This window comes from Homo sapiens, chromosome 13, assembly GCF_000001405.40.
Source record: "Homo sapiens chromosome 13, GRCh38.p14 Primary Assembly".
In the NCBI taxonomy this organism is placed as follows: domain Eukaryota; kingdom Metazoa; phylum Chordata; class Mammalia; order Primates; family Hominidae; genus Homo; species Homo sapiens.
The window spans coordinates 69,208,534-69,352,712 of NC_000013.11; the positions used below are offsets into that span (position 1 = coordinate 69,208,534).

Below are 144,179 nucleotides of genomic sequence, written 5' to 3' on the forward strand. Positions count from 1 at the left end.
AAGGTAAACATTTACTTAATCTAAGAGCAGCTGGATCTGTGAATTTCTGATGCTTATTTAGGTGTGAAGGGAGCCTGGAAGGCTCAGATCTTAACACTTGGGATCTAAAGGTTTCTAAAATTTTCAAATAAAATATAAACATAAAGGAAAAATATGAAATAAATAACTATATCCTGAGAAATATGTTAATATATTCATGTGAATATAAGTAATTATTTTGGAGGCTGATATGAGCATACTAAAATTCCTAGGTTGGATTTCTATCTCCCCAACTTCTGACCTTGAGTTAGTCATTCATTTCTCTCCTTCTACTTAATAAAAAGGAGATGATAAAAGTAAACTCATAGGCTTATTGTGATAATTTAATGAGTACAACAATTTCCTGCTCATAGAAACTGTTCAGTAAGTAACTTGTTATCAACATTGTGTTTATTACCAATAGTCACAATGGCAATTATAGTACAGTAGGATTAGTAATTGCCTCAGGGTATTTTTTCCATTTCTGTTTGGCCATATGTGTATCTTAAAAATATGCTTCTTAGATTAATTGCAAAGTTCTACTCGTTTCATCAGATGTCCACATTTAGATGTCTTAAAACATTTTAAAGATACACAGGCTTAGCATTTATGAAAACAGATTTTAGTGAACTGAATCCTAATAGGTCAGTTCCAAAAAGCAGATTAGCAGATAGTGCCACTTTATAGTTGTCATTAATTATATCCAGGAAGCAATATTAATTTTTGATTTTAAAAATGTATCAGATTATAATTTTTAAAACTTGGATAAGCTTACATATTTAAAACAGTAAAGTAAAAGCAGTTGTCTTGTTTTCAAAACAAGTTAATTTTGCTATACATTTCTTTTGGATAGCAAAAAGCAATGCCAGTATATGTGGTATATATAAAATTGTATATAAAATCTTTTGACTTAATAACATTTAAGATGCTGAATACTGAGAAAAATATATATGCCATATAGAGATGTTGATCTGATTTTTTCAAAAGATTTAATTAGTGCAAACCTTGTAAATTATACAACTAGCATTTTAAAGAATTTAAAGTACATTGAAGTTTATTACAAAAATGTATCATCTGTGCATATTAAGGAAACAAGTTATAGTGCCCCATATTAAATATCAAATGAGAAATCTGAGAACTAAAATTTACTAATAATTACACTTTATAATTTTTTAAAAATAATTTCAACCTTTATTATAAGGTACGTTTGCAAGCTTGTTACATGGGTATATTACATGATGCTGAGGTTTAGGATACAAATTATGTTTTCACCCAAGTAGTAAGCTTAGTACCTGATAGCTAGTTTTTCAGCCTACATCCCCCTCCTTCCCTCTCCCATCTAGTAGGCCTCAATGTCTATTATGCTCATCTTTAAGTTTATGTGTATTCAATATTTAGCTCCCACTTATAAGTGAGAACAAAAGTGGAGTTTGGTTTTCTGTTCTTGCATTAATTTGCTTAGGACAATGACCTCCATCTCTGTCTATGTTGCCTCAAAGGAAAGGGTTTCATTCCTTTTTACGGCTGCGTAGTAGTCCACGGTGTATATGTGCCATATGTTCTTTATTCAATCCACTGTTGATGGACAGCTAGGTTGACAATATATCTTTGCTATTGTGCACAGTGCTGCAATGAACAAATGAGTGTCTGTGTCTTTTTGATACAATGAATTATTTTCTTTTGGGTACATGACCAGTAATGAGATTGCTGGGTCCAATGTTTGCTCTATTTTACATTCTATGAGAACTTCCCAAACTGCTTTCTACTATGGCTGAACTAATTTACATTCCCACCAACAGTGTATTATAAGCATTCCCTTTTCTCTGCAGCCTCTCCACCCTGTTATTTTTTGACTTTTTAATAATCACCATTATGATTGGTGTAAGGTGGTATCTCATTGTGGTTTTGATTTGCATTTTTCTGATGATTAGAGATATTTAGCATTTTTTCATAGGTTTGTTTGTGGCTTGATTATTTTCTTTTGAGAAGTGTCTGTTCATGTATTTTGACCATGTTTTAATTGGATTATTTGTTTTTGGCTAGTTGATTGTTTAAGATCTTTACAGATTTTGGATATTAGATCTTTGCCAGATGTATAGTTTATGAATATATTTTCTCATTCTGTGGGCAGTCTGTTTATTCTGTTGGTAATTTCTTTTGCTCTGCAGAAGCTCTTTAGTTTAGTTAGGTCCCACATATCAATTTTTGTTTTTATTGCAGTTGCCTTCGGGGACTTAACCATAAATTCTTTGCCAAAACCAATGATGAGTATTATATTTCCTATGTTTACTTCTAGGATTTTTGTACTTTGAGATTTTAGATTTAAACTTTTATCCATCTCAAGTTAGATGATAGATAGTGGACCAGATTCATTGTTCCACATGGGGCTAGCCTGTTATCCCAGACCCATTTATTGAACAGGATGTCATTTTGCATTGCTGTTTTTTCTCAACTTTGTTGAAGATCAGATAGTTGGAGGTGGGTAGCTTTATTTCTAGGCTCTCTATTCGTTCCATTGGTCTATGTGCCTGTTTTACATCAGCACCATGCTGTTTTGGTTACTGTAACCTTATAGTATAATTTCAAGTAAGATGATGTGATGCCTCAGACTTTGTTCATTTTACTTAAAACTGCCTTGGTTATTTGGGCTCTTTTTTGGTTCCAAATGAATTATTAAGTAGATTTGTCTAGTTCTTTGAAAAATGTCTTTGGTATTTTGATAATCATTGAGTTTGCAATCTTTTGGGCAGCATGGCCATTTAAAAAATATTGATTCTTCCTATCCATGAGCATGAAATTATTTATTCATTTATGTGTGTTTTCTCAGACTTATTTCAGCAGTGTTTGTAGAGCTCCTTGTAGAGAACTTGTAATTCCTTGTTTATAGGACTCCCTAGGCATTTTATGTATTTGTGCCCATTGTAAATGAAATTTTGTTCTTGATTTGGTTCCCAGCTAGAATGTTATTGGTGTATATTAATGTGACCGATTTTTGGACATTGATTTTTGTATCCTGAAACTGAGTCTTTTGGCAGAGTCTTTAGTGTTTTATATTTATAGAATCAAATCATCAGCAAAGAGAGATAGTTTGACTTCTTCTTTTCCTATTCAGATGCCTTTTAATTCTCTTCCTTACCTGATTGCTCTGGCTAGAACTTCCAGTATTATATTAAGTAGAAGTGGTGAGAGTGGCTATCCTTAGCTTCTTTCAGTTCTCAAGGGAATGCTACCAACTTCAGTATGATGTTGGCTGTGGATTTGTCACACATGAATACATGGCTTTTATTACTTTTGAAGCATGTTCCTTCAATGCCTAGTGTTTTGTGAGTTTCTATCATGAAGGTATCTTAGACTTTATCAGAGATTTTTCTGCATATATTGAGATGATCATATGTTTTTTGTTTTTATTCTGTTTATGCGTGAATTGCTTTTGCTGATTTACTATGTTGAACTAATCTTCCATTATAGCAATAAAATATACTTTTTGATTTGTTGTTGGATATGATTTGCTAGTATTTTACTGAGGATTTTTGTATCTATGTTCATCAGCAATATTGTCCTGTAGTTTTCATTGTTGGTCCTGTCTGTGCTAGAATTTGTTAATAGGATGATACTAGCTTCATAGAATTATAGTTAGGGAAGAACCTCTCCTCCTCAATTTTTTGAAGTAGTTTCAGTAGGATTGGTATCAGTTCTTACTTGTACATGTGATATAATCTTGCTGTGGATCCATCAGGTCCGGGATGTTTTGGGGTTGGTAGATTTTTTTTTTTTCTGTTTTTTGTTTTTATACTGATGCAATTTCTGAACTTGTTATTGGTCTGTTCAGGTTTTCATTTTATTTCTAGTTCAATTTTGGGAGTTTGTGTCTTTCTAGAAATTTACCCATTTCCTCTAGATTTCCTAATTCATGTTCATAATAGTCTCTGAGAATCTTTTTTACTTCTGGGGAATTGGTTGTAATCTCATCATTCTAAATTCTGATTGCACTTATTTGGATCTTCTGTCTTTTTTTTCTTTGTTAATCCAGCTAACAGTCTATCAATCTTGTTTATTCTTTTGAAGAACTAATATTTGATTTTATTGATCTTTTGTATAAACATCTGGGCCTCCATTTTATTCTTATCTAATTTCAGTTATTTCTTTTCTTCCATTAGATTTGGTGTTGTATTTTTTTTTCTTGATTCCTATAGGTTCAATGTTAGATTATTAGTGTGAGATTTTTCTAACCTTTTGATGAAGGCAGTTAGCACCATAAACTTTCCTCTTAACATTACTTTAGCTATATTCCAAAAATTTTGGTAAGATGTGTTTCTATTTTTATTACTTTCAAAGAAATTTTTGATTTCTACCTGAATTTTGTTGTTCACCCAAGAGGTATTCAGAAGCAAGTTGTTTAATTTCCACTTTTTTCTGTATTTTTGAGATATCTTCTTGGTATTATTTCTATTTTTATTGTAATTGTTATGCAAGAGTGTGTTTGGTATGCTTTTTTAAAATTTATTTAGACTTGCTTTATTGCTGAGTATGTGGTCAGTCTTAGATTATGTTCTCTCTGCAGATAAGAAGAATGAATATTCTTTGGTTTTTAGGTGGAATATCCTGTAAATGTCTATTGGGTTCAATTGGTCATGTGTCAAATTTAAGCACAGAAATCCTTTGTTAGTTTTCTGTCTTGATGGTCTGTCTAATGCTGTCAGCAGGTTGTTGAAGTCCCCCCACTATTATTGTGTGGCTGTCTAAATCTTTTCCTAGGTCAAGTTGAAGTTGTTTTATAAATCTAAATGTTCCCATCTTGGGTGCATATATATTTAGGATAGTTAAGTCTTGTTAAATCCAACACTCTATTGTTATGTAATGCTGCTCTTTGTACTTTTTTACTGTGGTTGGTGTACAGTCTGTTTTATCTGATATAACAATATCAGTTCCTCCTCTTTTCCATTTGAATGGTAGATCTTTCTCCATCCCTTTACTTTGAGCTGATAAGTGTCATTACTTATGAGACGTAGCTTTTAAAGACAGCAAATGATTCTTGTCTTTTTATCCAGCTTGCCACTATATGCCTAATTGGAGCATTTAGGCCATTTACATTCAGGGTTAGCATCAATATAGGAGATTTTGATCCTGTCATCACGTCGTTGGCTGTTTCTTTTGTAGACTTGATTGTGTAATTGCTTTATATTGTCTGCAGGCCATATGCTTGACTGTTTTTGTGGTAGCAGGTTTTAATGTTCGTTGCCATATTTAGTACTCCCTTAAGAATTTCTTGTAAGGCTGGTCTGGTGGTAACAAATGCTCTTAGTGCTTGCTTGTTTGAGGAGGATTTTAATTTCCCTTCTCTAAAGAAGCTTATTTTGGCAGGATATAAAATTTTTGTTGGAATATATTTTTCTTTAAGAATGCTGAAAATAAAAATTTTAAAAAATGCTGAAAATAGGACTCTAATTTCATGTGGTTTATAAAGTTTCTGCTGAAAAGTCCACTGCTAGCCTGATGACCTGGTCTTTCCCTCTAGGAGCCTTTCATTTTTTTTATTTTGTGTTAATATTTGGTCAATCTGGCCATTATGTACCTGTATTTTGTATAGAGTTTTCTGTATTTCTTAAATTTTGATGTCCTCCCCTCTAGCAAGATTGGGGAAATTTTCATGAACTATATAATCAAATATGCTTTTAGAGTTGCTCACTCTCCTCTTTCAGGAGTGCCAATGAGTCATATATATTGTCTCTTTACATAATCCCATATTTCTCAGAAGTTTTGATCATGTTTAACAATCTCTTAAATTTATTTTTATGTAACTGAGGTGTTTCAATGTACTGGTCTTCAAGCCCTGAAATTCTTTCCTCAGCTTGATCTATTCTGCTTTTAATGCTTTCAATCATATTATAAAGTTCTTGAAGTGAATTCTTCAGTTCCAGAAGTTTAGTTTGCTACTTTCTTAAAATGTCCATTTCATCCTTTAGCTCCTAGGTAGTGTCATTGTATTCTCTGGATTCCTTGGATTGCGTTTAGCCTTTTGTCATAAGCCTCCTTGCCATCCAGATTCTTCCTTGTCTGTAAGCCCAAGCCAGTATGTCTCATCCATCTAGGAGCAGTATGGGTGGGTGGAGTCACCCTATCAACCGTATGGGTCTTCCCAGGGGAACACAGAACTCTACCAACCCACAGAGTTCAGACATAGGTGGGCATGCTGTGTTGGCATACCCAACTGATATGTACTGCCTGGTAATGAGGAGCAGGGGTGGATGGAGTCACCCAGTGTACCCTTTGGGTGCCTCCAAAGGGAACACAGAACTACACTCCTCTGCAGAGATTCGGGGAAACCTAAAGCTGAACCTACCTGCAGCATTCAGGCAGAAGCCAGTTTGTTGTGCTGAAGGCAAGCAGGCATGACCACCTGGCTATGAGCAGCAGAGATGTGTGGAGTTGCCTGCTCTGCAAACGTGGTGCTTCCCATGGGAACATGGAGCTATCTCCATCAGAGTTCAAGCAGAAGCGAGGCTACTGTGCTGGAAGCTGGTGCCAAGCCTTGTCTGGCAAAGAGGTGTGGAGCAATCTTACTGCTCCTGGGCATCATGACTGTGGCCTCTATTGAGGCTATCGCATCTGGCACCAGGTTACTCTGGAGTCCAAGACCTGTGGATATCCCTGTGGACTCGAGTGTTGCCTCCGCAAAAACTCTGGGCACCTCTCTGTATCGTTCTAAGGCCTGAGGGGATGAGGAGGATTCTCCTGTTCCTAGGATTGCACAGGCTCCTGTGGGAAGTGTGGATTTCCTGAGGGCTGTCACTAGTTCACTGTTTTCCTATGTTGGGGAGATTCTTCTACCTCCATGATGATCCCAGATGAGCGGCTGCCCAGCTTCACTCTCCTCTAATCTCTGTGTCCTTTCACTCCCTTGATGGATCCTGACATAGTTTCTTAGACAATTGGCTTGAGGTTCAGTGTTTACTCACCACTTTGTTTCCTGTTTGTGAGAACGGCATACACTAGCTGCTTCTAGTCCACCATCTTGACTGGAAACTTTGGAAGGTTTTGAGATATAAATAATGAAATCTAATTTCACATACATAATTGCAAAATCATGAAAATATCTGTGTTGACATTCATTTCCAGCTTCATTGATTTATTTTGTGGGCTTTAATAATCTGCTATATTCCAAGCCCAAGAACTTTTGGTGTGGAGCAGTAATGCATAAGAATATTTTCCTCCTAACATACAGCCCTTGAGACATTACAAAGCCCCATAAATTGTGTTAGACATGAAAGGTAATAGCAAAGACACACTAAGACCTCATTTTATCCAAAAAAAAGTAAAAATAGTTATTACAATTCCTTATAATCCACAGGAAGAAATAGGCAGAAAGTTCTAAGAGGACAAAGTGATTTTTATTCAAATATTGAGGTCATGTGTTTAATATTTTTTTCTTTATAACACTCAAATATTTTATGTTAATTATAACACGTGTTTTCTGCCATCAATGGACATTGATTTTTAGTGAGTCAATATCCCATGACAGTGAACACAGTCTGCCTGGAATATTGAAATTATATTGTTAAGGTTGTTTTTTAAAATCAGCTTAGTAGAGAAGGCTAAACTCACATACATTATTTATACAAATAAAATAGAGAGGACAGATGTATTTAGTAAAGAAATTTCTTTTTAAAAGAAAAGGTATTATTAATTGTGAAATAAATAATTTTATACATGATTAAATTATTTATTATTAGTAACTTTCATTAATGTTTTTAAAGAAATAATATTTCTCCATTTTTATTTTTGTCACCTGGAATTTACTGAACACTTCCCCAAGCTTGGTATTGTTAGAGGTGCCAATAACGTAGCAGTTAGCAAAACTGACATCTTTCATTCTTTCTTGAAATTTACAATCTACAAAGGGTAAGTAGAAGCAAAAAAGTAACCCAATGAATGATAAAAATAATTTCAAATGATAATATATAATCAAAAGTAAAGTAAAAAGGATAACGGAATAGAGTGTGGTTGACAACTTGCCTCCTCTGCCTAGGAGATGTACAGTAGGTGATAACGCTTCATCTGAGGCTTAAATGTAGAAATGGATAAAACCATGTGATGATATAGACTCAGTGGTGGGATGTGATTTGATAGAGGAAGAATGACTAAAATAGTAATATTTACAATGATAATATTTAACCTACATTTCAGTTCTAAAATAAATGTCTAAGTATACAATCTAAGAAGTCAATGAAGCTTCTCAAAATGGTTAGCAACTCATTTGTATGTGTGTGTGTGTGTTTGTGTTTGTGTGTGTGTGTGTGTGTGTGTGTATGGAAAAGCAGAGGGAAGGGAGAGAAAGAGAAAAAGGACAGAAAAGGGAGAGGGAGAAAAAAGGAAAGAGCATAAAAGAGACGCTGACATGTATAAATTCACATTCTGGTGTTTCTACACCTTACTGCATTTGATCATTGATGAAATTCAAGACCCAGCTCAGTTTAATAACTGTTATCATAATAGAATGCTTCCTAAGCAATATTTTCCAAAACAAGATGTGACTAAAAAATGGTTAAATATTTAGACCCAGTTCAGTTATCCATTATTTTTATATTTCTAGTTAATGTAGCTTTATAGCTAAATCTGTTAAATGTGCTAATTTGTTAAAATAGTTAATATAATCTTTTAATAGTTTAATTTATCAATAAATGTTTCTGACAGAAACATGGTAAGTTTAAGTTTAACATTCACTTTGTACTATTCATATGATTATTTGTTTTCTATCAAGCGTTACTGTTGTTTGCTTTGACAGAAAACTGGGAAAGGCAGAGAGGTGATAATACTTGGAGAATTTAAGCATGCCATCTGTTTGGATGAAGATGCAAATAATCGCAAACATTGGGGGCTTCAACACTCTAGGCAAAATTGGATTCATATTTATTTTCTTTTTGGAAAAATAACACTTTTTTGTATTATTTTATAATGAGTTAACTTAGTAACAATTTTTTTGAAAGAAATTGTTATTCTATTCTGGCAAAAGGTATATATCTCCAGCACATGTGCAAATATATTTGATAAACCATTTTTCCTAAGAAATATGACAATTTGTTCAGCTATACTTGAATAAAAAATGCCAAAATATAACCTGCTAAGTTGAGAGACTTAATTAAGGAAAATTTATACCATTTTAATTGCTTCTCATCTCATATTATTTTTATCTTAATTAATTACCGGTGCTTTGGGCAAAATAATAAGAACTAAAGTGAGTGGAATAAGAATTAATCAAATTACTTGCTTGTTACTCTTGTAAATTATATTTGGGAGAGGAAAATAAATCCTTTGGCTAGCCTCAGGTTTGAAGTTATGTTTCAATAACTGGTACCATTCTTAGCTCAGTTTTTATCAATGATCAAGTATAAATCATTTTTTAATAGGTGAATGTTAACTGACCGAATTCTGCCACCTTTATTGGTTATGGGAAGAGCACTTTATGGAAGACACTTAAAACCATTTTAGTTAGGGCTTTAATCTATTTTCCATCGAAGTTGACCAGTGTGAGTTTAATTATTTTTCCACTTCTCTTCCTGATGAAGGAATGATCAAAAACAAAAGAAATATAAGTGATATAAATAATTTGCAATTAAGTTCAGGTATTTTTATGATTATTTCATATGTTGTAATATTCTCTAATCAATGTGAGATGGCTGAAACTATGACATCCTTTGTCCTTTATAGATTTCATAGTTTGTATGAAAATAAGATAGCACAATCTGTAAATTTAATAAAGTTAAAGGCTGTCATAGACAGCAATTTAACATATGAGAAAATGTAAACTTAAAATGAAGGTAGCTCTTTCTTGATGGTCAATAACCTATTAATTGAATTTATAATTTCAGAAGATTTTTTTCTCCAAAAAGAAGTTAAATAAACTTGTTTAATCAACAGTCCCAAAGAATTCCATCTTGCTTTCTGTAGAGCAGATGGCTGTACCACTGCTTCTGTTGCCACCTTGTCCTCTAGCAGCTGCGATTACTAGAAAAAAATTTCCTTTATTACTTACATGATGTGCCCATAACTGCAATCAAACATTTAAAAAAGTTACTCATTGGATCCTCTAAAAAGGGAGAAGTACACACAATTTTGAAATTAAGCACACCTATATTTCCAAAGTTTCCATGGACAATCCTAAAATTTGGGTAAGAGATCGATGAATTTTTCACTTTTATTTAATCTCATCTCTCTCACTCCTAGCCTGTTGTGCACATGGTTTCTACCACAGATACAATGCTATGTTATTTATTTCTTTAAAAGTCTTGCTTCAATCGAAAAGTAGGTGTGAAATTAACACAGCATAACAAGGAAGATCGTTGGTAGCTGGGTATAAATGTCCATATAAATATTTATTCTATCATACTTTAACAATTCATTTCAGTTATACTCAAACCTGTTTATTAGATGTGTCTTATTTATTCAATAAATCAAGCTTGTTCAGTTAGAAGAATTAGGTATTACACATTTGTATCTTAATTTTGTCCTGCTGTCATTTAAAATAAAATTGAATTTAAAAATTTTGATGGGGGGGCCTATATCCCAATAAATATTGGGATATAAATATAAAAATAATTGGGATAAAAAAATTGGGATAAAAATATTTAAAAAATTTGTATATAAATATAAATTCAGATTTAATATAAAACATATATATTTTAGTTTGAGCACTTTTCTTTTACATAGACCAATACTCAGGTTATATGACTGGGAAATGTCCCTGTTAATTATGCTGCTTTCTTACTTTTATTCTCCACAGTTTATAGCAAGAATCATATTAAAACAATTTAGAAAATACTTCTACTGACCTGAAATTCTGATTTAGCCTATAATGAATACAGACATTTTAAATATTTATTATAACTGAGCTATAAATCTATAACTAGACCTTCATGTTTCCTCAAAGTGGCCTTAAAATAAAACCAGTTGCAAACAAGGCAAAAGCTACAGATTATGTATGTATTTACATATAAGTACATTTATATGTTTTATACTTTTTACATATATTAAATATGTATATATAAATATACAAGATTTCTTTCATATTTCAGATAAAAGAATAAAATAAATTCCTGAGGACCTGAATTGCAAAAGAAGTTTAAAGCCAAGGCAGTGAAAAAGAGTTGAAGTAGCTATTACCTTTGCTGCTGTTTATATCCCTATGAATGCTTTCTAATCAGTGAGGGAAGGACAAAAATTGCACTCATTAGATAACAAAGGTAGCTGCTCCAGGACTTATAAAGTATAAGAAATTACTAATAGCAAACAATACATTCTCTTAGGGACCACTCAGAAGCCAATAATCAGAGAGAATCATCCTGGAAAAAATATATTACAGAATGTAATCAAGAAATATACAAAAATGTAAAATAAAATAGCATGAATATAAACATGGAGATATAAATGTAAACATGGAAAGAAAAGTAATAGATGAGACAGCTTGGTGAAAAGAGCTCAAACGCAACAAAACACGTTAGGCATAGAGATAGGAAATTTTAAGAAGTCAGTTGGGGCACTTGACAAATAAAAACCCTGTGAGTGATTAAAGATAGATAGATAGATACAGATGGATATTTAGACGTGTATTCTAAAAGACCACATATGTGTGTGTATAACTATGTTTTAAAATATTTTAAAAAATAAATAAAATAATAAATTTTCCATTTCTCAATTATTTGCTTCTAGAATGAGATATATATATATATATTCAATTCTAGAATATTCTTCAAAACTATATATGTGTGTATATATATACACACACATATTCACATATATATACACACGTGTGTGTGTATATATACATAGTGCTGAAGAATATTCTAGGATTGAAAAGACATTCAGATTGAAAAGAGTAAGCAAACAAGACCAAAAAATACAAAAATGCAGAATATTACAAAGAAAAAAGTATCCACAGAATAGAATTACAAAGCATATATTTTTAATGGAATAATAGAAAATAGACCTACAAAAGGCTAATCAGTAGCAATAGAGGGAAATGCCCAAGAACTAAGAGTGAAATATTGTTTAGAATACTTTACCTAGCTGTTCTTACTAAAGACCTTATTATATAACTATTTTAATAGGAAATTCAGGAAAGAAAAATGTTAAATTCAGAAGGAAAAAAACTGAACACAAGACTCAAAGATGGACGTAGTAACTGACAACACTTTGTAGGCAAAGAAAATTGGAATTAGTATTAAAATTGAATGGGTAGAAAATAAGATATAGCTAAAACCTGAGATTTCAAGTATGTGAACAAGAAGAAAGGAGACACCAGAGGAAAGTTAAAGTGTTCTAAATTTCTAGTTAGATTGGGGAAGTAACAGTCAGATTCAGAATTTCATAAGATAACATTGAGTTAAATACATAGCAAGAAATATATGAAGTCCAGGAAAATTACTAAGATTCAAAGAAATAAGGAGGCCAAAGTAAATGAATGGAAGTCCTAACTTAGAAATTAGTGGAATTATCATTTTATTTCCTGATGGAATCATTGCTCCCTTTGAAACTAAGCAGGGCATAAGATCCTGGAGAAAGGAAGCAACATTTTTCAATAATCACCAATGGTAATGGTGTTTAATCTCCACATGTTAATTTTTATGCCTATGAATCTGGGCTTTAGGAGTAACAGCGCCATGTATGGGAAGTTGATTTATAGCATATAAAGGTTCCTGGAGGACATTATTACAGCACTATACAGTATTACCACCTAAATGGCAACTGGTGAGTCTTCCAAAGAATATTCTATCATTCTCTCAAGCCAGCTGTTTCAGTATGTTGGGTAACAAAATGAGATCAATAAATACCAGGATCCTAGGCCTATTGCCACACTTTGCTGTGAATTGATATCCTTGGTCAGAAGCAATGTTTTCTCAAACATGATGCATGCTAAAGAATTATGTAATTGGGGAAAATCAGACACAAGCTCTTATCATGTGAGTGGCTGGCCTGCAATGAAAGATGCATGCTCACTCTCCTCAGGTGTCTACTGTTAAAGTGAGGGCATTAATTGGAAAAGAATGGAACCCTAAAACTTGGAATGGGGACATGTGGGAGTGAGAGACAGCTGGATTTCCTAGGCCGACTAAGAATCCCTAAGCCTAGCTGGGAAGGTGACCGCATCCACCTTTAAACACAGGGCTTGCAACTTAGCTCACACCCAACCAATCAGAGAGCTCACTAAAATGCTAATTAGGCAAAAACAGGAGGTAAAGAAATAGCAAGTCATCTATTGCCTGAGAGCACAGTGGGAGGGACAAGGACCAGGATATAAACCCAGGCATTTGAGCCAGCAACGGCAACCTCCTTTGAGTCCCCTCCCTTTGTATAGGAGCTCTGTTTTCACTGTGTTTCACTCTATTAAATCTTGCAATTGCACTCTTCTGGTCCATATTTGTCACGGCTTGAGCTGAGCTTTCACTTGCCGTCCACCACTACTGTTTGCTGCTGTCACAGACCCGCCGCTGACTCCCATCCCGCTGCTGACTCCCATCCCTCCGGATCCGGCAGGGTGTCCGCTGTGCTCCTGATCCAGCAAGACTCCCATTGCCACTCCCGATAGTGCTAAAGGCTTGCCATTGTTCCTGCATGGCTAAGTGCCTGGGTTCGTCCTAATCCAGCTGAACACTAGTCACTGGGTTCCACGGTTCTCTTCCATGACCCGCGGCTTCTAATAGAGCTATAACACTCACCACATGGCCCAATATTCCATTCCTTGGAATCCGTGAGGCCAAGAACCCCAGGTCAGAGAACACGAGGCTTGCCACCATCTTGGAAGCAGCCTGCCACCATCTTGGAAGTGGCTCACCACCGTCTTGGGAGTTCTGTGAACAAGGACCCCTGGTAACATTTTGGCGACCACGAAGGGACATCCAAAGCTGTGAGTAATATTGGACCACTTTCGCTTGCTATTCTGTTCTATCCTTAGAACTGGAGGAAAATACTGGGCACCTGTCGCCAGTTAAAAATGATTAGCATGGCCGCCGGACTTAAGACTCAGGTGTGAGGCTATCTGGGAAAGGGCTTTCTAACAACCCCCAAGCCTTCTGTTGGGAACTTTGGTCTGCCTGGAGCCAGCTTCCACTTTCAATTTTCTTGGGGAAGCCAAGGGCTGACTGGAGGCAGAAAGCTGTTGTCCCGAACTCCCGGCAGTAGCCGGTTGAGATCATGGCGCAGCCAGAAGTCTCTACTCGGCAGTCGCCCATGCGTGCGCCCTTACCTTTCCTTCTGAATTATACCTCCGGGGTCCCGACTCCGACTTTCTTGAGAGTTTAGCCCCAAAATTCTCCTTACCTCTGAATCTACTTCCTTTGATCCCTGCCTCCTGCCTCCTAGGTACTAATAGTTCAGACTTTCATTTCCTCTAGCAAGTTGTGTCTCCAAAGGGATCTAAGGAGGCTCTATGCTGTGTCCTTAGGCACCTAGGCTATAACCCAGGGAGTCTTATCCCTGGTATCCCTCCCGATTTAGGTATACAGCTCTTGACATGGGCAGTTATGTGGGACCTGTTCCCCACCACCCTTGTGAGGGCCCCAAGTTTGTAATGGCTAAGAAAGAGAGACGGAGAGAGAGAGAGACGGAGAAAGAGACAAAGAGGGAGTCAAAGAGAAAAAGAAAGAAAAAGATAGAAATAGTTAAAAAAAAAAAAAAGTGTGCCCTATTCCTTTAAAAGCCAGGGTAAATTTAAAACCTGTAATTGATAATTGCCACTTTGTTGTCAGTGTAAATAAGGGCGTAGCAAATCCTTAACCCAGTAACCCGCGGATAGGCCAAATGCATTCAGTCGGTAGCGGCAACAGCTTTGCTAAAAGTAGAAAAGTAACTTTTAGAGGAAACCTCATTGTGAGCACACCTCACCAGTTCAGAGTTATTCTAAGTAAAAAAAAAAAAAAAAAAAAAAGCAAAAAGGTAGCTTACTAACTCAATAATCTTAAAGTATGGGGCTACTATGCTAGAAAAGGGTAATGTAACTCCAACCACTGATAACTCCCTTAACCCAGCAGATTTCCTAACAGGGGATTTAAATCTTAATTACCACACGAAGGTCCGACCAGACCTAGGAGGAACTCCCTTCAGCACAGGACGATAGATGGTTCCTCCCAGGTGACTGAGGAAAAAACTACAATGGGTATTCAGTAATTGGTATGGAGACTCTTGTGGAAGCAGAGTTAAAAATTTGCCTAATAATTGGTCTCCTCAAATGTGCGAGCTGTTTGCACTCAGCCAAGCCTTAAAGTACTTACAGAATCAAAAGACTATCTCAATCCTGACTCAAAAGGTTAGCTACACAGTCTCTGAAATGAATTTGCAGAAGAACTGTTGTTTATGGGAATGCATCTTGATGGGGCAGCTGGGTTGTTATGAAATACTCAGGAACCCAGCCCAGCTCTAGGACTCACCGCTGAGCGCAAAGGCAATGTTGGGCACGCTGGTAAAGGACCACTAGAATCCAGCAGCCCAGGCCCCTTTCTTTGTGGTCAAGAAAGGCAGGAAAAGGAGTGCAGAACTGCTACATTGGTGAGCGTAACTAATCCAATAAGCAGAGGTCCATGAGTGGTTATGCACGCTGGAAAAGAATAAGCATTAGGCCCTTAGAGGATGCTCTAGGACTAATGCTCATCGGAAAATGACTAGGGGTGCTGGCATCCTTATGTTCTTTCTTCAGATGGGAAACGTTCCCCCCAAGGCAAAAGCGCCCCTAAGATGTATTCTGGAGAATTAGAACCAATTTGACCCTCAGATGTCAAGAAAGAAACGACTTATATTCTTCTGCAGTACTGCCTGGCCACGATATCCTCTTCAAGGGGGAGAAACCTGGCCTCCTGAGGGAAGTACAAATTATAACACCATCTTACAGCTAGACCTCTTTTGTAGAAAAGAAGGCAAATGGAGTGAAGTGCCATATGTGCAAACTTTCTTTTCATTAAGAGACAACTCACAATTATGTAAAAAGTGTGGTTTATGTCTTACAGGAAGCCCTCAGAGTCTACCTCCCTATCCCAGCATTCCCCCGACTCCTTCCCCAACTAATAAGCACCACCCTTGAACCCAAACAGTCCAAAAGGAGATAGACAAACAGGTAAACAATGAACCAAAGAGTGTCAGTATTCCCCGATTATGCCCCTTCCAAGCAGTGGGAGGAGGAGAATTCGGCCCAGCCAGAGTGCATGTACCTTTTTCTCTCTCAGACTTAACGCAAATTAAAATAGACTTAGGTAAATTCTCAGATAACCCTGATGGCTACATTGATGTTTTACAAGGGTTAGGGCAATCCTTTGATCTGACATGGAGAGATATAATGTTACTGCTAAATCAGACACTAACCCCAAATGAGAGAAGTGCCGCCGTAACTGCAGCCCGAGAGTTTGGTGATCTCTGGTATCTCAGTCAGGTCAATGATAGGATGACAACAGAGAAAAGAGAACGATTCCCCACAGGCCAGCAGGCAGTTTCCAGTGTAGACCCTCATTAGGACACAGAATCAGAACATGGAGATTGGTGCCACAGATATTTGCTAACTTGAGTGCTAGAAGGACTAAGGAAAACTAGGAAGAAGCCTATGAATTATTCAGTGATGTCCACTATAACACAAGGAAAGGAAGAAAATCCTACTGCCTTTCTGGAGAGAGTAAGGGAGGCATTAAGGAAGCATACCTCCCTGTCACCTGACTCTATTGAAGGCCAACTAATCTTAAAGGATAAGTTTGTCACTCAGTTAGCTGCAGACATTAGAAAAAAACTTCAAAAGTCCGACTTAGGCCTGGAGTACGGCTGAGTGCCCAATTTGGCAGCAGGCAAGACCAACACTGAGCCCTTCATATGGCACCATGCTTTGTGGTGATCAGCCAACTACTTGATGGCAGGTTGATTATATTGGACATCTTTCATCAGAGAAATGGCAGTGGTTTGTCCTTCCTGGAATAGACACTTATTCTCGATATGGGTTTGTCTATCCTGCAGGCAATGCTTCTGCCAGGAGTACCATCTGTGGACTCATGGAAAGCCTTATCCACCATCATGGCATTCCACACAGCATTGCCTCTAAACAAGGCACTTATTTTATAGCTAAGGAAGTGTGGCAGTGGGCTCATGCTCATGGAATTCACTGATTGTATCTTGTTGCCCATTATCTTAAAGCAGCTGGATTGATAGAACAGTGGAAAGGCCATTTGAAATCACAATTACACCACCAACTAGGTGACAATACTTTGCAGGGCTCGGCAAAGTTCTCTTGAAGGCTGAGTATGTCCTGAATCAGCATCCAATATATGGTACTGTTTCCCTCATAGCCAGCATTCACAGGCCTAAGAATCAAGGGGTAGAAGTAGAAGTGGCACCACTCACCATCACTCCTAGTGACCCACTAGCAAAAATTTTACTTCCAGTTCCCCCAACATTATGTTCTGCTGGCCTTAGTTCCAGAGGGAAGAATTCTGCCACCAGTCGACACAAGAATGATACCATTAAACTGAAAGTTAAAATTGCCACCTGGCCACTTTGGGCTCCTCCCACCTCTAAGTCAACAGGTCAAGAAAGGAGTTACAGTGTTGACTTGGGTGATTGACCTGGACTATCAAGATGAAATCAGGTTACTACTCCACAGTGGAGGTAAGGAAGAATATGTGTGGAATACAGGAGATCCCTTAGGCCGTCTTTTAGTACTACCATGCCCTGTGATTAAGGTCAGTGGAAAACTACAACAATCCAATCTAGGCAGGACTACAAATGGCCCAGACTCTTCAGGAATGAAGGGTTGGGTGACTTCACCAGGTAAAAAAATAACAGCCTGCTGAGGTGCTAGCTGAAGGCAAAGGGAATACAGAATGGTTAGTAGAAAAAGGTAGTCATCAATACCAGCTATGACCACAAGACCAGTTGCAGAAATGAGACCTGTAATTGTCATGTGGATTTCCTCCTTACATGTTTGTGCATGTATACACTTCTACTAAGAAAATACCTTTATTTATTTCCTTTGCTTTTCCCTTATCAAGTGACATTATTAACTTCATATCAGCAGTTAAGTGTTATTAACTTTATGTAATAGCATTTCGGTTAATAATTCACTTCTGGTTGTATGAAGGATAGCCGTATTAAGTTAGGTGTAATTATGACATCATTATTGTCTTTATTTGAAGATTATGTGTAATTTCAGGAGATGTGTATGGGTTCAAGTTGACAAGGGATGGACTTGTGATGGCTAATGTTGAGTGTCAACTTGACTGAGGATGCAAAGTATTGTTCCTGGGTGTGTCTGTGAGGGTGTTGCCAAAGGAGATTAACATTTGTGTCAGTGAACTGGGAGATGCAGACCCACCCGCAATCTGGGTGAGCACCATGTAATCAGCTGCCAGAGCAGCTAGAATAAAGCAAGCAGAAGAAGGTGGAAGGAGCTGACTTGCTGAGTCTTCTAGTATTCTTCGTTCTTCTATGCTGGTTGCTTCCTGCCCCCAAACATCAGTCTGCAAGTTCTTCTGCTTTTGGACTCTTGGACTTACACCAGTGGTTTGCCAGGGACTCTCGGGCCTTCTTTTCTAGCTGTAAATCAACAGACAGTAGATTTGACAGAAGCATTCCATGAAAGGAAAGCAAATCTATATTCAGGTGAATATCTAGTTCAGTAAAAACAAAGCACTGCCCTTTCATGATGGAAGTCATGCAGTGCAATAGACCTGCTACCAAGTAGCTGGCTGATTGCACCAGGGAATACTCTCATATCAGGGAATCAGCGGTGGTCTCTGATTCTTGTAGAATGAACACTTAGCAATGGCTATAGTCAGGTCAGCCGTGATGAGTGGAACTCTATTTTGCTGAGCCCATTCATAACCTCCATTTTTACTAACATGGCCACTTTGTTCATGAGTCCTCTTGGTAATGATAGGAGTTGCTGGGGAAAGAGGCTGACTTGTACACAAAGTATGGGTCTTTCTGTCCACTTGGTTATTAAAGTCCCTCTCTGCTGAGATCACTGTTTGGTGGACATTCACATGGCACAAAAACATTTACATCATACCATTTTGGAAGTAGGATCTTTTCAGATGTAATCAAGTTAAGATGAGCCTGCACTAGATTAAGGTCAACCCTAGTCTAATCACTGGAGTCTCAATAAGAAAAAAAAAAAGAGACACAGAGGCAAACAGAGGGAAGAAAAACACGCGACAATGGAAACAAAGACTGGAGTTATGCAGCTGCAAGCCAAGGAATGCTATGGATTGGCAGCAACTGTCAGATGCTGGAAAAAGGCAAGGAAGTATCTTCCCCTAGAACCGTCAGAGAGAACATGAGCCTGCCAACACCTTTATTAGACTTCTAATCTCCAGAATTGTAAATAAATATATTTCTGTTGTTTTAAGTCATCCATTTTGTGGTATTTTTTTATAGCAGCCTTAGAAAACTAATACAGCTAAAATCTTACATTAAAAACTTTCCTCATTAAGTCTTTATTTATCCTAAAATACATACCATATTTTGTTCAATGCATTTGTGATGGATTTGTCTTCAAGCTTCTTCTAGTCTCCACTTGTCTATTTCAGTAGAGCTACCACATATATATTTATGTTATTAAATATATTAGAATTTTTAAAACCAGATTTTCAAAACTGAGATTACTTGGTCAGAGAAAATACATCTATAATTTCACTATATATTAATAAATACTCCTAAATAAAAATGTCATCATTCATTTTTTATATGTACAAGTGATATATGAGAGTGCCGATTTTCCCACAACTATCTATAGGACTTGTCAAGCTTCTGAATTTTTGATAAATGGGAAATTGCATCCTTGTTAATTGTGGATATGCATTTTCTTATCATGAGTGTTACTGAACATTTTCTCCATAGACAACAATAATTTGCATTGATTTACTTGAGAACTAATGGTTTATAAATTCCAAAGATTTTTTAATAATGACAGTATTTCTTTCCTAAATTTTTAGTAGTTCTTTATATATTCAGATATTAGTGGTGTGCATATGATACAATTAGACTATTTTTTGTTTCCTATTGTGTTGTTTTGTTTGTGTTTTGATTTTTTTTTAATTTTAGGTTCAAGTGGTACATGTGCAGGTTTGTTACATGGGTAGATTGTGTGATGCTGAGGTTTGGACTTCTAATGATTCTGTAGCTCAATGAGTGAGTGAACATAGTGCCTGATAGGTAGTTTTTCAACCCTGTTCCCGCGCCCTCCTTCCCCTCTTCTTAAATCCCCAGTGTCTAATGTTCCCATCTCTGTGTCCATGTGCACCAATGATTAGCTCCCACGTATAACTGGGACCATGCATTATTTGGTTTTATGTTTCTGCATTAATTCACTTCAGATAAGGACTTCCAGCTGCATCTGTGTAATTGCAAAACATGACTTCATACTCTTATGGCTGTGTAATATTCCATGGTATATATGTACCACATTTTCTTTATTCAATCCACCATCAATGGATACCTAGGTTGATTCCATGTCTGCTATTTTGAATAGTGCTATGATAATCATGCCAGTGCAGGTGTTTGGTTTTGTTGGGGGTGCATTTGATAGAACAATTTACTTTCCTTTGGGCATATAGAAAGTAATGGGATTGGTGGGCAAAATGGTAATTCTATTTTTAGTTCTTTGAGAAATTTTCAAACTGCTTTCCACAGGGACTGAGGTAATTTACAATCCCACCAACAGTATATAAGCATTCACCTTTTTCCATGCCTGGTCAAAACCTATTTTCATTTTTTTTACTTTTTAATAATAGCCATTCTGACTGGTGTGATAGAATCTCTCATTGTGGTTTTGATTTGTATTTCTCTGATTATTATTGAAGTTGAGCATTTTTCCATGTTTGTTGGTCCCTTGTGTAGTTTCTTTAGAAAAGTGTCTCTTCATGTTTTTTGGCCACTTTTTAATGAGGTTGCTTGTTTTTACTTGTTAATTTATGTTCCTTATAGATTTTAGATATTAGATCTTTTTTTAGATACATAGTGTGAAAGTATTTTCTCCCATTCTGTAGGTCATCTGTTTACCCCATTGATAGTTTCTCTTGCTGTGCAGAAGCTCTTTAGTTTCACTAAGTCCCAACTGTCAATTTTTGGTTTTGTTGCATTTGCATTTGAAGACTTCGTTATAAATACTTTGCCTAGACCAATGTTCAGAAGAGTATGTCTTAGGTTTCCTTCTAGGATTCTGACAGTTTGAGGTTTTACATTTAAGTCTTTAATCTATGTTGAGTTAATAGTTGTATATGATGAGAGGAAGGAGTCAAGTGTCATTCTTCTGAATATGGGTAGCAAGTTTTTCTGGCACCATTTATTGAATGGGCTATCTTTTCTCCATTGTTTATTTTTGTTGAGTTTGTCAAAGATAAGTTGATTGTATGTGTGTGGCTTTATTATGGCTTCTCTATTATGTTCCATTGGTCTATGTGTCTGTTTTTGAACAAGTACTATTCTGTTTTGGTTACTGTAGCTTTGTAGTTTAAATTCAGGTAATGTGAGGTCTCTGGCTTTGGTTCTTTTTGCTTAAGATTTCTTTGGCTGTAGGGCCCTTTTTTGATTCCATTTGAATTTTAGATTAGATTTTTCTAATTCTGTGAAAAATAATGTTGATAATCTGATAGGAATTTTGTTAAATCTAGTAGTTTGTTTTGGGTAGTATAAACATTTTAATGATATTGATTCTTTCAATTCATGAGTGTGGAATGTTTTCCATTTGTTTGTGTCATTTCTGATTTCTGTCATCAGTGTTTTCTAATTCTTCTTGTAGAAATCGTTCATCTCTTTGGTTAGCTATATTTCTATGTATTTTTTATGGCTATTTGAAATAGGATTGCATTCTTGACTTGACTCTCAGCTTGAACATTATTGGTGTATGGAAATGCTACTGATTTTTTTACATTGACTTTGTATCTTGAAACTTGACTGAAGACATGTATAAATTCTCAGAACCTTTTGGCAGAGCTTTTGTGGTTTTCTAAGTATGGAGTCATAGCATCAATGAAGAAATGTATTTTGACTAATTATTTTTCTATTAGAAGAAGTTGTATTTCTTTCTTTTGCCTGATCACTCTGGCTAGGTCTTCCAGTACTGTGATGAATATGAGTGGTGAGAGTGGACATCACTGGCTTGTTCAAGTTGTTAATAGAAATGCTTCCAACTTGTGCCCATTTAGTATGCTATTGGCTGTGGGTTTGTCATAGGTTGTACTTATTATTTTGAGATATGTTCTTTCAATTCTTAGTTTGTTGGGGGTTTTTATCATGAAGGAGCGGAGGAGCAGTGGATTTCATCAATTGCTTTATTGTTTGTCAAGATGATCATATGGTTTTTTGTTTTTAATTTTGTTTATATGGTGAATCAGATTTATTGATTTGCATATGTTGATCCAATCTCGCATCCCAGAAATAAAGCTCTCTTGATTTTGGTGGGTTATATTTTTGATGTTCCCTTGGGTTCGGTTTGCTAATATTTTGCTGAGGATTTTTGCATCTGTGTTCATCAAGGATATTATCTGTGGTATTCCTTGTTCTGTCTTTGCCAGATTTTGATATCAGGATGATACTGGTTTTGTAGAATGAGTCAAGGGGGAATCCCCTCCTCCATGATTTTTTTTTTCTTTTTAGAATAGTTTCACTAACATTGGGACCAGCTCTTCTTTATATACTAGGTAGAATTCCCTGAGAATCCATCTGGTCCAGAACATTTTTTATTTGGTAGGACTGTTTAATGCTGATGTAATTTTGTAAGTCATTATTGGTCTGCTAAGTATTTCTATTTTTTTTTTTCAATCTTGGAAGGTCATGTTATCAGAAATTTGTCAATTTCCTCTAAAGTGTCTAACTTTTGTGCATAAAGATTGATTATTTTAACCCTTGAACGTCTTTTGTCATTTCCATGGGATCAGTTGTAATATCACCTTTGTCATTTCTGATTGTGTTTATTTGGATTTTCTCTTTCTTTTGCATTGTTAATCTAGCTAGCATTCTGTCATTCTTATTAATCCTTTCAAGGGAACAACTTTTTTTTTCCTTTGGTATGTTGTCTTTTCTGGTGTGAATTTTATTTGGTCTGCCCTGGTTTTAATCACTTATTTTCTTCTCTAGGTTTGCATTTAGTTCACTCTTGTTTTTCTAGTTCTTTTAGGTTTGACATCAGATTGTTAACTTGATATCTTCTTATCTTTTCGGGGTAAGTGTTTAGTGCTGCAAACATTCCTCTTTTTTTTTTTTTTTTTTTTGAGACGGAGTCTTGCTCTGTTGCCCAGGCTGGAGTGCAGTGGCATGATCTCGGCTCACTGCAAACTCCACCTCCCGGGTTCATGCCATTCTCCTGCCTCAGCCTCCTGAGTAGCTGGGACTACAGGCACCCACCACCACGCCCGGCTAATTTTTTGTATTTTTAGTAGAGACGGGGGTTTCACCGTGTTCGCCAGGATGGTCTTGATCTCCTGACCTTGTGATCCGCCCGCCTCAGCCTCCCAGAGTGCTGGGATTACAGGCGTGAGCCACCGTGCCTGGCTGCAAACATTCCTCTTAACACTGCTTTTGCTGCATTCCAGAGATTTATTATGTTGTGTTATTTTCATGTTTTTAAATAAATTTTTGATTTGTTCCTTAATTTCATTGTTTTCCTGAAAATTGTTAAGGAGCAAGTCATTTAGTTTACACACACTTGTGTAGTTTTGAGAGTTTCCCTTGGGATTCATTTCTATTTTTATTCCACTATGGTTTGAGAAGGGGCTTGGTATATTTTCATTTAAAAAAAAATGTGTTCAGACTTGCTTTATGCATGTGGTAAATTTTAGAGTATGTTCATTCTGTAGATGAGAAGAACGTATATTCTTCGGATGTTGGATGGAGTATTCTGTAGCTGTCTAGTATGTCCAGTTGGTAAAGTGTTGAATTTAAGTCCAGAATTTCTTTGTTAGTTTTATCCCATAATGATCTGTCTAATGCTGTCAATGGAGTGTTGAAGTACATTATTATTGTGTGTCAAAATCTTTTCTTAGATCTAGAAGTAATTATTTTATAAATCTAGTTGTTCCAATGTTGAGGGAATATATACTTAGGATAGTTGAGTCTTCATGTTAAATTGAATGTTTTATCATTATGGAATGACTTTCGTTGTTGTTGTTGTTTTTGTTGTTGTTTACCATTGCTGGCTTAAAGGCTGTTTTATCTGACACAAGAATAGTGACCCCTTCCTTTTTTGTGTTTTTTGTTTCTGTGATAGATTTTTTTTTTTTTTTTTTGAGATGGAGTTTTGCTCTTTTTGCCCAGGCTGGAGTGCAATGGTACTGTTTCAGCTCACTGTAACTTCCACTGCCGGGTTCAAGTGATTCTCCTACCTCAGCCTCCTGAATAGCTGGGGTTACAAGTACCCGCCACCACGCTTGGCTAGTATGTTTTTAGTAAAGATGGGGTTTCATCATGTTGGCCAGGCTGGCCTCAAACTCTTGACCTCCGGTGATCCACCCACCTTGACCTCTCAAAGTGCTGGGATTACAGGCATGAGCCACCACAACCAGCCGATAGATCATTTTTCATCACTTTACTTTGACACTATGGGCATCATTACATGTGAGATGGTTGTCTTGAAGACTGCATAAGATTAAGTCTTGTTTTTTAATCCAATATTCCACTTTTTGATTTTAAGTGGCATCTTTAGACTATTTTCTTTCAAGGTTAAAAATGATGTGAAATTTTGTTCCTGTGTGGTTTTGTTAGCCTGTTGCTTGTAGTCTTGATTGTTTAGTTGCTTTATAGGGTCTGTGGGCTATGTACTTAGCGTGTTTTTGTTGTCGTTGATGTCGTAGCCAGTATCATTGTTTTTCATTTCCATATTCGGAACCCCCTTAAATGTGTCTTATAAGGCCAGTCTGGTGGCACTGAATTCCACTAGCAATTGCTTGTCTAGAAAAGATTTTATTTCTCCTTTGCTTGTGCTTGTTTGTTGGGGTATAAAATTCTTGGATGGATTTTTTTTTTAAGGATGCTGAAAAACACAAGCCCACAGTATCTATTGGCTTGTAAATCTTCTTCAGAGAAATTGCTGTTAGTCTGATGGGATTCCCTTAATAGGTAATATGGCCCTTTTCTCTGGCTACCTTTAATTTTTTTTTGTATTGACCTTGGGTAGTCTGATGACTATATAACTCAGAGATGATCATCTTGTATAGTATCTTTCAAAGTTATCTGAATTTCTTGTATCTGTATGTCAACCTCTCTAGTGAGATTGGGAACATTTTCATGAATTGTATCTTCAAATATATTTTCCAAGTTACCTACTTTCTCTTCTTCTCTCTCAGAAAAACCAATGGGTTGTAGGTCTGGTCACTTTAGATAATCCCACCTTTTGCAGAGGCCTTGTTCATTTTTTAAAAATCTTTTTTTCTTTATTTTTGTCTGACTAGGTTGATTCAAAGTACCCATCTTTAAGCTTCAAAATTCTTTACTCAGCTTGGTCTAGTCTGTTGTTAAGACTTTTAACTGTGTTTTGAAATTCTTATAGTAATTTTTTTTTTAATTTCAGAAGTTCAGTTTTCTTCTTTTTAAATGTGGCTATCTTGGCTTTCAAGTCTTGGATAATTTTTCTGGCTTCCCTTGGATTGACTTCCAATCTTCTCTTGGATCTTTATGAGTTTCCTTGCCATCCAGATTCTGAGTTCTATATCTGCCATTTTAGATATTTCAATCTGGTAAGATTTATTGGCAGGGAGCTAGTGTGATCTTTGGGAGCAACAAAACACTCTGGCTTTTTGTATTGCTAATATTCTTGAGCTATTTCCTTTTCATTGTATTGCTAATATTCTTGAGCTATTTCCTTTTCATCTGAGGAAGCTGACACTTCCTTTCTCTTTTTGAAATTGCTGTCATTTGGATGAAGCTTTTTGAATTTTTATTCTTTTTTCCCTTTATAGCCTGATTGTGATGTATGTTGTATGGAATTTATTAGCTTTGTTTCTGGGTGCTTTCAGGGAGCCAAAGCTCTGTACAGGTTCCTTGATTGTAGATAGATTCCTGTTATAGGTTTCATAGGCATTGTATGTTGTAGCAAATTATTTTTGTTTGGTGGTGTAATTCAGACTGCAGTCTGGTAGATGGTGCTTAAGAGTGAGGGCCAACACACAGGCTCTCACTCAGCCATGCTTACACTTTTTGTATTTCAGTGCATCTGCAACAGTGCTCTGGGGAGGAGACAAAAGAGGACAAGAGAAGACTCGCTCTCCAAGTCCATTTCTGGGCTTTCATTGTATTCTCTTCATTGCTGGCACTATGCCAGTGTTTCCTTTCCCCCAAAGGGGGCTTTAGCAGGCTGTACTTCCCTCTGCTGTAGGGGTGGTACACACTGAGGGTTAGGTCCCCAGGAGATCTCTGACTCCCCAGAAATCTACCAGTCCCTCGTGCTTGCCAAAGTCAGAGTGGGTTTTGGGGTATGTTTGCTAGTGGTCTCGTGATGCAGTGGCTCTAGGGCAGGGGATCCCAAGGCTGGGCATAGGCACTGTGGATGTTCAACCAGTATGATACCCATAGCCCAGTGTTTTCAGCCCACAGACAGATGTGGGGCCTGCCCAGCTCACACACTCTGAACCCAGGGGCTCTACTAACAGTGTCTGCCCCGGGAACATTCCCAATAAGTTAGGCTTGTCCCAGGCCATCTGTGCCCAGATTTCTGAGCCATTCCAGACATTCTGGGCTGTGGCTTCCCAGGGAGAGAAGCCACAGCTATCAAGCCCTATCCATCCCAGTCTGGTCTTGCAAAAGCAGTGCTGCCCATCTCCCGTGCTGGCACACAGAGTTCTGACAGTGAGATTTCTTCTCCTACTTGAGCTCAAGGCATACGTTTTTGCTTGATAACCCAAGCTGGTGTGCTTGAGTACTGGGGAGTTGAGACTTGGCCCACAGTTTTGTCCTCTGTCCCCTTAAAGTCAAGCACCATCCATAATTGGGGGATGAACTGATCTTAGGCTGCCAGTAAAACATCCAAGTGGGGCAGTGTAGGCTGTGCTGTGAGCTGGCAGGCAAAGGGGTGCAGGGATCAGAAGCACCTCAGTCCCATAGCGATGGTGGCCCTGCTCTCTCTTAGCTTGGCAGAGAGCAGGAGCTGCGCCCGCTCAGTGAAAGATGGAGTGAAAGATGGGTATGGGTGCCTATTGCATTTCACTGCAGTTAAACAGTGAAGCCTTCTAGGCTGTGCGTAGATTCAAGCTTGCCTCTACTTGTTCTCCAGGTGGCTCCTTCTGCCAGTCCAAAGGACTATGGGTGTCTGGGAATTTCTGTCACTAGGATCTCAGAGGTCCATAGTGGGAATGTAGTGTCCTAGGGTTTTTTCACTCTAGGTCTAGTCTGGGTCCAGGGACCAGTCCTGGCACCCAATGGCTCCATGCAGGCTTCCCAGCTTCCTCCCTGTTAAACTGCAGTGCCTGTCACCTCTCTATTGATTTCTGATTTTTCCTCTTTAAAGATCCATTCAAAATGTAATGGTTTACTGGATATTTTGTCTCTTCTCTGTGGAAAAGGCATTTCCCAGCTGTGTCTAGTTGGCTATCTTTCCAGCCCTTCAATTTTGTCTGAGATTTGTCTAGAGTAAACCAGTATCTTTAATGCAGCAATACTAGCTATTTTCATATAATAAAATGTATAATAATAGGTAATATTTTGCTATATAATGTCAAAATATATTTTGATCTTCAAAACTGTAAATTGTATGTTCAATTTAATACACTTATTTGATAGGAGCACCTTTTTAATATAAATCTTTAGAAAACCATTTATCTTTGAAATAAATTTTGAAAATTCTTAGCTAGAGGGTTTTTTGATTGTTTTTTATTTTCTCTGTTTGCTTTTATATATATATCTCAGGTCTTCTTAATAAACAGAAAATGAGAAAATCGATAGCTTTATATTAGATTTCTTTGTCTGCTTTAACAAATCACCGTATATTTCATGGCTTAAATCAAAACAAATTTATTATCTTGCATTTCTATAGCATAGAAGTTCAACAGAAGTCTTGCTGGCCTAAAGGCAAATTTGGGACATTCCTTTCTGGAGGCTTTTGGGGAAAATCTATGTTTCTGCCTTTTCCAGCTTCTAAGAGTTTCCAATATTCCTTGGCGTGTGGCCCTTTTACTCCATCTTTAAAACCAGCTGTGTTGCATCTCTCTGACCATAGTTCATAATCACATCTTCCACCTACCAGAGTTGGGAAAGTTTCTTTACTCACATGAACTTATGTGATTATTTTGAGCCCATATAGAAAATTCAGAATAATCTCCTCGTCTACAAGACAAAATTTTATCTTCATACTTAATGTATTTATTTAATTTAAAGTTTAAGTTATGTGTATCTTCCAATATTATTTCTGTGAAATAAAAGGGGAAGTTCTAAACATAAGTAAAATGTCTATGTAACTATATCATCAACATCTTCTCTAACATATAAATTTATTTTTCCACCAGATACCTACATAACAGGAATATTTCTTATCTCATTAGTGTTTTTTTATTTTAAAATATATTTACATTTGTATTATGCAATATATTTAATTACATTACACATACATATACATTAATTTTAATATACATTTTGAGCATAATTGTTTTAAGTGCTATGATATTGTCATCTCTTCTCAACATGACTGATTTAAATCTGACTTAATGGATGATTTCAAAGTTTTAATAGCAATTCCTTTTTCTTGAACTAGGTACTACAAAATACACTTAGAAATTCATGTTGAAGTTAATTTATTTTCCATTTAATTTACAACTGCATAAGTAATAAATTATGTACCACTGAGACTTAATTTATTGTAATGCTCACAACACAGGAGTCCAATTACAAATAGAGAGTTAAAGTTATAAGTATCTTAAATTATTAAGGGATTGCCACTGTTAGAAATCTGGAATTGGAAATTTTATTATTTGTTTTATTGTTATTTTATCTGTTATTTCTAACCTGTGGTTATTTTTTATTTGGCTTTCATATCCAGGATTGCATATTTTTAAAAATTATACAAGTTTTGGGGTAGTTGACAATATGAATAAATAATATATTTACATATGTATATATATTTTTTAAAGGTCAAGAAAATAAACTATTCTTGGTTTGAATAAAATATGAGAGACACTTAAGGTTGTTTCTACAACTTGGCTGTTGCGAATAATGCTGCAATGACTACAGTCAATAATTCTGTATTATATACTGAAAACTTTGAGAGTAGATTTCAGTGCTCTAACCACACATACACACACAAAACCTGGCAACTATATAAGGTTATGAATATGTTAATTAGCTTGAGAGTGCTGTACACCTTAAATACATACGATTTTTATTTAAAAATTAATAAAAAATAAAGGAGCTTGGCCTTATGCAATTAAAAACAATAACAATGACAATAATACCATAACAACAACAGTTTTGTGAGAAACTGCAAGAGCAATTTGAATTCTGTTTTTATCACTCTAATGTGTATACTTAACCTGGAGTTGGGGAAGTAGGTTTGAGCTTTCAGCAGATGCCTTCTGCAGGCGGCAATGAGAGTTTTTGGTTTACAATATTTAATATCTTTCCTTCTCAGCTGCGTTCTTTCATTATCAAAAGGATTGGCATTCCATATGTCAAAGTGCATAGGTAATATTACAGTCACAGAAGTCCCTGCTAGTATTGAGAACTGATGAAAATATGTGACACTCAGTGAGTTTGCCTTTAGATTTTATTTCTTCAATATTTAATCCTCAAAATATCCAGGGCAGATGGACGACTATGAGAGTGAATGTATTTTTCAAATGTGGTTTCTTCCAAGAAAAATTTAACTATCAGATAATTATCTTTGATGTAGTAGTAAGCGAGACAGTATTCAGTAGCACCTTCACGTTCTGCTCAGTGGCTCATCTCTTTCCTCTTGAAAAATCACTTTAAGTGAAACAGAATAGGTCCTGCCCTTCTGTGCTTCTCCATTAGCCTCTCCCTGAAGGAAGAGCTAATGTCTCCACTAAAATAGGCACCAAGACCAAAGTAATAAAATGCCTTCATATAATAACATACAAATTGTCGATAGTAAATGCTATCTAAAGTGAAATTGTAAAAGCAGATATACTAAAAATAAAGATGTTAGCTATATTTAAGAAAATTAACTTAATAATGTTATCCAAGAATCTAAAGTCATTAAAAATACAAAGTAGATACTAATTGTGAAAAATACTACATAAAACTAAGAAATAATTAGATGTAATAATAACACCATGAATAATAATGTTGAGTAAGGCAGAATAAAGTTGAGTCAGGCAGAATAAGAAAATATATATATATATATATTCTGTGAATAAATTATTAAATTAAATTATTAAGGGATTCACAGAAAATATATTTTTATAAGTATTAAGTAAAGAGCGAGAAAAAGGAAAGATTCTAATATCAGGATATTGAAAGTCTCAAGCAGTTATTAATAGTTTTTCAATGGCAGAACAAATAATTTAAAATTAAATGAAGAGTCAAAATAGAGGAATGTCCTTATTTATGTATGAAGTTACAAATGAGAGATAAAGAAAACCATGTCCTGAACATGTTATAAAGTTAAGACCTCAATTTTAATAAAAATATTTTAAATTATTTCAGGGAGAAATAAATGATCATATAAAAAAGTTGTCTGAGTAGATTCAGAAAGAGTGGTAAAGAAAAAATGGTGAAATAAATTTAGCCTTAAAAGAAAATGATTTGCAATTAGAATTCTATATTTTACCATCTTTGATTTCTGTATTTTAAGTATTTTCAGACGTGCAATAATTTATGTACTATGAAAAGCTCTACATTGAAACATTTTCAGTAAGTTCTAAAATAGGAAGAGAAATAATACAGGAAGAGTCCATGAGAGATGTGGGAAATTACAGAAAATTCAGATTTTAACTTTAAAAAACGAAATTATACAAAAAAGGTAATCCACAGGCCAAAAGAAAATGTGGTATTACAGATACAGAACAAAATTAATATATTTCAAGTAGAGATCCATATTTTATGAGGTCTGAAGCATATGTAACTTTTATATCTCCTTTTAAGGAAAAAAAATTTAAATACAAATTATAAAAGCACTTATTTTAAGAAAAGAGAAATTAAAACAAATCACAAATTTTGAAAAAGCTGAAAAATACCACAATTCAGTTTGCATTTTGACTTCCCCTGAGACATTACCAACATGTTTGAATTTTGGTATTACCAGTAATTTATTTAAAATTATAAATATTCTAAAATGTTTATATACATACATATTTATATGCATATCTGTGTATGTGTGTGTGTGTGTGTGTGTGTGTGTGTGTAGGCAAATGCATTTTAAGATTTCCTTATACTATATCTGCCTATATATTCGTGTCACCAAATTATCCCCACATTATATGCATTTGCTTATTAATGGATATGTGTAAGAATTTTTATCACTGAATATTTTTATCTTTAGGCAGTTTTTTGTTTCAGCAGTGACTTATATGGCACTTAATTTGTAATTGGAAGTCCTCCTTAAAACAAGTTGTGTCAGATACGGTAAGTTGTGATATGATACGTTGAGATGCATAAACATGAGATTTCACACACAGACATACTACTGTGCATAGCACCTGCACTCTCCAAAAAATGAAGCATCCTACTTTCCTTGATTTTTGTCGTAAGGTATAAATAGGTGTATTTAGATTGTTTACACTGCATTATCAAGTGTATTTCTGACAAAGGGAACTTCAATTTTGAAAAGATATAAAAGAGAACCATGTTTTTCAAGCAATTTTATACATCCAATGATAAAGGAAAAATTCCATCCCGTGTTTTCTTGCTCTGTGCATTTCAGATTATTCAGAGCTGGATGACATAGGTCACAGTAATCACAATACATCCCACTCATGCCTATCATGATGCCAAATGAGAATGCACAGTGGGAAGACAGTACCATAAGAGGATGACCAGCAATAACTGAATGATACTTACATATAATTGTGGTCAACATAAATCTTTCTATTAAACTCAAACTAAATATAATAGCCACAAAATTGGGTAATCATCAATGGAAAATACATATATGGATATATACCATGAGGTATGCTATATTAGCAGCAATGGACAAGATGAAAATACAAACGCATTACACATAAATACAATATATATTTTAAAAGAGCACATATTAACAAAAGTGTAGCTGTTAACACATTACAGTAATTATCCATGTGAGAAAAAAAATGGACATGGAAAAAGCAAGTTAAAATGAGTTGATATAAAAATAAACTAGAAAAGGATAGTGACAAAAAGATCAGTGACAAGGAGCCTAAATTTTTTTTTAATCACATTTAAGAACTGAAAAAGTAAATGTCCATTAAAAAATAAATCCATATATAAGCAGCTAAAGATTCTCTCACAATATAAAAACTGATGTCAGTATTCCCTTTTTCCTTTCTTTTAGGATTACATAAAAGATTTTTCAGCTTCTGCTTTCAAATATTATTATTATATCTTGAACATATTGATCCAAACCTGTAAAAATCCAATAATTAATAATTCAAATTGATTTCAAATTATCCTCAGTAGTTTATCATGCATCCATCAGCATTTAAGAAAATCTTTTCCTCCAACAGAAAAATTTTTCCTTGAATTTAATTGATATTTTTGTGGTAATAAAGAGTAGTATTTAGTACATTACATGGAATGTATTTTAAAAAGAAACTATAAAATGTTATTTTGTAGTTTTTGCTTCCTAAAGATTTTCAGCAAATGAATGGTCTACTGTAATAATATTTTATAGCTGCCTTTTTGTGAGTGTAAGTTTTATACTAATTTTGAAAATAAGAATAAAATGTCATATCTGATAGTTTTGAATTCTGATTTGATATAATTTATGTACTAAGCAGACATGAATGTTTTGAAATGTAATCTGCAATATATAGGCAACATTTATGTGACATTTTGATCTGAGGTATCCTTTTTAATTAATTTTCTCTTGATTTTAATATTTTTAAAAATTAGAAAAATGTGTGAAATGTAGATCAAAGTATTTTCACCCACACTTTGTTAAGCACATTAAAAATTTTACTGTAAGTAGATAGAGTGAAACTAATCTACAATTTATAGTCTAAATGACAGATTTGTACATAAATTTGTCATAACTTAGAGTTGAAAAATTTCAAAATATTATTTGAGTGTCTTATATAATTTTACCAAATTTTTAAAAAAGCTTCTGAGGGCTGTAGCTAAATTATGCCCAACACCCATTAAGCATGTACACAAATATATCTCATCATATCAAATTTGAAAGTGCAAGTATACATTCATATCAGTTTAAGCAACAAATTTGGGATGTTTCTTTACACCTCTTTATATATTCCACAAAATCAATCTACACCTGAAAAATAATAAGTTCCATTTGTGCATTTTAACAAGAATTTTCATTGTAAAATGCATGTATGCTAAAACTCAATATGACTTTTTGGAATTACTGGCCAAATATCAAAAGTCACTTAAAATATTATTATAAGTTACATTAAATAAATTAGAATTGTTACATATAAGGAATATCTCTTTACTATCTGTTTTAGTGAAGGTTCTTCAGAGAGACAGACCCAGTAGGATGTGTAGGGAAACATGAAACAAATTCATTAGGGCAATTGGTTCACTTGATTATGGTTGCTGAGAAGTTTCATGATAGGCCATCTGCAAATTGGAAAACCAGTAACTTAGTCCAAGTCCAAATGCCTGAGAGTCTGGAGGGCCCATAGTGTGGGTCCCAAAGTCCAAAAGCTGGAGAACCTGGAGTTGTAACATCCATGGGCAGCAGAAAAAGAGTGTTTGAGCTCCAGAAGAGTGAGCAAATTCACCCTTCAGCAGAAGAGGGACAGGCTCAGTGCCTATTGAAGCATTGAGAATAAATCATGCTTTCTCAGCTGATTTGACACCCCCAAAGCAATCATAATAAATCTACCTGGATACTCATGTGTATCTCCTTAAATAGTACCTAATCTCCAAATGAAGACAATAACAAGGTCACAGTTTCACCTAGCATAATACAACTACCCTATGTACACTGGAAACACACTAATCTCTTTCTCAGAAGAGGAGGTAAGGTCCTTGAGTGATGTTTACTCCTCTCCTGATAGTTGGTAGCTTAAATACCATGAGGAAAAATTAACAATAAAAATGGCCCCTGACTTGTCATGGTTCAAGTTATAATTTTTTTAAAACTTAGGTAGTGAGAAAGTGGTATGCATCCAGTAGAAACCGTACCTTGAATTTTGCATGTTGATCTTTTCCCAGGCTATCAGTGTGGTACATACTCTCTCAGAATGCTGGGTAGCTGCTGTGAATCACAGCTCCCAGTCAGCCATGTTACCATGAGAGTAAACAACTGATACTCTACAGTGTATTATAAATGCATTTTGACTTAACGGTATTTTCAGCTTACCATGGGTTTATCAGAACATAACTGCCTTGTAAGTTGAGTATCCATACTTAAATAGTGATATAAACCCAATATATCTGAAAATATCAGTACAAGACAAAAGAGGGGAAAAGATATTTGCTTAATATATGCATATATTTACATAAATGCACTTGTGACAGAATAGGAAAGAATAGACGGTACTCAAAGCCTTCTTTTCTGTAACTGGTCACATTATCTTACCTGGTATTTAAAACTACATACATTCTTTTACTTCCCACTCTATACTCTTGGATGGCATTAATCGTCACCTCAACTAATCATGGTTCTTTACTAGGTAGAGAAACTGAAAACTTCATTCCTCAGCACGAGCAATTTGTAGTCCTGGCTGGATGAGGATGTTATAATTTCCCACTGATCTTAATTACAGGTCATGGTAACATTAAGAGACACCCTAAGGGATCTCTTGTATTCCTTACAAGAAAGATATAATCTTTCTTGCCTTCATTATGAAGTAGCAATCCAAGATTCACTTGATATTCTAGATCAATCACTCCAGCAAACACCATTACTTCCCCCTTATCCTGCTGACTCAGAGGCATGTGAAGCCACAAGTGGCCAGGTGGCAGTCACAGCCTGGAGTTCAATAGAATCATTGTTGTGTCTCCTAGTGCAAGCACTTCTCCCTGTGGCACAAAGACCTCTAGGCCAGCTCAGAGCATGAAGTTGTAGGAAAAGGAAGCTAACATTTTGCTAGGAGGTCACTAGGGATAACGGTGAATTGTATCACTCTCATTTCCAACCCTTGATTCCTGGAACATTAAATTATGGCAATGAAAAAAAAACTGTACTATATATTGAATGCTGTCTCAGAGCATCTATAGCATTCTTGTGAATCTTGCAGCAGCCTGCAAAGCTTTGTCACCTATCTGACACTGTAACTGAGCCTACCAAAGGCCATTCCCAATTTCTATCAAGCCAACTGCTTCAGGATGGTAGGATAACCTGGTAAGACCAGTGAATTTCATGAGCATGAGCCCATTGCTGACTTCTTTGGCTGTGAAGTAAGTTTCTTGATCAGAAACAGTGTCCTGTGGGATACCGTGATGGTGGATAAGTCATCCTGTAAGTCTATGGATGGTAGTTTTGGCAGAAGCATTGTGTGCAAGGAAAGCAAATCCATGTCCAGAGTAAATGTCTATCCCAGTAAGAACAAAACCTTATCCATTCCACAATAGAGATATTCAATGTTATCAACCTGCCACCAGGTAGCTAGCTGATTACCCCCAGTGAATGGTGATATATCAAGGGCTTAATGTTGATTTCTACAGCTGGCAGATTGGGCACTCAGTGGTGACCATAGCCAAGTCAGTCTTGTAAGTGAAAATTCATGTGGCTGAACCCTTGAATAACCCCATCCCTGCCAACCATGTCCACTTTTTTTGTGAGCTCATTGGGTGGTAGTGATGGCTTGAAAAGAGGCTGATTGGTATTTACAGAATAAGTCATTATGCTTACTTGATTGTTAAAGTCCTCCTCTACTGAGATCATTTTTTTGGTGAACATTCACATGGGACACAAATATTTTTATGTCTTTACCCACTGAGGGAAATCTATCCACATGCTCTTCCCTCAATATTTTTCTCATCAATTTTCCAATCATGTTATTTCCAAATCCCTCACCATCCATCCAAACCACAGCCCATAAATTGGTATATAATTGAATGCCTGGTTATTTCTTATTCCAAGCAAAGTGACATCCAGGTGCACTGGATGCAGTGCCAGCCACTGAGAAGATTCTTCTTCACCAATGTCTTTCAAGGATGTCCCAGAAAATGGTTGTAGTGCCACTGTTGTTCTGTTCACTTTCAGGTGGTGCCTGCATATTGTGCAGCACAAGTGTAAACTAGCCCTGAGTCTTCTATTCCTCTCTCCATTGATCATAGGTTATTACTTGAGAGGTTATAGGTATAGGCTGCGAGAGAGAAGGCAATATAGCAGGAAGAGGAATCATGGCATTTGGCCCACTTCTTCAAGTAACTTACTTCAGGACATGCTCACATATATGGTGCTTCTATTTGCTGATGGAGTGCTGCTGTGTATGTCAATTTATGGCTTGGTAGCTCAGATAATTATAGTTGGTGCCAGTCCACAACAGGCAGCTCAGGTGTCATGGTAACGTGGTGCCCCATGGTCAAGTGTTTGGTTTCTACTAAGGCCCGATAGCAGGCCAAGAACTGTTTCTCAAGAGGAGAGTAGTTATTTGCAGATAGTGTCAGGGCCTTGATCCCAAAACCTAAAGGACTGTGCTGTGATTCACCTACAGGGGCCTCCCAAAGATTCCAACAACATCCTTCTCAGCCATTGAAACTTCAAGTACATTTGGAGCTGTTATCTCATATGGCCCAAGTGGCAGAGCAGCTTGCTCAGCAGCCTGGGCCTGTTGGAGAGCCTTCCACTACATTGGACCCCACCTAAAATTAGCAGCTTTTTGGGTCACTTGGTAAATGGGTCAAAGTCATACACCCAAATGAGGAATATGTTGCTTCCAAAATCCAAGTAGGCCCACTAGGCATTGTGCTTCTTTCTTGGTCGTAGGAGGGTCTAGATGTGACAATTCATCCTTTACCTTGGAAGAGTTATCTCAATACGTCTTACACCAGTGGACCCCTAGAAATTTCACTGAGGTAGAAGGACTCTGAATTTTAGAAGAATTATTTTCTATCCTCTGACACATAAATGTCTTAACAATAAGTCCTGAGCCATTTCTAATTATCACTCACTAAGTATAGTCAGCATAATGTCATCAATGTAAGAGACCAATGTGAAATGTTGTGGAAAGGAATAGTGATCAATACCTACATGAACTAACTTATAACACAGTGCTGGAGAGTTGATATGCCCCTGAGGTAGAATAGTGAAGGTGTATTGCTGGCCTTTCTAGCTGGAAGCAAACTGCTTCTGGTGGGCCTTATTGGCAGGTGTGGAGAAAAAGGCATTTGCCGATTAATAGCTGTGTACCAGGTACCAGGAGATGTGTTTATTTTCTCAAGCAATGAAACCACACCTGATACAACATTTATGACTGGAGTTGCCCCTGGTTAAAGTTACAATAACTCACTGTCATTCTCCAGTATCCATCTATTTTCTGTTCAGGCCAAATAGGAGAACTAAATAGGTATATGGTGGGAATCACCACCTTGCATCTTTCACATCTATGATGGTGGCATTCGTTTCTGAAATTCCTCCCAAAATATGGTATTGTTTTTAATTTACCAATTTATTATTGTCCTAGGGAGAGAAAACTCTACTTGCTTCCATTTGACATTTTCCACCATAAAGGACCTCACTCCACAGGTTAGGGAAACCACGTGATGATTATGCCAGTAGCTAAGTATGTCTATTTCAATTATGGATCTGGAACTGAGATAATAATCACAGAATGGGTTTGAGGACCCACTGCACCCACTGTAAGTTGGACTTGAGTTAAAACTTTATTGATCACCTGACCTCCATCAGCCCCCTACTCTGACTGTAGGGCCACAGTGATGTTTTAAGTCTCCTGGAATCATTGTCAACTTAAAGCCACTGTCCAGTATTCTCTAAAGGCAGACTTAATCTTCCCCAGTGCACAGGTCTCTGGTAAAAGGCCAGAGTCCCTTTGGGGAAAGGTAAACATTGTAAATTTTCAGCAGGATACTAGTGTCTTAAGATACTACTCTTGTTTTAAATCTGTAAGTCTTAAAAATAAAATCTGTTAGTCATTTGTATTCAGTAATGCTTGGATTTTATCCTATAGATAAACTCACAGTATGTGAGTCTGTGTGTGTTTGTGTGTGTATGTCTGTGTTCAGTTAAGTGTGTTAGCAGCAAATATCTAGAAACAAACTATTAGTACAAGAATAAATATATCTTAGAAAATTTATTCAATAAAGTACTACTCAGCCATTAAACATTAAACACAATGGCTATATAAGTACTGACATGAAAATAAATTTATGGTATATCATTAGGTATAAAGACCAATTCTTTGGCTTGCATTACCTACTCTTTTTTGAAGTAAAAAACATTTGTTGGTAATTCTGTTATCATAAGAATGGTTGATACACTGAGAGGATAAACATCGTATAATGAGTGGTAAAATATTCCAAAGGAAACAAAGGAACTGATGAAGTAGCAGTCTGTAATAAACATGCATCATACATATACACACATACATATATGTATACATATATACATACACATACATATATGTATACATACATATACATACACATACATATATGTATACATACATATACATACACATACATATATGTATACATACATATACATACACATGCATATATGTATACATACATATACATACACATGCATATATGTATACATACATATACATACACATACATATATGTATACATGCATATACATACACATACGTATACATACATATACATATATGTATACATATACATATACATATATGTATACATATACATGTACATATATATATCTTGATCTTTGGAATATATATATATATAGTCTAGTTTGGAGGATAATGCACCTCCATTCTCCACCTACTAGAAGTGCAATTTACAAGAGTCTCCATCGGCAGCTCTCTGAAATCTATTACACTGTTTGCACCCATGCCTCCCCCACACTGCTACCAGCTAATTACAAAATGTGGAGGGAGTGTACTAAGGCAAGTCAACTCCTGGGACACACCAAACTCCTCTGGTCACTTTCAAAAAAGAGCAGTGACACCCAAACCAATCATTTATTAGACAACCTGGCAATCTAGGATGTGTCCATCCAATTTTATGTTCTTTCTTTTATTTATGGGTATACTTGCATTGAAGTCTGACTGTTCTTTCATCATTCCAGAACCCCTTTCCATTTTTTGTCTTATGGTAGCATGCCTCCTCATAAAATCTTTGCACTGCTGTATGAGTCAGGGTTTTCCAGAGACACAGGACCAATAGGATAGATAGATATAGATACATGAAAGGGGATTTATTAAAATAATTGGCTTACATGATTATGGAGGATGAGAAATCCCATGACTCTCTGCATTCAAGACCTGGGGATGCTTATAGTGTGGATCAGTCCAAGTACAAAGGCCTCAGGACCAGGAAAGCTGATGGTGTAAGTTTCATTCCAAGGCCAGGTATCTGAAAACTCAAGGGGACACTGATGTAAGTCATGGAGTTCTAAGGCCAGGCAGCCTGAAGTTCTAATGTCTATACACATGTAGTACATGTCAGAGGAGGACAATATCATAGCTCTGGGAGAGAGATAGAGAGAAAATTTTGTTTTCTCCTCTTTTGTTCTATCTGGACCCTCAGCCAATTGCATGGTGACTACCCACATTGAAACTTGGTCTTCCCCACTCACTTGATTTTCCCCTCTGACTCTTGTGCTAGTCTCCTCTAGAAATACCCTCACAGGCAAACCCAGAAATAATGCTTTACCAGTTCTCTAGATATTCCATTATCCAGTTTAGTTGACACCTAAAGTTAACTATCAACAACTGTTAATTATTTCTTGATGCTTCTCAGAGGCCCTAAAAAAACACATACAAAAGGCATGTCATGGAGGTATAAAGAAAAACTTTTAATTAATTTTGATTACAAAACTCGAATAAGAGAAAACTAATAATGTTTCACATTTTAATGAATACATTTTACTTACATGAGGTAAAAATATTTATAATAGACAAATAGACATATACGACATAATAATACATAAATAAGAAGATATAAATAATACAAAATCTTTTATTTATTTTAAGGAAGAGATATATATTATATAATCAAAACCAGAGAATAGCACATATAAAAAATGTTTTTGAAAAAGTAAAATCTTGCTATGTTAACTATATGTCAAGGTGGTCTTTTAAAGTAGTTTTCTTTTCAATAATTTGGACATATTATCAGGAAAAATTTAAAAATAGTATTAAAACAAAATTACTGAATTAGATTCCTATCTATAAAACATGACAGTCGATGGAATGAAGAAAGAAATAGAAATGAAGTTACCAGATATAATTATTCAATCTTTGCTATTTTTATTTCTTAATGAGTTTAAAGAAGAAAAGAAAACTGTCATGGAATGAGAAAAGTTTAAAGATTTGTTTAATATTTGTTTTATGAGAGGTATTTGGGACTTAAAAATTCCACTAATGCTTAACGTAGTAAGAAGAAACATTAATGGGCTGAGAACATTGTGTTTTAACTGCACATTTAATTTCACACACAAAAAAATCTAATTCTTGCTATGAAACATGGGTAAATTTGTATATCAATTTTTTTCCCAATTCTACATCCATCGTTACAACCTATCTTTGTCTAACATTACAATTTTATTTCATTAATGAAATACATGCATATATAAATATACAGTATATATAAAAATACATACTATATATAAATGTATATAGTATATATATATACTATATAAATATATACTATACATAAATATATATACTACAAATATAAATATATATGTTATTTACATTCCTCTCTGTAATCTCCTTTACTCTTTTATTAAACAGTCGCCCCATATTCATTTGTTTCTTTCTGCTCTTAGAAGGGTGCTGTATCATATTAATGGCTAGGGATTTGGACAACAGAAACAGATAGCTTTAGATTTGAATCCTGTCTCTATAACCTTGGACAGGTTACTTAAATTTCTTGAATTTCACTTTCTTGATTTGTAAAGTGGGAACAATAATATACAGCTTTGTGAGTTTATGTGAAAATTATGTGTACAAATCTTAGAATAGCTCCTGGCACATGAGAACTCAAGTGTTAGCCATTCCTCCCATCTCCAAACCTAGAATACTCCATTCTCTACTACACTGCAAGCAATATGAGAACAGAAATTTTTGTATTCAAGTACTGGGAACAATGACTGACACATAATAGTTGTCCAATAAATGCACAGTGAATAGAAGATTGAATAAGTTTTGTGCATGTAGTTACCCTCTTTTAGACTTATTTCATATTTATATTTGATAATTTATTTTACTTTCATTTACCTTTGTATTTCCTTCAAGATTGACTTCAATTTTCCTAGCAAGGCTTCAGTTGTATTTTTCTTTCTTGTGGAGGCTTCATAATGGCTGTAAGTTAATAAAATTGCATTTATATGTTTGTTTCCTAGATTCTCTTTGCTTGGTAGCTCTACTTTCATCTTTTTTTAATAAAACCATCTTGCCATTAGTTTCTTTGAGAATCTATAGAATTATTTCTTGACAATTTTCCGTTTCTTGGGATAGTTTTCTGATATCCCTAAATATTCTTTTCTCATGCCACCTTATTCCTTTAAAGTACCTTTACATCACATAGCATAGAATAGCATAAAAAAAGTTTATGAAGATTACTTTCAAGTTATTACTTCCTTTGAGAACAGATAGCTATTTGCTGATGGCATGCTGAGAATAAATGGAGGTGATATACTGAGCTCAAGCAGCTAAATTCCTCTTATAAAATCAGTCATTTTCTCTTTCTGGAAGCATATATCCTCTCTGTTTTTGCAGATCAAGGTAGCTAATAATAAATTCCCATGTATTCAAGCCTTTTTGGAACTTGATCTTGTCATTCCTGCTTTTCTTCTGTTCTTTTCCACTTCTTATTTACAAGAGACTTCTCAGGCAGGAGGCTGCTTTTGTTGTTGTTGCTGTTGTTCTTTTTCTCCCTTTCCTTTAAAATAATTGAGAACAGTTTACAAAAACAAAATGCGTAATTCCTAATTGTACATCTTAGTGAATATTATACAGTATATGTCTACACCTGGGTAACAACCACCCAGATTGAAACAGAGTATTTTGTTTAACCTAGGGATTTTGTTATACCCTTGCCATTCAATTCTCCCACCTGCCTTCATAATCATTCCTCTAAATTCTGTTAAGATAGATTAATATTGCTTATTTTAGAACTTCTTATAAATATAATCACATAATATAAACATTAATTTCCTTGTGGGCAGTTTATTTGGCTCAAGTTATCTTCATTAACTTAAATTTATGCAGTTGTATGTATCACTTTAATTTTTGTTTAATATTGAATGAATTTGAATGAAGATACAATTTGTTTATCTGTTCTCCTGATGATGAACATTTTGACTGTTTCCAATTTGGGATTATTATAAAAGAAATGTCTATAAATAATCTGGAACATCCAGAAAATATAGATATGTATTTTTTGGTGTAAATATATTCTCATTTCTTGTGTATATTCACCTGTGGGGGGAAGTGCTCGGTTACAGTAGGTATGTGCCCAAATTAATTAGAAACTGCTAAAAAAAATACTGTATTATTTGCAGCTAACATTCCACTTATTTAGTTGGTTTCATTATTCTTTTAATTCTAGTCATTCTAATGGGCTATAGTGGTAATTCAATATGGCTTAAATGTATATTTCAGTAATACTGTTAACTAATGATTTTTTTTTTTTGGAGAAATGCTTATTGAAGGCTTTTATCCATTATTTAAACTGGATTATATAAAATTTTATTATCAATTTGTAGAAGTTCCTAAAATATTCTAAGTATAAGCATTTGCCTGGTAAATATATTGCATCTGTTTTCTTCCAGTCTTTGATTAGCCTTTTAGTTTGCTTAATGACACCTTTCATAAATAGTAGTTTTTAAAAATAATTTATAAGTCTAATCTTCCTATTATGGTTTTGAAACCTGACCAAGAAATCTCCCACACCTGGGTTACAAATATATTCTTCTTTACTATACTCTAGAAGCTTTACAGATTTAAGCTTCATAATTAGATTGATGAATATTCAAATTAAATTTTGTACATGGTATGAGGTAGGGAACAAGGTTAACTTTTAGCCATACAGCTATTGTGTTGATCCATCATCATTTATTAACAAGATTTTCCTGTCCCATTAAATATCATTGATATCATTGTCAAATATGGAGTATCATATATGTATGTGTGTGTGTGTGTATATATATATATATATATATATATTTTTTTTTTTTTTTTTTTTTTTTTTTGAGACAAAGTCTCACTCTGTTTACCAGGCTGGAGTGCAGTGGCTCAATCATGGCTTGCTGCAGCCTCAATCAGCTAGGCTCAAGTGATCCTCCTACTTCTCAGCCTCCTGAGTGGCTAAGACTACAGACATGTGTCATCATGCCTGGCTAATTTTTGTATGTTTTGTAGAGACAGAAATTAACTAGTGAAACTGGCCTGCTAAAACATGGCCAGCTCAGTAAAATTCTAGAAGTAGTATTTCACCATGTTGTGCCAGCTGGTCTTTGAACTCCTTGGCTCAAGCGATCTGCCCACCTTGGCCTCTCAAAGTGCTGGGATTATAGGCATGAGCCACTGTGCTTGGCCAGGTCTATTTTTAAAATAGTATATTTCTATTTTATTTATCTTTTTGACTATCCACATTTGAATACCATAATCTCTAAATTACAGTATTCTTAATAGTCTTGGAATCTATTAATTGTATTTCCTCTAACATTGTTTTTCTTCTTCATTTTCAATAAGGTCTTAGCCTCTTATGCCCTTTGCATGCCAAATGAGTAATAGAGTCAGCTTGCCAAATTCTATAAAATGACCTGATTTTTACATCAGTTCAAATCTCCATTTGAGACTTAATTGACGTTATAGATTATTTTCAGGGAAATTTACATCTTAACAATATTAAGTACTCCAAATTATAATTATATTATTTCTTCAAATTACTAAACTTTTTTCATTTCTGTGCAGTATTTTTTATTCGTTTGAAGTAAACAAGTTTTGCATCAATTTTATTCAAATTATTTTTAGGTATCTGTTTTTAATGTGTGTGTGTGTTTTCCCAATATTTGTTGCTATATATAAATCAAAGTGAACATTTTGTGATAACTTTGTATGCACAAGTCTCACTAAATTTATTTCTTAATTGTACTAGTTGTTTCTCAATTATTAAAGATTTACTGCATGCGCAATTGTATCATCTATGAATAAATGCTATTTTGTTAGCACAATATTTTCAATAATAAAAATAGATATATAATTGTGACTCTGACACAATACCTGATTTTATTAAATATTTAAAATGTACAAAAAAATGGAAATAGAAATTCTTTGTGGAGAAGCTATATCAGTCATAAGTTTCAAATTGTCCCTTTTCTCCCACAACAGTCTATCTTTGCCTTCAGATGAACAAAACATGGGTTCTGAACAATGTGTGCAGAAACATCTTTCTCAAAATATATTGTTTTACTTAAAAAAATCATTTTATATTTTACCAACTTACTTATATTTAACATGCCAGTGTCCCTTTTTATTTTTCAGCCTGCTATGCCAGATAAATCTGTAAGTTTGCACTTAATTATCAATAGGTCAGGTAGAAACCCAGTTATAAGATTTAAAATCTTATAAGTAAATGTTTAAAAATAAGATTAAACAATATAAACTTCTTATAGTTTCTTTCTGCCTGCAGATACTCTTCACATGTGTGTAGAAAGTTTTTTTATAGTCATTAGCATGCTTATTAGAAGGTCAGGCTGAGGTGCAATTTTATTATCTTTTAAAATCTATTGTTTCTAATTTAAAACCTGCCATTTTTCTTATGGATTTCTTCCAAACATAATGTTTATTTTTTATGTTGCTTTTAAGTATTTTTATGTATTTGTTAATTATGTGGTTAAAATCTGTTTCATTCAATAGACTGAACTTTGTGAGTACAACAGTAATATTTACATTTATGTAAAAATCTCCAGAACTTAGAACAATAATTAATACATAATGTTTCTTTACAGGCATTCATTGGGTTAATTAATGCCTTAATATTAATTTGGATAATTAATTGAAGAGCCCAGTAATATAACAGAGAACACTTGATAGTGCTCATGGTCTTCACTTAAAAAAATCAAAATCTTTATTTGGTTATAGTTTTTTTTTTTTTAATCTTATGATTCTCTGAATTAAGACAATTTTAAAAAATAAGCACTTCATAGGAAGGGATGGGAGATTATAAAGAATAAAGATGTTTGCTAAATTTTTCAAATAGGAAAACGATGCTTTGGTGATTGATGTTTAGCTTTCATTGTCAATCATTTAAATTTACAGAATCATTTTTATTACAGAAATTTTTCTTGGCAGAATTTTTCTAGTTTTAGACAGTGGTACATATATTTATAAAGAACTGAATAACAATTTCATAAAAGCATGGTCTATTTGTAAGAAATTGTAGTGAAGGGGTAACCTTAACATTATTTGTATCATGATCCAAATTAACTAGTGACAAATAAAACTCAAAATCTGCTGAAATATAGTCAGTTTAGTATAATTTCTACAAGTAGTTTCCTTGTGTTCATCACCAGATGTGTAATAACCATATAACAATTAAAATGAACTTCTGATACATGCTACAATTTAGATGGATATCAAGATAATTATGCTGAGTAAAAGAAAAAAGCCTCAAAAGCATATATAGTATGATTCCATTTATATAATAGTTTGACATAACAAAATTATAGAGATGAAGAACAGAGTCATGATTTTCAGTGGTTATCAGAGAAAATGATACATTACACTAAAGAAAGTTTATAGTTTTACAATACAATTCTTCAAATAGTTAAGGATACCATTATCTATATAAACTTACTTTCTTAAATTAGTATGATAAAAATGTAACAGTTAAAATATTTACTGATTACGAGCATTGGATTCTAATTGTCTTAACCATGAAAATTTATATATATATATATGTGTATATATATACATATACACACACATATATACATACATATATATACAATAAAACTCAAATGTATCTGGCAGCAGACTTTTTAGTAGAAACCTTACAGCCCAAGAGAAAGGAGCATGACATATTTAAAGAGCTGAAGGGAAAAAAAAAAAACTGTTACCCTAGAATATTATAGTCAGTGAAAATATACTTTGAATATGAAGCAGAAATAAATGCTTTCCCAGAGAAACAAAAACTGTGGGATTTCATCAACATCACAGCTGTCCTACAAGAAATGCAAAATAGAGAACTGCAATCAGAGAAAAAAGGACAATATTCAGCAATAGGAAGTCATGTGAAAGTACAAAACTCACTAGCAATTGTAAGTACACATATAAACACAAAACATTATAACACTGTCATTATGGTGTGTAAACTCTCATCCTAAGTAGAAAGACTAAACAATGTGCCAATCAAAAATAACTACAACAGATTTTCAATACATAGTCAGTACAGTAAGATGTAACTACAAACAAGGAAAAGTTGAAAAGTGGGAGGACAAAGTTAAAATATTGAGTCTTTATAATTTTTCTGTTTACTTTGTTTGTTGTTTATAAAAAAACCGTGCTAATTTGTTATCAGGTTAAAACTTTGGGTTATAAGACACTGTTTGCAAGCCTCATGGTAACCTCAAATTTAAAAAAATACAATGAAGGCACAAAAAATTGAAAGCAAAAAGCTAAATTATATCATGAGAGAAAAATTATCCTCACTAAAAGGAAGACAAGAAAAATGGAATGAAGGAAGAGAAGAACACAAATAACTAGAAAACATATCACAATGTGGCAGGAGTAAATTGTTATATATCATTACATATTACGTATTTATATATTAAATGTAAATGGACTAAACTCTTCAATCAAAAGACATAGAGTGGCTGAATAAATGGAAAAAGCAAGACCCAATGAATTGTTGCCTACTATAAACAAACTTCACCTAGGAAAACTCACATAGACTGAAAATAGAAATATGAATAAAGATATTTGATGCCAGTGGAAACCCAAAAAGAAGAGTAGTAGCTATACTTATATCACACAAAATTGATTTTATATCACACAAAATAGAGACCAAAATTCTGAGAAGAGACAAATGAAGAGAAAAAAGAAGGCAACTATGTAAAGATAAATGGGTCAATTCAGCAAGAAGATATAATGATTGTAAGCATACATGCACCCAACAGTGGAGCATCAGATACATAATGCATAAATTATTAGTGCTAGAGAAAGAAATAGACCCCAATATAATAACAGCTGGAGACTTCAGAAACCCATTGTCAGCATTGGACAGATATTTCAGAAAGAAACTCAACAAAGAAACATCAGACTTATTCTGCTCTATAGACCAAACAAAACTAATATATACAGAACATTTCATCCAATGGCTACAGAATACACATTTTACTTTTCAGCATATCGGTTATTTCCAAGGTTAGATAGACAATATATTAGGTCACAAAACAAATCTTAATTTTTTTTTAAATATGGAATAATATTAAGCATCTTCTTTGGCAACAATGGAATAAAACCAGAAATAAATAACAAAAGGAATTTTGGAAATCATACAAATACATGGAAATTCAACAATATGCTCCTGAATAACTAGGGGGTAATTGGAGAAATTAAGAAAAAAAAATTGAAAAAATTTACTGAAACAAATGATAACAGAAACATAACATTCCAAAATCTGTGGAATACAGCAAAAGCAATGCTAAGAGGAAACTTTATAGTTATAAGTGTCTACTTAAAAAAAGAAAAACTTCAAATAAACAACCTAATGATGCATCTTACAGAAATCGAAAAGTAAGAGCAAACCAAATCCAAAATCAGTGTAAAAAAAGTGATGACAAAAATCAGAGCATAAATAAATAACACTGAAATGAAGAAAATTCAAAAGTTCAAGGAAACAAAAAGTTAGTTTTTGAAAAATTAAAAGTGAGAAACCTTTAGTGAGAATAACTGAGAAAAAGAGAGAGAAGTCTCAAATACAGAAAATTAGGGAATAAAAGGGAGACATTATAGCTGACATCATAGAAATTCAAAGAATCATTAGTGGTTATTATGAGTAACTAAATTCCAATAAATTGCAAAAATCTATAAGAAATCGATAAATTCTTAGACACATACAACCTACCAAGATTGAACGATGAAAAAGTCCAAAACCTAAGCACAATAATAACAAGTAATGAGACAGAAAGTGTAATAAAAAAAAAATCTCTGAACAAAGAAAAGCCTAGGACCTGATGACTTCACTGATGAATTTTACTAAACATTGCAGAAGAACTAATACCAGTGCCACTCTAACTATTCTGAAAAATAAAGAAAGGCAGTTTATTGCCATAGTCATTCCATGAAACCAGCATTACTCTGATACCAAAATCAGAAAAAGACATCAAAAATAGAAATCTACAGCCCAATATCACTGATGACTATTAATGCAAAACTCCTCAATAAAATACTAGAACATGTAATTCAACCACACATTAAAAAATCATTCATCATGACAAGTAGAATTATCCCAGAGATGTAAGGAAGCTTCAACATAAGCAAATTAAATAATGTGAGGCATTATAGTAACAAAATTAAGGAAAAAATATATGATCATTTCAATTGGCACTGAAAATATATTTGATAAAATTCAATATTCCCTGTTAGTTAAAAAACCCTTATAAAACTGAGTATAGTGGAAACATACCTCAACATAATATAAGCAATATATGAAAGACCCACAGCTAGCATCATACTGAATGGGGAAAAACAGAAAATTTTCCCCCTAATATCTGGAATACAACAATGATGTCCACTGTCACCACTGTTATTCAATGTAGTACTGGAAGTTCTACCCAGAGCAATCAGTCCAAAGAAACAAATAAAAGACATATGAATTGAAAACGAAAAATTCCAATTGCCCTCTTTGGAGATGATATATTATATTTTGAAAAAAACTTAAAACTTCACCAAAAAAACTATTAAAACTGATACATTTAGTAACATTTCAGGATACAAAATCAATATACCAAACTTAGTAGCATTTTTATATGCCAATGTCAACCATTCTGAAAAAGAAATTAAAAAGTAATCCTGTTTACAATAGTTACAAATAAAATGAATAGGAATTCACTTATTCAAAGAAGTGAAAGACCTCTACAATAAAAACTATGAACTAATGGTGCAAGATATGGAATAGAATGCAAAGAAATGAAAAGATATTCAATGTTCATGGATTGGAACAACTAATATTGTTAAAATATTCATACTACCCAAATCAATCTACAGATTTAATAAAATCCCCACCAAATACAAATAACATTCTTCACAGAAATAGGAAAAATAATCCTAAAATTCATATGGAACCACAAGAAGACCCAGAATAGCCAAAGCTAATCTAAGCAAAAACAAATGAACAAACAAACAAACAAAAAAACCATAACTGGAGTATCCGCATTACCTGACATTAAGTTATACTACAGAGCTATAGTAACCAAAACAGTAAGGTACTGGACAAAAACAGACACATAGAGCAGTTCAAGAGAATAAATAACCCAGAAACATATCCATACATCTACAGTGACCTTATCTTTTTTTAGAACGTTTCCAAGAACATACGCTGTGGAAATGACCATCTCTTCAATAAATGGTGCTGGGAAAACTGGATATACATTGCAGAAGAATGACACCATAACCTTATCTCTCACCATATACAAAAATCAAATCAAAATGTATTAATTACTTAAATCTAAGTCCTCAAACTATGAAACTACTAAAAGAAAACATTGGAGAAACTCTCCAGGACTTTGATCTTGGCAAACACTTCTTGGGCAAAACCCACAGGCACAGGCAATCAAAGTAAAAATGGAAAGATGAGAGCATATCAAGTTAATAGGCTTCTGCAAAGCAGAAGAAATTTAAGAGAAACCCCAAATACAGGGATAATTTATTTGCAAACTACCCATCTGATAAGGGATTAATGAACAGAATATAAAAGGAGCATAAACAACTCTATATTAAAAAAACTCATAATTCAATCAAAAACTGGGCAAAAGATATGAATAGGCATCTCTCAAAAGAAGACACACGAATAGCAAACAGATATATTAAAAGGTGTTCAACATAATTGATCATCAAAGAAACAAATTAAAACTACAATGAGATATCATCTCACCCCAGTGAAAATGGCTTATATCCAAAATACAGGCAATAACAAATGCGGGTGAGAACACGGAGAAAAGGGGACACTCATATGATGTTGTTGAGAATGTAAATTAGTACAACCACTATGGAGAACAGTTTGGAGTTTCCTTAAAATACTATAAATAGAGCTACCATATAATCCAGGAATCCTGTCAGAGGCGTTTGAACCAGAACTACTCCGTCTTGAATAGAGGTTGAGGAAAATAAGGCTGAGACCTACTGGGCTACATTCCCAAGAGGTTAAGGCAATCTTAGGGTGTTATAGAAGATCAGCACAAAATGCAAGTCACAAAGATCTTGCTGATGAAATAGCATGTGGTAAAGAAGGTGGCCGAATCCCACCAAAACGAAGGTGGTAGTAAAAGAGACCTCTGGTCATCCTCACAGCTCATTATACACTAATTATAATGTATTAGTATACTGAAAGACACTCCCACCAGTGTCGTGACAGTTTACAAATGCCATGGCAATGTCAGGAAGTTACCCTATATGGTACAAAAAGGGAGGAACTCTCGGTTCCAGGAATTGTCCACTTCTTTCCCAGAAAATTCATGAAAAATTCACCCCTTGTTTAGAGTATAATCAAGAAATAACCATAAAATTAGCCAACCTGCAGCCCTTGGGGCTGCTCTGCTTGTGGAGTAGCCATTCTTTATTTCTTCTTTCTTAGTAAACTTGATTTCACTTTACTCTATTGATTTGCCTTGAATTCTTTCACACGTGAGATCCAAGAATCCTCTCTCAAGGTCTGGATCAGGACCCCTTTCTGGTAACAATCCCACTTCTAGGTAAATGCCAAAAGAATGGAAATCAGTATGTTGAAGAGATATCTGAAACCTCATGTTTTTTGCAGCACTATTCACATTAGCCAAGATTTGCAAGCAACTTTTGTCCATTAAGAGATGAATGGATAAAGAAAACATGGTACATATACAGAATGGAGCACTATTCCACCATAGAAAAGAATGAGATCTTGCCATTTGCAATAAAAGGAATGCGACTGGAGGTCATTATGTTAAGTAAAATAAGCCAGGCACAGAAAGACAAATATCACATGTTCTCACTCATCTGTGGGTGCTAAGATTTACAACAATTGAACTCCTGAATATAAAGCGTAGAATGAAGATTTCCGGAAGATGGGAAAAATAGTCAGGAATGAGTGAGGGGTAGACAGGGAAATAGCTAATGGGTACATAAAATAGAGTAAATAAGACCTAGTATTTGCTAGCAAAACTGGATAGCTACAGTGAAAAATAATTTAATTGTACATTAAAAAAATAACTCAGAGTATAACTGAATTGTTTGAAACACAAAGGGTTAATGCTTGAGGTGATGAATATCCTGTTTACCTTGACATGATTAGTTCATGTTGAATGCCTGTATCAACATATATCATGTTACTCATAAATATATATACATGTATACACACACACACCCCCCTAATATGTATCCACAAAAATTTAAAAAAATAAAAGTTTAAAAAATAAATATTAAACACAAATAAAATAAAATTTTGTAAGGTCAGCTGCGTAGTTTGCAAGGATTTTTTTCACTGTCTTTGGGGTTGTTTGTTTATTCTGTTGATAGTTTCTTTTGCTCCATGGAAGCTCTTTAGCTTAATTAGGTCCCACTTGTCAATTTTTTGTTGCTTTTGCAATTGCTTTCGGCATCTTCATCATAAAATATTTTCAAGGGCCTATGTCCAGAATGGTATCTTTTAAGTTTTCCTCAAGGGTTTCTATAGTTTTTGGTTTTACATTTAAGTCTTTAATGAATCTTAAGTTGATTTTTGTATATGGTGTAAAGAAGAGGTCCCAATCCAATCTTCTGCATATGGTTAGCCAATTATCCCTGCACCATTAATAAAATAGAGTCTTTTTTCCATTGATTGTTTTTGTTGAAGTTCAGATAGTTGTATGTGTGCAGCTTTATTTCTGGGCTCTCTATTTTTTTCTATTGGTCTATTTATCTGTTTTTGTACTAATACCATGCTGTTTTGGTTACTGTAGACTTGTAGTATAGTTTGAAGTTGGGCAATGAGATGCCTCCAACTCCAGCTTTATTCTTTTTGCTTATGATTGCTTTGGCTTTGGGGACAGAATTTCATTTCATATGATTTTTAAAACAATTTTTTTCTAATTCTGTAAAGAATACCATTGGTATTTGATAGGAAAGCATTGAATCTATAATTGGCTTTGCACAGTATGGCGATTTTAAGAATATTGATTCTTTCTATCCAGGAACATGGAATATTTTTCCATTTGTTTGTGACATCTCTGATTTTTCTAAGCAGTGATTTGTATTTCTCATTGAAGAGGCTTTTCATCTCCCTGGTTAGCAGTATTATTAGGTATTGTGTGTGTGCGTGTGTGTGTGTGTGTGTGTGTACATAATGGGATTGTGTACTTCATTTGGTATGTAGCTTGGATGTTGTTGCTATATAGAAATGCTACAAATTTGTATGTTGATTATGTATCCTGAATCTTTGCTGAAGTTGTTTATCAGATCTTGGAGCTTATGGTCAGACACTATGGATTTTTCTACACATAAAATCATATATTTTGCAAAGATGGATAGGTTGACTTTCTCCCTTCTTATTTTGATGCCTTTTATTTCTTTCTCTTTCTCAATTGCTCTAACATAGGACTTTCAGTACTATGTTGCGTAGGAGTGATGAAAGTAGGTATCCTTATCTTGTTCTGGTTCTCAAGAGGAATGCTTCCAGCTTTTGACCATTCAGTAAGATGTTGGCTGTGTGTTTGTCATAAATGGTTCTTATTATTTTGAGGTTTGTTTCTTCAATGCCTAGTTTGTTGATGGTTTTTAACATGAAAAATGCTGAATTTTATTGAAAGTCTTTGCATCGATTGAGATGCTCATGTGATTTTTTGTTTTCAGTCTTGTTTTTGTGATGGATCACGTTATTGACTTGTGTATGTTGAACCAACCCTGCATCCCAGGAATAAAGCCTACTTGATGATAGTAGACTAGCTTTTTGATATCCTGCTGGATTATTGTTTGCTAGTATTTTGCTGAGAATTTTTGCATCAATGTTCATAAGGATATTAGCTTGAAGTGTTTTTTGGTTCTTGTTGTTGTTGTCTCTCTGCCAGGTTTTGGCATCAGAATGATGCTGTCCTCATACAATGAGTTAGGGAAGAATCCCTTCAACTCAGATTTTTGGAAGAGTTGCAGTAGGAGTAGTAGCAGTTTTTCATTGAACATTTGGTACATTTCAGATGTGAATATGTATGTTCTTGGGCTTTTTCTGATTGATAGGCTTTTTATTACTGATTCAATTTTGGAACTCATTATTAGTCTGACTAGGGTTTCAGTTTCTTTCTGGTTCCATCTTGGAAGGTTGTACATTTCCAGGAATCTATCCATTACTCGTAAGTTTTTTAGTTTGTGTTCATAGAGCAGTTTGTAATAGTCTCTGAGAGTTTTCTTATATTTCTGTGGGGTTGGTGGTAATGTCTTCTTTGACATTTCTGATTATGTTTATTTGGATCTTCTCTCTTTTTTTCTTTAGTAGTCTAGATAATTTTCTTTCAGTCTTATTTATTTTTTCAGAAAACAAACTTCTGGTTTCTTTGATCTTTTGTATGGTTTTTCATGTTTCAATATCATTCAGTTCACCTCTGATTTTGGATATTTCTTATCTTCTGCTAGCTTTGGGGTTGGTTTGCTCTTGTTTTTCTAGTTCTTCTAGATACAATGTTAGATTGTTAATTTGAGACCTTCCTGACTTTTTGATGTGGGCATGTAGCATTATAAACGTCCCTCTTAACACTGCTTTCATTGTGACCCAGAGTCTTGGCCCTGTGACATCTTCTAGAATCAAAGCCAGTCAACTGAATCCATCTTATACCAAAACCAAACCCCCAAGGGCATCAGAGAAGATAAAAGCAAAATAACTTCATCCAAAGGACAGCAACTTCAAAGATTAAACTAACATTGGCCCAAGCAGAAAAGAAAAAAACAGGCAAGAACCTAGGAAAGTCAAAAAGATAGAGTGTCTTTTTACCTCCAAATGACTGCACTAGTTCTGAGGAAGGGTTCTTACCCAGGCTGAAGGGTGAAATGACAGATGTAGAGTTCAGAATATAGATAGGAACAAAGATAATCAAGGTTTAGGAGAAAGTCAAAACCTAATTCAAGAAATCTAAGGAATACGATAAAATGATACAAAATCTAAAAAACTAAATAGCAATTTTAAGAAAGAACTAAACTTATTTGATAGAGCTGAAATATTTAGTAGAATTTTGTAATACAATTGCAAGTATTAACAGTAAAATAGAACTAATTGAGAAAAGAATTTCACAGCTGGAAGGCTGGTTCTCCAGATGGAATTAGTCAGACAAAAATAAAGAAAAAAGAATGAACAAAACCTCTGAGAAATATGGGATTATGTAAAAAGACTGAATCTGTGACTCACTGGTGTCCCTGAAAAAGAAAGTAAGAAAGCAAACAATTTGGTAAACATATTTGAGGGCATCCTCAGGGAAATTTTCCCCAATTTAACAAATGAAGTCAACATTCTAATTGAAAAAATTCAGAGAACTCCTGCGAGATACTATAGACTGCAACTACCCCCAAGACAAATGCTCATGAGATTCTCCAAGGTCTACCATTACATATGTGTGTGTGTGTGTGTGTGTATATATATATATATATATATATATATATATATATATATATATATATATATATATATGGCAACTAGAGAGAACAAGCAGGTCACCTACAAAGAAAACTCAATAAGGCTAACAGTGGAACTTTCTGCAGAAACCCTACAAGACAAAGAGACTGAGGGCCTATATTTAGCATTCTTAAAAAAAAAAAGAAACTCCAATAAAGAATTTCATATCTGGCCAAACTAAGCTTGAAAAGTGAAAGAGAAATAAGATCATTTTCAGACAAGCAAATGCTAAGGGAATTCATTGTCATCAGACCTGCCTTACAAGAAGTCCTTCAGGGAGTTATAAATATGAAATCAGAAGACTAGTAACAGCCACCACAAAAACACACTTAAATATATAGTCCATTGAGCCAAGGCTTAGCTCAGCACTCCTGTGCTGCATGTTCTTCATGTTCTAACTCTGGGGATTGATAATGGGTTGCCAACTTTGTTCTCTTGCCTTTTGGGTTAGGAACCTGCTGTGTTGAAGGGGCCAAGGTGTTTTGGGTCCACTGGCCTCAATATTCTGATGGAGTGCCAGCCAAAGTGTTTCATCTGGGTGGTGGCAGTGGCATTTTTTCTCACTCACATATTCCAACAGACATGGCAGGGCAGTTAGGTGCACATGCTTTGGCTGGAGAGTGGTGCTGGCGAGAGCCTTTGTTTTAATTTTCACACATTCCATATACTGGTGAAATGTTTTGGTGTTGTCTTTTAGGCTGCAATCCAGTAAGTAGTGCTTAAGAGTGTTAGCTAGCAGATAAGATCTTACTCTGCTGCAGAGCTCTTTTGTGTCTTGGTGCACTTGGCAGTAGTACTCTGTTGTGGGGAGGGAGAGATGATCCCCTCATCTAGCTCACTCCTGGGCCTTGGAGGAGACCCCTCTGATCACTGGCTCTGTGCCCATGTTTCTTTTGTTTGGTGTTCTTGTCCACATGGTTCCCTCAGGCAGGGGCCACTGTTGGCAGGCAGGCAGTATACTTGCCAGGTCAGCTCTACAGAGTGAGGCACACCCTGCTTCTCCAGCAGCCTGAAAACCAGGCATTTTACCTTTCTGTTATTTGAGACTGAGGGCTCCTCCCTACTTGCTACAAGGTAGCAAGTCCCATTTGTCTATAAGTTGTGGGGGTGTGTTGGGCCACCTAATCTGCTGTTTAGGTACCTCCCAGGGGAACATGGGGATTTGCTTTCCTGTAGCGTTAAGACAGAAGAGAGACGAGAGACTGCTGGGCTGGAAATTCTAGTTCAGTATGGGTCATCTGACTACTAGAGGCAGGGGTGAGTGGAGTTACCTGTTCTGCCTTGCTGGTGCTTCCTGAGGCAACAGGAGGCTGCACTCCTTGGCAGAATTTAGGCAGAATTAGGACTACTACTTCTAGCAGGTGTGGCCTGACTGCTACAAAAGGCGGTGGTGGGTGGAGTCACCCACCCTGAGGTCCAGGTGTTTCCCAGAACAAGAGGATCTGTTCACTAGCTGATTTCAGACAGAAGCGTGACCCCTGGAATAGAAGCCTTATCAGGCTTTGCCTTTCTGGCTACCAATGGTGGGGGCTGGGTATAGTCACCTAATCTGCCATCCAGGTGTTCCCCAGGACAATAGGAAACAGCAGCTGCCAACTGAGTTCAGACAGAAGTGGGACATCTGGGCCAGAAGCCGAAGCCAAGGATGAGTCATCTCACAAGGGGTTTGTGGGGCAATCTTACTGCCCCAAGCACTGCAACTGTAGCCTCTACTGGGGCTTTGGCATTGATGCCAGTGTGATCTGGGGTCAAAGGCTTGTAGAAGTCCTCTTGGACTTGAGAGTTGCCTCTGCAAAATCTCCTGTTGCTTCTCTGCTGCTGCCTCCGTTTAGAAGCATGTGGGGGTCGGGCAGGGTGAGGGGTCTGCTGTGGAAGCCAAGATTATTCTCCTGTTACCAGGCTTGCACAGGTACCTGTGGGGAGTTTGAATCCCCCAGGGGCCTCTCACTCACTCACACTTTCCTGTGTTAGGGAGCTTCTCCTGGCTTTGTGTACATCCCAGATAGGCTGCTGACCAGCTTCGCTCCTCTGTGCTCTCTGTGTCCCCATGCTGCCTTGATAGATCCCAATGTGGTTTCTTAGATGATTGGCTTGTAGGGTCAGTGTTCACTAATCCTTTTGTTTCCTCTCAGTGAGAGCAGCACTCATGAGCTGCTTCTAGTTTGCTGTCTTGACCCAATGCCCATTCCATAATCTGTTATTGAAGGATAAGAACATATGAAGCAAAGTTCATAGGCTTAACACATTAATGGGGCTTCACAATTAATTTGTACTTAAACTTTAATTTAATATATTTTGATAAAAGAAATATTACCATTTCTAGAATCTGTAATTAATAATTATACCTTTTCACTAGCATATATTCCATATTGTATATTTTTAACTCGTTACATATTATACAGTAATTTTTGCTGTTTGCTAATAATACATTTCATGTAATTTTTTCAACCATTGAACATAAAGATTCTACTTTTGCTACCAAGAAAACAACATTAATAGCTAATGATGCTGTAACACTAATATGTAGTTTATGCTACATTTAATATGCTAAGTTTAATTAAAACATATAGCTATGGTATGAAAATACTATAACTACTAATGGTATGAATAAAGACAGAAACCATTTTAAGTTTTATTCTACCTTTTTTTTATAATATATAAAATATCCTGCATTAACACTTTTATCTATTCAAATAGGTATTATTATTCTTTCTACACACCTACACTTCTCCAGTCTTCAGCTTTGTGTGCTTGGTGACAGTACAGTGGGAAAGAATTGGAAAATAATTTTGAATTGGCTTCAAGTCTGAGACTCTTTTGGACTCTAATTTCTCACAAGACACTATAACAGAGACAATAAACCCTTTTTTTAGTAAAGGGAAAGCATAGTAAACCACTTAGGACACATATACACACAAACATACACACACAAGCACACACACATTTACATGTTTTCTATTTTCTTGCAATATGAGTATGTTTTTATATACTTATTTGTATTTGTCCTTATCTTTTCTGAACTGTATTTTTGTATTATTTGACAATTTTACTACTGGGTGATTTAACTGTTCTTTGTTGATTCAAGATCTTTATATATGATTGATATTATTCAGTCATCAGTTACATGTATTGTAAAATTTTATACAATAATTACTTGCCTTTGTTACTTGTTGACTGTGCTTTTTTTAAAAAAAATGAGAAATAATATTGGTAAAATTTTAAAGCTTGACAACAGCATATACATACATACGTGTGTGTATATATATATACACATATATCTGTTTGTATGTTATATGCATATTGATGGAAGTATAATAAATTCTACTTCAAGGGAAATTTTAATCACAATAGCCATCAAAAGCTAAATTGTATGCACATTTGCTAAGTATTTTTATATTATCCAATGTTGCATATAAAAATACAATATGCATATGGTTGCAATCCAAATGAGCATCAATAGATAAATTGTTAATTGTTTCATGCATAATGTAGAATACAATGCGTTCTTTATAAAACTTATGTAGATCTATAAATATTTAAAATCTAAGTACAATAAAATTAACTTAAAGGAAATCTAAACAGAAAGCAATATACAAAATATAACCCTCTTTTCATAAAATAGAAGTTATTTTATATATGTATACATACACAGAAGGATATTTATAGATGCACACAAACACTTCCAGAATGATACATGGCAAACTGGTGGAAATAGCTATTTCTGGCAAGGGAAGTTGGCTCTTGATTTTGGAGGTTGAGGGTGTTGAAAATAAACTTCCTGTTTTCACTCTAATATTTCCATAATAAATGGCATTTTTATAACTAGAATATATCTGTTATATAAACATAAGTAAAAAATAAAAATATAAGTAAACTAAATTATGGCTTAATTTGGCTGACTTCATATAGAAAACTCAGCACTGTAAAATGTTGGTGAATTTTTATTTGATTTTTAAAATAACAAATATCTTTAAATAATAAATATTAATCAAATATCTCATATATGTATATATTTATATAATATATTTTGTGAGAAATGAATATGAGTATCAAATAAGGAACAAAATTATAATTATAACATTAATCTCTAGTAGCAAACATCATATGGATAAATGCTGTTTTAAAAATTCAATTATATTTGTGAACAATACCATAAACTAAAAACGATGTTTTCTCAAATCATAGATAACATATATTTAAAACCAATACCCAAGATAACCTGCCTATAGAATAACTAGAGACATTCTATATAAAATTAATAACAAAACAAGCAGTCCAGACAAACTGCATTTCAATGGCCATGTACTATGTGGTTATTAGTAGAAGCTCTGTCATCAGATTTCTTGGGTATAAATTTTATTTGTAGCAGTTAGTAGCCATATGACCTCAAGCAAGTTAATTAATGTATTCTTAATTTCATTTTTAATATCAAAAAATTGTTAGAGTTTATACAATTTTTATAGAAATATATATTAAAATACATAGTAACTACTTACTAAAACATAGCTGCTTTTATAAACATAGCTCACCTAATATCCAGAGCCCTCCACAATTGGTCCTAGCAAACCTTTCCAGTTGTATTCCTCAGTCCTAACACTTTATTTAAAACCGGCCTTTGTCACCACACCTATCAGTTAGTACTGTTACCTTTCTCTAAATACTCATCTTTCCCTCTTCCATTCTTGGCCAACTTACCTATTCTTTCAATGTGCCTGTATAAGTGATGTTACTTGTACAATTCCTGTCAAAGTGTAAGAACTCAGGACTTACATTCCATATAGCTAATCTAGCTCATTTGAATACATATACTTTTCTGAATTCCTAAGGCATTTGTATTTTATTTGAATAAATTAATCAAATATGTATTTATTATTTACTTTTAAGTTTTCACAGAGTACAATATAAGTATATTATATTTTTTATTTTACTCACTGAGGAAAAATAATATAAAAATAAATTATATAATGTGACAAAGGAATCATATTTTAAAAGATAAATGTAGGTTAGTTTTGAAATGTCTACTGGATAAGGCTCTGCACTGTTTGTTGAACACACAAAGGAATGAAATACTGGGAGAAGTCTACTATTCACTACAGCTTCTCCTAGATTTACACTTTCATAGTGATTGTTGCATAATGACAGGGCTATTACCATATCTTATCCAAAAAAAATCTTTCCCAGGGATAACATTTATATAAATTTAAGTAAACCTTTATTCATCTGTATAGCAGTAAGCAAGAAGAAGTTTTCATATGTGACTATATATAATTCCATGCTTTTTTCAGCTAAATAATAGAAGTTTACATTTCTTTCTTCTTCTTCTCCATACTATAAAGAAAAAAAATATTGAGACTACATTTATTTATTAAAATGTTCAACAAATTGATAAAATAACTTGTGATGTTTCTCATTAAAATTTATGTCATTTAAGTTACTGTTGTATCATTGATGTAGCTCTGGACAATCACTTCTTATTTTGGAAGAAATTTTCAGAGGCATTAGTACTTTGTTTTCTAGGTAAAATTATATAAATATAAAACTGAAAATTTCTTCAGGCCCAAGGAATAATAATAGTTGATTACTTGGAAACAATAAATTTTGTTCTTGATCTTAAAAACAGTAAAATTTTTGAGGTGATATATTTGTAAATTAGCTGGATTTAAACATTCCAAAATGTATATTTACACTGAATACTTTAATGGATCTTGTTGTACACAATAAAAACATACGATGCTATCTGTCAATTTGGAAAAATCAGAGTAAACATACATTTCTTGCATGCATAAATGTTATTTTTACTTACAATTTCTTAAGGAAATCTATTGTACATCACCTTGGAGAGAGGAGAAAAGGTTAAATAGTAAAGCAGTGATTTTTATCTAAGGCTTATGCATTTTATCACCTTTGGCATTTTTCTCTACTTGCTATCATAACAAAAGAAAATTCTAAATTGGAACAATTTACTCCAAAGAAACTTGCTACTGAAAGAAAGTTATTTTTCTAATTTTTTTTCTAAATTGAATGCATTTTAATTTTAAAATAAAACTGTGTTAATTTCTACAGTTTCTTTATCCTCCTGAAGAATCCTTACTGAGTTTCTGTCACACCTTATTTTCACTTTCATGTTAGTATAAATTAACATTGCATTAAAAAGTATTTATTCAAAATAATGTTTCCTTGATGGAAATAAAGGAGTTAGTATTAGCAACTATGATGAAGAGCTAATAATAAAAAGTACTGTTGAATTCTTAGAAAATACTACTTCATATTCCTCTCTATTTTTCTATCACAGATATGAAGAATAGAGCCAATATTACAACAAATAACCTTCATGCCTGCAAAAACTTTTTCAGGTACTGAAAAAATAAGGTTATTTTACCTTTCATATATACTTTTCACACCAAAGAAAATCTGAATTCCCTGCAAATATGTTCAAAAAAGTTATTATAACATCAAATGATTATGACTACAGAGACTACAATAATACACATAATACTGTATAATACAATACAATAATACACATAATACTGTAGTAATTTAAAAAAATACTGTAATAATTTTTAAATGAGTGTCTATATACATGATGTATAGTTTATTTTTAGTTCTTAAAAACATTGTTTAATTTATGTTGATGACCTTTTCTATAATATTGTATAGCCTTCTTATCTAGTTGATTAAATAATACGTTCATATACATGTTTCTGTTGACAAAGGGAATTTACATATATAATACACATATATAAAATATATTATATGTAATATTGTGTACATATATTATATATAGTACATATATTTAATATTTGGAATATTGCTGGGTACACAGTGAATTTTGTTTTTTTTTTGAAATGGACTTTCGCTCTTGTTGCCCAGGCTGGACTGCAATGGCGTGACCTCGGCTCACTGCAACCTCAGCCTCCCGGGTTCAAGTGATTCCCCTGCTTCAGACTCCCGAGTAGCTGGGATTACAGGCATGCACCTCCACGCCTGGCTAATTTTGTATTTTTAGGAGAGACAGTGTTTCTCCATGTTAGTCAGACTGGTCTCGAACTCCCGACTCCTGCCTCTGCCTCCCAAAGTGCTGGGATTACAGACGTGAGCCACCTCGCCCAGCCTCACAATGAATTTCTTATAAGTGCTTTAAGTTGGATTGCTCAAAAAGCAGACATTGAGATGGCAATTACCACCCAAGAGTTTTATTAGATTTTTGTAGCTGTGAAACAAGAGAGTAAGAAAGCAGGATTGGGCCAAGCTATGGGTGCAGGCTCAATAATGATGTGGCTGGCCCAATAGGGAGCCCCCTTCAGTGTCGTTCCAATATCGTACAAGGGGACTAATCTAGGTTGATTAGTCACTGAATGAAGACTGTCCAAGGAAAGAGGTCTGACCCTAGGTGATGTACTTTTTTATCAGTGAAAAGAGGACTGACAGCTGAGAGCAATTTTCTGGCAGTATCCTCAGTAGTGGAGTCATAGTACATCATAGCTTGCTCCACAGTCCACTCTTGTACTGCTCAGATACACTCTTCATACAGAGTTCAGAAACATTTCTTTCAGCCCTCTCATGTATCATTTCTTGGGTGAAACTGAAGTAAGACAGGTTAGGTTTTGAACTAGATAGAGCCCCTGGCATTGCAGCTGCCCTTGGAGCTATAACCAATACTCATAGTTTCCTCTACTGTCTCAGATTCCACTTATGCTCACACAGAACTTCTAATGGTCTTTGTGGGCTTATTGGTGGCATGACTTGCATCCTCATACCTGAGAAACTTGAGCCATAAGTCACATAATCTTTGTAGCTCACTGTTGCTGGATTTATTCACTAAACATCAAAATTAGGTAAAGGAGTATCAAAAAGCACAAAAATAGCCTACCTGAATGTCAAATACATTCCTCCCTACCTCCTCTTGATAATCAGGTTCAGTTCTCTCTGACAAGATGAAGAATTCCCTTTTTGCCTGCCGGACCCTTGGCACTAAGTCCTTGAAATACCTAAACAAAAGCGGTAGTTTTTCTTGCTGTATTTCCCACAATAGAAAAGTTTCCCCTCTAGAATAAAAAATCTCCAAACCCACAAGAATCACTTCAGTACTTCACTCATGCCTCTTCCCTAGTCTGTCCATTGCTCTCTCCATCTGAAATGGGAAAACTCTTAAGGGATCTTTCAATTGCACCATCCAAAGCTATTTGCTGAATATGTAACACAAGTCAGATTTTCCTTCTGCCTAATCCTGCCTCCTTACTATAATTTTCACCTATATTGATCCCAAGAACACTACATAGGATGGTGGTAAGTGGGATAATTCCTCATATATATATACACACACTATGTACCCATAAAAACTGAAAATAAAAAAAATCATTTTAAAAAGTAGGCCTATATTTGCTTCCAGCTCTTGAATTCTGAACCATGCATTCTTCCTGCTGGGATGCATCACCATTTAAAAGTCTTTGATATATTCTGCAGGGTGGTATCTCACTCATAAAATATTAGTATCAAGCTGGTGCTTTTGCCATGCATTTGGCTAGGTATTCCATTGCTCCCATCGGCCTCTAGATTTTGGATGTCATTACTGTGAAATACTCAATGGATACCATGGACATGGGTGTATTCATGCATCTTTTTTGTGTAAAGTAAGTGCATTGATCTGACATGTCATGTGAAATTCTGTGCAGGTAAATAAAAAAATTTCTAAGTCTCTGGGGACAGACGCTACTTAAGGGTCAGAATGCAGGAACATAATTAATATTCTTGGAATATGTGTTTCTTCCTTTCAAAAATGGACTGCTTCCCCTTCTATGGTAGAAGAAATCCAAAAGAGTCCATTTGCCACCAAGTATCCAGAGTCTCTCTTCAAGGATTGTAGACTCAGTGTGTGTTTTTGTTGCTGAGAGATTGAACATCAAAAGTGGTAATAACTTCACTATTGGAATTCATGCTGTAAGGATACTGCATACTGCCATTACTGCTATCATACTTATTTCATTCTTACGCTTTCTGTGCTAACTCTAGGATAGCCAATAACGGTAGTTGGTGACCATCAACTGGCCAAGTTATTTTGTCTAATTGATTCCTTAGTTCTCATCAACAGTGAATGCCCTCTTTTGGGTATTTACATATAATGGGATTTTCAATGGTTGTGGTCATCCCTCTATATCTATGGGAGTGGGACAGGAGGAGGCAATGAGAAGAGAAGAAAAAGGGAAGATAGTTTTTCTTCATTTGTAAAACTGGAAATATAATGCTTACTTCCAAATTTTAATGAAAATAAAATAGGTTATTATATAAAAAGCAGAACACATTTTAGACAGTTTGCTCATTCTTCATGGAACCTCATTAATAATAAATGGTGCACTTTGATTACAAATATAAAGAAGTAATTTAGAGATCAGAGAATTGATAAAGATGCATGTATTAAAAGTTATAGTTAACTTATTAAATGCACAAAAATAAATAACAAAAGGGATACTTATTATCAATGCTCAAAGACAAATGTCATGGAGGAAGCATTGTTTCAGAAATATAAAAAGTAATATTTAAAGAAGGGTACAGTTAAATAATTTTAAAGTTACGAAAAAGAAAATAAAAATATTAGCAAACCATCAACAAGTTAGTACCACAAATTGTATGTCTCAAAAAGCTGTTAATCATTTATTCATGGCCATTTCATATATGCTTTGTTAGAAGTTAATGGCTAATTGGCAGCTCCACCCAATAGGATTTAATTAATAGATTGTCTGAAATAAAATTATACAAACTAACCTTAACTATTAACCTTAATCAAGATGCAGTGAATCCTCTCATGGTGGGAAACAAGTTCATTTCCTTTGCCCACTTTCTAATGGAGTTGTTTATTTTTTGTTCATTGGATTAAGTTCCTTGTAGATTATAGATTCTGAATATTAGAACTTTGTCAAATGCATAGTTGGTGAATATTTTCTCCCATTCTGTCAGTTGTTTATTTACCCTGTTGGTAGGTTTTTTTTTTTCTGTATGAAAGCACTTTAATTTTATGCTGTTCTTGTTTCAAAGTGTTGTATACTGCACTCACAAATAACTATAACCACTTAGCATTCATCTGTCGACAAAACCACTCAGTGACTACAACAAGAACTATCCAATGAAACTCTCTTGCCCCTCTCTCACTTGCATTTATCTAACAAAAATCCAACATAATTCTTATACAACTCAGTATTCCCTAGGTCATAAAAAATTCCAGTTCATGTAAGTAATGTATTATGTATATAAAACAGGCATTTTTAATAATCAAAACACCCTTCTCAAGTTATTACTTGGTTATATTAAGAAAATATATATCATTTTAATTTCCAAAAGAATGTTTTCCTTATGACTAGAAAAATTCTCTTCAGGTTTTCTAAAACAAAACCAAAATATTTAGCTGTGCAGCAGAATGTGAATGCTCAAACAGTCTTGCAAGGGAAATTTAATTTTTACCCTTACGTTGGTGCATTAGAAAATATTATTTGAGTAGTTCTGACAGAAAGAACCATATACCCTGGATAGAAAGAAGTGTCTCCCTTATTTTGTGTCTAGGAATTGATACCTTGCTGATTTTTTTTTATGAAGAATGAAACTTTCTTACCTTTGTTTAAGGAAGAATCATCTTCCTTTATTGATATGACTTGTAGTTAAACTAAGCAATGCACTTTTTCAACTACATTTTCCATCATAAGCTATTATGAATGAATAAAGTGAAAAATACTTGTGTGGAAGGATAGAAACAAGTATGACTGGAATATAGTGAAACCTTAAGATGAGAGAATGATCTAAGAGTGACTACTTTGGAAGATAATGTTGAGCAATCAGGCTAAGGAAAGGTCATGATTCAGAGCACAGGAGTGTGTGTGGCGGGAGGGAGGGTCAGAGTCCACACCAGCTAAATATCTAGTCTTCACCTGAGTGAAAATTATGTTATCACCTCTGCCCAGGGCTTGTAGCAGTAAATTTTCCTATCTCCATCTGGAAGTCATGATCATTGCTTGGTAGAAGACATCATTTATGGTTCATCACTATCTACATATAATATAAAAACATATCAAAATATGTGCTTTATATTATATGCTGCAGAGAACCTCCACCTCTCTCTGCAGCACAATAGTGAGAATATTCTGCACAAGTATTTGTGTTGAGCTAAGTAAAGAGGCAAAATGAGAATGAAAGATCTCTGGCAAGTAAATATTCAACAAGTTGTTGACAAATATAAGTATAAATAAGTACTCTAGATCAATCCATAAGTATAGAATAAGTACTTCATGTCATTCTCTAAACAAATACTTGAAAGTTTTATGTGTAATCACTATAGCAGTTTTTTATCCATGATATTTTCCTTTTATTTAATACTTTTTATTTCTCAAGTATCATCAATCTTTATCCATTTTAAATCTATGAGATTACATTGTACACATTATATTTCTTTTCTATATCTTTTTTCTCTATAGTCACATTTGTTATATTGTAACAGTAAATTTTCAACTTATTTTACAAAGCAATTAATAAACATTTATTTATGTGTTTGCTTTACAGCTTAACTAATGCTTGTGATGTTTAACGCCTGTCTTTTCAACTTGGTCTACTGAGTCTTCAATACTGGTGACTGAGCTGCTTGAAGTGAACTCTGGACAAGGTGGAGAGCATCTTCTTGATTTAAGGTCTGATAAAAACTAGCAGTCTTTCAATTTATCCAGTAAAATGGGTCATAACAATACAACTATATGGTATATTTTGTTTCCAAAATTAAAAACGTCCTAACAATCACTGTGCTTCTATTTTAGCAGTAGTGGGTAAATGGAGCTACGATCTTTATTTTTTTTACCTTGGAAGAAATATCACACACATACATGTACACACAATGACTCCTTGAAACTTTATTTAGAAGGCAGACTCTGAGACTTATCTCTCTCAGCATTCAGAATGTGTAAGTCTTGCCAACTCATTCAGGATAGCTCCTTTTTTTCTCACCAGGTCTTGACATTATAAATGTTATAGACCAATACGCTATGTTTGAGAGTAGTGAAATGATCAGTGTCCCTCTGGATTAATTCGGACCTTTAATAGGAGAGTTGATGTAACACAGAGGTAAGAAAATGAGGGTCTACTGCTGTTCCCTGATAGATTTAATCAAATTACATCTGGTGCTTTCTCTTAAAGAATGGAGAAAAAGCCGTTAGCAGATGGAGAGTTGCATATCAGGGGATGCATTAATTTTCTCCGCAGTAATTTTTCAGGACACGTCTGTACAGACCAGTTAAGTAAGCTAAATATGGGTATGGTATGTACACTTTTCAGGTGTTCAATAATAGCACTTATTTATGCAGCTCACCCAGAAATGTTGTATTGCTATCACTTTGCTCTTTTGTTAAGGAAGTTAAGTTCTAGAGGTTCCATTTCTCTCATTTTACTGTAATAACACTTACGTCTAAGGTCAGGAAAACAAGCTTGTATTTCTGTTAAATGTCAAATATATGTATATGAATAACGTATTCAGGATCTGAGAAAGTACTCATTGGTTAAATTGATGAATATAGAAAACCTGGCCAGGCGTGGTTTTCTATAGGCCAGGCCTATAATCCCAGCATTTTGGGAGGCCAAGGTGGGTGGATCACTTGAGATCAGGAGTTCAAGACCAGCCTGGCCAACATGGTGAAACCCTGTCCCTACTAAAAATAGAAAAATTAGCCAGGCATGGTGGTACACGCCTGTAATCCTAGCTACTTGGGAGGCTGAGGCAGGAGAATGCTTGAACCCGGGAAGTGGAGGTTGCAGTGAGCCAAGATCACACCACTGCACTCCAGCCTGGGCAACAGAGTGAGACTCCATTAAGAAAAAAAAGAAAGAAAGAAAGAAAAGAAAAGAAAACCCATGGTGAGATAGAGTCATTCCATCATGGACTTTGACTGGTGGACCACAGTGTTCATCTTCTGAATCATTACGGATTACTGATAGCTCAGATACAATGTGAAGTATTAACCAAATAACTGGAAATGTTTCTTCCTTGAGTGCATATTTACACAGTTAAATGGCCAAATCTTTCTTTAAGTGAGAAATTACATCACCTGTAGATGTCAGATGATGGTTCTTTGCTCCTGACACTCTAGGATCCCATCATCCTCACTAAAATTAATTAGCCACTTTCAATCATCTCACGTATTTATTGTTGTGCTATAGGGAATAATCACTACAGTGTTTTAAATGATATATTTCTCAATCTCATTGTGAATTAAACAACTCCTTGGCCTACTGGATACATAATTATGAAAAATTCATATATTATGAATTATATTTAACATTTATCTCTCTCCAAGTTTTGGAGTTTCTTTCAGTTTATAATACAAAGAATTTCAGGCACGACAATTTCAATAATCATAGATTAAGTTTGATTCTTGGTTCAATGTACTAACCAAGAAAAGATATGATACCATCCTCAGTGGTATCAACTAGGATATGTAATCCATAGGCTTTGTTAACTTTTCTCAAACTCTCATTTCCATAAGGTAATTCAATTTAATATTATGTTTATTTTCAACTAGTCTCATATACATTCCCCCATATTTTTTTTACTTCTGAAGATAAGCAAAATACTGTGTTATTTACTATGTAAAATTATCATTATTTTTTTTGGTCAGATATTTTCTTGGCCATCAAGTGGCAGGTTGGAGTTTACTGGCTATGAGGAGTGATGGAAGTGAGAAGTAGGGAAACCTGGTATCTCCTGTGAGTGTCTGGTGAAGGCTTGACCTTAAGTGAGGCCATTACAAGATAAACAAGGATAGCCTTTCAAAGCAAAGACAGAAAAGCTTCTTATAATGAGAAGGAAGTCTCAGAGACTCTGAGAACATTGTGATATTCACCATTATTTAATTCCATCCAAATGTCCTCATTGCACTTTCCAGAGTCAAGTGTTTTCTTAACTAACTTTCAAATAAAATGTAGGTAACCAGGTAAAACTAAGCACTGAAAATCCACTGTAACTTAATCTGCAAGATAAGCTTCATTTTCACTATAAGGTTTTATCATAGCAGCTGTCATATCTAATAAAGCATCTCCTTCAACAGAAACTTCATTTTAGATGTAGAGATAATGAATTAATTCTTTTGTCACTGTATAATATGAAAAGTCAATATCCTATCTATAATGTACTCTTGATTCTCTTTCAACCTAACTATCCAGAAAACGAAACCCAATTTTCTATATTTTGCGTGCTGTTAAATAAATTTCTGATTCAATTATTCAGTTAAATAGAATACAGGTTAGAATAAAATCCATTTCAGCTAGCATAAAGATGGACAATTTATCTCATAGCTTTTGCTAGCTTACTAAATTATTTGGGTGGTTGAAAAACTTACTCTAGGCTGATCCCGGACTTCTAAAGCCACAGTTCTGCAATGGGTTTCCTTAGAAGCTGTTCCCTATCATAATCAGAAGCTGTAGAATTATTGGTGTAGAACCAATAATCACCCTACCAACTTTGGAGATTTCTGATAAAAATATTGCTTCCATATCCATGGTTTATGCTAGGGTTTGAATGCTTGTGTCTTCTTCAAAAATTTATAGTAGAACTCACCTTCCAATGCAATAGTGTTAAGCAGTGAGACATCTAGGAGATGTTCGAGTCATGAGGATGGAGGCCTCATAAGTGGGATTATCGACCTTAGAGAAGGGCTGGAAGGAAATAGCTAGGCCCTTTTTTGCCCTTACACCATATGAGGATGCTGCAAGAAGGGTCTCGCCAAACTGTGAATGCTGGAGTCTTGATCCTGAATGTCCCAGCCTACCGAACTACAAGAGACACATTTCACTTGCTTACAAATTACCCAGTCTCAGGCATTTTGCTATAGCAGTACAAATGGACTAGGACAACCTGTCTGCTATAATCAGAAAGAAGTTTTTGCTGAATTGGAGATCTACCAGAATTTTACTGCCTCTAGTTCAGTATGCAAAACGAATGCCCAGTTCCATCCCTTTGCCCCATTTGACTACGTTCCAAATTTAAGTTTACTGTGAGTATATGTTATTGATGAAATCTTATGAGATTCTCTAATTGGCACCAAAAATATAGTTTTTAGTGTTTCTGCCTCTTCATGTTAAGATAGGATGTTAAATGTTTGTCAAGTGATATAATTTTTAATATCGGCCATATTTTTAAAAATTTCCTTCCACCCACTGTTAGAGTCTTTTGAAATCTAGTTTTTATTATGCATTTGCCCTTTCTCTTTTACTTAAATTATTAGCCACACTTTTTCTGAAATTTTTGAATGGAGATGAGATTAAAACATATGATCAATTATCTGTACTATTGCAAGGCTATTCCAGGATTGAAGGACTTTACTAAAATTGATGACCTTAAATTTCAAAAAGACTTTTTTGAACACATTTTATTTGTAATATGTGCTTTAGTTATTATACTAAATGCCCTAGAACTTGCTGCCCTATAAGCACTTTTGGGAAAGAATTATGCCAAATTTCAATATGTCAAGCTGTGATTAATCAACTTTATTCCCCCAAAGATTAAATTACTACTGCTAAAGGTCAATAAATGCTAATGATTGTTATCTGGCCTTACAGCTATGAACAGAATTCTTAAAAAATGATTTTAAAAAAGAAAAGTCATTTTGGAATAACTGATTAGAAAAGTCAACTAAATTTGTTACTTTTGTTGTGAAAACCTTTGTGGTTTATAACTCAACAGACAATTACTGAGTGTTCTTCATAGGATATTGTGCTGAAAAGTACAAAAATCAGTCATACAGAATAAATGCTGGTCTGTATTTTCATTGAAACAGAATGAAAAGGAAATGAAACTTCACTCTTTTGTTCAACAATACCTATTAAGTACCCAGTATGTGAAGTATGTGGCTGGTATTTATATTCTGAGGAGTGTATATAAAGAAAGCTGTAGATGTCTCTGGAGTTTAAGTACAGTGGACTTTCCAAACACTTTGTTGTTAAATCCCATCAAAGTTATAGTATATATGAGAAGTTTTGTTTACTATTTTACAAATGAAGAAGACTCAAAAAAGTTAATATAGTCACAAAGTCATATAGAGAGTATTTTATCTCAAAATCTATATACTTCAAGAGCACCATATTGCTTACAATCTAAAAGGATAAAAAGACATGTGAGTAATGAATTTTACTATAGTGAGTAGATTGATAAACACATCAGTAGAAACAAAGTATTTTGGATCGCTAGAGAAGTGACCTGTTTTTAATGCAAAGATTTTTTTAGTAGAAAGAAAGTGGTGATTATAAAATTATCAGATCACTTTTGATAAGTACAGATTTATAGAAAAGCATATGCAAAGACACAATGATATATGGGTACAGTGCACATTAGGGGAACAGAATTTCTGTTAGAGGCTGCCTGGGGGAGCTAAAAGATAGCAATATGACTGGTGAATTTGGTTGGTTAATTATTGTGGATGACAGTCCTAGTATAAGATTCCCATCCAGAATCCCAGCACTCCAGGTTGTTGAATTGACAGGAAGAATGTCTATATAGGTTTCTAAGTTCACTCAGTTTTCAAGCTTATGCTATAATCATTATTAAAATGACTAGTGCTAATAATGTCTCGTGCTAAAAAAGTGGCGAGAGACGAGAGCAGGCTGCATAAAGCAGCAAGCCGTTGATATGTGTTTATCACACTCTGAAGCCAAATATTTCCTCTAGTCACTGACACTCTCAGCTTTTAGAACAACATAAGGCAAAAGCTGAACTAGAAGGTGACCACTATCAGGAATGGTATGTTAACAAGTAAGTGGTCATTGACTGCAAGATTTTAGGATGATATACTATGTGTAGATAACTAAAATGGTTCTTTATTCTGTAAAGCTGTACCCAGATGATCATAATACTTCTATTTCAAATTGTCAGTGACCAGGGCTACACGCAATTGCCCGTGTCAACTGTTGAAACACACAAATCTACTTTCTTAATAACTAAAGTAAAAGCTTTTTTTTTGCTGATGAGTAAATTGCTGAGCTGACATATCCTACCAAAGTACACCCTGTGCTGAACGAATGTAGCTGCATTAATATCATTAATGTACACTACATGATCTGCTGTATTATCCCTCTATGACAAGCTTCCTATAAGAACCCAGTCAGTGAGGTATTTCAAACGAAAGATCTGGTGTAAACAACCCAAACATTTGTTGATGGGGAAATACCACAACTGCCTCAATTATAGCAACTCATGAAACAGCAGCAGGAAGACCACCAACCTTAACCTCTAAACAAGTAGAACAGACAGAGAACCAGAGCAGAAAACAGAGGATCAGTACCTTTCAAAAATTAGATCAGCATTTTAAAAACTTAAGTCCCCAGTAGAAGAAAGTGGAAAGATAAGGGGAAGAGCTGCCTATGGACACCTGAGAAATGTGTTGGAATTAGTTTGCTAAGGCTGCCATAACAAAGTACCACACATTGGGTGGCTTTAAAAAAACGTATTTATTTTTTCTCATAATTCTGGAAGCTAGAAGTCTGGAATCAAGGTGTCAGCAAGACTGATTTCTTCTGGGGCCTTTGTCTTTGGTTTGTAAACGGTCGTGTTTTCCCTGTGCCTTCACATGGTTGTACATCTATAGTCAATTTTGTCCAAATTTTCTCCCTTTATGAGGATATCAGTTATACTGGATTAGGCCCCACCATAATGACATAATTTAAGTTTAACTACCTCCTTAAAAACCATATCTAGAAATATGGACATATTCTGATATATTGGGGTTTGAATTTTAATACATGAATTTAGGGAGGATGAAATTCAACCCATAACAATAGGTAAGGCATACTAGATGATATCACTATCCTCTGAAGAGGATAGTGACAGTTCAGTATTCATGGGAAATTAGATATGTGTATAGATGAGAAATACATAAAGAAAAAAAGAAAATTTTAAAATATATGTGTGTGTATATATATATATTACTCAAACATATAGGACTTTAATGCTCTTAACTACAGCATTGATCATTTTTAAAGGCAAAACACTGTTATGGAAGTTGTTAAGCAGAAAGTTAAAACTCTAAAATTTGAGATATCTAAATAGAATTGAAGGATTTATTCAGAGAAGGCTGGAAACAGAAAATCTAGCCAAAATTCTGTTAATAGTTCATAAGAAGAATGATTAAGGAAAATCAGGACAGAAATAAAAAATTGTAACAAAAATAAAACTTTCAAGAAACACTAAAGCTAAGAGCAGCAAAATTTGGAGTCCAACTGAATATTATGTATAAATGAAAAGGGAAACTAAAACTATTTTTATATTTTTAACCTGGAAGATTGAAAGTATTTTGATGCTGACAGTGACAACAGTAAGAAAAATAAGAAGTAGAAGAAAATACAATTCAAGACATTTCAATTTGCAGATGGAAATATGCAAATAGGTCAAAATTCATTAAACTCAAAATCAGGAGGTCAGAAGTAAAACTAGACTTGAAGTCATGCATATACAGAAAATAATGATGGTGGTGGGAATGAAGAAAGATCTTATGTGGATCATTTTGTAAACATGCTGAAAATATAATTTTATGAAATTTCTGTTTTACAGATCAGATATATACATACATATATATAAAACTTAGGAAAATATGATTAAATAAAAAAAAATGAGTACTCAGAACCAAAACAGTAAGGATTTTAAGAAGCAGGACATTTGTTTTTCTCAAAAGATCAAATAATATGAAGATATAAAAATTTGAATTTTCTAAGTTTGAAATTGCAGTAGATTTTGGGACCCATTAACTTATTTCAAAGCATTTTCCCTAAAATATTAGACTCATAAGATGTTACACATAGATTATAAAGGAATAAATCCATATACAAATTGGTTTGAGAAAAGTTATAATCTATACCTTGCTTGGTGATTCACAATATGAATCATATTGGGATACACCATAACTGTTAAAAAATTATTCAATGACATTTGTTAAAGCTTAGTAACTAAGAGTTTATCCAGGACTATTGCAATAGGCACTGGGACCACTGCAATGGGATCTCGCAGTGGGGAAGGGACATTGAGCTCAACTCTGAATACAGCATGGAGAAGTAGGAATTTATAGTCAAGGAGCAGGTGGGGATTGGTGGATGAAAAATTGCTAAAAAGAAACATCGGGGTAAGGAGGATTCTGGCTGAATTGACTCAACAACATTCGTGCTGAAGCCAGGCCACAGTGATGACATCAAGTGAGGGATAGTGGTAAATGAAGAACCTAATCCAATATTGAAGATGATCAGATCTTGAGGATGGGTGGTTCTTGCTAAGCTAAATTGTCAGGGTTCTTTGCTAAAAGTGGATTTTACAAGGAAGTGCACAGATGGGCTGGCCTACCAGAGGATTCAAAAACCTGATTCAAGTTTGCTCAAGCAAAGAATCTTTTTCAAAAATTTTCCCACAACAAAGAATGACCTAGTATGAAAAACCCTATCCAAATGATATGAATAACATTACTTTTCCAACTTTACTTCCACTAATTCCTCAACTTACCTCTCATTCAATCCACTCGGTCCCCAGAGTTCCTCTCCTTCCCCAAACACACCAGGAATACTCTTGCATCTACACCTTTGTACCAGTTTTGGCCTCTGCCTGGAACTCCTATTACTCAAAAATCTAAGTACCCTATACTTTCATCTTCACATCTCTGTTCAAACACTGTCTTCTCAGTAAGGCTGACCCTGCATCTTCCTTAGAATATAAACTATCCCTCAGCCCCAGTGCTGCCAATCTGTATGAACTACTTGTTTATTTTTTTATAGCCTTTAACACCTTCTAGCATACTATATACTTAATGTACAGTTATGGTGCTTATTGTTAACTTTTTGTCCTGTCTTACCAAAATGTGTGTTCCCCGAAGAAAGACATCTGTTTTTGCTTTGCCTACTGATTTATACCAAATCTCTGACAAAACTAGATACTCAATACATATTTGTTAACTTTAGTAATTCAGTTCTCACTTCATTTATTTTATTTTCAAGACAATTTAGTGTACATTTTTTTACTAGTTTATATGGAAAAGGTGGCAATTTTTATCTCCCATCTGGGTTGGCATGATCTGTGCTAAACATATTCTTGTTTCTTTGTTTGCTGTTACTTCTCCCTGCGGAAAGATGAATTTCCTAAAAAGACATTACAGGCTTACTTTTTCTATTTTTTTTTTTGTGGGAGGAAAACTGCAAAAGATTAAAGGGATCATTAATTTCTTAAGGAACAAAAAAACACATTAGAACCCAGAGCCATTCTTACCCATTATTTAGTATTTTTATACGTTTTAAATAACCTGGTGTCCTAAAATAATTGTGCAAAATTTCTCCATTTACATATTTATATCTCAGTAAAACAGCACAATGTAGGTCATTACTACTATAGCAGGAGACAACGCACTAGGATATTGGAGACTGATTAGTTGCTATGCTGTGCTTGTTAACATGCAGACCCTTGAGTGAAGAATACATTTGCATATTTCTTTTCTTGTCCAGGATGACACACATTTCTCTTTGCCTGCCTAATGCTATTATCATGTTTGAACATTCTTGTCCTGGGAATTAATTTTACACAGGTCTTTCTGTTTGCTCCACTTTTTCACTCTATTTTTGATTCTTTTAAAATTTATGTTTATATAATTCTGTCATTACCTATTTAATTGTTCAAAGTAGCATTTTCTCTGATTTTTTTTTTTTAATGTTTTTAGTTTGGGTTTAACTCCTCAGAGAGAATATGGGTAGGATTTGACCATGAGATGCTGTGCTTTTTTAAATATTTAAGACTTACATATTCTCTCTGCTCTATTTCATATAGCATGTTTATTACCCTTAACATTTAAAACTTGTCTATTTTTTTCCAAACACTCTCAACTCTCATTTCTACTCTAAGCAAATACAACTATGCAGCTGTCATCAAACATAATACATATTAATCCAACAAGAGATTTGCTACATGAACAAAAAGGAAATGCCTCTGAACAGGATATATACATATAAATGCAAGTTTAAGATATATAATTGGGCCAGGCACAGTGGCTCAGGTCTGTAATCCCAAGACTTTGGGAGGTCAAGGAAGGTGGACCACAAGGTCAGGAGTTCAAGACCAGCCTGGCCAACATGGTGAAACCCTGTCTCTACTCAAAATACAAAAATTAGCTGGGTGTGGTGGCATGCATCTGTAATCCCAGCTTGGGAGGCTGAGGGAGGAGAATCGCTTGAACCTGGGAGGTGGAGATTGCAGTGATCCGAGATCGTGCCACTGCACTCCAGCCTGGCGACAGAGTGAGACTTCACCTAAAAAAACAAAACAACAAAAAAAAGATACATAATTGAAGGCTTACACTTTAATGAGAAAGTTTTCAAGGGAAGAAGAGGAAGGAAACAGAAAAGGAAAGTGAAAAAAAACCTCAAAAATAAGAAATGTGTCTAAAGGAAAGAAAATAATAAATAATAAATACAGGGTTAGAAGTTGATTTAATGGAATTCTGGCTCAGATTGTGGAGTAAGATCACTCTGATATATTCTCTCTGTTCCCAACACATAATAGTGATAAGAAAATATAAGGGTAAAAATAGCAGTAACAAGAAGTCATGAATTCTCTGAAAAACAAGATAATTTGATCTTGTTTGATCTTTGATCAGAAAATTAAACATAAACTTGAAATAATACATAAAATCAAGGATACCAGTATGATTTTCTTTGGTTTTTGAGGTTGACAACGATGATTGGATTTTGATTCTTATAAGTCAGAGGGCACTAAAAATGTTCCACTTCAAAAGTCTATTCCCAAGGACAAAAGAGGAACAAAAAGACTTTCTGTCCACAGATATTTAGACTAGATTGAGAGATCTCAACAAGAGTCAATAATTCTGGAAGTAAACATAAGAAACAATGGTGAAGTTGCAGAAATCATTGCTTTAATTTCCCAGAGGATGCCTTAGATCCAAAAAGCACAGATCAAATACCAAAAACTAAAAATAAATATACATATAGATCAAATATATAATAACTATGAAAGATCAAAAATAAAAAGAAAATCTTAAAGACTACCAGAAGAAAAAAGCAGATTATTTACTAATTATAATATTTAGCAGAGTATAGTCTTAATAATAGCAGCACATGTCAGGAACGATAGAATTGTATCCATTTGTTGGGGGAAAACCTCTGCTCTGACTCTTTCCTCCCCATGAATTTCTTACTTTCTTAGCATTGAACACATAAGATTTTTTGTTTACTTAGTAAATATGTACTATGTATAAAATTCAGTTTCAACTATTTGAAAACAACAATGGCATTGAATTTATAATTTTGTGAGGCATAAATATGACCATTGAAGGGAGAGTGATATTTACATGTGAAACTTTAAGATAGTGAGTGACATCTACCTGTCAATATTATAGCCTAGCTGTTCTTGCCTTGCCCTTGCTTATGCTTTAGTGGTAGATGACAACTTGCTTTGAAGAGTTATCTCCCAAATTAGTAGGCATATAAAGAAATGCCAAGGTTGTGCTATACTTTCTACATGTCATGGAACATACAAATGTGTACATATATATATGGCATATTCTTGTTCTGTTGTTTTGTTAATTTGCTGGACTCTCCCAAGAGGTAGTATATTCCTTGCATTTATAAACCCGATTTATTAGTGACTATGGTGGAGGAAATCCATAAATCAGTTAGTCTTAAAGTATAGCCTTTAAATTACCTGCACCTGAAACATCTGCATGTTGAAAGTTTGAGTCTCACTACCAGGCAAAAATCCATGAACAGCAGAGAAGCTTGTTTATGTCCAAGTGACTACAGAACTGGTAGTAGAATAAAATAGTTATTAATACCAGCAAGTCTCATGAGATCTGATGGTTCTACAAGGGCGAGTTTCCCTGCACAAGCTCTCCTTTTGCTTGCTGCCATCCATGTAAGCTGTGACTTGCTCCTCCTAGCCTTTTGCCATGATTGTGAGGCTTCCCCAGCCACGTGGAACTGTAAGTCCATTAAAGTCTTTTCCATATATAAATTAGCCAGTCTTGGGTATGTCTTTATCAGCAGCATGAAAATGGACTAATACAGCCCCTAAAAGTTCTGCATATTTATTCTTTATTTTGATATGAGGATTTTGTGTGTAACTGGCACTTTTTTCTCTCTCAGTCTCCTGCCATCTAACATAATATGGCATAATAGTTAATTGTATATTTCAGTAAATAAGTTACTGAGAATATTAAAGGGGAAATATAACTCAGCAAGAATAATTAACATCTATAAAGACAGATAAAAATAATATATCCTCCTTTGAGGCAAGAGTTGGTATATTTTCAGTTGTGCAAGAATGACTGCATTATGTTAGGCAGGAGCATAATTTTGTTGTTACCTTAATTTGAATTTAAGCATGGTCAAGTGGTGTATATTGATGTCAAATTGACAAAGGGTAAACCCCAGTGGATTTGTACTATGTCAGTTTAGATAGGGGAGGACTAAAGTTATTGGAACAGTAAACAGCTGCAAGTTAGTTTCAGCCATAGAAAATATTTTGTACAAAATCCTCAAAACAGAACTTAAGCATCCAAGAAGCAGCAGCCATATCCTTTTTATGCTTAAAAACGAAAGCTCAGCGGGCACAGAGCACCGCTGCTAGTACTGCACAGCCATGTTGTTCTACTACATGTTGGTCTACTGCCTCACCAGGCCCTCAGCAACTCCAGCTCAGGGTTTCTGAATCCTGGGCCAGCATGTTCCACTCCTGGGGCAGCTGTTGGGTGCATATTCCTTCAGCTTCTTCTGCTCCTGGGTCAGGTATGTAATAATGGGAACCAGTAAAGCAGTTTCCAGCTTGTTCTCGCAGATTTCAGTTTGTTTATGCTCCTCTTCACTTTCTTCTTCGCATTCAAATTATCTTCCCTTCCCACTCCTCGCTGCCTGCCCTGCTACTACACAGCCAAGCATAGAAGAGCTTTCATAATTGAATAAAGCTAAATCCTTACAACAAGTCCTTTAGTTTATATTATTCTTAATATACTTACTTATTTGATGAAGCCTGACTAATGTAGTTCTAGAAATTAAAATGATTTAGTGATCGTGCTATACAATTAAGGTGTGTGTGTGTGTGTGTGCACGTGTGTGTGTGTTGGCCAGTCTTATTCTTTTGTTGTTTTGCAGGACACTCTCAGTGGTTTCTGTTTTCCGTGTTAGTGGAATGACTCAAATGCTGACATATTGGGAACTGTTTGAAAGATATTGATAATTCATAACCCCTCAAAGTGTGATATGCAGATCATCTGCACCTAATTCATGTCTGATCACTGGTTTTTGATCTCAATCTGTTCCTAGCGATTCGGATTTATTAAATCATTAAAATGTTGTTTGCCAAAGGCTAAGGGAGTGTATAGCAGTGTATATTAAGTACCATATTTCATGTAAGAAAGTGGAGTAAAAACTTTTAGTTGCTGGATTTAAATAAGATATTGGTAAAATACACACAAAACTAAAAACAGTGATTACTTGATTAGCAGGACATGTCAGGGTGAGGAAATTGGGGTAGCTGGACCTTTCACTATACACTTGAAATTATTATTTTGATTTTTGCACCATGTGAATAGAACTTCTATGTCAAAATGAAACAGAAAGATAATGAAGTGAGATGAAATAAAAACCAGCCAGATTGTTTTGCTACACTCTGAGATTTGAGAGCCTCTGACTTAAATTGCATGATATTTAAGTATTATCTTTTATTTGTATGAGACTCTATGTTTTACAAAATACTTTAACTTCATTATTCTAATTTGATTACTATGACAGACCTATTAGTGTTTATTTCTATGCAACAAAGGGGAAAACTGGTATTTGAGGATATCTTCCTTCGGTCTGATGCATTCTGCACCCAGATTTCTTCTCCCACTTTTCAGTGAGTTTTCCCAAAAGCAATTTCCTCACAAAATCATCCCTGACACTATATCTAAAATAAAATAGACTTTTAGTCTTTACTTTCCTTTTTAGCTTTTAAAGATTTTATACCTGATATTCTATCTCACATTCTATTTTATTTTGTTCTATTTTTGTGTTCATTATCATTAATCCCCCCCATCTATGAAAAGCAGCCACATCAAGGTCCAGCCTTTATATGTTTGGTTAACTGCCCGATCCCCAAGTGCTTAAAAGAGTGCCTGTGTAAAGTAGAAACCATAAACATTGTTATGAATGAATGAATATCTACTTGGTTTAAAGATCACTCAAAAGTGAAATAATACTAGCTATAAATTTAGACCCCCAACCAAAAGACCTGTAAAAGCATGTACTGCAAAGAAAAGTGAACAGAAGCAAATTGTGTGAGATGTAATAAAAAATAATGAGCAGATACTTTAATAAGTATGATAAAAATTTAATAGACAATTTTAAAATTTTCATAGGACACTTTATGTGAGGTAAAAATTAGATCATGTAAAATAATTCAGGAGAAAAAGAAAAAAATAGCAAACTTTATTTTTGTTGGAGAAATTGACAATTATATATGTATATTACGTGCAGATAATCAGAAAAACGCAGGGGGGAATATGATCTATATTTTTCCCTTCAGGAGTGGAAACATTGCCAGAGTCATTGGAACCAGAATAATTCCATCTTGAATAGGAGCTGGGTAAAATGAGGCTGAGACGTACTGGGCTGCATGCCCAGACAGTTAAGGCATTCTAAGTCACAGGAAGAGATGGGAGGTCAGCACAAAATGCAGGTCATAAAGACCTTGCTGATAAAACAGATTGCAATAAAGAAGCCAGCCAAATCCCACCAAAATCAAGATGGCGATGAGAGTGACCTCTGGTTGTTCTCACGGCTACACTTCCACCAGCACCATGACAATTTACTAATGCCATGGCAGAGTCGGGAAGTTACCCCATATGGTCTACAAAGGGGAGGCATGAATAATCCACTACTTGTTTAGCATATCACTAAGAAATAACCATAAAAATGGGCAACCAGCAGCCCTCGGGGCTGCTCTGTCTGTGGAGTAGCCATTCTTTATTCCTTTACTTACTTTCTTAATAAACTTGCTTTCACTTTACATACTCGCCCTGAATTCTTTTTTGCATGAGTTCCAAGAACGCTCTCTAGGGGCCTGGATCGGGACCCCTTTGCTGTAACAAAATGGAAAGACAGAAACTCTATCACTTTAAGAGAATGTAACAAAAAAGGGAAAAGAACTAAACAAAAGATGTCACGTCAAAAGCACAGATTAAAATGGAATCAATAAATTTAAATATATCAGTAATTAAACAAATGTAAATGAATTAAACTTATGCTTTATAAGTCATTTATGATCAGATTGGATTCGAATTAGACAGTTACAGGTTTCTAAAGAGACTAAACCAAAACACAACAAAGAAAGAGTGAAAATAAAATAGAGAAAATACCTTCTAGAAAATAGTAAACAAGAAGATACCCACCTAAGCATACCCGCCTAAATCAAATGACAATATTTTAATGCTAAAAATAAAAAGAGAATGGGCTACCAAGGAGAAAATAAACAAAAAAAGTGTCAAAATAAATATTAACAGTAAAACATTAATAAAAATAAACACAGATGGTATCAAATAATACAATAATTCAGAAAATATAAGAAGAATAAAACCTGAATATATTTTAAAAATAACTTCCCACTATACAAAGCAAAACTAATAGGATTACTAAATAAATGTCAACCTATGGTGATAAATTTGTGACACGCACAACTCTATTAGAAGGTAATAATTCACTACACACAAAATTAGTTAAGTGTAGAGAAGATTGAAATAGTAATATCCCAAGCTAGAGCTAATAACTATATAGTGCATCATTCATCCTCAAAAATAGAGACTATATAATTTTTTAAGAACACATGAAATATATAACAATTTAGCCACTTTTTTGATCATAAGAATATTTTATTTTTCTCAAATACTATTATATGTTTTTACTGAAATTAATTTTCAAATAAGCCGTAAAAGAAAAGAAAAACCTTCATATATTTTAAAACATAAATTTCCCCTAAATATCCTCTGTGCAAATTCATTCACACTGGAATTTACAGAATTGAACAACAAAAAATCTTTTTTTATGGTATAGTGGTACGTCTTCTAAACTTGCAGTCTTAAAGACGCTTAAAAAAGAGGTGAAAGTAAATGACTTAAGTATTTAGTTGCCAACATAAAAAAAAGGAATAAAAAATATGATACTCTATTCTATTGGAGATGTGAAGAATACCTATGATTCTTACGGAATGATTAATAAGACTGACATCTTTAGTTCATGCTTTATTTGAATTCCATTTTAAGAAACCCAAAGAAAATAGAAAAATCCTGTTATTTTAATACACTATTTATCTTTTGTGTTGATTAGTTTTGTATATTGAATAAAAATGTTTTTAAAATCATATATTAGATTATATATGTTTGGAAGTATATTTAAATGTTACTGAATTAAATAAGCTTCTAAATATATAACAATACAGCTATAGAAAGAAAATTTTGCACTTATACACTACTAGTGATTTTTGTCTAAAAACTATACTTATGAGTCAGAAATTATTTATGTTATAATTTTTCTTGTTAAACAATTTGAAATATTTCTCTCTCACATTAAAAGTTTTCTCCCACTTCTGGGTACAATTTTTAGTGCATATATAATACTCCATTTTTCAAAAGCAAAGATGGTACTAAAGATTGAATGATGGCAGGCAATTTACATAGAAAATGGTTTACATTTTCCCAACCTAAAATATACATTTAATCAATTCCAATCCCCCAAATCATTGTATTCTCATTGGAACAATTCTAAAGGAAGGGCATTGTGGAAGACAGCCTCCAATATGGCTCACAATGATCTCTGCTTCCTGGTGTTTTTACTCTTGTAACTCCTCCCCCCTTGGACCTAGGTAGGTCCATGTGACCAAAAACACATGCAAGAAGTGATGGCATGTGACCTCTAATGATAAGTTACAAAGTCTTGCAGGTTTTCACTTGGGAGAGTCTATAATTATAAAAATCTCCTTGACACATTCCCTTTCTTTGTCTCAGATATCTTGCAGTAAGGGAAGCTCTGTCCTGAGAAGCCTTTACAGAGGCACAGGAAGAGGCCAGGACCTGAAGCCTCCCCCTCCCCCAAGAGTCACATAAGTGAGCTTGGAAGAGGAACTTCAGCACCAACTGGCAATGTAACTAGTGCTGCGTGAAAGACCCTGAACCAGAACCACCTAAATAAGCCCCTTCCAGATACCTGAGCCTTAGAAACTATGTAATATAATAAAGACTTGTTTGGGGGCAATTTATAACCCAGAACTGGATAACCAATACAGTTATGTTTTTAACAAACAGCTGGCTGGGGTGAAGAGTGCAGGTTGAAACAACAAAAATAATTTTCCCCGTAGAAATGTACCTCACCCATATGAAAAATTATACTTGCAATCAGATTCTCAGCAGCAGTGCTTTAAAGTACATTTGTATTTATTTTTAATTGACAAATTAAAAATTATATATGTTTATGGTGTAAAACATGATGCTTTGATATAGGTATAAACCGTGGAATGGCTAAATTAAGCTAATTAGCATATGCATTGTATCATATAGTTTGTTGTGATGAGGACACTTAAAATCTACTCTCAGCATTTTCAAGTATACCATACGTTGCTATTAACTGTAGTCACCATGTTGTACAATAGATTGGCAGAACTCATTCCTCCTGTCTAATTGAAATATCGTATTCTTTGACCAATGTCTTCCCAATCCCAATGCTTTAAACAGCTGAGATAATTGTATTTAGATATTGCCATTTCATTATTATGCTATTAATATGATAATAAAATAAAATTTTCACTGAGCTAAACTTAGAAATATTGAATCTTAAAAAATAGTTGGAATCATTACAAAAGTGCCAATGCAACTTGTTATTAACAGCATAGGTGATAACATTAACTACCAATCACAATTTCAGATAATGTAATATATTCAAAAATATAGCTTGTCTTTCATTAAATTTGGATGGTGTATTATTTTATGAGACTTATTAAACATTTAATTTTTAAAAAAATAGTGAAATTCTGCTGACTTAATTCATAAGGCAAGGTGTTCACTGCATATTTGTGTTTGGTTCAGTTAAACTTAGAAGTTGGAATTTAGATTTTTTTAGTAATTGTTTAATTACTAAGTAAAAATATATTAATTATCTTTGTTTTTACCCTGTATTCAGACAATTAATATATTTTATGTAGTTCTGATTTGTTTCTTGGCAATTGTATCAGTCAGTGTCAAGTCTAGAATGCAGAAATCACTCTAGAATTTCAGATACTGAGAAATTTAATGCAGTTGCAAAGTTGTTAGATGGGCTGTAGAAGCAAAAGAGAAAAGGATTTATGAGCAATTAGGGGGCTGGCTCAGCCCTGGGGGAGGAAGGATGTGACTCTTGCAGGTGCAGCTTCTTCCTGAAACCATGCTGCCAGGGTTGCAAAAAGCAATTTGAACTCCTGAGGGCTGCACTGAAACCGTTTTCTATTGCATTCAATCCCTATCCTACCTCTATGTTCCCATTGGAATTCTCTAGGTGCAAAGAGTGTTAGAGAATGTGCTTTTGAGTCTTCCCTTTCAAACACAATACACAGGCAATTTCAGAGAAACAGGAAGTGAGCTGAAAACCCACAGACACCTAAGAGATATAACAGTAGACAATAATTTGTAACATTGAAGTTTCTTCTAATAGAAACATTTTTTCAGGTTTCTGATGCAAATGTACGCAAACATATAGCAGTTTGACCTTTGCTTATTTCTAAGCTTTAGCATATTCCTATAGCCTCCTATAGATCTGACTTTTCCCCATGAATCTCAACAGATATACTTGCCTATTAAGCCAAAAACAAGTGAAAAAACTGAAAATTGTCATTGAGGAAGAAAAGGAATCAACTTTGAACATAATTCCTATGAAAAGCATGTTCCTCCTCTTATCTAGGATTAAGTCCATCACCCCTGCTCCATATCTCATAATCTTGTTCTTCTCAGGACCTCACTTCATCAAAAGATTTTCAATTATCCACTGCCCATATAATCACATTAATCTTTCTCTCATTTTTTGGTTCCTTTCTACTTTCTTTAAATTTTCTGGCACCTTAAAAATTAATTTTTGACCCAAGATGTCAGATTAGTTATACTCTTCTTTATTTCCATTCAAATATGCTTGTTGAAAGTGTTGCACAAGCTCACATTCTCCTCTTGCTTATTTTCATTCCTCCAATCAGTTTGGTTAAGTATTTACATCCACTACTGCATTGAAACTACTTTAGGAAGGAGGTCCACCGATAACCTCGTTTCCTTAATGTTTTGCTGATTGTGAAGTATATGACCATAGCTGTTGGGTCTATGGCCTACTTTCTCACTTTTGCAAATCTCTTCTGTGGTCTCAAAAAAAAAAAAATCACTCTGCTGGTACTCTTTCTCTGTTTGCTGATTCTTCTCATGTTTGCCTCTGGGTTCTGCCCATGTCATAAGTATTTCCCACTGAATATTCTTCAAAGAAATTTTGTCTTATTTTGTGACTTGAACTAGTCTATGTCAGAGAGGCCTAAAGCTGTATGTCTGGTTGGGGAGCTTCAAACTCATGTATCAAATCGTTTTGGGCATATAAATAACCTGCATGTCACAGAGATATTACTCAACACAATATGTTAAAAGAGAGTTTGCGATTAAATCTCTTCAAATCTTCCTGTCCAAACATATATCATTTCTAAATGAACAGCACCACCATTCTCTTAGCTCTGAATACATGAACTTTATGGACAGCTTTGTGGCTTCTATCATCCACACCAATCGATAACTGAATCTTGTTAATTTCATCACTTAATATTTAGCAAAGCTGTAAATTTGTTAGCATTCCTAATGCCGATAGCTTACTTTGTCCTATGGATTACTTCATCCTGTTTTACATAGTCTCCCTGCATTGTCTTCTCTTCCTTTAATGCCTTTTTGCTATGTTAACTTGAATAATATTTGTGAAACATAAATACAACTGATCATTACCATGATTATCTTTCTCCATTAGCTATAGAAACCATTTGATATCAAATTCAAATTAATTAGCCCTAAGATATCATGGGAGGGACTTTGACTTTCCCTTTTTCCTTTTCTTCCTTCTTATTTTCTTTTGCATGACTTACACTTTGGAACTCTAGTCACTCAAATGATTCATGCTGTGGCTTTCACACATGCTGCCTCCTGATTTTGTCCCTTCTTGCCTTCTCTCTATACCTAAACCCATGTTCCCTACCAGTACCTCAGGTCAGGAATTACCTTCCCTTAGAAAGCATCTTAGCCTTACTTGAACCTCAGGCTGATAGTTGCTCTTCCATAGACTTTTGTTCATAATTCATTATAATATTTAGTAAATTTTATGACTAGTTTCTGGATATTACTTGGTTCTCAATGTCTTGAAAAGAGATTTCATATTGTTAACATTTGAGTCAATTTCGTGACCTAAGAGAAAGATTATATGATGGAAGAACAAGTAAGTAAAATAAAACATATTGAATTGATTCGACATATGAATTGAATGTCTGCAAAGTACCAAGCTTTATGTAAGACTTGGTATCCCAGCAGTGATGAATTCAGACTCAGTGCTAGTTTCTTATCTATCTTCTGCATAAGACTCTGTACTCTTTGAAAGCCGAAAGAGGCTTACCAATATTAAACCTATTGCCATTTAACAGATAAGTTTTGAGAAAGAATGAAAAAGCGAAATAATTTTTGCAGTTATATATCCAACTTGTAAAAAGTGCTGCTTTTGATATGCTCCACTTTTGGATTACAGACTCTTAAGTTTCTCCCACTGTAAGAGAAAAGATCTGTTACTAATCCTATAATTTACTTTAGAGTTTTTTCAGGTATCTAAAATAGTCTTGCATCCATGTATCAGGGGCAGCTTCAATTATCTTTGGTCCTCTAAGACTGATATCCTTTTAATCAACCGAAATGGCTCTACAATTATCTAAAAATGAAAGGGTATAAGTTAAAGGTGATTCTTAAATGTGGAAGCTAAGAGATTAGAAAACATTAGGCACATGTTTTCTGGGACTTAATAATGAGTCATCTATATTTATAAGCCAGTTTGCTATAACATCAGTAGGGGAGTGATGCATACTTTTATTGTAGTGAATGGAATATAATAATCGCTAAATTCTCCCTTCCATATTTTTTAGGTTTTATACAGTTCTAAATATTTCAGACGAATAGAGTTCAGGCAAAGTCAGGATTTATAAAATTTTATTATAGAAATGTTATAAGAAATATAACACATGAGAGGGATACTAAATTACCAAATAGTGTACATAAGATAAACAGCTTTTCTTCACCTCTGAAAATAATTTAAATATGTCAATGCCACTTTCTTGGATATGTAATGCTAGATGATAAAACAGAAAATTCTAATATTGGTGAATTTTTAAGGAATTTTCAGTAAGTTTGATTTACAAACTTTAAAAAATCTTGTTTGATAGTTTGTTTTAGTTTCACTTTACTCAACATTTTTCTGATGCTCAATAGATAAAAGAGTGAAGTCATGATTATTCATGTACTAAATAAAGTGTGTTTAATTGCAAATTTTACTTACTGACCTCAAAACAATTATGGTACTCAGTTGAACGCAATTTTCTTTCTAATTACCTGAATAAATTACTGTGTTCACTCTACCTTGCTTTTTTATTTCACTTTGCCTATTGTTTGCTCTCAAACCTGACTGTCAACATTCTGGAGATGCCTTTTACTGGAGGCATTTCATTTTCTTTGATGGAAATGAATAGTTTAAAGTGATTTTATTCTGTTCTCTCATAATTGATAAAATAGAAAATGACCATCACAATCTGGAGACCATTATTTATTTATTTATTTAAAGACACATCCAGAAATGCTAAAAGTGAGAATGAGAACAATTTATTTTTTATCCAGCATAAATTCATCTTCTTTTGGAAATTTAGAGTATAGGCACATATATTTGTTTTATTCAATTTAAATATTTTAGCAGGTATTGAATACTTGTTAAGGAATTTAGTGTAATTTTTCCTAATAATACTCTATAATATTGTTCTTTTAGGATGTTATTGTTAGCTGCATCTATCTCCAAGAAGCCTGATTCACTAGATAAGAAGTATTATTTTAGAGTAATATAAGCCATTTCTTAATGTTTGCTAATAATTACCTAACTGAAGTGAAGGGGAAATAAAAACAAGTTTCAGTTTCTGAATGGACATTTATTACACAAACTATTTGTCATGATTGTCACATGTAGGATAAAAGTTAAAATTATGGTAAATATGTTCATATACTATGTAAAGTCAAAATAATTTTTACTGGTCCAAATAAGTTGGTCATATAATGTATATGTAGAGTAAATTCTTTCTTAATTTGGAGTATTACTAAACATTTTTACCCTAGCTGAGACGAAGCGTATGTAAATATGTCTTCTGCATATTTTTGAAGAGAAAGTTAGAAGAAAATGAAGAAAATATTGTCAAATTCTCAATGAAAATAAATGAATGAGTCATAGGCCTGCTTCTGATAGACAAAATGACGCACCAGAAATGTCTATAACCTAATTAGGGAATAAAACAAATATCATATATAAGTAATAACATCTTGAGACTCAACTGGTCCCTCAAATGTGAATGTTCAAGTAATACTTCAAGAGAATCCATTGCAATCATAGGTGTCTAGTCACACACAACTATGTGGTGGAAAATTCTTGGGCTGAGAGAACATGCAACCCTGAGGGAGGGTAGGAGAAAATAAGAAGCAGTTGATTTCCTCAGCCAGTCAACAAATTTGATTCTTTTCTTGTTTTAACGGCTTTTGTATTAAGAATGCTTAATTTTTATGAATCATATGGATAAAGTAAGAAAATTCTAATTTGGGCTATTTTAACATGTCAGCCATTTTAATCTTCAGTTGCATCAGTCTTGAAAATTGTAATCCAATAACCTAGAAATGTTAATTCAAAAAAATCCATTATAACATATAAACAACCCTAGTCAGATCAATTGACTGAAAAGAAAGGAAGGAAAGAAATTGAAGTCAAAAACATACAAAAACCAGAAATGAGAAAAATTTATGTAGAATGATATTCACTATAGAGTTACTTATTTTTTTTAAAAAAAGAAGCAACCAAGGTGCCCCAAAATAGGAAATATTAAGTAGATAACATATGATACAGCCATTACATTAAAAATATATGCAAATTAGAAATATTTTCTGATTTAATGATACCTGAAGCTTTTCACAGTTTAGTGGTAAATTAAACATGGATAAATAACGGGCAGAGTAAAATAAAACTGTAAGAAAGCACACTTTTTTTTTTTGCTTTTTAATAAATGTTTACATTTTAAAATATATCTATGTTAACAGAAGAGTTGTGAAGAAAGTACAGAAAGATCATATTTGCCCTATACCTAGTTCTTACGGAGAGAAGTCAGATGAAGATAGATAATATAGGAACAAAACAAGTACAGAGAAAATCTACTTCTATATAGGAGGGAGTAAAAGTGCACATTTATCTCCGAAACACAGTGACTATTTTTAAATACATTATTAGTATTTAAAACTTGGACTGTGGAAACTCACCTACTTAGAGACAGATTTTTTTTTTTTTTTGAAACAGTCTCCCTCTGTCACCCAGGCTGGAGTGCAGTGGCATGATCTCACCTCACTGCACCCTCTGCCTCCTGAGTTCAAGCGATTCTCCTGCTTCAGCCTCCCAAGTAGCTGGAATTACAGGCGGGTGCCACCACGCCGGGCTACTTTTTGTTATTTTTAATAGAGGCAGGGTTTCACTATGTCGGCCAGGCTGGTCTCAAACTCCTGGCCTCAAGTGATCCGCCCACCTCGACCTCCCAAAGTGCTGGGATTACAGACATAAACGACCACGCCTGGCAGATAACTTTTTTATAAACAATAGAATCCCCTTCATAGTCCAAATTTTGTTGAAAATAATTTTAGCAGTCAAATTTCAGTGTGTTGCCATAATCACAGTACCCCAAAATATATTGTCCTTATCCCTCACCACATCATTAAGTGTATACAAGCTGTTAATTAGACAAATATCATCATATTTTTCCCTTCTTACATTTAAAACATAGATTTCAAAATAATTCATATGATCAAAGTAGGATACATGAATTTATTTCATATATTATTTTCAGATTTGTCTTTTATCCCTGTCTCCCATTTTTTTCTCCTATCACGTGAAAACTTTGTCATCATGCAATTATGCAGTCAAAAATTTAGGTTTAGAATATAGCACAGAAGATCAAGAAAAATGAATATATGGTTTAAGTGTTTTGTTTTCTTTTTCCATTTCTTACTTTGATATACTCTGTGTTTATAGCCTCTATTGTAATGTTTGATAGCACATCACCGTGTCCCTATGGTAAAATTAAACAAAACACAGTAACTGAAGGTATAATTCTGTTTAATCACTGCAATAGGTATTTGTTGTGTACTTAATAGTTACTCTCCGGTTATTCTAAATCCTGATATAAAGATAAATAAAACATTGTTTCTAACACAGAGGACGTCACAGCCTAAAGGGGAAATGAAATAGGATTGTACTTCTTCCTGACACTTTCATTCATCTTTTCTTCATTATGGGAGCCCTTGATAACTCCCTGCAGTGTGTTTGTTCTTAGAAGTAATCCAGAGGTGAATTACAAGGCATTTAACTAGCTAAAGGCTCATATTCTGTTGCTCCTTATGATATCACTCTTGCTGTTGGTCAGAATTGAACCTAGCAGTCCGATTTTAGTGACTGAGCTCACACTTTGCTCCCAGATTCTACCCCTGATGTAACTTGGCTATTGAGTGGGAGCTCTAACTTGACACTATTTAATGAACTCCATGCTTGATAACCTCCTTTTACCCCAGAATCCTACAAAAGATGTTCTAACTTTTGCCTTACCGGTGTGCTAGAGTTTTGCTTCCTTACCTTGCCCTGTTGCTGGGACCCTACTTAAACTCACTGATCTCCCAATTAGGAGTCACTTTCCTGCCAACCTGGGGCCTCAGGGAAGAATGCTTGTCTTTCTTACTATTCTTTGTAGCACGGAAATTTAGCATAGGTCCTAGAAAAGCATAACGATCCAAATATTTTTATTAAATTGTTAACATAAACTAAACCTCGCAATTATTCATTTTTATCTTTTCCCTCATTGTCTGTGCTGTCTGTCCAGACCTCAGAAGCATATTGTTACATGCTGACAAGCATACTTCCTATCACATACTTGTTTTCATTTTCTATACTTTTATCTTCTTCCAGTTTTTTCTGGTTTCTCTGTCTACATAATGTATGTGATTTACCTTTTTGCAACTCTCAACTTGTTCTCTTTCTATAAACACTTGAATGTCTCTCATTAATATTATAGCTTCACCAGGGAATTACATGAGCACAATATTATGATGCTAATAATTCCAGGAAGAATGGACATTTTAGAACAGCATAATGTGTGATAATTATTCCTGAAGAGGTCAGAGAAGATATCATAAAAAAGATGTTTTGAAAGCTTGAGAGGGCATTTTCCAGTTGGATAGCAGAAGAATAGTTAACTTTGCTCTAAGGAAAAACTCTCAGACACATGTGAAAAAAGACTATGATCAGGTTACAATAATTAGTTTGGTATAGTTACTACGTGGAAATAATTCTGGAGAGTGTGTGGAGTTGGAACTGTGTATTAGGCTAAGACTGTGAAGCACCTGTTGTAAAATGAAAACAGATTTGAACTTTGTCCTTTGGTGAATGCTTTTATTATGAGAGATTAAAAGGATCAGATCTGTGTTTTAGAAATATGCCACTCATGTTTCTGTGATACTAGATCTGAGAAAAAAGAGCAAAGAGTCACTAATACCACTTAGACAGGGACACTGACAAGGAACAAAATACGATGCTGTGGGCCTGAATTAGGTTATATTGCAAAATGATATGACACAAATAATATTTATTTTTATGTGGAAAGTATGTAAAAGAAAGGGGTCAAATATTCTTTCATCAATTTATTCAACAATGAGTTGAATTTACCAAGCAAAGTGCTATAAATGGTGTATTAGTCTGTCCTCATGCTGCTAATAAAGACATACCTGAGACTGGGTAATTTATAAAGAAAAAGAGGTTTAATGGACTCATAGTTCCACATGGCTGGGGAGGCCTCACAATCATGGTGGAAGATGAAGGAAGAGCAAAGACTTGTCTTACATGGCGCCAGGAAGAAGTGCAGAGCAAAAGAGGGAAAAGCCCCTTATAAAACCATCAGGTCTCATGAGAACTCACTCACTATCATGAGAACAGGATGGACGAAACCACCCCCATGATTCAATTATCTCCACCTGGTCTCTCCCATGACATGTGGGGATTATGGGAACTACAATTCAAGATGAGATTTGGGTGGGGACAGGGGCAAGTCATATCAGATGGCTAGAGCAGCAAAGAAAACTGACAACAGCCCTCGATCAGAAGGTGCTTAATTTTTGGTAGGGGAGACAGGCATTAAACAGATACGCAAAAAATATATAATCTGGAAAATGATGATAAGGTCTGTGAAGAAAATTAGGCAAGAAACGAGATGGAAACAAAAGAATACTAGGAATTTTAAATGTGAGGACTTGAAGTTGAGAGACAGAGTCATGCATAAACCTGGGGAAGAGCATTCCAGCTAGTGGGAAAGGTAAATAAAAAGTTATTATTTAGATGGAGCACAGTGTATGAGGAGGAGTGTAGTGAGAAGTAAAGTCAGAGAGTAGAGAGACCTACAGGCCAGTATTGTCTTTAATGTACTTGCAGAATCAGAAGTAAATCCTTACTCTGTGAGTAGATTGTGAGTTGGATTTTGGAAAGATTTTAGTTTCCTGAGTAAAATATCAGAGAAACATCCACTAAGTCAATGAAGGTATGACTTCAGCTCAGTAGGCAGATTGGAGATACAGAATAAGAGGACCCATCTAACAAGTTTGAAAAACATTCTTCCAAAAATTAAAAGGGAAAGGCTGAGTCAACATCAAAAATAGAATTTTCAATAGAAGATTGTGAATGACGTGAATGACATTGAAAATAATTCAGAGAAGTCACATAGGTAAAAACTGAGAGAAGGTCATTATGTTTGGCAATTAACAAGTTTGTAGTGACTTAAATAGGAGCTCTTTTAGTAGATTAATAGAAGGAGAGACAGATCTCAATGGTCTGTGGAATATGTGAAAGTGAGGACGATGAAAGAAGGTTAGTATTGAGGATTTTTTTATGGTAAATGGATAAAGAAAGCTAAAGTTTGTTTGATCATTTTAAAAATACACTTTATTACAAAAAGAGTTTCGTGTAACTTTGGAATTCTTAATTTCTGTGTATTATTTCTATCAAGTTAAATACAGGAAACTTCAAAGAACCTACAAATTTCCTATACTGTGCTGAAATTAATGGAGTGATTTGACTGTGAAGTACAGTCTAGCAATCCAGCATAGTATGAAAAACATGTGATCTCAAATAAAGACCTGGATTTCAGGGCTGGTTTTGGCAAACAGTATTGCATGGGAGTGTTAAACTTCTTTGACCTTTAGTATTAACATAGAGTTAGGATACTAGTAACATCTACCTGAAAAGTCTATTACAAATATGAAATTCATGAATACATGTTTTTTAAAAAGGCGTTTAAACATACACAGGGTGGTTCCTGTTATGATTAGCAACAGTAGGTTTTACAGAGGGAAATTGGTGACTCTGATTTTAAAGAGTGACACTTTTGCTCCCTATGATTTCAGGCAAGTCATACTTTTTAAATCTAAAAAATACTATCTGTGAGGAGGTTTTAAAGCATCAATCAACCTAAAAGTTTAAACCTTTTCCCCATCTTTGAGCATTATTATTATTTCTAAGTTTTGTAAGTGATTTTTATTTTGAACTGGATCTTGTACAGAAAAGTGTTTACAAACTGTGAAGCACTATGTACCTGTGAAGTTTTATATATTTTTCATGTTTTCATTGCAATGATATTTTACTTAATTAGATTTCACATGTAACTACTATTCATTATAGCAGATTACATATATATATCTTCTGATTCCAAAGAAATACTTTCAATAGTTTTGAAATAGCCTTGGTTGCAAATAGAGCACCTTTGATTTTCTTCATAAAATCATCTTTCATAACCTTTGGATTGAACACCTTATATCACTTTCATGTTGCTCTTTGAAACTCTATTTCTGATCCCTTTAACATCAAATACAGAAAGAAACATACTAGAGCACCATCACAGTACAGCCCTTTGGAGATTCCAGAATAAGGCCTATGGCACAGTACGTTAACCCATCACCCATTCGGATACTTTAGCTTATTTGACCCCTGCTTGACAAGAAGAGGTCAGATTCATATTGTTAATATTCTTAAGCATGTGTATGTCTGACACCCTCCATTTCCCTTTAAGACCAGAATAGAGTTCAAATGCACTCACCTTTTCAATAAAGCATCACTAGTATTGTCTGCATATACACTTGGTATTCAGAAGATGCAGATCTTTTTGAAGTAAAATCAAGAAAATACTTCTTGTATATATTTTGCCAAAGATTTAAAATGCTTTGTGCAATAAGTTGCTCTTATCAAAGGTTTAGATGAAAAAAAATGAATGTTTCAGAAGATATATCTTAACCTAAAGAATATAAAAAGTAACAGCTATGCAAACCAATTTGGTAGATAATAGTTTTAGGTCACTAGATGTTCAGAGCTAAATTTTGGATTTTATCATTAATAAAATGAGTCCTCTATACGACTTCTTCCTCCTCTTATGTCTTTAGTATTTAATTTTTGGCAATACATTATGGATGGACTAGTATACAGTTATAAAAGCATGGAATTTTACATTGTAGAACTCTGAATTTGAATGCGAGTGGTCTTTGACACTTTACAATTGAACAAGTTACTTAACCAAGTGTGATCCATTTATTTTTTCTATGAAATGGAAGAATGTATATATCACAGAGTTTTCTCTTCCTTGTTTTATTCCATTTTTCTAATTAAATAAAAAACTGTGTATACATTGCCTGATACAAAATAGAGCTTCAATCAACAATTGGCTTCTTTTTAGTATGTTAGGTGGTTTTATATAATTGTTAATATAAATTGCCTAAAATTATTTTATCTGAGCATGTATGATATTAACAAATGTGTATTTGATACCAAAATATGCTCAATAACAAGATGAAGGAGAAGAGTAAGGAGAAAATTGGCCATGATAACAAACATACTCTCTCATAAGTAAACTACTACACAAGCATTGCTATTCTATTATTTTGCTTTTTATTGTTGTTAACTTGATCTTTATCAGTTTTAATTCTATTTTGGGTGACTTTCTATAGGTAAGGATGTAGTGATAATAAATCATAATACATTTGAAATACAATCAGGAACTGCAATAATAATGTTTTGGTTAATGACAGACCTCATATACAATGGTGATCCCATAATATTTTAGTGAAGCTGAAAAATTCCTGTTGCCTAGTGATATCTTGATGGTTCTGACCCTGTGTAGGCCTAGGCTAATGTGTGTGTTTGTGTCTTCATTTTTAACAAAAATTTTAAAATGTAAAACAAAGAAAAAAACAACAAGAAAAGAAGCTTATAGGATAAGAATATAGAGAAAATATTTTGGTACATCTGTAAATGTGTTTTTGTTTTAAGCTAAATGTTATTACAGAAGAGCAAAAAGTTTTAAATAGGAAAAAGTTTATAAAGTGAAAAACTTACAGTAAGCTAAAATTATTAAAAAATAAATAACTTGAAAAATGTCTTATGAATTTAGCATAGTCTAAGTGTACAGTCTTTATAAAGAATAAGGTAATGTACAGTTATGCCCTAGGCCTTCACATTCACTCACTCACTGACTTACCAAGAACAACTGCCAATGTTGCAACCTTCATTCAGTAAGTGTCCTATTTAGGTGTGCCAATTTTTATCTTCTATGCCATAATTTACTGTCACTTTTCTATCTTTAGGTATATTTATGTACACAAATACTTAAAATTGTGTTACAATTGCCTACAGTATTCAGTACAGTAACATGCTATATGGGTATGTAGCCTAGGAGCAATAGGTTTATACCATGTAGCCAGGGTGTGTAGTAGGTTATACCACTTAAGTTTGAGTAAGTATACTCTATGATGTTCACACAAGAACAAATGTGCCTATTGATGTATTTCTCAGAACATAACCCTGTTAAGTTGTGCATGACTGTGATAAATATCAATACTGTGAAATGCTTTGAGAATATATAGTTATTTCGTTATTTATGAAAGTATTTCATTGTTTTTTATGAACACATTTTTCCCTGAGAATGATTGCCAACTAAACAAGGTTTCATTGGAGTTTGTCTATTGACAAGGTGTTATTGGAGTTTGTCTATTGACAAGGTTTTATTGCAGTTTTTATATTATCAACATTATCTAGCTTTGCAAACCATAGTGTTCAAAAACCTTAATTCAATGTGTTTGTCATCACATACATTTGATACCAGGAAGTCATTTCTTTAAATGAAAGAGTTTAGAAGCTCAGGTTATCTCAGAAGTTGAAAGATATACATAGAGACAAGGATACTAGATTCTGAAACTCAGCTTCTAAATGTTCATCACTACCTCAAATAACGTGTTATAGGGAATACCAAATTTTTATCAAATAAAGTAATTGTTCCCAAAATAAAATATGAAAAAAGTTCACTATCAAAAAACTTGTGAATAAAATATGTACTGTGATGATCATTAAAATCAATACATTATATCACAATTTGTATTATACAAAGGTAAGAAAAATCTAGTAAAATCTTCAAAAGTATCTAAAGATTAATTATAGTTAACTATTACATACTCCATTCAATAAGTATTGGTGTTGTTCAGTTTGTACCAGATATTGTTGAGGTTCTGAAGATCTAGCAAATCTGGTAGACCTATAGAATTAAACTGTTAACCAATGTCCTGAGTAACACTGAAATAAATGAGAAATTGAAAAGCATGCAGGTTTTGAAGAAATTTTCCCAGTGTAAACTCAACTTATTTTTCCAAGTACGATTCTTTATATTTTGTGATTTTGTAGTTTTGCTAAGATTATTAAGAATTCAGTAATCAAAATATTTACACATTCAGCACTGACCAAATGTCTTCTTGTGTTGATTTTAGTTTCAGCAGTATGTATGCACATTTAGTATAAGCTGCTATGAGAATGATTTTTGAATGATCACCATTTTCTTTTAATTTTGGCAGTTCTATGATATCCATAACTCAGAAATGTAAGTTCAACCTCACACATAACCAGAAACCTAACTAAACTATAAATTATCGGGTAAAATTCCTATTTTACTAACAAAAATTAAATGATCTTTTATTACACATACGCACACACAACACGTAAACTAAACTATTTATAGAGGACTATAAGTAACACATTGCATGCCCTCATTTCTCTAGTGTGACATGTACTGGAGTTCTATTTGAGAAGCTTTATTACTGCTAGCTGTCTTCCAGATATATGTCTATTCTTGGTTTTATTTGGAGATTTATTTATATGCTTCTTTGGCGCTTTTTCTAAAGTGCATAGCTAAGAGACGTGAATTTTTCCATTTTTTTAGTTTTGTTTATATGTTAAGATATCATCTAGTTATAAACTTGTCATTGGCTACTAAGTTTATAACATGGTTTTTCTTACAGAAAAAAATATAGACTTCCATTCTTTCTGTCACAATTAATTTATGTTGCAGTAAATAGGTTAGTAAGGTCTAGAAAATATTTTAGAAAGGCAAGGGAGAACAAGTACTGAACAGATACAAAGTTCTCCCTGTAGAGAAGGATTTGTAGAAACAGCCCTGTGTGGTCACTGGATGGCTGTATAAATTGTCATGTTGTGCAGACATCTCTCTCTCTCACTCTATCTCCTTCTCTCTCACAAAATAGAGCTTTTGTGTCTTTTAAATACACACACACACACACACACACAGACACATAGATGCTCAAAAGGAAATTTGAAGTGTTATAATATTTAATCTTGAAAGTAGAAATTTTCAGCTACCTATTTCTCAAATAATTTTCCCAACATTTCTCTTATTTGGATGATTTTTGTCGCTAGTATATTTAAAAGAAAAATTATATTTTAAAAGACCTTCATATACAGTACATTTTTCAGTTGTATAGTGATGTTACTTTTTAAAGTATATCTTTAATATGTAACTATCTTTTAAAATTATTTTGCTTTACCGAACAAATTTTCTCCAAACAAATTTACTGGCATCTTGTCATTTGGTGTTGACATTGTAGCTATACTCTTGATGTCCCCAGTGACTTTCATTGATTTAGTTCACTTTTCTGTTTGGAATGTAACATCTTACAGCCTTGCATTGACATCTTCTGGGGAATTTTGTGATGGCAGAAAGTCCTACTAATGTGAATAGTATAGATTCATACTTATTTTCTATTGTTTATATGCTATCTCTTAGCTTACTGAATGATGTTATTTAACATATGTCTCTGAGGTGTGTATAATATATAATTTAAAAAATAATATTAAGCTTTCATTGATCTATGCAGCTGAGTGAGAGGCAATATTTCTAGATAAATTGTACTTTGGGATCCCAACATTATTATAATTTTGAACAGAAAATGAAAATTTTTATTTCATGAGTTACTCATGAAATGAGTTAACTCTAAAAGTCTTCAAGATAATTTTAGCAGTACTACTCTGTGTGTATGTTTATTGCTTTTCTTTTTAAACAGTAGTTACACATTAATATATATTTCCTTAGTACTTTTGAATTCATCATGCATGAAACACAACATTTAAAATGGGCAAATTTTCTATAGAATATAGTTCACTAAAAATGCTTTACTATCATATTTGTCTTAAAAATAAGTATTAATGATATAATTTAAAGAGCAGCTAATATATCAAAATTGCAATGTTGTCAGCCTGTTTGCAGGCACAGATTTTAAGTTCTTTACTCAGTCCTAGCAATAGAACTTCAGTAAAATGTCTGTCTTACCATAGCTGCCTATGGAATAAGACCCGTAATGGGATAGTTTGTGACTACAAAATATATTCAAACTAACTGAACATATCTATATAAAACTTTTAATCTTGATCTTACTAGAAATATTTTCTACTAAACTAGCTATTTCTATGAAAGTACTAAATACACTATCTTCCTGAAATAATAATTTCAAGAAATATCTATTTCTGTAAATTTTCTTTAAAAATTTCTTTTAAAATATTGAATATGCTGAAATTAAAATAAATTGCTTAAATGATTAAATATAAACAATAGTAATAAACATTCCATACAGATTTTCAGAAAATTATATTTCAATGAAGACATGCTCACCTTATACATTTACTTAAGCTCACTTAATCTGTCATAAACATATGATTATGAGATACTGTCACAAAGTATCTCATCAAATCTTCAATAAAACATAAGGTTATTCTGTGTGGCAAAGACTTCTTTTTTAAAAAATGTACACTATTACACTTCTTAAGGCGAAAGTATGAATTCGTTCTTTTTTGAACGTCTTCTTCCAATAGGCATTTCTCTGACAGTTTATTGGTCATCACCTCTAGTACATTTCACCTATTCAAGGTGTTAATTAGGGGATGCTTATTCTATGAGCTAGCCACATTTTTGCTTTCAATTTAAATTAAAACATGTTTCCAGAATAGTTTTATAGGCATTATTGTATATCTGACTAATATGAGTTATTGTTAACTACATTATAAATCTTATTTATAGCCATATCCTTGGTAAAATAATATTTGATTCCATGTAATAATGCAATTTACAAATATAAACAGAGGTAAATAATTACACTATTATACAGTAAGTAAAATTGTCATTAACTACATATACCTTTTCCATGAATGACAATATAGTTTTTCTTGGTATTTAGTGTATATAATAGGAAAATCTTCATCTCTTAGTTACCAGATACATAAGGTATATTTTCTATCTATAAGCAAGTGGGATTTAATAAAGTGCATTAAAACAAACTGACAATAAAAAGCAGAATATGGTGGGACAATACAGTGGTCCTGGGAAGCTGTTACATTGCAATTGGAAAAAATAAGTTGATATTATTAGAGAAAAAAATGCAATGGGAAAGATGGGCTTCCATAAGACTTTAAATGCATTAGAGGAAAAGAACAGTAAGAAAAAAATGATCATGTGGCAAGAATTGCATGTTTCTTATCCCATGGGAGTTAAGAAGAGAGTGAATATTTTATTTTTGCTGCAGCAGAGGGAGATGATACTAAAAAGACAGTATAATATATTATAAACTGTTGATTAATCTGTCAATACCAAGATATGGTACTTGGCTATTTTTTTGCCTGCAGGAAAAGTAAACCCTTTGGAATTAGCTTTCCTTTGTTTCATTTTTTTCTGCTTTATCATTTTATTGATTATTATTTTTACTAATTATACTCCTTATCTGGTCTCTTCAAAATCAAGTTGGAGCTTTAGATATGAGTCTATCATTCAGGAAAAGAAGCTGGCAAAAAAATATAACAATAAAGGAAGAAACACATGATGGGAGTCTAAACATTACAACTCTCTTGATTATAAATAGAGATATAGATAGATGATAGATAGTAGATGGACATACTGACATATATATGAGCATAGTAAAGTATGATTATAATAAGTAGTTTGGAAAGAAGAAATTTACTTTTAATACATTTCTGCTTTTAATGTCTTATCCTGGTAATGAAGCTTTATATTCGTTAACTGATTTCATTATTATATTAATTTAGCAAATGTTTGCATTTCATAGATAGGTATATTAAATCTCAAAAAGTTTGAATAACTTGTCCAAGATAGCATAAGGTAGTAAAAGCATACCAAAGGCTTTTCAAAGGATTCAACACTGGAAACATTGAGCCCAACAAATTCTGATTCTATGTTTGTGTAAAGAATGATTGGATTCACATATTAAGTATTTAGAGAATCAAGTCGTTAAAATGTCATAAGGCTACCGATAAATTATTATTATTAAGCCTGAACAACTGTTTATGTGATAAATACTGTCTTAATTAGGATTATTTTTTTAAATCTCAAATAGATACAAAGGTAGGAATTCCTTTAGGATTAATGATTTTTATTTCAAATTGAAATGAAATGAAATAAATTCTGATTCAAATTTTGCTTGAGGTTATTTATATTGTATATAGTCTTATTTCCTGGAGGTATTAGAATTAGAACACATTAAAATATTAGTAAATTTTATGGTCATAATTTTAATTACCAATAACTTCACAATGGTAAATCATTTAAAGCCTTGAGAAATTTACGTCAGCATACCGTTATTCCTAATTTCCAAAATAAAATGAGTTATATCACTTATTTATCACATAAATGTTAATAAAATTAGTCTCTTTTTCTACCAAATTTTTATATCTTGAGATTTGCTGATTATAAAATTAAGCAGAGAGCTTCAGTAGAGGCTCAAATGAACTCTAAAACATTCAATCTATCAATGTCAAAAATTATTTAGGAAAACTGAAAAGAAATACAGTTATTGTTTATATTTTCTCAATTTCCTATAGTAAGCATTTGCTATTTTTAATAACAAAAATAATCAGCTAAACTTTAAAAGATTTAATTGTTATGTGAGAAATAGCAAATAACATTATTTTATAATTAAATGAGAAGATGTAGGTAAGTCTAAGATGAACTGTAACTGAAAGATGAAAGATTTTTAACATATGGGTTTAGGAAATATTTTAGTAAATCATATTTTAATTCCTGTTTCTGTATATATTCTGTACTCTGTTCCTCCTGTCTGAAATATATTTCTTCTTTATTTCTGCTCAGACTTCGACTTTTTCCATGCCATGCCGATCTTCTCCTCCCCTGAGACATGGCCTCAATTGATTTTACTCCTTTCTAACAAAAACTCATCTCTCCTTTGAAAATGAGAAATTGTATCATTAATGACAACATGGATGGAATGTGAGGACATCTTGCTAAGTAAAATAAGCCAGGCACAGAAAGACAAATATTGCATGATCTTACCTTGTATGTGGAATCTAAAACGGTTTATCTCTTGGAAAGGGAGTAGAAAGACAGTCTGGGTTGGGGAGGACGGCCTGGAAAGTGGTGGGGTTAGGGATGATGTTAATCACAAGGTACATAGTTTCATTTAGACTGAAAAAATAAGTTTTAGTGATCTATTGCACTGCATGGTGACCACGGTTAATAATAATGTATTATATCTTTCAAACTTGTTAAAATAATATTTTTAATGATGTCACTATAAAAATAGTTAAGTTGATGAGGTGATGGATATGGTAATTAGCTTGATTGAATCTTTATATTTTATTTATATATATATATCAAAACATGACATTTTACCCCACAAGTATACACAAATTAAATTAAAATGATTCATCACAAGTTTCACGTGCAAAGTCTATGCTCAAATTTTACTTTCAAAACTATGTTTCTCTTTGCTTAGAAATCTGGTGGTTTCTATAGTGGTTTCTAAAGCAAAAAACACAGAAACAACATACAAAATGTTAGAGATAAGTGTGCACGGGCACTGCTTGAAAGAGAATAAATTGATATACCAGCTAGTATAGTCAAGTGGCAGAAAAGAAAATGACATTCTAAAACAAGTGGTCTATATATTTCAGCCTTTCTATTACTTACTCATAAATACAGGATCATTTTAATGCTGATATATTTATTAATTCATACAGATTCACAGTTTCTGAAAGGACCATGGACTAATTGGATCACAAGCAAACTGAAACATTACAGGGTAAATATTATTGTGATTAGGATTATACAAAAACACCATGATGCCTCTCCCAACTTAGGGAAATCAGTGAAGGTTTTCTTGAAGAAAAGTGTTATGAACCATTAGAATATTTGGGTAAAAGGACCAGACTGCCAGTACAGCCAACTGCTGTAATATGAATGTTTTTCTTATGTGGCTTAGTGATTTTCTTTTTTAAAAGTGGATAATGATCTGGAGATATTTTTAAACAAATAAATTGAACGCTAGGTTTTGAAGAGCTCTCTGGCAGCGCTATAGAGATTGGATTGAGTTTGGAGGTACATTAGATTCACGAAGGCTAATTAAATGGCTCTGGCCATAATCCAGGGTTGATATGAAAAAGCTCTTAACAAAAGAATTGGGGGTAGAGGTAATAGGAAATATGAAGCAGTTTTGAGAGGTATTTAATATATTGATGTGACCAAGTCGAATGACTTGTTAAGATATCATAAATGAGAATATAAGAAGAGTCTAAGCATTTTTTACACCATAAAATACAAACAAAATAATAATATTTCAAAACATTTTGGAATATACAGATAAACTTACATTTAATGAGAGATAATCATCTGACAAAAGGGCAGAGATGAACAATATCAATCTATACCTGCAACCAATTTGGGACACACTATAATGGAAACCTCTCAAGATTACTTCTGGGCTTCTGCTTATGTAAGTAAGTGGATTAAAGATAGTACCTTCAAGTGCATGTTTTGAGGACAGTAACAACTAATGAGTAAAGTTTTGGACAAGTTAAATAAATCAAAGTACAGATATCCTGCATGTTATTACAAGTTTTGTTCTACATTTCAGAAGACAGCAGTAGGAGAAGAGAGAGATTTGAGGTTATCAACATTTAGGTATTGGCAAAAAGCCATGAGTCTCCTTAAGATAACAAAGGAAATAAGCGAATTGAGTAGGTCAGTGAAAGAACCTAGAAAGCACTAAAGTTTCAGTGGTCAAATTGAGATGAGGATCTAAGAAAGAATACAATCAATAAACATAAAAAGAAGTTAGAGGAGACCAGACATTTTATTAGACAAATTAGATAAAACATGGATGGTCACCAATAGTAAATGCTTCAGAAAAATGAGGTAATACAGAGCAACAACAATAACTACCATCACCACAACAACTATTGAAATCGGAAACTGAAAATTCCTTGGTAACACTGGGAAGAACAGTGCTAGCTGGGTAATAGGCAAGGTACTAAAAAATTAAATAAATATAAGATTGGAGATTATAGACCATAGGCTACTCTTTTAAGAACTTATACGATTTGGAGGAAAAGACAAATACTTCAGTAGCTACACAAGATGCATTATGATAAGATGACAGTACTTATATTTATATCTAAGTTCTACTGTATTTAAAAAAGGGAGGTGTGGGCAAGAATAATTAGACAGGGAAAAAAATGACAATGAAGTTGAAGACAAGACAACTGATGGAATAAGACTCCCATTGGGAAGAAGGTATGTGTTTCAGATTTTTTTAAATGGAGAAATTATACTTCAGAATAACAAAAACACCTTCATTTAAGATAGAAGGTTAAGGGGAAAGTGGTATTACAATGCAGATAATTTTCTAGTTTGAAAGGGTAAAATATTGATGGAGTCTATATCTCATTAAAGCTATTTAATTGTAAATAAGGATATCTGCTGTGTAAAATGTAGTCTCTGAAGTGCAGGCTTTGAGAATCAAGGAGGGTTTTGATTAAAGGATATTGAATTGCTGTGTAAAATTGAAATTTTTTGTGAATTTAGAGCTATTGTCACATGGTTTTGTCTCATTAAATTCAGAAGTAAGATTGGGAAAAGCAATAGGTTGATTAAAACAATATGCAGGCTTAGGGAGTTGAAGAGGCAGACAACCAAGGAATAAAGTGTTAATGTTTGGGTGACAGAATACTGTAAATAATAAATAAAAAAAATTACTACTGGGAAGAGATTGTTTAGAATAAATATAATGAAAAATATGTTCTGAAAATTATAAATCCCTAGGTACATATTCAGAAATATTATCAAAAGATACATTAATGCTTAGCTATAATATGTTAATATAATTAGCAGTTTAACACTAGTGCTACTATAATGAAAAGGACCACTTATATAAGGATCCTTATTCACACAAAATTCCACATTCATTTAAAATACAATTTAAAATAATTATCCATGAATCATATTTAGTATTTAATTTCATTATCTTAAGGAATACATACTATATTATTTCCAGAAAAGACATAGAAAATAAGTAAAAACATAATTTCTTTGGCAATCCTCTGAGAAACTGCAATAAAAAGAACTGCATTGTCTAATCAGACTCACTCAGAGCTTGAGGTTTATGAAAAATCTGAGCCATAGAAATGATCACAATATACAAGCAGAGCAGAGAAGTCCAGGGACTGCCACTGCAGTTGTCTTGTTTGTTGTTGTTGTTTGTTTTGAGGCATTTTTTGTTTTTGCTACATAAGAGTAGAACAGAATAGCATATCAAGTCCCTAAATAATGTTCGCAGCTATATTGATTAAAATAAAAATTGAGTTGTTTTAGTTGTAATACATCTCCATTTTATACTCTGATATTTACATAACATACAGGACCTTTACCAGGGAGCCATGCTCTTAAATCCCTATGCTCTACATGTGCTTATACTAAGCAATTAAAACAAGTACAACATATGAAGAACATTTTATAGATAAGGGCTTTTTCACCAGCAAATACCAGTAACATGTTTGCAAGAGGTTTGTCATTACACTATTTATGAGTATATTTGTCCAGGCTATCTTCTTTGTTTCATGGGGGCACCCCTCCATTGAATTGAGGGAATCATCTGTAGGCCTACTGCTAACCATTTTCTTCCAGAAACATACATTTATATTTGACAACTGGTGGTCCTTTAATATTCATTTAAATTTTAAGTTTCTCATCAATGAAATTACAAAAGATGAAAGACATTAGTATTTTCCCTGCGCCTCTGAGCCAAACAATATCAAGTAGCTTCTAGCTGCTTTCTGCATAATTAAAAATATAATGTCAGTACGGTTAAGCATCCAAGGTAAATAAAGTATTACATGATGTCAAGAGCTACCTTATTGATAATTTGGTCACTGTGACCTCTGAGACCCCTCTGAAAATATCTGGACTTAGAGAAGAATACTGTGTTTCCTATTTATTGCTTGTCTATGCTATATAATCTCACTCTCCCTCTAAGAAACCAAATTAGGAGCTAGAGATATGTAACTAGACATACCTAATAAAGGAATACAATTGGCCAACATAAGGTATTTCATCAGCAAACACAGTTCACTAATTTTTCAACCAGAGATGTTAAATACTATCCAAAGCATTCTATGATGTTATAAAAGTCCAAAATACTCATTTATAAGAAAGTGCATTTGTACAAAATATAAATAGGAAAGCAAGGCGGTCTTTTCTTACAGAATCCTACAGTAAGATCAAAGAACCTTACTGAACAGACATTTAAATAGATCACTGAGAGGTAACATTTGAATTGGTTTTAATTTTATTTGAGAAAATTCTACCAAAATCTATAAACCAGCCAATAAAATGTCATGATTAACTGCATCAAATGCTGCCAAAAGGTCCAACAAAATCATGAAAGACAACGTCCCTTGTTGCAATCAAAAGGTCATTATTTTCTTTCAATACAGCAGTCTCAGCACTATGATGAGGATGAAATCCTGATTAAAATTGCTCAAATGAGTCAAATTGCCTCATGTGTTAATGTAATTGATTACAACCTCCAACACTTTAAGCAGAGCCTAAATTAAAAAATGAATGATGATGTTGCACTTTATCCACCAGCAATGAAGCTTTCTTCAGCACTTCTGGCTCAGTATAAATTCACGGTCATTTGAAGAGCTGACTCAGAGCCAAGAAGGAGAAAAAATACTATTTTAATGTCCATCAATGACATTATGAGAATCAATATCCAGGTACAAAACAGAGGACTGAGTCTTGCTGAGAATCCATCTCTCACTCCGAGAACCAGAATTTACTAATCCTGAACTGTTGAAAAAGAATATCTACTTTGGTCTCTGAATAATTACTACCATAAACTGAATGATCATATTCCCACATTGTGCTCCTCACAAAGTTTTGCTACTGAACAATACAAAAAAGACATGTTCTTAGATCTTGATAGTTCTCCCTCATTTTGGTGCCTCTCACAGATTAAGAGAGACAGGAACTGTGTCATTGACCTCCAGGTCATTAGTGCTACAGCTGTACCCTAAGACCATCGCAAGGTAGACTAGAGATAGGAGGCGGAGACAAATCAGAAAAGAATGATTTATGGATTGCAGATATTTTAGCAAACAACCTTGGCTCATAACTTATGCATGTAATCTATGAGGAAAAATTGACATTAAAATTTAAAATGTTGCTATGTGATAGTAATAACAGTAATAGATAACATTCAGGGAGTGATTATTTTTTCCAGGAAATATTATAAGTAATGTATCTACATATGAACAAAATTCATGTTTGTATTAGCTTCATAAAAATATCTCCTAATCTATAAAATAATCCCTATTTTGCAGATTAGGAAACTAAGACAAAGAGAAGAAGTTCTGCCAATTCATTCTTATATAAGTACAAAAGTTTGAAATTGAATTCAAACATTTTGTTTCAAGAGCCTGCACCACTGTCTCATAGCATCGCTATGCCATCTTATCCCATGTTGTCTAATGCTTATGTGGCTAGTGACACTAGACAAAGCAACTCAATTCTCATGCTACATTCCACTACTTTTTACACTGGTATTTCCTTTAGTATGCTGCAAACAGCCATACATATATCCATATTTATATACACACATAAAATGTCATAAGAATCCTAAAGGGTATATATCCCTAAGCACTGTTTTATATGTACATATGTATTATGCACATATGTATCAAATGATTTAACTCATAACTGGATAAACACTCAAAAACTTTTATAAGAAAAAAAATTATAGGACAAAGTATATATTGTCTTTGGCTTAAGTTGCCTATCACTAATTATTTGGATTAAAAGGGTTTCTCAATAGCATTGAGTGGCAATGACAAAAAAGATTTTCTCTGCGGTAATACTCTCACCATAATAAACTATCTTAGCAGAACGGCATTATCACAGTCAAAATATTGTTGTAGTCTATACATTCTTTCTTGAAGACACACGTATTAATTTTTTAATCCTGAATATGACAAGAAAGAAACTATAACATATTTTGAACTGAAATAACAATGAGAGAATCATTTCACACAAAATCATCTCTAAGTTTCATTAAGTACATCAGCTGTCTCATCAACTGATTTTTGAAGTGGCAGAATGACCTAGCAAATCACATCTAATGACAAAGAAAGTAAATGTAATTAAAATCCAACCTAGGGCAAAAGCTAATAACTGACAAATGAAGAGAAGGCATTAAAGTTATGTTAAAAGGTGAATTAGTAACCTTGAATGAAATAATAACACTCTAATGACTAAATTTCACCGACTGCTTACCAGATTCTGAAGTCAATCAGTCGTCCTTTTAAATCAGGTGTCCAACTATCCCAAGATTGATTAAGAAATGCTGGCTTCCATTTTTTCAAAGCAATTTCAAATCCTTCCATCAGTAGTTATTTTACTTTTAACATCTTTCCCAAATTGATTGCAGATTCTGTTCTTCTTGATTTTTGTTCATGTTTCATGGCTCTGATTTCTCATTTAGTCACATCATAGGTCGTAAAACTGTGCTACATTCAAAAGACCACTGAATTTAGCAGAGTATTTAATGGACATTGAATCAGAAGGACTGTGGTTGAATTTCCATTTACCACTTACTGAATGAGTAGTGTTAAAATTAACCTTTTGAATATCTGCTTTCTCCACTGTACAGGGAATTTTAAAATAACAAAATCTGCAAATACCTTATTTTTAAAAAAGCGAATGTGTTAAAATTTGGATGATCCTTTCAGTTGGACAAATGTAAAATATTATTTTCAATGGTAACTGACATTTTAGCAATACCCAAGGGCACATTTAGAAGAATGAAAAGTAGCAGCATTTACCATTGATTTTGAGAGGTATAAGATATTATATTCGATTCAACTTTTTATTTTATAAAAATGAAGAACTCATTGCCAAAGAGATAAATGTATCCGAGATCTCAAAAATAGAAATTTGGGGTAAAGTTTCTTGAATCTGGTCTGTATTTTGTTTTCAAAAATAAATCATTCAGGATTTACTAAGCAGATACGTTCTGAAAATGTGCTGACAGGAAGGAAGGAGATGAGATCTGTTTCTAAATGGGCACAATACTATTTTAGAAAATCTTGCCAAATATGAAATACCAAATAAAGAGACTAGAGTCGTTTTCCAGTTTTGCCTTTGAATTTGTAAATATGGAGAAGGAGCCAATTCATTTTACTCCATTTTCTTTGTTTGTAAAATGGATAGGACACAGTCATCTATAATGTCCTCCAGCTCAGTGAGTCAGCTTCAGAGCCTTCCCCACTGCTTATAGTAAGCAAAACTTAAGAATTTGACCTTATAGTAAAGAACAAGTAAGAACAAGTAGTTTATTCCTGTTTCAACCAGGTACTCTCTTGACCTTTGAATGATTACTTGATTTAAATATTCTATCCTACAAAATGGAGTTACAAATGTGCCCATTTTGCAGAGTTGCTCTGAGGATTAATGACTCACTTTGCACATACAAAGCACTCAGTCAATATAAGCTTTTATAATTTATTATAATGATTGTTTTCATTAGCTGATGTGGAAACAAGACCACTCATTAACTCATAATAATCAACTCCTATAAAGTATCTTTAAACACTGTCCTCAAAAGAGTTATGTTACAATTGTGTTGAATTATCTTGTTTGTTTGCTTTATGAATTTTCTTACCTCTCCTTTACTTGGCCTTGAATATGTCCAGCCTCTTACAAGGCCACACTAGAACATATCTTTCTTTATGAAGCCCTTTCTATCCTTCTCTAAGCTAAATTAACTATCCATCTCTTGCAGTAGCATTCTGTATACATTTCCACAGTGATACTTAAATTATATTACCATGAATTATACTTGTGTCTGTGTCTCCTACAAGAATGACTCTTCAGGGAGCAAAACCTGGGACTTACTTACCTTGAGAGTTTGGAGGCCCAGAAGAATTACTGGCAAAACAAAGATTCTTTGTACACATTTGCTAACTTTATGAAGTATTAGTGTATCAGAATGTAACATTAAAATGTATTACATTCTCCCAGGTTACTTTAGCAAAACCCATCTAATCAACCTATAGGGATATTAATGTGTTAATAATCTAGATAATTGCTTCGGTTTTTCAGATTATAATTTATGTAAATAAAGCTGTATTGCTGTATATTTTACTTTGAACATATTTATTACTTTGAAGTTCTTGTTGGAGAAACAATAAACTGTGATACCTTTGCTCTCTCTGTTCCTTCTCCCAAGAATATCCTTCTCCCAATATCTACAAGGTTCACTCTCTCATCTCCTTCAGGTTTCTGTAGGAATATCACATTTTCTCAGATCAGTCCCCTGACCACCATTCCTTTTGAATCCATTTTTCCATTTGTATGATCTTCCTCTCCTATACCCACATTACATTTTAAGTGTTACATACCTTGTTCATTTTCTTTGTCTTGCCCCAGTTAAATCTTTCTGAAAGCTAGGCCTTTCATATATTTTGTTCATAGCTATATTATCTTTGCCAGAAGGTGGTCTGTCACACGTAGGCACACAAAAATGTTTGTTAAATACATGAATACATGAATAAATACTAAGATAGAGTAAGGGAAATGGAGGACAATGGTATTTAAAAAAACACAAAATGTCAAATAGTTTAACATAACAGCACCATAGATTTATCGAGAAGAATCATTAAAGAAAAACTTTCTTTAAGACTTATTATTATGACATTGCGAGATGTCTTGTTTTCATGTGAGCTAATAATCGCAATTACAAAATTAATCATTGCAGCCAGCACACACCATGGGTAATTATGTGTATTGCAAAGTATATCAAAATGAAGAGTGACTCCTTTGTGAATTTGTATACCTTCTAAAACATATATGTATTGAATGTGTGCAAATATCTCTTCATTATATATATCTACCAATTGATTTCTGGGTACCCTGCAAGCCCAAATGTTTTTAGCATCTATTTCTCCTCTGTATAGCAGTTTCCATGAAGATCATGTGTCTGGCAGTACTAGCAGAGTCCCATCAGCACAGGTTGTAAATATATGAATGATAACAGCAATAATATTAATAATAATAATAATATAAAAACAATAATACTAATAGAGAGTAGCAATGGCAAGAAGCATTTATTTTTTAGATGGTGTACCAGTACAATTGGTAGCAACATCTGATTGAGAAATTATGAGCCATTCCTTCTCTAAGTGAGATGTCGTGGTTTTCAGAACACCCCATGCACAGAATTTCAGTTGCATACTAGTATTACTCATCTACTGATCTGTAAGCAGCAGAAATCTTGTCTAAATAAAGATACTTTGCAATTTCTAAATACGGTTCTAAGTTTCTGAACTTGTGATCCTCAGATTTATTTTTTTTAAATCTTCGATTCAGATGGGCCTGGATTTGACATTCAAATAGAGTACATCAAAAGTTGTTACTAAATCATCAGTTTTAAAACTTGAATATGAAAACTGCATTGGAAATTGTGTAAAAAGTTATCTAACATACTTTTGCATTATTCTATAAGCATTAAGGTGAGTTCTGAATAGAAAAAAAGTTCAGATATTAAGAAGTTTAAAGAAAAAAGTGAATTAACCTAACCAGCAACATTCACATTAAGTGGATATCATGACATTTAGCAAATTAATTTTAAATTTTAAAAAATCACATAACATATTGTAAATAAACACTGCTTTATGCTGGTTTGTGTGCCATTGTTTCAGTAAAATCCCTTGCCAAATAAGTTTTGCAAATATATGATTTAACACAGATGATACTGTAAGAGGTGATGTAAAATTGTCTGTATTCATTCAAACTAGACATAAAATATTTTTAGATCCTAATATTGCAAAGAGTTTAATGGGGAAGAAAATGAAAATATTAATAAAGAACATATCAGTGCTGATTCAGAGAGGAGAAAGTTATCAAGAAAAAGAACAATTCAAATAAAAAGCAGTAAGAACTACATGAGTAACAGGATTTCTGGATTTAGGGGGTTATTTTTGTTTTTTTTTGTGTGGGTTTTTTGTAATATAATTTTTTTCTAACATCATGAGAGCAATTTGGTAGTTGGGCTTGTGTCTACTTTGTTAATGATGTTTGGACTTTTGGTGTTAGAGCCCTACAGTTGACATAGGAGGATTATTTACTTTCCTTGTTTGGAATTTAAACTGTCATAAAATCTGTGGCTTAAGGTGTAAGAGCACTGTGTGTGTGTGTGTGTGTGTGTGTGTGTGTGTGTGTGTGTATCTGTGTGTCTGTGTGTATGTGTACCTATATTTATTTTCTTATATTTATCACATTAATTAATATACGCCTATTATTGAGACTTGAAAGTGTCTGTAAATGAAAATATTACAATCACCCAAATTCACCCCTCTAATAAATTTATTGTGTGTATGAAATTACATGTCTTTTTTTCTATGCACACCAAACTGAAGGACTGCCTAAAGGACTCTGTTTTGGTCTTCACATTACTGAGTGTCAGCGATGTGCAAGACACCAAACTCAGAGCTCAGTAAGGGGCTCAGCCTATGGGGATGTTTAACAAACATTTGTAAAATTATGACTGAATGATTATTACAAGTATTTTCTATACACTCAAATATTTTTCAAAATTATGATTTTGAATGGCTTCTTAAGGGATTGTCATCTCATTTTGTCATACTAAGCATCACTCCAATATTGTTGACTATTATTTTCAATTCCTTGCATCTAGAAATAATGCTGCAAAGCCGGGCATAGTGACATGCACCTGGAGTCCCAGCTACTTGGGAGGCTGAGGCAGGAGGATTGCTTGAGCCCAGGAGTTCAAAGTTGCAGTGCACTATCATGGCACCTGCGAAGAGCCACTGCACTCGCACTCTAGCCAGGGGAGCATAGTGACACTTCATCTATTACAAAAAATTATATAAAAATTATAAAAAGAGAGAATACTGAATGAATATATATATATATATAGCCTTTGTAAATTTTTCTTTAGCTTATCTACCCAGGTGTTTGCATTATTTTACCAAATAATAGAATTCACATAAATATGCAGAGTTTTCAAAGAGACTGTATTGAAGTTAATGCTTGTGTACATTATTATTTAGTGAAAAGTTAAAAATGATGGCATAATGTTTTGTTTCATTTTCCCATGTTAATAGTAAGGTATACCCAGAGTACATTTCTTATTAAGAAAAAAAAAGATTGGGGTCACCTTGATCAAAAATTACCTGTATACTAGTTCAGATATATTATATATGAACTACAGTTTAAGAAATATCATCAAATATTATTAATATATTCTACTATCTAAAAATTCTGCTATAGCATTATATTTTATGGCTAAAAAAGCTTGATACTGGTTGTTACAGTAAATCTTTACTAATTTATGAAGCATCAAATTCAGATTTTTAAAAATTATGTCAAGCTCAAGCTATTTAGAATTCAGCATAGTTTTATATACTACATAAGAAGAAAACAGCTTAAAATAAAATTATATTATTTTATTGGGATGGGCTCTGGAGCCCATCCATTATTTGATTAAATAAATAAAAATAAAAAATAAAAAAATAAAAAAGAGCCATTATTTGATTAAATAAATCAAATCAAAAATTAAATCAAAATTAATTTTCATTAATTCTTCATGGGCAAATAAGTTGTACTAATAGCCAAAAACATACCTAATTAAATATATAAAATTCTCATGCAATTCTACCTTCAATAATTACTAAAAGTTGGAAGTGGCATTTAAACTTCAAAGTAACATAACTGAATTTATTTAATAGTAATTAAAAATGTCTATGCTACTATATAGGGCTAGAGAACAGGATGCTGTTTAACTTCATTTTTCTTCCTTCTCAGAAAAACCTCAGAAAATGGAAGTTTAAAGGTATCCTGCTATTGTCAATTACTGTGGCTCGTAGTTCTTTTCACAATCCCCCCACCTCCAACCACCACTTTTTTCTTTTTCATCAGGTTTTCATTCTGGGAAATTAAATGTTTCTATTGACTGGGTTATTAATGCAAGAAACCTATCCAGAACAATTATACCACTTAGTAGTTTGGGAGAATCTGTATCTAATTCAGCTTTTGAAATGTTTCACTCTGTACTTAATCATACATACCAGTTTATGGGTGCATTTACATCTTATGAAAAGCACATGTCAATGCAATTTTAAAGTTTCTAGAAGATAATCAAGCCACAAAACTTATTGCCAACCCAATTAGAAATATTTTTATAAGAATACAAATGTAAGTTACGTAAGATTTCTTTAACAACTTAGCAAGAAGAAAAATGACATAAATTTTAACCATTTTTACACAGGAAAAATGATCCTACTTTTTGTGAAAATTGAGTGTTTCAAAAAACAGAATTTTACAAGTGCACGAATTTATATGTTTTCTTGGGGAAAATAAAACGTGGAGCACTTAGAAAAGACTCCTATATTGTAATCAGATTTGCAAAAGCACCATAAAAGCCATAATGTAAAATTGTTTTTGAATTTCCTACCTAGCATTATAAATACTACACCAAGAACAAAACTTGAAAGTATAAAAGAAACTAACTTTTATAAAGTATGAACTATGACACGCAACAACTTTGTACTCTATGTAACGTTGCCCTTATTTCCTCAACAGGCTGTAGGTTTCTCAGACAGGTTAAGTAGCTTGCTCAAGGTCAGGTTACTAGTTTGCAGGAGGCAAGAGCATGCATCCAGCTTGGTTTTAGGCTAAAGCCCCATGTTATGTCCACGGTATCACATTGTCTCCATACAAGTGAAAAGAAAATGATACAGAAAATTGATTCATAAATGAACGAAATGGGTTGTATAACCTAGAAAAAAATAGAATTTGGTTTGTCACAAATAAAATGAAATAAAGTCTTTACACATCTGTAGGATTACTTCACATATTCATTTATATTTTAAAACGATTTGAAATTACTTCTTTGTTCTTTAGTCTTAATTTTTTAAACCACATGTTCGTCTGTAGCTATTTTCTTCTTTTATTTTCTACTTAGCCTCTAGATCTCATGTAGGTACACATTTGCTGGAGACATCATCCCTAAGAATAGTTTACATAACTAAGAATTAGTTATCTGGTTATTGAAGTCTAATATATTTGACTCACTCATATTGTTTATTCCTTGATCTAGAATTACAATTTACTATGTATGTTAAATTTGCATTTAAATACATTGAACTATCACAACTGACTTTCTATCCTACTTGATATGTTTGTGCTTCACTGCAAACAACCCAAATAAAACCATAAAAACAATTGATTATATTGATACAATTATATTTCAATTTTGAAAATGAATTTTCCATAACAAAATTATTTTTGCCTTAATACTGTATTGCATAATTGATGAAACATAAAATGATTATTCAATAATGCATGTATGCACTAACTTTGCATCAAAAACTATTTCTTGATATATTTGTGAATATTCCAAATTAAGTACTAAAATATATTGTTAACTCCATATACCTGGCAAAATAGGACAATGATATAAATTATATTGCAATGTTGCCATGTGAACAAGTATCCACTGTATAAATGCATGCATGCAGTTTTATGTGTTTAGACTTCTAAATATGCATACGTACATCTAAGTGTGTGAGTGTGTGTGTGTATGTGTGTATAGAAGAGAGAAGAGAAAAATGACGTGTGCATAATACAATGAATAGTACAAGATTGCCACCTTCTGGATTTAATACATAAGTGACTTTTTTTTTCTTTTGGAAAAATGTCCCCCTCTTCCAAAAAGTGTTTATTAGTAATGATATTTCTTGGTAGCTTGCCCTATATTTTACTACTCATATTTAAGTAGTGTTTCTAACACTAGAATTCTTTTACAATTGCTTGGAATTCATTTTATGTATACAAAGATTTTCTAGATAATATAATAGGTCTCAAAATTTTCTCCAGATGTAGCCATTTGTGTGTCAGTGACACAAGTAAAGCCAATCTCCCCCTCCTGCCCCCCAAAATAGAACACACTGCAATGGGAACATATATTTAGTAGGAAGTTAATTAAGTCATTATTTTTATAACTGTAGAAATTGATAACTCAGCAATAAAAACATTTCCAATATTTTGTGCAAAATAATGTCAAAACACATTTTTCTAACATATTTTACTAGTTTAATATTTTGAATTTTTATATATATAGGTTTCTTATCAAAAGTAGCAGAATTATTTTTGTTAAAGCTCAAAATTAAACATATGAACATTATACAAGTATATCTACATTATCAGGAATGATCAGACATTATGTGAAGTGAGCAAGCATATATTGGATTTACAATTGTGAAATATAGACCTCTCCTCTCCTTTGGTACCAGATTCCCCTGAGCATGAGGAAGCTGAATCATGATGTCCCTCATTACCCAAAATCTCATATTCCACAATCAGAACTTGCTCTGAATCTAAAATCCAATCAAACATTTTCAGCAGTGTTCTAACTCACTTAGAATACTGATAAATTATAATTGTTAATTTTGCTTATACATAAAAATCATTGACCTTTCTTCTATTAAAGAAACATCAAGGCTTTGGGAAGCGACATGACTAATCATTGTGTTTGGGGCAATTTGCTTTACTTCTTTTCCTTTTGCCTGTTTTTTATTCCTTTCTTCTTTTTCTTCTGTTTTTGGAAATATGGGGTGCATATATATTTCACCGAGCTTATAAAGATTGTAAAGTATCTGAATCTTTATATTTTGCACGAGTAAGACTAACCTTGCATACAAACATATCAAATATACATATGAATCTTAAATATGTCAGAAAAGATATACTATTTTTGGCTGTAGACAATATTTTATAACATAATGTAAATGTTCATAGCCACTCTAATATTAATGCTAATTTTATGTAACCTATGTTGTAAAGGTCTTTTAAGGAACTTATAATTCACTCTTCTTTGGGGGATTGAGATTTTAAGAATCATGATACCTCTCCATTATCTGTGTAAAATTGCAATAAGACATTATTTTAAACATGAGATAATATCCTTGTCCAGATTTCTTGCCCTTCAAATATTATTCATTCACTCTTGAATCCCCAAATGACAACTTCTCAGGTAGATTCAACTAATGGGAATATGGAGTGTATTGAAACAAAATGAGAGTGAAGAATGAAACAATTCATTGTAATAGAAGAGGATTTTAAATGCTTATGACTTAGTGATGTTTATGTAGTTCAAATAATCAAAATATTGTAGAATACACTTTTCTCACTTAATATTACAACAGGGACACATTTTGACGCTCCTGCACTAGTTTTTGCCATATAGTCCCAATGACATAAGCGTCTGTCCCAAATACAAAACGTACATTGGCCGGGAGCGGTGGCTCACGCCTGCAATCCCAGCACTTTGAGAGGTCAAGGCGGGCAGATCACAAAGTCAGGAGTTTGAGACAAGCCTGACCAACATGGTGAAACCCCGTCTTTACTAAAAATACAAAAATTAGCCAGCCGTGGTGGCGGGTGCCTGTAATCCCAGCTACTCAGGAGGCTGAGGCAGGAGAATCGCTTGAACCTGGGAGGCAGAGGTTGCAGTGAGCTGAGATCGCCCCACTGCAGTCCAGCCTGGGCGACAGAGTGAGACTCTGTCTCAAAAAAATAACATACATTAAAATAAAATAAAATAAATTTACATAATTTCTACATCAGGGATTTGAAGTTCTGTAAAGAATAGTGCTTTACTTTTAATGTATAAGAGCTTAGAAATTCTTGAGTTTAATAACTAGTAACTTCAAAAGCTCTCTTTATGTATAATTATCATAAAAATTAATGAGGATTAAACATATTATTAAAAGGTCAACAAATACCTTTGGATCTCAACTGGAATTTCTTTCACAACTCCATACACTCCAAAATAAATATAAGTAATTGTCTTAAGTAAGATATTTATATTTTGAGTAAAATGAGTTAAAACAGAATATAATATCATACAAAACTAGCAATCTCACAGTATTGACAGTGTATTGGGGGTTCCAGAGAGAAAGACTAAGAATTGAGTATCTTGTAAATAAGAAATATCCTCTGCAGGGCTCGGTGGCTCACGCCTGTAATACCAGCACTTTGGAAGGCCAAGGTGGGCGGATCACGAGGTCAGGAGATAGAGACCATCCTGGCTAACATCCGTCTCTACTAAATATACAAAAAAATTAGTTGGGCGTGGTGGCCGGCGCCTGTAGTCCCAGCTGCTCGGGAGGCTGAGGCAGGAGAATGGCGTGAACCCGGGAGGCGGAGCTTGCAGTGAGCCCAGATCTCGCACCACTGCTGGCGACAGAGCCAGACTTTGTCTCAAAAAAAAAAAAAAAAAAAAAAAAAAGCAAGGAATATCCTCACCTAGGAAGTTATCTTGGTGAACAAACCAAAGTCCTATGTGTATGAAGGACTTGGAACTTTGTTAGTAAAAACCTCTTCTTAATGAAAGAGAAAGTTGAGATTAAACTTGGTGCAAGGATCAAAGGCAACTATGAAAGGGAAGGGTCATTTATAATTGCAGCCTGTCACAAGTTGTGCATTACTCTTATACTACACTTTTCAGATTCCTGCCAAGATTCCAAGGACATGACACTAGCCTGGAAGCATTTCTAAATTAATAAAGGTCTATCATCGCTGAAGTCTCTGTAAACAACTGAAAGCCTAAGACTTGTCAGCTTGATAAATTTGCTTTAAAATTTTGGAAGAAATATATTTTTCCCAGTTAAGCATAATGACTTTTTGTTGGTTGAAATACATGGCAGCTTGTTTTTGTTTGTTTGTTTTTTAATTTTATTTGACTTTAAATTCCGGGATGCATGTGCAGAGCGTTCAGGTTTGTTACATAGGTATACATGTGCCATGGTGGTTTGCTGCACCTATCAACCCATCATCTAGGTTTTAAATCCTGCATGCTTTAGGTATTTGTCCCAATGCTCTCCCTCCCCTTAGCCTCCACCCCCTGAAAGGCCACGGTGTTTGTCTTTCCCCACCCTGTGTGGTTTTTAGTTCTCATCGAAGAGGTCTTTCATGTCCTTTTTTAGCTGTATTCCTAGGTATTTTATTTTCTTTGTGGTAATTGTGAGTGGGAATTCATTCATGATTTGTCTCTCTGTTTGTCTATTATTGGCGTATAGGAATGTTTGTGATTTTTTCGCATTGATTTTGTATCCTGAGACTTTGCTGAAGTTGCTTATCAGCTTAAGGAGTTTTGGGGCTGAGAGAGTGGGGTTTACTAAATGTACAATCATGTCATCTGCAAACAGAGACAACTCGACTTTCTCGCTTCCTGTTTGAATACCTTTATTTCTTTCTCTTGCCTGATTGCCCTGGTGAGAACTTCCAATACTGTGTTGAATAGCAGTGGTGAGAGAGGGCATCTTTGTCTTGTGCTGGCTTTCGAAGGGACTGCTTCCAGCTTTTGCCCATTCAGTGTGATATTGGCTATGGGCTTGTCATAAATAGCTCCTATTATTTTGTGGTACGTTCCATCAATACCTAGTTTATTGAGAGTTTTTAACATAAAGCGATGTTGAATTTTATCGAAAGCCTTTTCTGCATCTATTGAGATAATCATGTGGTTTTTGTCATTGGTTCTGTTTATGTGATGGAATATGTTTATTGATTTGCGTATGTTGAATGAGCCTTGCATCTCAGGGATGAAGCCAACTTGATTGTGGTGGATAAGCTTTTTGATGTGCTGCTGGATTCGGTTTGACAGTATTTTATTGAGGATTTTTGCATCAATGTTCATCAGGGATATTGGCCTGAAATTTTATTTTTTTGTTTTATCTCTCCATAGCAGCCTGTTTGGAGAAAATTTATATAGCAAGCAGGACTCAATGGTTTCATAAAATAATGTCTGTGGACAGCAGAGAGGAGGAAATGACAGATACTGGGATATAGTCCATGTGACTGATCACATGTGAGACATCACCTGAAGAATTTAAATTGACTCCAGTGTCCAAAATGCAGTGGGTAATGTTAAGCCAAAGAAAAGTAGTTATAATTATTTTTATTGTGAGTATTGAATGACCTAGAAAAACATCAGAAAAAATAAAATCATAAGGTAAAAGTTATGTTATCTTATAAAAGTAGTCAGTTCTCCAAAATGTAGTTCAAAATTTTTAAAGTTACCAAAATAACGCTAGGACAAGACGGCTGATTAAGGATCCTTTTGGGCTGGGCTGATTGTCATTGGAAAAAAGAAGAAAATTGCCCCAAAGGGGAGTAAGGTCGGAGGTACTAGGTTGGTGCAAAAGTAATTGCAGTTTTTGCCATTACTTTTGCACCATCTAATACAAATACAATTGAAATCATTACCTTCAATGGGTATTCATAAATTTGTGTCTGGTCTCCTAAGAAAGCAAGGTCAGATCCCTGATTTCAAATTCCCAGAAAGCTCAGTAATTATACACTCAACACTTGATCAATTAACAGATACTGTTGGAGTATTCCAGGAAGAAAAAAAAATCAAAAGTTGTGATTTTCCTAAAACATTCCTCACATTCTTTTACCATATGAAAATGAGTTAAACCAAATTAACGTCTGAATTTTTAATGTCAAGACTAGAAAAAGAAACAAGATGAATGACTCGTTTTGTGAAGTTTTGGATGGTTTATATCCTTAGTATTCTAACTTCAGTAAAAAAAAAAAAAATCATTGCTTTAAAAGTTGGACTGAGTGGTCAATATGTTTTAAATTTTCGGAGCCTCATTTGTCCTTGCAAGTATATGAGTTAGTACACTTCTCGACTGGTGGATATTTGCATGCTCCTTTTACCATACCAACAACAAAGGCATAAATTAAAGAATCAGCCTGAAAACAATAACACAGTGTAATCAGAGGAATGAATAGTGTCTGCTACTCCAAAGTAAAGCTCCAAACCTCTGTTCTGGAATCTTTATGGGTTCTTGTTTCACGTTATAACTTCTTCTTAAGGAAAGAAACTTGAGTGTAAGTTCTACTTGGCCCAAGGTCATCTAACGATTTTAGCAGCATCTTCACACTAAGAAAATAATAATGTTATATTTAAGCTGGGGAGAGGAGAATGTACTCTGGAGAGAATTTGCAGGCACCTATACAAAGCTTGATTTGTTAAAAATAATTATATTTATTAAATTTCTTGTATTATGAAATTATTTTTATTAAAGTGAGGTATAAGGAAAGACGTTAAATGTTGATTCAATTTTTATTTCAAAACTATTAATAACAAGCTTCTTTTATAAGTATAACTTTATACATGTTTCTATGATTTAAGAAGCATATACATTTCTCGTTCAAAACTTTTTTAATGATGATCTTTTCAAATCTTTCACAGTCACAATATAGTAGAAAGTTTTGCATGTAAAATGATAAAATATTTAACTCCAAATTGTCCTTGAGGAGAGCAGGAGCTAATGCAGGACTACATCAAGGGACAATCCCGAAGTGACTTTAGTAGTTTGACTTCCATGATTGAAACCTAGAAATGTTGATGGCCAAAAACCTCCCATATGAGAGTGTTCTTTAGCACTCATGAACTCATTCAACTAAAAGGAGAGAAAGGAGTCATGCTCATGCATGCTAAACTTTAAACTTTACTATAAAATGCATGTTATCGGTGTCTTCGATGTGAGCTATCCAAAGAAATACTTCTCTCTGGAGAAAGAGTAGGATGCTACCCATAAATATTTTATCCCCTACTTTAGAAGGCACATTTTATTTCAACCTTCCCTCCAATTTATTGTGTTGTTAAAACCTGTTATCAATTAGGAACATTAATTTCCACTCTGAGGAAGAGATGGGCAGAGAATTAGAGAACTTCTGCAAGCACTGTGGTGAGGCCCCTTCCCTGCTCTTTGCCATGTCTTCTATTGATCATTCTGGGACCAATGAAATAAGCAGTACATCACATTGATCAAGGGCTTCTCTAAATGCCCCTTAACATTGCCTTCAGAAAATAGAATCCTTCTCTGATTTAACGGATGTATTGGTGCAGAAATTGAACAAATATATTAATTCATAAATTAAAATGATACACATGCCATTTCTATATTTTAACTTTAAAAACATAACTCATCAGTGATAATGTATCTTAATAAAATATTTCTTGTATATGACTCCCATAATACATCTATTTTCAGTTTGCTACTTATATAAAGTAAAGAGACATTACAGATAACTGGAAAATAATTCTGAATATAGAATCCTTCTATACACTTTACTCTCCCACCACTCCTGAGTCTTTTAAAACTCTTTGTCAGAACCACTTTGACAGCGATTTCTTCTTAATGATTTGCCTAAAGGGAATATCTGCAAAGTATTTCACTTAGTGCATATAGAACAAAATAAATCTATTTTCCCCACACTCATGCATCATTCTTTTGCATATTACTTAACTGTATAATCAAATACATGCTAAAACTGATACAGTCATGGGAATAATACAACATAATCTTGGTTAGCATACAAACAAAAAAGTAGCCCAAATGTCATGGCTATTAAAAAGAATATAAAACATTGGTTAATCTATCACATTGTTACATGAAAGTAAATTTTAAAAGCTTTGACTATCATGCCTTGTCAGCAACTAAGCAATGTGAGAAAAGTAAATTTTAAAACATCTTCCTAAGTAAACATTTTATTTCTACAAGGGAATTAAAGCCTCCTAAATAAACATTCTTCTTCCTTTCAAATAAATTTATTTTCAAAAATAATTTCTCCACTATCATGTCTTTATTCAACTCAGTCCTTGCTGTAATGACACTCTCATGTGGCTAAGGAGAGCCTGGATTTTATCCCCAGCTGTAGCCACTTGAGTCATCCTCTACCGTAATTAGACTCATATCTTCATTTAACATCTGCAAAGTTGGTTAGTCTAACTTCAGTCAGTCTTGTGTGTCTGCTTTGCTGACGTCGCAGCTGGTCAAGACACATAAGGGCATTTTAGCACCAATATAAGTTCCACAATATTTAGGAAAAAAAAATCAATTCTCTAGAAACAAATGCAAACAGCTACTACTTTTTATGATCTAGACACAAATTCCCATAGAAAATAATATTTCTGGTGCAAAATTGAAACACTCAAAAACAATGTTTAAGGCAACTAGTTATAAGGTATTAAGTCAGAGCCTCACCTAGCTGTCACCTTCATAGCTATTTAAATATGCACATGTACACAGCTTATTCCAGCATATTTGATTCCAAGTTAAATTTGGTATTTTGTAATTTTTAAGAGCTCTACAAGTGATTCTTAGACATGCATCTCCTACTGTGAAATGCTTGCCTATGCTTGTCAGCCACCAACTACAGGAGAAAATTGTTTCAGGAAAAGGAGTAAACTAACAAATGTAAACAAAAACAGTAAAAACATTTTTGGATGCATAATCACTACTAGTGCCTCTTTGTGGCACTATTTAGAATGTAAAATACATGAACAGAAATTTCAATTGATGGAACTCTTCTATCAGTTGATTAATTGGGGTACTGTCTTCTTATTTCCTGGGAAAGTCAAAGGTTCCCCTTCAGGCTGTGATATCTGAAATATGTTTATTCTTGAGTAATTGTCTGGGTCTTTCTTTCCTTTTTAAAATTAATTAATGAATATATGTATGTATGTATTTACTGCTATGCTTCCAGTACTTTAATGTTGAATTAAATGGAGATTTTCAATGGTAGAAGATAGACTCCAGCAGTTTTTCTTTTGTATCCCAGAAGTGGGTCCCACATGTTCTTCCATTTCTTGAAATTAGAAAATGTCCTCGAAAAGACTGTCAAACTAAAATTGTTTTTGTTTAGCTTTTGTTTTGTCTTTCTTCAGCCTCTATCCTCCAATGTGTGTTCTTTCTCAAACCTCTCAGTTTTTTACTTTTTTTTAACCGTGAAAAGCTTTGACCTCTTATATTGTAATAAAAGGGTCACCTCTCTTTCCGGGCAGTAAAACAACTTGACTGAAATTCTTGTTGTATTCTACTTTCTTCCCTATATTTCTCTTATATCTGTCAGATGTAAGATAAACTTTTAAAACATTAGCATTATTCCCTCTCGAACATATTAAGGACAAATATTGGATGCTGAATTTAAGCATTTTGGATTTTTTTTTAATTCACTTTCCTAAGAGACAAAAAGTGTCTTTAAGTTTATCACATTCTTCCTTGTATTGCTGGTGTTTCCTTTTAAAGTACCCAAATTCTGTCTGTTGTGAACATAACAGACTGAGTCTTCCTACTTTTCACTGCTGTTTTCCTTTAGTTCTGAGCAAAATGATTCCTAGGGTCATGGAATTTTCAACATAGACTGTTTACACTCTTCTTAGCCACTGTTTACCACACTTTCATTGATTCTTTTTCCTCCACTCCAATTCAGGAAAATACTACTGTGCTGTAAATATCCCTTCTCTTTATTTCTTGTAGTCAACAATAGCACCAGTTTTGAACCTACACTCAGCAGCTCTGAAATACATAACCATGGCCAATGGTTATCTAATCAACAATTCAAATCCAAATTGAGAGTCTGAGAGAAATTTCCAAAAGGCCATAGGATTTCACCAAAGTTCATCTCATAATGGTTCCTTTTGTGACCTTGGATATTATACTAAAACAGAATAAAGAGGGAGAAGAGTAGTGATAGCCAATATAATACTGTAAAACACCTGGAATTAAGAATCCAGTGGCCTAAATAAATCAAATAGGCAAACTGTGCTTTATTGAGTGAGCTCATCATTGCCCATAGAAACCTTATGGTTTTTACAATTTGAAGTCTAAGACAAAACTCTTGAGAGCCCCCAAATGAAGTTCTATACACTCTTACAGCAGAACCTGCCTGCATTAAATGTTGCCAACCAGACCTGTGTCAACATGTTGCAGTAGTGTGAATGTTGCATTATAAATATAAGGGATTTGGATTCATTTATTCATGCATTCACATTTATTTATATACATTTACAAATATTGACTAAAATAAGACTGTCCAAATCATTCTGCTAATCATAAGTAGCTGCTATAGTAAAAAATGCTGATAATATAAATTCTATCCTCCGAGACCTAACAGTATAGCAGAGATGATACTTAAGTGGATCACACAAATGATTTTCTAAGGGTTTGGTAAGCACACAAGGAAAAACACAGAATTCAGATTTTGGACTAACCTAATGAGAGTTCCCAGTTTGTAAACTTTCACATCTACTGAAAATATACCAGACTGTGACAGTAAGATTTTAAGAATGTTTTGAGTAGCTCTGCTTTTTATAATAGCAGGTGTTAAGTTTATATGGTAGGGTTTAGGTGGCAAAGTAAATTATGCAGATATCAATTCACTGAATTTTCATGACAGAATACATTTGGGAAAATTTGAAATGAATACTTTGGAGAGCAATATTTAACACAATTCTAAGTCATTACATAAACACTTGGGAGATCTGAATTAAAATATTTGAATAACAAATTCATTGAAAAAATGTTGAACATTTAGCAAAGCTTAGTGATTTATAGTGTATTTGAACTAAGGTGTAACTTAATCAAAACACTGTATTTTACATTTAAATCTGTTACCAATAAGGCCCATATAACAAAATGCATTAAAAAATAAAATAAAATGAACTTATCCAATTCTATCTAGAAAAGTCGCTTTCCCAAAACTCCAATCTGGTACCTTTATATAACATTAACATACCAAATATCATCTTAATTCAACAAATTACAAATGAATATTCAAATGGATATGATAAAATAAAGTGTAACCTTCAGCTCAAACTATCACTCTGTCCAGGTGTCAGGTTGAATATAAACTTTTAAAGCCAGACTTAGAATTTGACACTAATTTCCTTCAATGTCAAATTACATTGGCCTTAAGAATTTTCAACGACTGAATAATCACACATTGTATTATTTTCTTCTATTACACACAAATTATTCCTTCTAGGGACAAAGTTTATTTATTATTGATTTAGTGTGTGCCTATGTTAAATAAAAATTCTTTTTACTCAGCTCTTCACGTGCAATGAGATTTCCTACTCAAAAATCACTTGCAATGAGATTTCCTACTTAAACCAGCTAATTTTACAGGTGAATGAACTCTTCTAGTTGGGCTAAATGATACAACCTAACAGCGGTGGATTTAGTCCTAGAACCCAAAGTGTCCTACGCCAGCAAAGTCCTTCTGTCTCGGAACAAGAGTTTGCAAATCGATAGTTACAGAAAATTTTTAACCCATATTGTGTATGCATATTGTGCTAAAAGTAAATCCAATGTAAATGAATGTGAATCTGTTTAGTATTTCTGATTTTCCAAGGTTTCTACTACTTCTGATGTTTGTATAGCAGGTCTAAAATATGATGTGGATGTCAACCTAAATAACAGACAAAGAAAAGCTCTCTAAAAGAAAATGATATTTATTTAGAAGTGGCTGTTACAATGTGAATATGCATGCCATATTAAACTATATACATACTGAGGGAGGAAAGGGAAGCCAAAGGTTTTTAAAGAAAAAAATGAGGAGGATTTACATAATTGTTTTGAGGTAATTATCCTTGCTACAAAGATCAATAACAAGGGTGGCACCAGTCCAAGTTTAGACAGGCAGTTGCTGAGCAGATGTCCTCACAGAAGTATCATTTTGTGTATAAAGTTTTGATTGCCCTGGTACAAGGTTGTGGTTTTTACAGTCTTTTGTGATAATTCTTTTTATCAGATGTTCATCTATGAGAACCTTACCTTATAGCCTCCCCGGGCTCCACTCATTTTTTTTTAACACAAGTGACCATTTTAATTCTTATAACTTTCACATTTCTTTTTCTTTCTTTCTTTTTTTTTTTTGGTTAACATTTTTTTTTTCTAAAAGTATCACTGACCAGTTATCCTGTAGTGAGCCTTTGATTGTCCCTTGGTGTGGGGATGGATCTTTCCCAGGTTGTTGATTTGTTTCATATTGGAGGGCATAATTGGCAAATAAGAGTCAGTGTCACTTTTAGCCACATTTGAGTATTAAGGGACCACTGGAGGAAGTGGTTCTCAGGTTAGGGCTAGGTCTACCTGGAGTCCATTGTTAAGTTTCATTTTGCCTGTTCCATAGCAGTTGACTTTCATCTTAGGGTTCCAGGTGAGCGCTATTCTGTTAGGAGTTGTAGTTCTGCAGAAATTTTACAACTAACGTACAAAATTAACACATGCACACACACACACACACAAAGTAAAATTAATAGTAATAAGATCATCTCCATTTACATGATAGTTTTGAGCCATGAACCTAGAATTTAAAACAACAATTTAATAAATCAAATGACATGAGAAATTACGTGAGACCTATTGTCATTATGTGGCCTGTTTTCTTATTTGTGTATATAGGTCGCAACTTTCCCAGAGGAATTTATTGTGGTACACGATGTAGTATTAGCAATAGCCCAGACATTTTCTTATTTAACCAATATGCAGCAATTTTATCATCTAGTATCCCATGACTGGGTTGAATTAAAGCAGAGAGAGAGCAATAGTCGTATTAGGGATGTTGCCGAAATTACTCATTAGGTGGAATAAAGAATCTCTTAGGTAAGATGCTATAAAGTTACCAGTGGAAGCAATTAGTTTTAAAATTTCAATTATACCATTATTTTGCCAAGTAAAAAAATGTAGGCAGGAAGACAGATAAGAATCTCATTATGATATGGAATCCTACTCTGCCATCTTAGGAAAAGCTGTCTACAGTGTGAAACCATCAACTTCTTGTTTTGGTTTGCATTTTGAATATATCTTGTTATGACAGCAGGCAGTTCAGTGAGCACTCTGTGTGGTCCATGTATCAGGCACAAGACTTATTTATTAAAATTCATTCAGCTTATAGGGCTTTAGCACCAGAGTAGTTTCTGTTTTTACTAATTTCACAGAATAAAGTTAGATTGCAGCAACCTAGAAGAATTCAGGATGTAGTCTACTCTACAGATAGATAATAAAACCTTGAAAACAGTGCACAGTGCTACAGTCTAATAGCAGATGTATTATAGCTTTTCTTTAGAAAATAGCTTTTCTCTCCATTGATATCTCAATTTCTACCAAAGATAATATGAGTAAAAGAAATTTGTAAAATAAGTTTAGTTTCATCAGTTTTGGTCAGATTATTTACATAAGGGCAGCAAGGTAGGTATTAATTACATCAAAATCTCAAATTTAAGAACGTCTTGGAACTAGGATATGAAATAAATGTAGACTTTAGATTTTGCCTGCAATACTTATAAACAATTTAAATTATGGCATTTCGGTCAAAACCTTGGTAATATAACCAGTGTGTTCAACTATATCCTGTACTAAAGAGAGCAGATTCTTATTGAACTTATGCAAAAACTGATATTGCCATAGAAATAAGAATACTCATGAATACATTCTGAATGTTGGAAAGATCAAGTAGGGAGAAGTAAATGTTATCACTTTTGTTTAAAAAGTAAACTTTACCAAATTGATGTAAATTATAGATAGCTTAAGACAAAACGTCATAAATCTGGAAAACAAAACATTTAACTAAGGATCACAGAATGTTACAAAGAAAAGTTTAAAAACAGGCCGGGCGCAGTGGCTGGCGCCTGTAATCCCAGCACTTTGGGAGGCTGAGGCGGGCAGATCACGAGGTCGAGAGATCAACACCATTCTGGCTAACACGGTGAAACCCCGTCTCTACTAAAAATACAAAGAATTAGCCGGGCGTGGTGTCGGGCGCCTGTAGTCCCAGCTACTGTGGAGGCTGAGGCAGGAGAATGGCGTGAACCCGGGAGGCGGAGCTTGCAGCGAGCGGAGATGGCGCCACTGCACTCCAGCGTGGGCGACAGAGCGAGACTCAGGCTCAAAAACAAACAAAAGTTGTAAAAACATTATATTCAGCAGTTATACAATCTTGTAGAATTAAAATATTTGCTAAATCTTGATTCACAATTTTATGTATCCATCAGTTTCTTCATTAGAGTTTTGAAAATTTTTACTTTATCTATTGGTATGTTCTTAAAGTTATCAGAAACGTGTATTAAAGAGTAATTGTTAGAGGCTTTTCTCTGAATCTAATCATAGATGCTTTCAGAGAAAAATTAAAACAGTAAATGTAGATGACAAAATTTTATGTTAGCCATGGTTAAAAATCTGATGAGTTCAAAATTGATAAGAAAATACAGTTATTTTTGGCAAACAACATAGTAACTAGAATTATGACTGATGGCATATTAGATCTTTAAAAATTTTATACAATTTTGGAAAATTAATTCAATAATATATTCATAAATATAACTGAAAGATCTGGCATCACTCATCATTTGATAAAGATTCATGTATAATTCAACATCTCAAATAAGTTGTTTTATTTGATAACTCTGTTTTATAACTCTTTTATACAACTGAAAAGTTCCTAGGCTCTGTGAAATGAGTTTGAGATAAAAAATGACTTAATTTAGAACTTGATCTTGGGAAGCCTGCAAAATGTCAAAAAGTTTAAAACACTTCTCCCAAATAGAATCACATGTCTTTGGGATATAATAGTCATTCACTTAACCAGAGTGATGAAGGATTTTTAGAACAATAAAGAAAGTTACATATATGTGAAAACAAACAAACCTTAACCATTTCAAAGCTCATTTTTTCCTAAGTAATCAAAGAAACCCAATAAGACCAACATGAAACACAGGAAATTATCTTGGAAAGATTAAAAAATCTTTGTTTCTCAGGCTAGTTACCAAAATGATAAAAAAAATTTCCTCTACTGTGATTGGTTCTCCTTATAAAAAGCCCATTTAGATAATTTGAAAGTTGAACCTAATGAAGAGGCACTTAAATTTAATCAGACTCAAAAAGAATGTATGTCTAAGGTTATGCATGTACAATTTGCCATATTTATTGGGAATGTAAACAAGAAAACTATTACTTTAAGCAGGGGCGTAGATGATTTTTAGTAAAAGCAAGGAAGATTTTCTGATTACATGGAAGAATTCAAATACAAAAGTAAAAGCCAAGAGTACAAAATCAAGTTATACTGGAGGAAAACATTGATCTACACTGTAAAGTTGCAGTTCAGATGATGGTGGAAAACCAATTGCATATTAAATCAAAACCTCTTGGCAATTTTATATAAGGAAATATCAATAATTCAAGAAAACCTTGTTGTTCTAACATAGGGGACCACAATTTTAATTCTGTATCAGTATGTGTGTGTACATATCTCAAAGTTCAATCTTTAGAAAGACTTATAAATAATTCTCTTTTAATTATAGCTGGCTTGATCAGACACAAATTTCTCTCATAAATTTGTTATTCATTACTTTTCATGATGTACTTACACTTTTTATGATGTGCTTAGACCTTTAATTTGGTCCTATATTTTCTTTTTTTTTTTTTTTAATAACCAGTCATTTTGCTTTTTGAAAAATTTACTCCCTTTTTTTAAATCATTTTGAAAAATTAAGGTCTTATTTGAAATCTCCTAATCAAAAATACATCTTAATACTTATAACTTTTTTCACATCTTTCCCTTATCTCCTATGTACTTCTTTTTTCCTTTTATAACTTTTTTGTTGTTGTTTGTTTGTTTTTAGAGACAGGGTCTTGCTACGTTGCCTAAGCTGGTCTTGAACTCCTGGCCTCAAGCAATCCTCCTACCTCAGCCTCCCAAAGTGTTGAGAATACAGGTGTGAGCCACTGTATATGGTCCTTGTTTCTTTATATATTTTTTCTATTTCTTTCCTAAAATTACTCTTTGAAACAACTTTAAATACCATCTGAATTTCGGAAAAAAAATTCCCAAAACACCTACATGTTTATACCTTTGCAATAATTTTTTCTTCAAAAACACATCTTACTTTTTTGGTAGACTTTGTATACAAAATTTTATCTATTAATTAGAATTTTTAACTGTTAGTAACTGTAATTTCTATTGAAAACAAGGGAAGCCCCCATCTCTACTAAAAATACAAAAACAATTAGCCAGGCATGGTGGCGGGCACCTGTAGTCCCAGCTACTCGGGAGGCTGAGGCAGGAGAATGGCGTGAACCTGGGAGGCGGAGCTTGCAGTGAGCCAAGATTGCTCCACTGCTCTCCAGCCTGAAGGACAGAGTGAGACTCCATCTCAAAAAAAAAAAAAAAGAAAAAAGGAAAAAGAAAACAAGGGAAGCAAAAAATTTTGAACTGTCTGTCACATATATTCATCTTTAAAATATTAGAAACCTATTTCCCTGTGAGAAAAATGTTGTGTATTAATAGACCCAAATATATTTAGTCTTCCTATAAAATTTAAGTGAGAACATATTTATATTTATACATTAGTTTATGTTTTAGTATTCTACCTTATTTGAAAATTATCTAGAAGTGTAATGAATATCCATTACTTAACATAAGAAAATATAATTTTAAGAATTCAAATCATATAAAAAGTTTATTAGTAAAGGTTTTCCCATTTTCATTCACCAAATGTATTGTTAACAACTATAACTATATCACTTGTTAAAACTGAGATATGACACAAAGCTAGTCATCATTCTAAGTTATTTCTCTGTTAACTATTTTTATAGCTGGGGAATATCAGGTATTCACCTAAGTAAATTCCTTATAGTTATAGAAATAAGTATTTTGCCAAAAACTTAGAAGAAACAACTGTTTTCATCAAGCCAAAAATATTAAACTAGTCTTACTTATCAAAGTTACAAAAACAAAGCTTATTCTCTTTTTAGAGTGCAGTTGTAGTTGTGTTACCTTAAAACAATTAGAAGAGGCAAATGTAATTCTGTGTGAATAGTAAACCCAGGCAAAAACCTACGCTGAGAATTCTGAAAATATTTTTATTTTATCAACAAATTTAAAACTAGCTTATTAAAGAAAAGTTTTCTTAAGTCATATGAACTAAAGGCATTTGCTTACTCACTATATATTTTCATAATTTATATGGGCACTCACTTATCTAAGCCAATCCGAATAGAATTTCTTAAGGGGTTTCTGGATGATTATGCCAGATACTAACATGTAGACACAACACACAATGTAATACATGTACATATGCATAAACACACATAAATACACACACACGCATATATATATACATATGCACACATACAAAGATCTTATACCTTTCATTTTAGAATTTAGTAAAGTGGCAGTATAACTTACTGATAAAACTTTACCAATTGATAAAAGAAGAGTTAGATCCAAATTTTATTTCTGACAAAATTTTAATTTTAGTTTTAATTTTTATTGGAAATTGACAATTCATAATTGTCTATATATTTATGTACAGGAGGCTGTATGTATTTATGGAGTATAAAGTGATGTTATGATTTATGAATATAATGTAGAAGAATTGATACGTCACCTCAAATACCTTACATGTCTTATGGTGAGAACATTTTAAATTTAATTAGAATTTTGAAATATACTGTATCAATAGTATTAGTCATGCTCTGCAATATATCTAAAAAGGAGAATAAAACATATTCCTCCTGTCTAAGATTTTGTACCCTCTAACCATTGCTCCACTCCTAGACTCTGTAATTACTCTTTCAATCTCAGTTTCTCTTTTCTTAAGGTAAGCATTTATTTCTATAAAGTTAATTCTTAGAATTTTTTCTGCATTTTATACCTTTTGATGTGTTGTATTTCTATTTTCATTTGTTTCAAGATATTATTTAATTACCTTGTTGATTTCTTTCTTGATCAATTAGTTGTTCATGAGTGCATTGCTTATTTTCCACATATTTGTGAATTTTCCCATTTCTCTTCTGTTATTTATGGCTAGTTTTATACAATTATTTATGAAAAAATACTTACTATGATTTTAATACTTTTAAGTATGTTGAGACTTGTTTTCTTTTTCCTAACACATAATCTATCCTGGAGAATGTCCTGTGTGTGCTTGAAAACAATGTGTAATGTGCTGCTGGTGGATGGAATAGTCTGTATGTGTTTGTTAGGTATATTTGGTCTATAGTTATTCATTTCTACAGATTTCTTATTGACGTCTTGTCTAAATGATTTATCCTTTGTTTAATATGGGATATTAAAGTCTTCTACTATTGTATTGCTATTTATCTTTTCAGTTTTGATTTATCTTTTTAGTTCACTTTATATATTCAGGTGCTTTAATTTTGGTGACATATCTATCTCCCTATCTATCTAGTATCTATCTATCCATCTATCTATCTATCGATCGATCTATCTATCTGTAGATGTATGCCTCATGGTAACAAAGAAGTATGTTATAAAGTTATCTATAGATAGATATGTCTGTCTCTAATATATCTGCATCTATATATATATATATATCAATGTAGATAGTTTTGGTGGCATAGATATATAGATATCTACCTATGGATATGTATCTATAGGTATCTATATCTCTATGTATCTATATCTAGACAGATAGATAGATAGCTATCTTCTCTTTTAGTCCATTTCCTGGTGCTTATACCTGAATGCCTCAACATGGGTAATTCATACAGAAAAAATGAATTTATTTTTTACAGTTATTGAAGCAGAGAAATCAAGGGGGCCACACCTGGTAAGAGCCTTCTCTCTGGTGGAGACTGTAAAAACTCTGAAGGTGGTGCAGTATATTGCAAGATGGAGGGGCTGAATATGTGTTAGCTCAGATCTTTCTTCCTCCTCTTATAAAGCCACCTGTTCTCTTCCATGATAACCCATTAATCCATCAACACATTAACCCATTAATGAATGAACGAATAAATCTATTCATGAGGGCAAAGGTTTCATAATCCAATCAATATTTAAAGATCTCACATCTCAATATTAACACATTGGAGATTAAATTTCAATGTGATTTTTGAAGGGAATGAATATTCCAATGATATAATCCTCTCTGTGAATATACTCTTTTATAAATGTTATAATACTCTTCTTTGTCTCTTTTACAGTTGTTGACTTAGGTTTATTCTTTCTCTGATATAAGAATAGCCAATCATGCTCTCTTTTGGTTACCATTTGCATGGGATTTTTTTTTTTAATTCATCAACTTCAGCCTATGTGTTCTTAAAACTAAAGGACATCTTTTATTAGCATATAGTTGTATCTTGTTGTGATGATGGTTGTTGTTCTATCCATTCAGAAAATCTATGTCTTTTGATGGGACGATTTAATCCAATTATATTTAAAGTAATTGAGAGGTAAGGACTTACTATTGCGATTTTGTTATTTTTACTGTGACTGTTTTATAGTTTCTTTGTTCCGTCCTTCCACCCTTACTATCTTCCTTTATTATTTGATGGTTTTTTAGTGGTTGGCTTTGACTTATTTTTTTAATTCTTTTCAGTATCTACTAAAGAATTTGTATGTGTAGTTACCAGGTGGCATACATAAAAGCTTAGTTATAACAGTATGTCTTAAACTCATAACAACTTAAGAAACTCATAACAACTTAAGTTAGTTTATATAAAAAGAAGTTCAAGTTCTGCTTTTCAAATTCTCCTCCCCTCACATTTTATGTTACGGATGTCACAATTTGCATCTTTTATATATCATGTATTCATTAAAAATATTGTAGTTATTTTTAATAATTTTGTCTTTTCACATTTGTACTAGAATTAAAATCATTTATGTATATCACTACAGTATTAAAGTATTATGATTTTTATATTATTTTTACCTTTACTATGAGTTGTCCACTTGTATATATTTTCACATTGTATTTGAAATCCTTTCATTTCAAGTTATGGAATTATCTTTAGCATTTCTTTAATGGAGGTCTACTAGTGATATCTCACGTTTTGTTTGTCTGGGAAAATCTTTATCTCTCTTTCATTTCTGAAAAATAGCCTTGCCAGGTATACTGTTCTTGATTGGCAGCATTTTTTTTTTCCTGCGCTTTGACTATGTCATCCCATTCTCTCCTGGTCTAAAAGGTTTCTGCTTATAAACACCTGATAGTCTTATGGAGGTTCTTTTGTTTGTGACAGGTTGCTTTTCTCTTGCTGCTTTCAAAATTCTGTTTTTGGCTTTTGAGAATTTGATCATAATATGATCTTGGCGAATTTTTAAAAATATTTAATCTATTTGGGGTTTGGGGGAGTTTATTTGCTTATAATATTTATTTCCCTCACTAGATCTAGGAAGTTTTCTCTTAATATTTCTTTCAATAAGCTTTTTTCTTCATTCTTTTTACTAATCTTTAAGGGACTCCTGTAATTTATATATTGGCTTTCTTGATGTTCTGTAAGTTTTGTAGGCTATCTTCACTCTGTCATTTTTTTTTTATCCTTTCGTCCTTTGGACTAGGTCATTTCAAATGACCTGTCTTTGAATTTACTAAGTCTTTCTTTTATTTGATAAATTCTGCTGTTTTAGCTTTTTGTCTTGGTATATTTTCTGGTGCTAAAACAGAATGCCACAAGCTAGGTAGCTTATAGAAAATGGAAGTTTAGTTGGCAATTGGTTCTGAAAGCAGGGATGTTCAAGATCAAAGGGCCACATCCAGTGAGGGCCTTCTTGCTGCATCACAGCATGGAAAAAGGGATACAATGGTGAATGAGAGAGACAAATTGGACCAAACTCATCTTTTTATTAGGAGCTCATGCCCACAATAACCAAACCAATCTCATGATAATGGCATTAATCAATTTATGAGGGTAGAACCCTCATAGCCTAATCACCCCTTAAAGATTCTACAACTCAATAACATGACATTAGCAATTATTTTTAAATGTGAGTTTTGGAGGGGACATTCAAATCATAGCAGTTTTTATGGAATTTCTTAGTTCCCTTGTTGAGTGATTCAGCTCAGAATTTGTTTACCCTTTTTTTATGATTTCTATCTCTTTATTGAACTTCTATTTCTTCATGTTTTGTTTTTCTGGTTTCTTTTATTTGTATATCCGTGTTCTCTTGTAGCTCACTGAGCTTATTTAAAATGATTATTTTTCGTTGTTTGTCAGAGAGTTCATAAGTTCCATTTATTCGGGGTTGGTTAATCATGTTTTATGGTTTTGGTAATATCATGTTTCTATGATTATTTCTGATCCTTATGGTCTTGCATTGGTGTTTTTATGTTTGAATAATTAGGCACTTCTAGTTTTTACAGGCTGACTTTAATAGAAAAAGCCCTTTGCAAGTCAACATGCTCAGATTCTGGACTGACCATTTGTGAGGTCCAAGGGAAGGCTTGAAGCTGGAGTCTTCAGGTGGGTTGGCCCGATGCCTGCGTAAGCAGGTCAGTGAGCCTGACACCTGGGTCCACAAAGGCCAGCCTGCTGGCTGGGTCTACAGGGTTGGGCCTGGACCCTAAGTCCACTGGGATGGGCCTGCAACTTGAATCTATTCATGCAGGCCTGCATCTGGGTCCAGTGTGGTAGGTTTGTCTACAGAGTTCATAGGGACATGCTAGGAATGTTAAGTCTGTGGGATGGGCTTTGAGTCTGTGTATTTGGGGGCTAAAGCTTAGATCCATGGTGGCTGACTTTATACTGGGGCAGGCTTTGAGCTTGAGGCTGCAGAACTATCCTAGCATGAAAACTGGCCTGGTGCCTGAATCCATGGGGTGGGCCTGGTTTGAGTCTCCACCTCTGTAAGTGTAGAGACTTTTTCAAGTCCAGCTTTTATGTACATTTACCAACCACCAACAAAATAACAGACACACTTCACATAACAGAATAATGAAAATTAAAAAGATGAATTGGAGAACATCTGCCAAGAATATGAAGGGAGACATAATTCTCTGAGCAAAAGACAATGGGTGTATTGCAGAGGCTTATTTCAAGAGAGTAATTTAAATATCTAAATTTCACATTTCTGTAGAAGTGAACAAAAAATGAAGATTGAGTTAATGGATATAACATATTCTTTCTCTATTTTGAATAATGTCAGAAAGAGAACACTTTTTATAATTGATGTAAAATGATCTAGTAGAAAAAAAAGTCACTGTTCCACTGATATAAGTCATGAATAAAAAGGCTGAGAATCAAGAGGACAAAAAGAAAAAGAGTCCTTGGCAGTACTAGGGCAAATTTTTTTATTTAGTTACAACTGGGTGTCTACTTATCAATCTCTAGTAAAGAGTAATTAATCCTTCTCTGCACTCTATTTCTACCCTGCTCCTTAATGCTGTCAGAATTTTCTGATTGCCCTATAGACATTGACAAACAATACAATACAATTCTAAGGTCTCCCTAGAGAAGACAGAAGGATCTATTAAAGATATGAGTTACATCATGTCCTTCATCTAAACAGAACTGGGCGGTGGTTTTCAAAAATATTGGAAAGAACCAGCTATTTGAAATGTTAAGACAATTCCATGCATAGAAAGGGTAGGTACAGAGGTTCTGACTTCTAGCAGAGCTTGGAACAATATAAGAGCTTCAAGAAGACCAGTAAACAAGCCTTTCCGTTGTGTCAGGCCAGTGCCACTGGAGTAAAGTAATCATAGGAGGTGGGGAATAAAATGATGCTGGATAACTGAAGAAGTGCAGTGAGTCATTGTAGTCTATAGTAAAAAGAATGACTCCTATTATTATTTTAGGGATTTAAGTAGAGGGGAGATATAACCTAATTTAGTAATTTATCATTATTCCGGCTGGTGCGTGTAGAATAATTTGGAAGTAGGGAAAATTGGAAATAGAAATACAGATTAGGAGGCTCACATAATGCAATTCATAGCAAGTACATGGTGGTAATTTGGCCTGGAATAACAGCAGTAGAGAGGGTAGAGAAGTAAACATATACAATATTTATTCTAAGAATAGAACTGATAGAATTTGCAGATGGATTGAAAGAAAAGTGAGGAAATTATTGGGTTTATTATGGGTTATTATATCTGGCTTAATAAATTTGATAGCTTTACTAGAACTGAAGGAAAAATAAGTTTGGGATGGGCTAGGAGAGATTAACTAATTGCATTTACATGTATTAATTTAGACATGGCTATGAAGCATTGAATCAGATATGCCAAATAGGCAATAGAATAAATAAGTGGGGAGTTCACAGGAGAGATCTAAAACACAGAGTTGTTAGAATGTTATCAGAATATGTATGCTATTTAGAGATATGGGAAATGGCAAAATTACCTAAGAAGAGAAGGTTGATGGAGTAGAGAAAATTCCTTTCACATAATCTGAGGTGTTGCATCTTTGAGAAGCATAGTGGAAAGGTTGGAGTCAAGAAGAAATGTTAGAGAAAAAAATGAAAAGGAGACACACTAATAGATAGTTGAAGTTTCCTAGAAACCAAGAGAACATTTTAGAAAGGAGGTAAAGGTCAATTCTCTGGAAAGCTGCCAAGTGGCAGAATAAAATGAGTTCAGAAAAATGTCCACTGGATTTTTCAATGAAAACCCTTGGAGTCCTTTACAAAAGCTATTTTTATGGACTCATTGGAACAGAATATATAAACCAGATCATAGTGGGTTAAAAGTGAATTGATATGGAAAAATTGGGGACAACAATTTTGAAATTTACAGTTAGAAAAAGCAAAGAAATAGAACATGAAATTGTGGCAAACGGAGGTGGAATCAAAGAAAAATTATTATCATTTTGTTTTTGTTTTTAGTTTGATTTGGTTTGATTTTTTTTTTCGAACAGGAGAATTCAGAGTTAATGTGTTTCTTTGTAGGATGCATCAGGAAAAAGGCAGAGCTTGATAATTTAAAAGTGAAAGTGGATAGGTGAAGAAATCTATCCCTTGATATGAGAAAGAAGATCAAGAGCACAAATGGGAAGATTGGCTATTGATAGAAGGAAAGATGCATAAACACCAAAAGCAATTTCAATAAAAGTCAAAATTGACAAATGGGATCTAATTAAACTAAAGGGTTTCTGCACAGAAAAAGAAACTATCATCAGAGTGGACAGACACTCTGGAGAACTGGAGAAAATTTTTGCAATCTACCTGTCTGACAAAGGTCTAATATCCAGAATTTACAAGGAACTTAAACATATTTACAATAAAAAAAACCCATCAAAAAATTGGTAATGAACAGACACTTTTCAAAAGAAGACATTTACGCAGCTGACAAACGTGAAAAAAAGCTCAACATCACTGATCATCAGAGAAATGCAAATCAAAACCACAATGAGATACCATCTCATGCCAGTCAGAATGGCGATTATTAAAAAGTCAGGAAGCAATAAATAGTGGTGAGGCCGTGGAAAAATAGGAAAGCTTTTACACTGTTGGTGGGAATGTAAATTAGCTCAACCATTGTGGAAGATAGTATGGTGATTCCTCAAGGATCTAGAACCAGAAATACCAGTTGACCCAGGAATCCCATTGTTGGGTATATATCCAAAGGAATATAAATCATTCTATTATAAGGACACATGCACACATATGTTTATTGAAGTACTATTTGCAATAGCAAAGAAATGGAACCAACCCAAATGTCCATCAATGATAGATTGGATAAAGAAAATGTGGTATATATATATATATATATATATATATATATATATATATATATACACACACACACACACACACACCATGGAATACTATGCAGCCATAAAAAGGAATGAGATCATGTGCTTTGCAAGGACATGGATGAAGCTGGAAGCCATCATCCTCAGCAAACTAACACAGGAACAGAAAACCAAACACCACCTGTTCTCACACATAAGGAGAGTTGAACAATGAGAACACGTGGACACAGAAAGGAGAACAACACACAGGGGTTAGGGGGTGGGGGTTGAGGGGAGAGAACTTAGAGGACAGGTCAATAGGTGGAGCAAACCACCATGGCACAAGTATACCTATGTAACAAACCTGCACGTTCTGCACACGTATCCCAGGTTTTTTGTTTGTTTTTTAGAACAAACATGAAAATAGAAAGAAAGATGCATTTAGTTGGAAACAAATGGGAGGAAGAGGAAGGAAGCTGCAGATGCCAAAGTGGGGGTAGTCATGATTCGGAGGCGAGATGATAACAGGGTATCTTATCTGGGGGCTTCTATTTTTTTAATGTTGCTTGAAGCAAGATAATCATCAAAGACTATGTAATGGCATAAGCAGAAGGAGAGTTAGCAATGTCTGAAATACTTAGCTTGGAGTTTTAGAAATGAAAATCAGGGAAATGTAATAGCATCATTAGACACTTTTGAGAACCCATTTGATATATATATATAATCGTGTATTGATATAAATCTATTGATACAGGTTGTGTTTGTGATTAGATATTAACTTACTGTTCTTGTCTCCTTCCCTTGACTTGACAACTGATGAATGGCTTCTAGATCTCTGGACTTGGCAGATGTTTGTAGACTAACTCTTTATCTCGTTATTTTTTTCTTGAGTTTCTAAAATTTGATCTGACCAGATTTATCTTTATTTAAGTAGTCCTTTGAGACTCCTGTTGTGTCCTTTCAAAATCTGCCATGTACCTCTAGATTCTTGCATCCGAGGTCTTTTGTCCTGTTTCACAGATTCCAAGATGACCCTAGAATGACTCTAATTCTTCTGGGGACAAATGAGTACAAGTAAAACATTCAAATATTCATGGTTCTCTTAAAGTTTGAATATACAGGCTGATCTCAAAGCCACAGTATTTTTTTTTCTTTTTACTCCAATGGTTAAGCAGTTTGTCAGCTCACATCCTACAACAGTTCAATTTTTCATGCTTCCCGGTGTTAATACCATCCCACATTAAAGCTAGGCTTTATGGTTGCTTAGTTTAGATTTTAAAAAAATAGGAAAATTGATGGTGTGCCAGGTCCTTGTTGTGGCCTTAAGACGTTTTGAACAGTATCGCTCTCTTTTAGAATTCTGAAACTGACATGGATACAAACCAGGCTAGTTTAATGGGGGATGAAAGATAGTATGAATTAAAAAACAAGTTTTATCAGCGAAGACCATCCTCTGTGCAGCCTACAGACAACCAATCCACACTCAAGAAACATTATGTAACCAATATTAGCGGAACTGACTGCTCAACTCACAGATATAAGGTAAGCCTAACTGAGACATGAAAAACCACACATTTGACACATTGACTTGTGAGTGATAATAAATTCTTATTGATTTAATCCAATGAGATTTGGAAAAGTTCTTTATACAGAAAAGGTTACCCTGTACAACCCATTACTTAGTTTACCCATAAGTGGTGAGGCCACCAGATATAAGAATCCTGTTTCAAGTATTTGAGTAGCATGATAGAAGTCCCTTCTTTGAAGGAGAAGAGGTGGTACTAAAAACTGAAGATTTCTTCAAAGCTGTGTCTTCACAAAAATCCCTTTTCACTGTGTACTCTGACCCTTTTAAAATACCTTTAAAGGGGGTGAGTGTACAAAAAATCCCAGGGCATAGTTTTACTAATTTCCTGTATTTATTGATCTCAGCTACACTATGATATTTGATAAGTCTTATCATATCTCAGTCAACAGAACTTCATTCTAGATGTGGTTTAATAGGAATTAGCCACATGGATATAGATATCACAAAAAAAAAAAAAAATGTGACAGGAGTGGCAATGAGGAGGAAATCCAAAAGATAGGATCTAGCAACCAGGATGCGGTGAGAAGCTGATAGACACTTACAACATGAGCTTCAAAGGAAAAGAGGTTTTTGTTCTTTTTTCTTCTGTTGGCTTCTGTTTTCTCTTTTTATATAAATATGGGAAAAGATTTTGGATATATAGATGGAGAAAAGAAGAGAATATCTTAACTTGTGCCTTTGGGTATATTAGTGAAGAGTTATGTAAGATAAATAAGAAAAAGAGATACAAGCAGCAAGAGATGAAAGAAAAAAATTCACTTGAATTAAATGCAAGGGAGATTGTGATCTAATAATACAGCTAATTTACAGGAAAGACAAAGGGGAGGAAAAAATTCTTAGGAATGAATTTTAACATTGTGAAAATACCTGATCCCAGATGAAGACTTTCAAAGTAACTGGGTACCTTTAAGCTGGAGAGAAATCTGGAGCTGGGTTTGGTAGAAGATATGTGAGGCTGTATGAGGACAGTTAGATAAAATTAGATAACTTTGGTTATTGCAGTAAAGGGAAAGTGAAGCACACTGGAACTAACTCAGAACATAAAAGATGGTGGTGGCTGTCTGAGTGAAATGATTGCTGGAGATAGGCATTCTCTCCAGAAACCATAGGCAGCATCCCTACTGTAGTATGACTTTGGTTGTGATCTCTGTCAGAAGTGCTAATTTGGTGGCTAACACTCCTGGAAAAATAAATGAAAATATTCTAGATGAATGAGCATGCAAGGACATCAGAAAAAAAATTTTAAGTGAATAATTATAAAATAGCATATAGTATAGTTGGATCATACCCTGTTAACTGATGTGAAGTAGGGATTATAAGAGAAGAGAGGGACAGAGAGAGAGCTACTTATAAAACGAGTCTTAGACTCTCTTAGTGACTCTAAGAGATTAGACCGAAGCTTTTCATCATGCCAATGTAATAACACTTAAACATTTTAAACTGAAACTTTTTTCTTGGCTAGTTTTTTTTTTAAATTTTATAACCTTTCATTCCTGGAGCCAGTAGCACTAATTACCTCTGACAAGTGGCTCAGAATATCTACAAGAACTAAATTAAATAAAATGTTAGATAAATTCACAGCAATCAGTCTGATATCAGAAGAATTTTATTTGTGATAGCTAGACACTTGGGGAAGATATGGCTTGTTTTACACTCATATTGATCAAAAACTAAAAGACTAGAATTCCTAGAAGCTAACTGTGATGATGGACATAATGGAATATATTCCATGAAATTATTTTACTGCCACACAGTAAGCAATTAAAAGTCATGTCTAACCTGAAGAAAAGTTTGGAGAGGATCTGAGGAAAAGTGTCTGGTACTTGTAGGCTATCAGGGCTTCTAAGAAGGAGGCACAGTTCCAGTCAGGGTATCTAGGTAATAAGTCGATAGAAAGCCCACATCATTTGAGGAAGAATCCAGAAGCATGGGGTATCCTGAATCCCAAATTCCTCCTAGGCCTCTGGAAGGAGATTGCCTTACATTTATCCTGCAGCAACACAGGGGAGCAGCAGTAAGAGACACGTCAAGGTAGACACACAAAGGTAGAGTATGTCTCAGCAAAGAAGGTCTATGTTCCTCTCCATATCCCTAAAACTCTTCAAACTCTCTTATGGAATGAAAAAGTATTTGAAAATATCTCTATGCACCATTCAGAAGAGCAAAACTTGTAGTCAAGAATCACAGCATCCTGGGACAAGAGGTCAAATAGAAGACACTTCAGTGTGGGAAATTTTAGCTGGAAAGAAACCCAAATGGACCTCAAATAATCTGCAGTCAGGAAGGGTTGAGGAAACCCTTGGGGAAAAAAGCAAAGAGCAGATTGTTTATCTCCTCCAAAGAAATCACTAAATTTGCTTTGCCTTAAAATTATGGATGACTAGAATCAGTAAGAAAAAGACAAGACAGAAGACAAAACCCAACGAACAAAATGAAGGAGACATGTCAGCAGAGGCTGGTAAAGGCCAAGAAAATGTACACAGACAGCTTCTTCTTGCTCTGATGTGATCATATTTGCAAGCATTTTCCTATATTGAGGTGCACCACAGGGAGGAAATTGTGGACGTTCATTTACGTCTACACAAACACCTAGGAACAGTTCTATAATAGAGTTTAATGGCTGAATTCAATGAGATTAAATTGAATTAGGCTGAAATTGTACTCTACAGAGACTTTATTTTAAATAAAAATACACAGATTACCTCACATGGCAAAATTAAATGTTCCACCGTCACTAAAAACAGAGACATATATTATTTATTAATAATAAAGCTTATATTATTATGTCATGCCCATTTAAGTTATGAAGTAGTTTTATCATGTTTTTCTAAAGAAAGATATGTCCGCAGCAAAAATAAAAATATATAGTTTATATCCAAGAAGGAATATAAACAAATACCAGAACAAAAGGATACACTCAGAAATAGGGAAGTATAGAGGGAGTGGACTCGAATACAGCATGAAAAGCTGGTCAGCAAAGTGGGAGAATAAATAAGAAAATTATGGAGAATTTTAATCTAGAAAAGAAAGAATAAAGAGAAAAGAGTTGAGAACAGAAGACAGGGAAGTAACAAGTACATTTTTAAAGTGGCAATGTGAATCTAAAATCAGAAGGTACTAAGGTGAAATGCTAACAGAGGAGGAAAATTCAAAAGTACTGAGATAATGGAGAAGACATAGGTCA

General features: G+C 33.8%; 1 long non-coding RNA gene across 1 annotated transcript, besides 2 other annotated features; it reads left to right on the forward strand.

Annotated features, from left to right (window-relative positions):
• The first annotated feature begins 13,812 nt into the window (after positions 1 to 13,812).
• LINC00383 (long intergenic non-protein coding RNA 383) lies at positions 13,813 to 113,568 on the forward strand. Its single transcript, NR_125752.1, has 4 exons — positions 13,813 to 13,915; positions 66,607 to 66,731; positions 102,802 to 102,863; positions 112,812 to 113,568. It is a non-coding gene; the product is annotated as a long intergenic non-protein coding RNA 383 (long non-coding RNA).
• Positions 25,471 to 26,455: an enhancer, noted in NCBI's record as "OCT4-NANOG-H3K27ac-H3K4me1 hESC enhancer chr13:69808136-69809120 (GRCh37/hg19 assembly coordinates)". NCBI's record gives its function as "activates a minimal SCP1, AML or CMV promoter by ChIP-STARR-seq in primed H9 embryonic stem cells {active_cell/tissue: H9 hESC(primed)}" and the evidence as "EXISTENCE:reporter gene assay evidence [ECO:0000049][PMID:30033119]".
• Positions 26,456 to 27,440: an enhancer, noted in NCBI's record as "NANOG-H3K27ac-H3K4me1 hESC enhancer chr13:69809121-69810105 (GRCh37/hg19 assembly coordinates)". NCBI's record gives its function as "activates a minimal SCP1, AML or CMV promoter by ChIP-STARR-seq in primed H9 embryonic stem cells {active_cell/tissue: H9 hESC(primed)}" and the evidence as "EXISTENCE:reporter gene assay evidence [ECO:0000049][PMID:30033119]".
• Positions 113,569 to 144,179: the final 30,611 nt, after the last annotated feature.